The following is a 144179-nucleotide window of genomic DNA, read 5'->3' on the forward strand; positions in this document are numbered from 1 at the left end:
AATATCTGATGGGCAGGCCCTGTTCGACTTTGGGACAAAGAGATGTCCGAGAGGTGAGTCCAGCGGGTGTGCTGGATAGGCCCAATAGAATTAGGCAAGTTAGGACTAGAATATAGTAACTACAATATAGTGTTAACTCTGCTAAGCTATGTTAAATCAATAAACTATGTTGCATCGTATTACCTGCCTATTGGTGAATTACTTTGCCTGCTCATGACACTTCTACACCCACTGTGGTCTAGCCCCCTGCCTTTACATAATCTACTCAACACAAGTCCCTTCTTTTTCTCTTTTTCTCTTTCTCCTTTCCCTCTGTCTCTGCATGCCTCCATGTTGCAGGCTGGCAGTTTGTTCTCCCCACAAAAACTTTTTTGCATGAACCATGTAGCGGTTCCCTTTCCTTTCTGGCAAACCTTACAAGTTCTTCCACAAGTTTTACTATTTTCTTGACCCTTTTCAGAGATGTTACTTCCTTGGGTCCCACGTCTCCATGGGTAATACAAGATGAATGCAAAGAATTTATTAATGGGAGATAGAGACAAGAAACCAGTAAGACAATACAGCATGTGCAGTCAGATTTTAACTAGAGCTTACCATAATGGAAATCTAGCTGTTTAACCTCCCCCCAAAAAAACACTTCATGTTTCCTAATGGCTCTTTTCTCTGAATATTAAAATAATAACACAGTGTGTTTAGAAATACAAGCAGGAATTTGGAGAAAATTTAAATCTCAATGAGCCTCCTCACTAGAAATAAAATCTAATACTTTTTCCATCCAGTCTTCTTTTCTTCTTTTTCCAAGTCCTGTGATTTCAGATGCTAATATAATATTGTCTCCTGGTCTTACGTTTTTGTTACATTTTCTCTGACATTGGATATTTTTCCAAAACATCTATTTCACTTGCATTCATTTGACACTAAAACCACTCTATATCTGAAAGTCAAGTAAAATAATGTTGCCTCTTCCTATTTTTTCCTCTTCATATTATACTTGTCATTAATAAGTCAGTTCCCATTGTCCCACTAAAAGATATGTCTTCTGGAGCCTTTCCACTTGAGCTCATGACTTGCTTTAAACATAGCAAGGTCATATCCTCTAAGGTACAAAGAGATTATTTTGGCCTCAATTTTTCTTTAGTCAAGGAAACAAAAATTAACTATGGTATATCTCAGCTTACTACGAGCAAATAGTTTTCCCTAAAATTCAGTCCAACCTACCCTATACTTGAAATTAAAATGAAAAATAAAAATTAGGGGCCAGGAGTTTGGCCTAGTGGTAGAGTGCTTGCCTAGCATTCAGGAAGACCTGGGTTCAATTCCTTGGTACCACATACATAGGGGGAAAAAAGCCAGAAGTGGTGCTGAGGCTCAAGTGGTAGAGCTCTACCACTTGAGAAAATCCAAGGACAGTGCTCAGGTCCTGAGCTCAAGCCCAGGACTGGCAAAAATAAATAAATAAAGCTCAGGACATAGTTACTTAATTAGCCAACAGACTGGGGGAAAATCTTCACTAGCAAAACATCCAACAAAAGCCTAATTTATAAAATGTAAAAGGAGCTCAAAAAACTAACACTCCTCAAGGAAAAAGAAAAAAAACTATAAAGTTAATCAATAAATAGGCAAAGGAGCTAAAGAGAGACTTCTCAGGGCCGAAAGTTTGGCCTAGTGGTAGAATACTTGCCTAGCATGCATAAAGACCTGGATTTGATTCTTTGGTTCTACATACATAGAAAACCCAGAAGTGGTACTGTGGTTCAGACAGAAAAATTCACAAATGTCCAGAAACAAGGACATACTAAAGCCACTAGCACAACCATCTTCATTGCAGTACTATGTACCATAGCTAAGATATGGAACCAACCAAGATGCCCCTCAGTAGATGAATGGATCAAGAAGATGTGGCACAATAGAATTCTCTGCTGCCATCAGAAATAATGACATCGCCCCATTTGGAAGGAAATGGAAAGACCCAAAGGAACCTAGGCTCAATCATTTCCCTCATTTGTAATAATTAGTACACATCTAGGACTCTCCTAGCAGGGGATTACAATAGCTCAAAACTTAGGTACATAAGATCATATAGGATGAGACTAAATGAAAGGATCTCCAGGATATAGAAACAAGAGCTTTATCTTGTGTGATCGTTGTTCTTAATGTACTATTTCTCTTCTCTTTTGTTGCCCTTTGGTTAATTTAATACTGTCACTGTATCTGACTTTGTTACCTAGTATATAGTATATATGTTTATTTGTTTATTTGCGATAGGAAAGGGAAGGGGAAAACAAGATGATTGGGAGGGAGTGGGAGGAGGGAAATGGGGACAAAAACATGAGAAGGGGTATCAATGTGTGAGAAGTAATGCACCAGTAGGTGCACCAGGTAGTACCTGGTGAATGTAACTGTAACCCCTCTATATATTACCCTGACAATTAAAAAAAAATCTTCAAAAGAAAAATTCACCAGACTCCATCTCCAAAATAAAGAAGCATAAAGCAGGAGTGGAGGCATGGTTCAAGTGGTAGAGCTTCAACCTGAGCAAGCAAGCTGAGCAAGCATAAAACCCCAAGTTCTAACCCAAGTGCCACCAAAGGGGGAAAGATAAAAATGTGTTTGTGTCCTGCTGTCCATTTGGTTTTGACTAAGATGTTCTGTACTTCTTTTTTCTTTTGCATGAAAAAAATACCTCTGAGCCTCTGTTTCTTCACTGATAAAGTTATATTGAGACAGTTTTTACAGGACTATGAGGAAGAAGAGATGCGATCATGTGTCTTGCAAATAGTAAGTAAATGAACTTTGCAACCCAATTGACTACACATCACATCCCAGGGCCTCATTTTTTTGCTAGTCCTGGGACTGGAATTTATGGTATGAGCACTGTCCTTGGGCTTTCTCAAGGCTAGCACCTTACCACTTGAGCCACAGTACCACTTCCAGCTTTTTCTGTGTATGTAGTACCAAGGAATGGAACCCAGGGCTTTGTGCATGCTAAGCAAGCGCTCTACCACTACACCATGCTCCTGATCCCATGCCTCATTTTTTTTTTTTGCCAGTCCCGGGACTTAAACTCAGGGTCTGAGCACTGTTTGGGGGTTTTCTCAAGGCTAGAGCTGTACTACTTGAGCCACATCACCATTTCCAGCTTTTTCTACATATGTGATACTGAGGAATTGAACCCAGATCTTCATGCAAGCTAGGCAAGCACTTTACCACTAAGCCAAACTCCCAGTCTTCATGCCTCATTTTTTTGTTTAGCCATGTCATCTTGGACAGGTGATTCAAACTCAATATACCTAGTTCTTACCAGTAAGATGCTAGCATAAAGAGTTGAGCTTTGTCATGTTTTCATGGCAAGCTACACATATGCTTGGCTTTTAACTATAAGAGAACCTTTACTTCCAGCTTCACAGCTGAAGCTGAGGTGAGGACTGTCATTTAGGGTCATTGTGAAACATACAGCCCAAGTCAAGAAATTGTCCTAGCACTAGTGGTTCTTGTAATTCTAGCTACTCAAGAAGCTGAGATCTAAGCATCACTGTTTAAAGCCAGTCAAGAAAACTAAATTGATACAACTCCTACCACCAATTAACCAGCAAAAATAAAAGGAAGAAGACATGTGGCTCAAGTGGTAGAGTACCAACTTTGAATGACAAAGCCAAGCAAGAACCTGAGTTCAAATCCCAGTACCAGAAAGAAAAAAGGAAGAGAATGAAGAATTGGTACTGACAAACTGAAGAAGAAAGAAAGGGAGGGAGAAAAGGTGGGAGGAAGGGAAGGAGGGAGGGAGGGTGGGAGGAAGGGAAGGACAGAGGGAGGGAGGGAGGGAGGGAGGGAGGAAGGAAGGAAGGAAGGAAGGAAGGAAGGAAGGAAGGAAGGAAGGAAGGAAGGCAGGCAGGCAGGCAGGCAGGCAGGCAGGCAAGGCAGGCAAATCCACCCCCAGCTCACAGGGCTCTCTTTCCTGATCATTGCATGTTACTTTTCCTTTTTTTGGTTATTTAATTTTATTTTGTTGTAAAGGTGATAGACAGAGGGGTTATAGTTACATAAGTAAGATAATGGCTTTTTTTCTAGAACTGTCATTATTGCCACTTATTAACATATTTCTCAGATACATACTTAGTTATTATTAAATGTTAAGAACTCGTGATGCTATAATAATAAAAGCAAGAAAACCTGTTTATTTTCTATTTCCCCCCTCTTCCAGTTTCTTACAAATAGTATAAATTTTATTATTCATGAGATGCTCTGTCAGGCTGGAGAATGTCAAAGCTAGTATTTTTTTCATAGTTTTATTCTTCATTTTGAAACTCTTCTCAAAAGTGTCAGCTACTCCTAGAGGCCATTCTTCTAAAACAAGACCAAAGATGTTCCTGCTGATTCTGGCTAGAAGCAAAACTCCTTTTAAATGAGGATACTATCACACTCAGAATTCCATCTTCAGTCTTTCCATGCAAAAGTTTCTTTGGAAACCAAGAACTAATCCCTAGTAGTTGCTACCATTCTCCCTGATCCATTCGTCCCCATTGATGGAAATCAAATGATGAAGGAAATAAAAGATCCAGACAAAAAGAAAACTTACTCCATATTCAAAAGGTTATTTCAAATTAAATATTTTGGACCACCATCCTAGACAGAACTCATACTGAACATGATCTGTGACAGTCGTGTGTGCAGTCAATACCCTAACTACAGCCAGTGTCCAGCTGAGGACCGCAGAGGAGAGCAGCACACACAAGTACCAGGCTGCAAGGGGAAGGCATCCTTTCCTGTTCTCTTTGTATTTTTTTTTTGTGGGTCTGGGTCTGGGCCTGGTCGCTGTCCCTGAGCTCTTGATCTCAAGGCTACTACCCTACCCCTTAAGCCACAGCCCCACTTCCCATTTTCTAGTGATTAATTAGAGATGAGTCTCACATTCTTTAGTGCCTGGGCTGGCTTTAAACCACGATCCTCAGACCTCAGCTTCCTGTGTAGCTAGGATTACAGGTCTGAGCCATCATCCCTGCTTCTCTTTCTATTATTTTTTTTTGCCAGTCCTGGGCTTGGGCTCTGTCCTTGGACTTTCTCAAGGCTAGCACTCTACCACTTGAGCCTCAGCACCACTTCCAGCTTTTTGCTATGTATGTAGTACCAAGGAATCCAACCCGGGTCTTCATGCATGCTAGGCAAACACTCTACCACTAGGCCAAACTCCCGGCCCCCTCTTTCTATTATTTACAGCAACATCTCACGGTCTCTAAAGTCTAAGCACATGGAATTCTCTCCAGGATTAAAGCAGAAGCAAACACTAAAAAAAAAAGAAGCCAACATCCATCCTTGAAGGTAAATCAGTTCCATAGCAAACTTCTAATTCTGGACAAATTCAAATGACTGTTCTCTGGTTGAATGCATCCTTCCATGACCTGCAATAAGATGCTCAAGGACTGGCTGTTCAGGGTAGTCAATAACATGAGAAATGAATGTCAGGTCAAAATAATATCCTCCAAAATATTTTGTGTCTTTTTTCATAGCCTAGCATTATAATATTTATGCTTTTATACATTTCCTTTTAGTAAGATCTTTTATACGGTTAGAAACTAAAAGATACTCAGTTTTTAAAATTTTTCCCAACACAATATACCATTGGTTAATAGAAATATTTACTATTTCAAAAGCTCCAAAAAATTGTAACTTTATTTAGAAAAGACAGTACAGTTCCACTGTGTTTCTACTGCATCACAATCAGTCAGCCCATTGATCATTTTGTTTCTGTTCTCAGAGAATCTAGATGTGATCTTTATTTTTCTTCTAATCTCTTTTTGTTTGTTTGTTTTGCCAGTCCTGGGCCTTGAACTCAGGGCCTGGGCACTGTCCGTGGGCTTTCTCAAGGCTAGAGCTCTACCTCTTGGGCCACAGCACCATTTCTGGCTTTTTTCTGTGTATGTGGTACCAAGGAATTGAACCGGGGTCTTCATGCATGCTAGGCAAGCACTCTACCACTAGGCTAAACTCCTGGCCCCTTCTAATCTCTTTTTATTCTTATAATTTTCTCAAAGGTCATTTGAATGCATTTAAACACATCTTGATTTTAGGTAACTTCAACCATGAAGATTTTAAATATCTTAATTTTATATTTTTGTCTCCATTTCCCAGGCCTTTTTTTTCAATCTTCAAAATCAAGCTCACATATTAAACTGCTGCTATAATCCACAGTGTTCATAGGCAATAGAGTCTTCAACCTTTCTTTCTTTCTTTCTCTTTTGCCAGTCCTAGGGATTGGACTCAGAGACTATGCACTACCTTCTGGCTTTCTCAAGGTGAGCACTCTACCAGTTAAGCCACAGCACCACTTTCAGTTTTTTCTGTGTATGTGGTACCAAGGAATCAAATCCAGGACTTCATTCATGCTAAGCAGCACACTCTATCACTAGGTCATTTTCCCAGCCCCTTCAACCAACTGCAAATTCTGAGGTTAAACTACTTGAATACTGTGTTTATTGGTTTAAATTTTTAGACCTTGATGGAGAGACTATTTGTCACTACAAATTTCTATTCTATCATGTGTGAAGCCTGAGAGGATAGGCATATAAGTCTCTTCTTCTACAAATCAGTCTCAGAGTGGATCCACTTCAAAGCTTAGGGTCCAACTTTGAAGTTCTCTCTACTTCAAAAGCTTTGCCTTGAAGTGTGTTGCGGGAAGAAGTGTACAGGCACACATCCTGAATATTGAACTTACAGAAAATTTACTTCCTCTGGCAAAAAATAGAAGCAAAATAATAGATTGGGGAGAGGGACTGTCAATCTGAAGGAAAAAAAGATGTAGTCCCATTTTTCTTCATCAAAAAAGCATAACTAAATGCTCATTTTGCAGAAGCTTCAGTGCCTACTTAGTTTATTATTTTAGTAACTAAAAGGTCCATTTTTCCACCTGAATAAGAATCTTTAGTTCTAATAAAATATAAAGTACTGTATCATCAAGGATGAAGATCTCCACATAAAGCCAAGACTTAAAAAAAAGGAATGCCATTTGTCTTTGTCATCAAAATTGAAGTATTTCATAAAGAAATCCTTCATCCCCCAAAGGTAAACATTACTATCACTTACCTTAAGATTTCGAAGAACAAAAATTCTCCAAAATACACAATCCAGAAGAATTTAGGCTGGCAACATAGCTAAATGATAGAAGGCTTGCCCTACCCTGCACAAGTACTGATTCACTCCCACAGGTATCAACAGAAGAGTGCTTGCCTAGCATGCATGAAGACCTGGATTCGATTCCCCGATACCACATATATAGAAAAAAAACTGGAAGTGGTGCTGAGAATCATGTGGTAGCGCTCTAGTCTTGAGAAAGTCCAAGGACAGAGTTCAGGCCCTGAGCTCAAGCCCTGAACAGATACAAAAAAAAGGGGGGGAGAAGGAGTTAATGGGCACAGAGGACTTTTTTTTTCTAGTTCTCCTGACTGTTAGACAATAATAGTTCCTGGGCTGGAAATTTTTGCTCATTTTGTCACCAATGCCACAATAGCTTTTAAAAGAGACTATTCAAAGCCATGCTGTGAACATCTCACAGCTACTCATCAGAGCTGACTGTGAGCACTTGGTCCCAAGAATTCAGTCCTACTACAAGGCTGAATTCAATCAAATGGGAGTATTTACACAATGGAAACTGACATACTTACAAACTACACCTCTCACAAGTCTGTGAACAATTCTAACCAGCAAGAATCTCTTTTTCCATCACATACAGCTAATAAGGAGCAGGACTGAAACTGAACCAAACAGTCTAAGTATAGATTCACAATTTTTTGCACAATACCAAGGCATTTAGAAATTGAAAGGGTGACAAGATCCAGCTATAACAGAAGAACAGCTATATCAGAAAGCTTCCTCAGTTTAGAGGCCAAGAGGATAGAGCCAATGGAGAAGGAAAAACGAAAGACATAAAAGGAGCACATAAAGGGTAAGCAAGTGGAAAGACAGGGAAAATGGAATCAAGCTCACCTACTAGCTTGGAGCTTAGCAAAAAGACAAAAGACTATTCATATCTAGAAAAGAAGGATTCAAGATCCAATGCATGCACACGGCACTTTGCAGATATAAAGGAAGATAATGAAGACTTGCATGAGACACACATTCAGTCTGTCTTTCTGAAGCATTGGTTTTCAAGACAAAGATGACAGGGTCAAGTTTGAAACCTTAAAACAAATCAAGGTATCCAAATCTTATCATCTCTAGTGTCTCATGAGCCCCATCATACATATTTGAAACTGTCTATAGAAAGAACACTAAGGGAGAGAGAGATTGCAGTCCTACCACATGATTCACACTCTGTCGTCTGCTACCCTGGCCTTGCAAACAGCCACTTGATTCTCTCAACAAGATTAGGTACTCTATCTTGCACGCATGCTCCTGACCAGCGGAGTTCTGCCAATGACAGGACTGAGGGAAGAAGCTGTCCTTATTAACTTTCATCAGTCAGTCTTGGTTAGGGGCAGGAATGCTTGGTAAATCAAGTTAAGTGAAATGATGGGTATTTACACTCACTTTGACCACACACATGAGGCCATTGAGAAATAAAACCAGAACTCTTCCCTCGAGGAAATGTGTTTGCAAGCAATTTGTTTTAAAAGAATAACCATAATGTGTTCCAATCTTCACAGTGATTGCTTCCTCAAAACTTTCTAATTTTCATGTGATTTGCATTTCACTATTTTCTGCTACCTGGATCAGAAGCAAGGTTCATTTTCTTTCTGAAGGGAACATTACATGGTTTGCAGGTGATCCACATTGTGGAAGGTAACCAGGTAGAATATATATTTTCTGAGATTTGTCACTAATTCCTTTTTCTAGAACTATGTTACTGGCATAAAAATTGTATGTATTTTCTTTTGCCAGTCCTGGGGTTTGAACTCAGGGCCTGAGCACTACCCTTGGGCTTTCTCAAGGCTCTACTACTTGATCCACAACACAACTTCTGGCTTTTTCTACATATGTGGTACCAAGAAATCGAACCCAGGTCTTCGTACATGCTAGGTAAGCTCTCTACCACTAGGTCAAACTCCCCAGCCGAGTTGTATGTATTTATGTGGCAGAATGTGACAACTTAATGTATCTATATGATATGGGAGGATCAAAACAGAATAATTAATATTCCTAACTTCTTAAATATGTGTCACTCATGTTGGGAATCTTTAAACTTCTCTCCTAGTTTTTTATAAAAATATATTATAAATGCTTGTAAACTGTAGACACTGTCTTCTGCTATAGAATATTGGAACCTGCTCCTCCTACATAATTGCATTTTGATACCCATGTTTTCCATGTTACTTTTTTGTTTTTTATCCATATCACCTCCCTCTTCAATTCTCTCCAGAGTCATTCTCCTTTTTAATAGCTTCTCTTCCACATGACTGAGTTCATATGGCGCTGAGTTTCAACTAGTTGTTACTGTCTACGTGTTTTCTTCAGTCACAACTACAGACACCTGACAGTGATTCAGAGCCAAACTGAGGTAGGTATAAACTCAATCTCTTTTCACAGGAAGGTGTTATGCATTTCTTTGGGATTTAATACTGTAAGTTAGATTTTTATTGTTTTCTATGCACAACAGTTGCCCTCTATGTGTTTTCCCAAGTGAGCAAGAACAACCCCTGGAAACTAATTCCAAAACTCCATGTGCCTTTATGTCTTTTATGTTTCCCCTCTCCACATGTGTGATCTGCTTAAGCAATTTGTATAAATGTTCTATCTCCAGTACCAAGAAAGAAAAAAATGTAGAGATTAAATAATATGAAATTATCAATACTTGACCTACAAAAAAATAGCAATCTCATTTGGCTGCAAGCTAAAAGCCCAATTCAATTATTGTCTTCCAACATAATAAAATATATTCCTTAGTCTAAAAAATGTCTGGCTGTTTACTTCTACATTAACACCACTTATTTCACAATTCAATAATCAATCACAGCTCATTATTTCCATTTTCTACTTGCATTGTAACATGAAGACATTTCATCATTATTTTGTTGCATAGTTTGAAAGGAATATTTCCCAACCAGTTGTAAGGCACTCAACCCCTTCTCTGGTGATTACCACTTCATGTGTTTCACATTGTGAAAGGTTGTCTTTGAAAATAGGAGGAAGTCAACATAAGTCATTCCTTTTCCTGAAAATTTATGGTTCTAGTAATTTTACTGGAAGGAAGGTGAAACAGATTTAGAAATCACTCCATAGCTACATCCTCCTTCCTGAGAGTACTGAATTCCAATTGCAGATATAACGAAGAATTGATATATCTACAATATCATCTGTAAAATTTTGCCAAAGTACCAAGGTCATTTTTATCCAAATGTAGCATTTTCTGTGATTACCCGAAGCCAGTAATAGCCAAGCCAAGCAACAGAAGTTTCTAAAACACTTTTCTCAGAAAACTGGATATGCCACAAACTCTCAAAGCATTGTGTCACAAAATTAATACAACTAAAACTCATAAAAGACTGAAGGCACCTTCGGAAGTAGAAAAAGTAAGGTGACCTACAGTCAGATAAGATTGCTCTCTCTTTTATATGGTGATTAGTAACTTGATATACTTAGTAAATTACAGCATGGTTCCATTCTATGGTTAAAAAGATCACATAATCCTTACAAAATGTATTTAACTTATGAATACTACACTTTGAAGGAAATTATTAGATAAGTACTTCAAATGTTTTAACTTCATGTGTGTTTGTGGATTACACACACGCACACACACAAATAATCTCTACATTACTAGGTTTAAAATAATCTTCAGCACCTCCATGATATTTCTTAAAAATCAGTCATCTTCATTTGGCTTATAAATAGCTCCTATTTTTCTTGACAACTAAAGACATCACCTTAAAGTAAAAAGTTCTTCATATAGTTTTATATTTATCTTTTTGTTTTTGTGTGTATATTTTTAATTTCTTTCTGTACACAAGAAAATAGACTGACAAAACATTCACTGGATTGTTCTCAATGCTTTAGATTTGGGATTTTAGAATTCATAGCACCTTATAATTTCACTGTTTTGCTCAGCAATATAAAGCTTCATGTGCTAGTTTTAACCATTCATATTTCTTTTGGGTTTGTTTTCCTTGGGCCCATTTGAAACTTGTTTGTTTTCTTTAAAACTTTTGGCATGATGAAAAATTTCAAGAGTTCAGTTGCTTGTTGAGAATGAAAAGACAAGCCACAAAGTGGAGGAAAACATTTTGCAAACCACATATCCAACAAAGGATTATTATCTAAAATATATATGTAGAAGCCCCAAGACTCAACAATACACAAAAGCCAGCAATCCAATTAGAACCTGAACAAGAGATATAAAGCAGCACTTCCCCACAGATGACATGGCAACATCAAAGTACCTGAAAAAAATACTTAACATCAATAACTACTAGAGAAACACAAATTCAATCCACAATGAGCTCTCACTATACTGACATAAAAATTGCTAAAATGAAAAATAGCAATATCAAATGCCTGCAAGGACACAAAGAAACCAGGTCCCTTCTTCGTTGCTGATAGAAATCTCAAAAATCTTGGTCCGTCTGGAAAACAGTGTGGCAGTTTCTTAATCAAACTAAAACCTACAACTGTTATATGACTCCACTTTGCGATCAGAAGCATTTATCCCTCTGTTTATGATTAGCAAAGACTGGAGGCAGTCCTGATGTTCTGCAAGGATTGACTAGATACACAAACTGTTCTATCCACCTATCCCATAAAATTAGAAATAAGAATATATATATATATGTATATAAGAATATACATATATATGTATCGATGAATATATGTGTGTATATATGTATATATATACACATCAGGGTTTGGCACCAACCAAGATTCAAGTGTAAGCATCTACTAGAGGAGAAACATGGAGAAATTCAAGAATTCCCCAGCACCTCTCCCCCACCCCTCTTATTCCCCCCTCCCCTCTCTCCAGTGATGCAACTCCACCAGCAGCCAGCCAATAACAGCATACCTGGAATCCGCAAGCTGAATCTCGGAACCAGATAAGGCAGCCACCGCAGAGCGCCCTGGGAACGCCAGTGTCAGACACAAAGCGACTCCACAGTGTGAGGATGAAAGTCCTGTGGACCTGTAACCCCGGAAAGGGACTCAGTGGGTCCCCTAATGTTCAGGAATCTTGGGGATCCAAATGCCTTTGAGCAAACGCAGCAGGGCTCCTAACCTCTGGAACAATTGCCCCACAAAACAGCAGATCTATAACTCCTGCAGGAACCCTGGGATTTGTCTCCGCAGGTCTCTAATACTGGGCCTTTAGCTCCAGGCTGAGTCTCAGAGGATTTCTAATGCTGGGAAAAGACTCTATGAGTCTCTAACATCAGTATAGGACACAGCTGGGCATTCCTAAAAGCCTGCATGTACATCCACACGTGGGTTTTATTCCAGGGATGCAAGGCTAGTTTAGCACAGGTAAATCAACAAACATATACATCACATTAACAGACAAGAACCACCTGGTTATCTCAATAGTTGTAGAAAAAGCCTTTGACAAATATCCATTCATGTTAAAAACTAAGAATAGAAGGAATGTGCCTCAAGAACATAAAGCTTTCGTATGACAGACCAACAGTCAATACCACACTTCAAGGTGAAAAACTAAAAAACCATTACCTCTAAAATCAGAAACAAGGCAAGGATTCCTTTGCCTGGATGCCTCAATATAGTTCTGGAATTCCTAGCCAGAGCACATGATCGGAATTCACATAGGAAAAGAAATCAAACAATTCTATGTAGATGACATGATCTTACATCTAAAGGACCTGAAAAACTCCATCTCCAAGCTCCTAGAGCTTCTGGCAAAGTAGCAGGATACAAAATTAACCCACAAAAATCAGTAGCCTCTCTGTATACCAACAATGTACAAGCTGAGAGGAAAATCTGGAAAATAACTTCATTTGCAATAGCCTCAAAAATTAAAAAAAAAACTAAAATATGTGGGAATAAACCTAACCAAGGAAGCAAAAGACCTTTACAGCAAAAACCATAAAAGTTTGAAGAAAGACATTGAACGCAACATGAGAAAATGGAAAGATTCATATCTATAGAGAGGTACAATTAATGTAGAAAATAGCCATACTGCCAAAAATGATCTACAAATTTAACAAAATCCCCATCAAAATCCCAATGACATTCTTAACTAAGAGAGAAAAAGAAATTGAAAAATTCATGTGTAACAACAAAAGACTTCAAATAGACAAAGCAATTCCAGGCCAAAAAACAAACAAACAAGCAATGCTAGTGGTATAACAACCTCAGACCTCAAGCTCTACTACAGAACAAAAAAAAGGAAAAAACAGGTTGGTATTTATACAAAAATAGACCCAAAGATAACAGAACATACTAGAAGATCCAGAAATAAAACCACATGATACTTGATAAAGGAGCCCATAGACATATGGTGCAAAAAAATAGCTTCTTCAATAATTGATGTTGGGAAAATTGGACACTCACATCAGGCTTCATTACCCCATGCTCCAGAACCTGGAGCTGTATGCTTACATTCAGGGAGTAAAGTTTACAAGTAAAAATGTTAGAAAAGCTTTTCAGCTCTCATCTGTGACCTCTGCACTCTGGAGGCTAAGTCAAAAGGCTGGTGAGTTTCAGGTCAAGTTAGACATCAACAAAGGAAAGGAGGGGAAAGAAGAGAAAAGAAGAGAAGGGAAAGGGTAAAGGAAGAAAAAGAAAGAGAAAGGAAGGGAAGGGAAAAGTGAAAAGTGAATTGAAAGGGAAGGAAAAGAAAGTGGAGGGAGGAGGGAAAAGAGAAGGGAGAAAAGGGGAAGGGTTAGGAGGAAGAAACGACAGAAAAGAAGAAAGAAAAAAGGACCAGAAAAGCTGGGTAGAAGACAGTGAAAGAGTGACTAAACCATCTTCCTAAAGAGCCTGATCAATGTATTGAGAGATGCAAAGAAAAGCTCCTTTTCTCCTCCACATCCCCCATCTCCCTAGCTATCTCTGGCTAAATCCCAAGTAAAGACAGCAAACTGCAGTCTGAACCCCAATGACCTAACAGAATGAAAAGGGTCACACATCACACAGGAAGTTCATACAGGGCCACGAGGCAATCCATGGCCTTGACCTTCCTAAAACCACAGGGCTTCCTGACATTTGGAACCATTTCTTAGACCTTCTACAGCCCACATTTTAGAAATGCAGCTGGAGGAAATCAAAGAAGGGGCCATAACCTTGACTTCTAATCAGCAGCGGAGACATGTGATAGTCACAAGCAAACTAGTGAGAATGAATTTGGAGTCTTGTTGGATAAACATTGCCAGGGAAAAATCTAAACTGCATTTGAATTATTATATTATCACATCAAGCTTACATGGAGGGGAGGGGAGGGAAGGGAAGGGAAGGGAAGGGAAGGGAAGGGAAGGGAAGGGAAGGGAAGGGAAGGGAAGACCTGAGAGCTGTTGAAAGGACTGAGAGTTGTTAAATGCAACAGGGAGGTCAGAGTTTTGAGCCTGTTCTGAACTGAGCTATAATCTTGTAGGTGAATGTCACTATCATCTTTTATCCTCTGCCACCATCCCACCAACAACCACTAACACCACACACAATTTAACCAAAGAAAAATATATCCGTGAATTTCTAAATAGAAATCCAGCTTCTACAACCAGTTCATCATTGAACTAACTAGAAATCTGTCTGCTAATTTAGAATCACCCATTTCCCCCCTTAAATCAGACACTGAGAATTTATATTAATATATCGCAGATTTCAAAGTGATTTATTTGTGTGAGGAAAGGCCGTTCTTTTGATGTGCGCGCCACCTTCGGTATTGAGTGCCATGCAGCTTCATGAGGCGGAGCTTCCTGTGCCCATACGTCCAGGGATCACTGACATTCAAACCCTTCTCACATGTGCAACCTGATTTATGCTGTATCCTAGAAACCACCTCCAGTAAATATGACTCAAGGTAAGTGGGAAACGGAAAAACTTCTAATGAGTTTTATGCTGAGATCTTCTGTGTTTGGTTTTCCTAAATAAAGGGTTTGCATCCAACAGTTACATGCTACTTGCAACACATTTAATTTTTTTTAAATCACTCTATGTGCAATTTCTAAAAATCTCCCTCTAAAGGATACTTAAAGGTCTACTGTTTGTCAATGAGGTTAGTGTTTCTAGTTACAATGTTAATAATAGCTACCTTTCTGAAGGTTTATGACATTCCACGGACTTACTATCTTCACATACTTAAAGCTCAGAAAATCTTCACAATGGCCCTATTAAGTAGGTACTTCTATGATGCCCATTTTAATTATGAGGAAATTGAGTCTTAGAGAAATTGAAGGACTCTCCTGTAACACAGACTTAATAAGCGAAAGAGACAAAATACACCTTGATCCATCAGTCCCTTAAGTGTGTACCTGACTACTATGCCAGATGGCTTGCTGTTCTAGGAGCTCTTGGCACATTTATATGATGCACAATTTAGAGCCATCTCCCACTTCCAGGATAGTAGGGATGAAACAGAGCATGCAGGTGAGTTTCCTGGATCATGTGCCAAGCAGTCATCTCCATGTTTGTGTTTATATCCAAATAATTAAGCAACTGATTGCTTTTACTCAAGGCTGGTGCTCTACCACTTTGAGCCACAGGGCCACCGTAGTTTTCTGGTGACTAATTGGAGATAAGAGTCGCATGGGACTTTTCTGCCTGGGCCGGATTGGAACCCTGATTCTTAGATCTCAGCCTCCTGGGTAGCTATGATTACAGGTATGAGCCACCATACCTGGCTTAGTTCCAGCTTTCTGATGGTTAATCACAGATCAGTCTCATAGACTTTCCTGCATGTGTTGGCTTTGAACCACCATCTTCAAATCTAGCCTTCCCAGTAGGATTACAGGCGTGAGTCACAGGCACCCGTGCAGATTTTTATTTTTAACTATATTGAGAAGGTGTGGCTAGTAAGTAGCAGGATCAACACCCCAGAAGTGTGGCTCCAAAAGGATGACCACTAAGCTGTAGTGTCCCCATTTACACACACACACACACACACACACACACACACACACACACACCACCTACCATTTTCAATCATGAGCTACACACTCAGTTCAGTACCAGCTTCCAAGCAAGCTATGTGATCCCAGTAGATATGGCCATTGTCCTCCTGGGGCTGGGGCTGATGTGAAGACAGTGATGACTCACAGGACTGTGCAGTCACATTTGTGTGTCCTAGCAGCACTTCAGCCATCAGTGCAGTATCTGTACCACTGTGTGCACGTAAGATGGTCACGGAACTAGGAATTTTCTGTTTCCTATCACTACAGCCATCATAATGTCCTGTACAATAACATGGTACCATGATGTGGGTGGCAATGTTGGGGCAAGCAAACCTGCCAGGTTGCCAGCCATGGCAAAGTATGACATGTACAAGCATGTGTGGCACATAACACTTATTTGTGATAACAAATGACTCTTCCAAGCTTTTGTATTTACTATGTTATAGGTTTGATTGTTACTTTAGAGAGTATTCCTAGGTGGGAAAAAAGAAAAGGCTGTTCTGGAAAATAGCATGCTGCCATGTACCAGCAGTAACTCCACACGTCTTGATGGTGTTGTGTTTCTCCTGTGTTTGATTTGATCTGTGTTGCTTTGGTCATCAAGGGCCAAGGAAAAAGGGGTTATATTATAGTGTGTGTGTGTGTGTGTGTGTGTGTGTGTGTGTGTGTGTGTGTGTGTGTGTGTGCGCACCTGCCAGGATATAACCTGGAGGTATGTACACTGTTTCATATAAGTTGGTATAAGCATACCCTGTGATGCCCTCACAATGACAAAAATCACCTATGATGCTTTCCTCAAAATTAACAGATGTCCACCATTAAATAGTACATGACTAACAAACTCTAACAGTGTATGAACAAGAAGAAGAAAGAGCCGAGAATGATTCAACCACTTGGAAGTGGATGGGCCAAGCAAGCTTCTGTGGAAAATGTCTCAGCTGAGATCTGAAGGGAGAAGCCATGCGAATACTCTCAGCCAGGAAGTAGGTACATGGGGGAGCAGAGAACTGGAGAACAGCCTCACAACCCCAACTTGTTACTTTATTGCATTATATCCAAGTTATAAGGGAATCTAAAATATGGATGTCTGTGTTTGCTCTGCCAAAAGCCAGATAACAGGATAACAGATACTAAATACTACCATAGGACCTGTAAAGAGAATACCAAGAAACAATTTGTAAAGCCATGGTCCACCACCACTCTCAAGAGTACAGCAAAGTTACAAAGAGTAGGAGAAACAATTACTTGGGATAAACTCTAAGTATGACTCTATTTCCTGGCCTCTCTCACAAGTGTGGAGAAGACAATATCTTTTTTCCCACACCTAGAGAACTAGTGATGAATTCAGGGGTCTACCCACTGTACTGGCATCTGGAATTGCTGCAGAAACATGGAATTCAGAGGTGAGCATCACTGGAACGAACTGTGCATCATGAGGACAAGGATGTAGGAGATAACTCCACAGTCACAGGCTTCTGTGGGTCTTGTGGGAGCCAGGCTGGAGCCGTCTTCAAAGATGACTGGCTCAAGAGGTTTACCAGAGAGAGTTGTGTAAGACCAAATGCCCAGGCTCCTGAGAATTTGTTTCATCTCATTAAGTGGTCAACCCTGACCCACATCACAAGAAATTATAATAACTGGAGGTCCCCACTGGGGAGTTTCCTAGAAACCCACAAAATGTACTCCAAAAGAAAGACGTAGGTCTACATCTGCCAATTTGTGGACACTGTAGTTGGGTCATGAGAATAGCAATGTCTGAATGCTGTGTCGTTCTTACTGTACTCTTCCTAGCCCAGAAAGGGTCAGGAGCCAAAGCTGGAGAACTGGGGTTGAAGAGGAAATCCAGGTGGAAGCCAGCTGTTGGTGGGAAGCCAGCTGTTGGTGGGTCACATCTGTAATCCTAGCTAATCAGGAGACTGAGATCTGAGGACCGTGGGTCAAAATCAGCCCCAGAAGAAAAGTCCATAAGACTCTTATCGCCTATTAAGCACCTGAAAACCAGAAGTGGAGCTGTGGCTCAAAGTCATAGAGAGCTAGCCTTGAACAAAATGAGAAAGCTCAAAAACCATAGTGCTCAGGCCCTAAGTTCAAACCCCACAACTGACCAACTCCCTTCCAAAAAAAAAAGAGAGAAAGGGAGGGAGGGAGGGAGGGAGGGAGGGAGGGAGGGAGGGGGAGGGAGGGAGAGAGAGAGAGAGAGAGAGAGAGAGAGAGAGAGAGAGAGAGAGAGAGAGAGAGAGAGAGAGAGAGAGGAAGAAGGAAGAGGAGGGGGTGGAGGAGAGGGAGGAGGAAGAGGAGGGGAGGGGAGGGAGGGAGGGAGGAAGGGAGGGAGGGAGGGAAGGAGGAATCCCCATAGGATGTGGAACTGATTCTACCCATAATCCCTCCTCCCTCCTTATTAACAAGATGCAAAAGTCAAGGGAGAAGAAATACTTTATCTGAATAAAGGGAGAACTTAACTAAGAATATGGAATTAGGTCATTTAATTCCATGAAATATTACTTTTCCATTGACAAGAAGTACCCCAATGCCTTTCTCTCATCTAATTCGTACTGGAACACCTAGAAGGCATTGTCAATGATTTATCTAGGAGCAGAGGAGACAATATGGAAACCTCATCAAAAAAATTTGAAGATTCCTACAAAGAAAATTATCTTTAATCATTCTCTACATATTTATTGAGTATCTACAGTGCATCATGTATAATTCTATTACTTGGAATATATCAGTGAACAAAAATATATATATATTTCTTTATATAGTTTGCATTCTATGGAGGGGGGAGGAATGAGGCAAACAAATCTCACAGAGAGGTAAATTATATATGATAATAAAGTGATTAATACTCAAGCTATTGAGAATGTTGTGGAAAAGATTCTCTTATTATTTTATGTCCCATGTCTATGGTAGGCATTATTGACTTATGTTATTTAAGGATATTTATATCTATTCAAATATAAATATTTAAGAATATGTATTTTACATATAAATTAAGCCTTCTCTGCTTGGAAATACAGAATAAACACTAACCTTTGACTTCTGGTACAGACATTATAAAGGGTGAGGATGGAGACAAAGAAAAATGCTAAGAGGCTATTATAATCATCACAATGAGAGACTGTGCTGGGTGGCAAATAGTCCCTAATGGAAGAGTAAAAAGTAGACAGATCCTTGCAGGTATTTTGAAAAAGAACTGGGGAAGATAAGAGATTTAAATGGGGAGGGGGGAATTAAGTTCAATGCCAAAATTTTCAATCAAATAACTAGAATGCTAGATTTACCTAATGCAAACATGGGAAAGACTGCTGGTATACTCAATCTGGAGGTGAAGAACAGTTTCAGACCCTGTTACTTCTGAGATGACAAAGTGGAAAGCCATGATGATGACTGAGTGTGTAGATCTAGATATCAAGAAAACAATCAAAGGCTGGGGTTAACCATTTGGAAATAGAGACAGAATTATCTCTACTTTGCCATGACAATCCTGTATAACAGAAAAGGCAGTCCGTTGTAAACCAATGTCATTGTGACTAATAAAGTACCTGGAACCTAGATGGAATAGAAAAAGAAAAACAAATATGATTTGTACAAAACCAGAAGAGCAATTTTTTTTTACCAAATCTCAAATTCTGCCTGTATACATCTTCTGTTCATTTAGAAAAATTCTCATACTAGGCATTTATGTTTGGATTTATGTTCTTTCTTAATTTCTTAAGAAATGTGGACATGCCTTGCATGTTGTTAGGAAGAGCAGACTGTCCAAAATGAAGCAGAAGGGCTAGAAAATGAGATAGAACCTTTCTACTCTCAATAAAGAAAAATGTCCTGTGACTAAACCTCTCTCTTATTTCATCTATTCTTCCTTCCTCTTACTTGACATGGTCTGTGAATCACTTGGTCACCTTGCTGAGCACCTTGACACTTACCTGTGTTGCTAAGGGATACCTACCCAGGGCAGCAGTCGAATCCCCACCCACTTTTCTAGGACAGCCTCTTGCACTATCCCAGCAAGCTTCAGCAAAGTCCCATGGGTTCTAAGTAAGAGAATTGCCAGCATATTCCTGGTAGAACCAAAAACATAAAAATGCACATCGCTGTTGTCAAAGCAAATGTAGTGATTTTATATGCCTAGAAATCGGAGTGAGGTCCCTCTCTAGAAATTTATTTAAAATTTAAAGTACCACATTTCTTTTTGTAAATAGAAGAGTATACTGATTTCTTTTTAAGCCAATCACTCAGGAATATTTTGGACATCTCTTCTGTGTGTAAAATATTATACATTATCCATAATTGGAGAACACAAAGTTGCATTCCTACTACTGTTTCTTGGTAAGCTCTTTAACCACAACAAATGGAAAAGTTTTCCTTATTGTGGTTCAAACAAAGAAGATTACAGCTAGAAGTCAAAAGAGCAACCTCAGGGTCACTACGACCCAAAGCTTTGGAAAGAATATAAAAAAATCCCTCTGTGAAAATGAGGGGACAAGAAAAGTGGTGGTCATGTCAAACTGCAAGAATGTTCTGGGACTGATTATGTTCTCAAGAAGGATGGGGACCAGTACGCAGCAAGTAGTCTGTCCAGCTGAACTCTGAACTAAAGACAGAAAAACCACCTACTCTGTCCTTAACAGTGCTGTGGTTCAGATGATGAATAAAGATTTAAGAGATATAAAACAATGGAACAAATCCCTGAGGGAGGAGGGGGAGAGGAGTAGAGATGTGAGAATAAGCATAGCCAAATGACAAATATAATAAATTTCAATTTGGAGGTTTTTGCTCTGATTTAGGCAACCCTAGAAAAATGGCTTCTGGGAAGGTTTTTTGTTTTGCCTTGCTCAAGTCAGATCTAATAATCCTAATGATTTAAAATGTTCCCAAATTATTCCCAGACTCAGATTTTGTGTTGGGACCCTACTTCTGACAGCAAATTCTGACTTATTTAGCACCCAATCACCAACACCCAAGTCCCAATTCACCAGCATTCTGGTCCTCTTGTCAGAACAGTGAGTGTCGAAATTCATATCCTTGCTGCTAAAATATTTCTAAAGTACATCTCTTTGGAATTAGGAAAGTACAATGTTATGATTAACTCCATTTGGGTTCCTTTTTTTGTTTTCCTTTCCTTTCCCACCTCTGCCCCATGGTTGTGTGATACTTCTTTTTCAACTTTCCTTTGATAAGAATGCTTTCATTATAGAGCTTCTATGATAGATGTGTTTTATGCCAGTACTATCCAGTACAGTCAGTAACTACCAGCCAGAATATCAAGTGCTGGCTGTAAGGTGAATATGTCTATAAGGAACTGAATTTTTAAATCAATAGTTTGATGAATTTGAATTCAAGTTATACAAGTAAAAGGTACAAGGATTTGGGTACTGTTGGCTTATGCCTGTAATCCTACCTACTTAAGAGTCTGAGATCTAAGGATAATGAATGGAAGCCAGAACTGTCTATAAAACTCTTATCTTCAATTAAACAACCAAAAAGCTGAAAGTGGAGCTGTGGTTTGAGTGATAGAGCACTAACCTTGAGCAAAAACAAAGCTCAGGAACAGTGCCCAGGCCCTGAGTTCAAGCCCCAGGACTAGCACAGGAAGAAAAAAGAAAGAAAAAGAGAGTAATTATAGGCAGTAGGCCTGAGCTGAAGAGCTCAAGAACAGAGCCCAGGCCCAGAGTTCAAGCCCCATGACCCACAAAAAAATAAAAATAAAATATATAATCTACTTTAAAAAAATAGTAATTATTTCCTAGGGCTGACATAACAAAGTACCAAACTCTAGGTAGCTCTAAACAAAATCAGTGTATTGCTCCACAGTTTGGAAGGCTGGATGTTCAGTAGGGCTTTACTCTGTTTGACAAGCTCTGGAGGATTCTTTCTCGGCCTCTCTTGATTTCTCATATTTGCCACCAATCTCTGGTGCTTCTTGTGTGCTAAGTGCATCACCACACATGCTCCATCTTATCTCTGTGTGCCTTTACTTCATCTTCCCTCTGCGTGTGTCAAAATTTCCTCTTTGTAAGTAGAGACAGCAAAGGATAAGGGCTAAAGTTGAAATGAGCCAATTTCAACTTAAATGCCTTGGAAAGACATTTCAAAAGTCACATTCTGAATTATTAAGATTATGACTTCAACGTGTCTTTAGGAGAGCACAAACTACAGCACCTAGTTTTTGGAATGCCAGTCATCTCCTTATAGGGCAATAGGTGGATGCTTAAGGCTGACCTGGCTCCTTACCTGATCTAGTCTTTCAAAGACAACACAACCAGGACAGAGCAGATCTCAGCTCCTTGAGTAGGGAAGATTACAAATGTAACTCACTGTGCATGAAGATCCACTTTACTCCTTTGAGAAAGGAAAATGATCTGTTCGTACACATCTGATTAGCCAAACAGATGGCTGACACTGAACAATTTTAGAGTGCCTAGATTGCACTATCCTATGCTAACCAAATGAATCTTTTTTGTCCCTATTGCACCCCTCAAGAATCTCCAAGACCTCATTACCATTCAAAGATAAAGGAGAAATGACACTGGGACAAGGAACTCACAAGACCCTGTGCCAAGCAGGAAAAGTCAATGTCAAATTCATTGCTAAACATTTTCAATAGCATCTCTACATGCTTGCCACCTGCCTGTTTGCTGAAGGTGAGTGTCGCCACTGCTGCTCACAGCCTTCATGTCTCCTATCACCATCAACAGATGTCTGTCTGAAGTTCCTATCCTTACTGCCCCTTTCATTTCACAATATTTTGACTTGACATTATCCTTAAGTGACCCTCACACAGTGACTTTCCTCAAGGAACACCCCAAACAACTCCTACATGTATCTCTTGGTTTAGTCATCCTTCTAGACCTCTGCGTGGCTGTCAATTTGTTCAATAACTTCCAACAACATACCTTTCTGCTCCCTTTGGGGGTGCTTTTCCCTACCCCATATGGGTCTGCTGCTTCTTGTTGGATTTGAATACTGACTTCTTGTATACCCTTTAATTACCTAAAACGTAGTCTAAAGCAAGCAGGAAGAAAAAATGGAAGATTTTTGTTATACAAAATCCCATCATGGGCAGGGGAGTTTGGCCTAGTGGTAGAGTGCTTGCCTAGCATGCATGAAGACCCGGGTTCGATTCCTCGGTACCACATACATAGAAAAAAGCCAGAAGTGGTGCTGAGGCTCAAGTGGTAGAGCTCTAGCCTTGAGAAAGTCCAAGGACAGTGCTCAGGCCCTGAGCTCAAGCCCAGGACTGGCAAAAAAAAAAATCCCATCACTTGAAAGATGATTATCAGTGTCCTCATGAAACTGCAACATCAGAAGACAGAAAAGGAAACCAGAAACATCATTTTTAATCCAGATTTCTGCCCAAGCTAGCAGAATATCTACACTGTTAAAGAGTTCCATCTCAACAGTGGACTCCTGAGGTGTCCAGAATGTGGATGCATTTCAGATAATAAGCATTCTGTTTGGAATAATAAGCTGTTTAAAGGACATAAAAAGTCATAAAACCTCTATCATCCAATATGGTTTGTATTAGAATAAATTGATTACCCAAAAACCTAAAATGATCAGAATGCTGCCAAAAGCCTGGCAAGCAATGCTTGTTGACATATCCCAACTCTTAATTAGCTATTTGTAACAAGTGATGACTTAATAAGTATTCCCATCCATTCTTGCTCCGCCAGCCAGATTTGGAGGGAGGGGGAGGGAATAAAGGGAAGAACACTAAATGGAAAGTTAAAATAGATAAATATATATATATATATTTGTGAGTTTAGGAAAATGTGCATATGAGTAAGAAAAATTCAATATTGTAGTCAGACCCTGCACAGTGAAAATTATTCCCTCACACATGAAACTCTGAAAGAACAGTGGTTATGACATTAATGGACTATTTCTAAGAATAAAAATATTGGAAGAGGAGATTTGGTGTCATAATGTTCCTCTGAAAACCTAAATATTGTTTTTTATGATGGACCAGATAGAAAAATATAGAATTACAAGGCTTAATGTTGACATAAAGAAATCTGTCATTCTCCCTTAACTATATTCCACTGAATGATGAGTCTATGGCAGCAAGCCTCTGAAATTTTAGAAGAAAACTATCAATCATGAAAATTGAATAATGATGAGCGTGGCAAAGTTGAAGAAAGAATGAGGAACATATTTAAGACATATTCGTGGTCTACTAATAAACAATAAAATTAAATTCCTATGGGAATCTTGAACAACAAAAACAGGATGTTTTCAAAATAAATCATGCTTATTAAAGTAAGCATGCTACATTAGAAATCTTAAGTATTAGAATATAGATCTCTAAGACTAGAACCACCATTTTCTTCAGTATGCCAAAGAATTTTCTGACTAGAAGAACCTTTCAATAGCATTTAGATCCTTGTCAATATGCACAGATAGGACAAGTAGATAGAATTCAAAGTTTAAAGAAAGCTTAACATTTAAGGAGCATGTTTTCATTAACTATATGAGTGATGTTGCATTCACTCAAAGAACTCCAGTTCCTTCATCTACAAAATACAGACAAAAATCATTACTTTCCATCTGAGTGATTGTTGTTCTTTATGTACTGTTATTTCTCTTTTCCTTAGTTGCCCTTTGGTTAATCTCCTATTATTACTGTATCTGGCTTTGTTACCTGGTATATTGTATATACATTTATTTGTTTATTTGAAATAGGAAAGGGAAGGGGGAAAACAAGACAATTGGGAGGAGGCGGGAGGGAGGGAAATGGGGACAAAAATATAAGTAGGGGTATGTGTGAGAAGAAATGCACCTACTATCTGGTGAATGTAACTGTAACCCCTCTATATATGACCTCAATAATAAAAATAAAATGAAAAAAAAATCATTGCTTTCCAGAGCAAAAGTCAAGGAGAGAGAGAGGAGGGAGGAAGTGCTCTCTTATGGTACCTAGAAGACATTTAATAAGTCTTATGAAAGGGGTAAAAGCCACAAGTATCACATTTGAGCACTGAAGTTTTCTCAAGGGAGAAGTGTTTCTCTGACCTCCAGAGAGCCAACTTCAAGCATCCGTCCAGAAAACCCATCCGCATTCCCGCTGAGCAATGCTGAAAGGCATCCTTAATATTGAAATCAATTCTGCTGTTCCCACTAGGGTGGCTCCGAGGATCCTTGCTTCCTAGGGGCCACAATCCCTACCCTACACTGTGTGCCTTTAGAATTGTCATGAGGCTGAGTTGCATATTCCTGCTTCAAGTCAGTACTTTAGGGTTGTTAGGAGATCCTGGCAACATACGATAATACTCTAAAAACAGAACTCAGGGCCTGAACACTGTCCAAACCCGGGTCTTGGTGCATGCAAGGCAAGCACTCAACCACTATACCAAACTCCCAGCTCAATTTTTTTAAGTCTTGAAGTATTAGCATCAAGCCCAATGAAGGTAATGTATAACATGATCATTCAGACACATTTGGGAGAAATATAAAAAATATGGGTTAAAGACTATTTTTCGTTTTGCAGCCCATGTTAGCTTTAGAGTTACAATCCTACTACCTCAGCCTTCCCAGTACAGGGATTATACTATGTCTTTATAATCTCCACATGTAAGCTTAGCTATCAGCCTCAGTGCTGGCATGTGACAGGAGAAAAATTCAGGCAAGTCATAATATATACAGTGATAGCAAAGTTCATTAAAAAAGGAATATGAAAAAGATTTATTTTGCAGTATGATGCCACAAGAAGTGGCAATCCAGTTCACTATCAGCCATCTTCATAATGTAGACATGAGCATTCAGCTTAAAGGAAGAATTAGGGACAGGGGCAAAGGTATACATAGTTTAACAGTCCCAGTTACAAGTGTGACCTAGTTGGCTCTGGTTCTCCCCAGTTCTGGAGACATTAATATTTATCATTTGAGGGAGTCAGTTTGGTTCCTATGAGATGATGGTTCCCCTTCAGTGACTAGGTATATCCTAGTCGCTGGTTTGGGGATAGTCTGTATTGCAAGGCTCACATATTCCTCAACAATAAGTTTCCATCTCTTGTCCAAAGATATTACTGATCAGTCCTTTCTTTCCTGGACTCTAAGGCAACTGAAAAGACAAATATAAAATGAAGTCAGAGACTTCAAGCCTTTCACTGCTTTTGGTTCATTTTGCAATACAGAAACAGTTAAAGAACCTATTCCCAAATACACTTTCAACAGACTGAAAGTGGGTTACTTCTGGGGAGAGGACAAAGCTGCAGTAAGTGGCATTTGGAATTGGAGTACTTACTAAGATTGTCTGTGAGACAATCTGTGAAGTCGTCTTTAAGGCTGAGATCACCCATGAGGTAGGAAGCTTAATTACAGCACAGTGTTTGCTCTGGGACCTGTGTTCTCATCGTCCACTTTAAGTTTTCATTGCATATCCTATAGTTCATGGGTAGTAATACCCATCACTTCCAGAGTATATACATTTCCACAAATTCTATATGCACAGAATTCTACTATACTTAAAGAGTCATCTAAGTTATCTTACTAAAAGGATACATGTCTGCCATCATTTTTTAAATATTTTTATTGTAATTAATAAAAGGGTTACATGATATTTGCCAGATAGAAGGTGCATTAATTCACATACATTGATACCCTTTCACATGTCCTTTTAGACTTCCAGTTCTTGTGCCAGCTCAAAGACAGATTGAGAATTAGTTGTGCATGGATGACAAGGAAATAGCTTACCAAACTATGAAAGGAAAGTACTGTGTGGATAATAAGAATAGCTCTATAGATTCTATAACAGTAAACCACAAGGGAATTCTCCATGAGTGGACACAGTCTATCAATTGAAGTATTGTGGGCAATTCCTTTGTTAAGATGTATCTTACTGGCCTTTAAAAAAAGTGGGGGGAGCCAGGAGTTTGGCCTAGTGGTAGAGTGCTTGCCTAGCATGCACAAAGACTAGGGTTCGATTCCTTGGTACCCCACATACATAGCAAAAAGCCGGAAGTGGTGCTGAGGCTCAAGTGGTAGAGTTCTAGCCTTGAGAAAGTCCAAGGACAGTACTCAAGCCCTGAACCCAAGCCCAAGAAGGACTGGCAAAAAAAAAAAAACAACCCGTAAGTGGTTATCCAGGACTAAGGTCAACATATCAGGACATCCAGGACAAATGGGCGTACATTTTAGGTCCCAGCAAGACAGAAAAGATTGGCAGCCAGGTGGTCACCAGTGTATAGCTACTCCCTGTGCTTGAACTGGGAGTCATAAAGCCTTTTATCAAGAGCCTTCAAAGTCAGATGAGGAGGTAGGGATATGTAAGTAATTACAATGTGATTATAATGTGGTGATTGAAGGAGCAAGCCAAGGACAGGTTACCAGGCCATCTCAAAAAGAAGCAATGAGGGAGGAGGTGGTCAGAGAAGACTGCAGAGAACGGTTAGGCCTTGCACTGAGTGTGGGGGAATGAAGTAGGACTTAGAATTCAGGGAAGAATAAAAATAGTTTGGGAGGATGAAGAAGCATGGATGGAACAGAAACAGATCACATAATTTGGTTAAAGTAAATGTTTGGTCTATGCTTTCGTGAAATATAGAGTGCTATGAGAAATAACTTGGCTACTGGTTTAAAAATGAGAATCATTTAACAGTAGACTTTTCTTTAAAAAAAAAACTAAAACTAAAAAGCCACAATTACATGGCTGGTTTCCCACTTACACACACACACACACAAAAAAACTATATACAGACTTTGAGCAATTATAGTTGCTGGCTTTTTTTAATTAAACGCTTGGCTAAAGGCTGATCAATAACTACTTATTAAAGCTTTTTTCATGCACTGCACTATACTAGGAAATATCAAGTCTATAAAGAATTTTCAGGCATGTTCTATTTGGAGAGTGTGGGCATGACAAAAAATATTTTTAATGTACAGCAATATGTAATGAATATTGAGGCTAGGGATGCACCTTAAGACAAGTGCTAGCATGCACAGAGCCCTGGCTTCCATCTGAAGCAGCACTGGGAAGGGCAGAAGAAAAGAAGACAGGGGAAGGAGAGAGGAACAAAGAACAAAGAAAATGAATAACCCAAGTAGTAACAGAAGCTGTGTTTATAGACTAGTTACTGGTAGCATGTTTGAAACTTAAGTAACTATATCCAGGTAGGTTCACATTGGTCTCCAACTTTAAGCACAAGCTAGTATTGTGCCAGGCAGGAGGAGGAAGAATAGAAGATGAGGTCAATAGAAGTAAAGCATGCAAGACGGCATAAAGACAAGGGATGAAGGAAGACCCAGGCTTGGAACAGGGGAATGTCAACAGGCAGGAGAAAGGCAGATGAAGTCTTGAGATTTTTAAAGGATAAAATTTGCCGTTTTTTTGATGATTGATGATGCAAAGTATGAGGCAGAAGAAACTAAGGATGTCTTACAACGCAGTGGATAGAAGTGCCATCTAGTTAATGGAATAAGGGGATGAGAGCAGAGGGCTTGAGGTAGAGGCCCTGTCATTCCCTCACTACTGGGTGAACTACTGGTATTCTTGTCCAGATGTTAGTCTCCATATTTCTTTAATTTTTACACCCATCCTTCTCTACAGCCAACCTAATCCTAGCTCCTGTGCTGTCTTTATTGAAAAGTATTCTCTGACCCTTAAGGTCTGAATGTGTCACTTATTCAACGCCATGGATATTTCCACAAAAAATTAAAAAGTGCAAATAATTAACCATCCTGACTGACCACATACACTACTTTTCTTTCATTAATGCCATTCTGAGCACCAGAGAATCTAAGTTTTGGACACCGTGTGGGTGGAAAACAATCCACTACAGTCTCAATTTCTTTATCTTCAAAGTGATAAAGGAAACTTAATAAATAAGCCATAATACTATAACAGAAGTTACAAACATTCCATATCATTTGATTTTTGGATCTCCAGTGATTTAAATTTTGTGATGTTTAGGCAAACCATAAAAGGTCAAGTAATAATCACCTTAAGCTCTGGATCAAGAGGAAGTGGAAATTGTATACTTTATGTAATCCTCCATATAAATCAAGTCCATGCAGAAACTAAAATTAGGTTTTAAACAGATGCAATGGACCAACCTAAGCAGAATTAATATACATGACAAAAGTGGAGAAAGAAAAAGTCATAATACAACTGGATTTTAAAGTGACCTCTTGTTTAATTATAAGCCAAACTCAAAGAAAGTATAGAATGAATAGGTACTGACCTGCATAAACTCTGAAACCAAGCTTGGAACTGATTGTACCAGGAAGCTTGTGAATGAAGAAACAAGACTTTTTACTGGAGTTGCTTAAGAAAATAATTTTAAATTTTCTGACATCATAAAGAGTCCTTCGTTAATTTGGATGTTCAACAAAATTATCAAAGGCCAGATCTGTTTCTTTAATTCTGATCTGACCTTCTCAATATTTTGGAAATGCTTCATTTTTGGTCTCAAAACTGGTTACTACAGTTGTCAGAACAAGTTGGCGTCAAAGGAAAATAGGATGACTATAATTGGTTTATGCTAATTACCCTTTCTTCCTTCCTTAGCCATCGGTCCATAATCTTGGAACAAACTGTTGCCAAACATCTTAACAAAAATGGAGCTCTAGAGAAAAGAAAGTAGACGTGACAGCTGCATAAGCAATAACTACCTTTGCCACAGAACCAACGAAATGTTCTAAACTGGTTTACATAATATCTCCTCATTGACTAAATCATCTATGAGAAAACAGCTTAAGACTCTTGACCAAACCAAAATATTCTCTTAAAATGAGTTTATCACCAGCTCAAGAGAGAAAATGATCTAATTTTGTTAGACATGTAGGAACAAGATTTAGGATGCAAATTTGGGCTTCTGGTTTTCTTAACAGCAAACTGGTAGGTAAAATGAGTAGTACATCTTCTCAAAAAGAGCTTGTTTTGAGTTCTGGGAAGGATAGGTATCTTTCATTTATTACGCATGCCATAAAAATAGATCCATGAGCAACTGGTATCTCGACAAGGAGGAAGCCTATATTTGTCTTGTGACTATTCAACCTCTGAAAACACTGGTTGGATAGAATCAAGGTGTAGCTTCATCTATTTGCCCCAAGACTTAGAAACCAGAAGAAAATGACTTCCACATTTACTACACTTGGGAAAAAAATCAGAACAATGTCATTTCTTCCTCTTCCTATATGCTCACTGAGAGTGGTCACTGCTCTGCCTATCTAGCCTAGGCATATGATATATGCTATTTATAACTACTAGAGGGAAGAAAGCACTGTGGGCTGGCACAGGAAACCCTTGTGACCCTCAGCTGGCCTGAGTCCAAGAAGAGGACCATTCAAACAACAAACAAATGGTATCTAGGACAAATGACCCACTCAAATGGACTACACAAAGAGCTGAGGCCTAGCAGAAGGAAGTGGGCACAAGGCCAGCAAATGCTCTGTTCCATGACACAGCTGTGATTTCAACACCAAGCTCATCTGCCCACATTTAAAACCCAGAAATATTCCAATGTTTCTCTAGAATATCTGTAATCATGGACAGCTGCCATTTTCCCACCTTGTTACAAAAGCAGCATGAGAGAAAACAAATGTGGAAGAAAGCAAAATTTCTCTTAACCATAGAGCAATCCTAACAGTAGTGAAAATTTGGATGTTATAATCTCAACTACATCAATGATTAGATGTTAAATAAATTTTCTTCAGGCACAGAATTGTCTTAATCCTCTCAAAAAACAAAAAAAACAAACAAACAAGAAATGTTGCCAGGTGTTGGTGGCTCATGCCTATAATCCTAGCAACTCAGGAAGCTTGAGATGTCAGGATCAAGGTCTGAAGCCAGCCCAGGCAGGAAAGTCCATAAGCCTCTGATCGCCATTTAACCACCAGAAAACTGGAAGTACAACTGTGGACTCAAAGTGGTAAAGCACTAGCCTTGAGCAAAAAGGAGCTCAGGGATAGCGCCCAAGCCCAGAGTTCAAGCCCTATCATGACATGCAAAAAAACAAACAAAAAAAAAACAGGAAATGTACCACCATTGGTTCAGAATTGAATTAAGTAGAAACTATCAGACTGTTACTAAATTCTAAATTTCTCTATCGAATGTTGGAGGGCATTTGAAAATGTACAAAGGATTTGGAGGCTGAGAGGTCAAGTATATGTTTCTTTTTTCTTGACAAAAATGTAACTTGTTTGGGTCTTTTTATTATTGTTACTGTAAAGGTGATGTACAGAGGGGTTAACAGTTATACAAGTTAGGTAATGAATACATTTCTTTTTGAACAGTCATCTCTTCTGTTTTTTTTGTTTTGTTTTGTTTTGTTGCCAGCCTAGGCATAGTCCTTGAACATTTTTTTTTTTTTTTTTTTGCTCAAGACTAGCACTCTGCCTGAGCTACAGCGTTATTTCTGGCTTTTTCTGTATATGTGGTACCAAGGAATCAAACTCAGGGCTTCATGCATACTAGGCGAGCTCCTAGGCCACACTCCCAGGCTCTGGGTTTCTTTTTAAATAGTGAATTAGGACCCATTTCACAGGATTATTGAGTATCAAACAGGGTAAAGCATTTGAAACTGTAAGAATATACTAGAATAAAGCCTGTATACCCATAGTTTTTGAAGCTGTATTCACAATAACCAAACTGAAGTCAGCCAAGGTGACCAACAATTGATGAATGGATAAAGAAAATATGGAACACTATACATCTATAAAAGATGAAATGTTACTTACAGGGATTTGGGTGGAACTGGAAACCATAGTGAGGAAGATAAACAAAGCTCAAATAGCCAAATATTCCATGTTCTTACTCATTTGTCAAGAATAGAACGATGATGATGATGATGATGATGATGATGATGATGATGATGGAGATTATGGGGTTTCAAAAAGCATGGGAGGAGGACTGTACAATGGACCAGTGGGCAGAGGAAGGTGAAAGGGAGAGATGCTAAAAGATAATGAGAATTGAAGGATATTTCATAAATACACATCAAGAGAGAATAACAATTTCCAGCAAATGCTGAAAAGAAGGGAAAAAATGGGAATATGGTGGCGCAAGTGAATTTGTTCAAAGGCCCTGTTCAAAGGAAGTGTCACAAGGGAACTCCTTCATATTACTAATTTTGGCTAATTCAAACTACAACAATAGGAAAAAGAAAAAACTACCCAGTGCTGGAAGCTCACATCTGCAATACTAGCTACTCAAGAAACTAAGAGCTGAGGATCCTGGTTCAAAGTCAGCCAGACAGGAAAGTCTGTGAGACTCTTCAAAAAGCTCTTCAGAAAAAGCTGTAACACTATGGTTCAATTAGTAGAGCAAAATGGAGCTCAGGGAAAGTGCTTAAGCCCTAAGTTGAAGCCCTAGAACCAGCATAAAAGAGAAAAGAGAGGGGACAGAGGAGAGAAATCTTTATAAGGATCTGATTTTGACCAATATGGCCAAACCATTTTTACACATTAGCCTTGGTCATCTTTGAGATTTCCCAGGAGAGAGGAATCAATATAACAATTATACTTATCTATCAGTCTATGGATTGAGAGGACAGAGACTGGCAGGAATGTTAAGGGCTAGAATTCAAGTCTAGAAGTAACAAAAATACATGAAGTTTGGGGATATAGTTTGTGATCTCTTAAAACATCAACATAATAAACCACTTAAAATTTACATGCACAAATGTTCCAAAGTCCCACAGTGCTGACACCAGAGCCAAGGGAAAAGGCCTCACTTCCCCTTTCAGACTGGGAGCAGCTGCTGTCCTACAGAGATGGCAGATCCACGCCCCTGTCCCTATTTCTCCATCCTAAGCCTTCTAATTAATTCTTTTCCACAAAAGAGGGGACAAGAGGGAGACATGCCAAGAAAAAAATAAAAAGGCTCTAAGGTAGCATGAATCTCTGAAAACAGCATTCTTTTTAAAATATATTTTTCCATAGAAATAATGCTAGGAGTGGCAGAGAGGATTTTGCAGTTGAAACAAACCCAATTGCCAGTTTGACATATTCCAAGCCAAACTGGCTTTGTGTTTGAATTTAGGCACAATTTGCAATGTTGTTTCTATGAGAAAATGTATTCTGAGTTCCAAACAGCCAATTTAGATTTGAACTTACAGTGCACAACACATTTGTAAGTAAAATTGCAGTAATTGTTTTCTTTGGGTATTTTTAGTGAGCCAAGCAAAATGGAAAAGCCAGTGTATGGTTCATTTGCATGTAATTAAATGATATGCACAAATCTATAGACTAAACTTATTTGCAAAATAAGAATTAATGATACTGAGACTGGCTCTCAATTCTCTGTTGTGCATTACTTGATCTGAAATTAATGTATTATGTAGGATAAACAGATTCATCTGACAATTTGAAGCTGCCACATTTGTAATCCATGAAATTAACAGCATACAGAATGACCAACATTTTATTGAATGCAAAATCAGAAACATGGCTAAGTACTATGCAATGAATTCAATCACCATAAGAGCTCTAAGAGGTATTATTACTATACCCAACCTTACCAATGAGTTGACAAATGTTAAGGCGGTTGCATGGACCCCTACGCATTCTGACACCTTTTATTTGTGATTTCTACATTACACTACTCTTCTGAGACTTCCATTTAGATTTTACAGACTTCCAAAATACTCTTTAAAAGGATTTGCTCTTAATAAATACTGCAATTACTAACTATAACTTTATTTATATGGAAACTGGGAAATGAACCCAGAACCTCACACATACGAGGCAGCCACTATCCCAGCACTCTTGGTTTTGAGAAAAGGTCATGAGATCCTCCTACCACCTCTTCCTAAGTATCTAAGATTACAGGGGTTTACCACAACACCTGACACAATTTTTCCCACAGCTCTGGCATTTGTTATCAGAGCCACATGCTTGTTGGACAGGCACTCTAAAGCTGAGTCACACCCCCAATCCTGTTTTTGCACAGATCTTTTTAAGTCTAGCTCCCTGCTTAGACATATACATGCCCTGTTTTTCATTTCCTACAGTAGCTGGGGTGATACAGTTTAACCATCACACTTTTCTTTTTCCAGTAAGAAATATCTTGAAGATTTTTCTGCCTAGGATGTCCAGGAAACCAGATCCTTTAAATCTCAGTCTCCCATGTAGCTGGGAGGACAAGTGCTTACCACCATGGAAGCTACTGGATGAGAAAGAGTCATTTATATGCCTTAACTGTCCTCAAAACACAATCCTTCCAAGGAGGGAGGTGACAAGGATGAATCACCAGCTCCTGGGTTAGTACCATTATAGGTTGAAACTTATAGCCAGATTCTTTTTATTTTAAAACTTTGATATAGTAACACAGGTCAAGTACAGTCATCCCAGCCTGTGGGCATCTTCACTGCACATAGAAAAGGTAAATTAAAAAAAAAAAAAAGGGAAAGGAATGTCTGTTGTGCCATTTGTAAGGAAATGGGAGACTTGGAAAAAAATTGTATGAGGAAAAGGTGGGGCCAAGGAGAGGGGGTAGAAGAATGCCATGGGGAAGCAGAGGAAACTCAAGCAAGAACTCTATAAGAAATATAATGGAAGGGTTGGATCCAAGGGTGGGGGAGGGGTAAAGATGTTTAAGTGATGACATAGATCAAGATGCATTTATATATATAAAGTTGCTTTGTTAAATGGCCAAAAAAATCAATATAAAACCTAAAAATTAAGAAGAGTGAGGGAGGGGTGAGTTAGGAGGGGTAGGTAAGAATTTCAAAAGGGGTGACACTGATCAAGACACACTGTATTCATAAACTCCTTTGGCGAATGGAACTCCTTTGCACAACTACTTAGAGATAATAAAAGTATATTTTTTAGGGGGAAGCACAGAAACAGTAGGACAGAGGGTGAACTGATACAGTACTGATACTCACTAGACACTACATTGAAAATAAACCATACAATCCGAGGGGAAGGAGGGTTGGGTGGGGAAGCACTGTGAGAAAATAAGGGAGGAGGTGACACTGTCCAAAAAGAAATGTACTCAATTCCTGACTTATGTCACTATAACCAGCATGTATATCACCTTTACAATTTAAAAAGTCTTGAAAACATTCTAAAACATCCTGAGCCAAAAAAAAGGGTAAAGTTCCTTACCTCTTCTTCATGTCTATCAGCATTATCCTCAAACAGTCTTGCTTCCAGAGAAGCAGAAGCACCAAAGAGAGGTGGACACTCGCCTGGGTATTTCCTACATGAGCATCTCACATTCCTCCTTTTAACTCATCAGGCTAATCCTTGCTTTGCAAGGCTAAGGCTGCTGTGAAAAGCATTATTTATTAAACAATGACTTCCAGTCAGTAGCTGTTACTTAATTCCAGCCAACAAAATGGAGGTTTGAATGTCTACCTCCAAAAGATGTAAGAATTGAGCAAGTATAAGAGCCAGTCTTGAGAAAAGTGACTTTCCCATAGTGCTAGGTCATAGTCAAGTGCTGGGGCAGGGGAGTGGGGGAAGCCTGCAGGACCTCAGGATTTTGACAATGGTCAAGTTCATCTGGGTCACTCTAGTTTCTAGTTCATGAGCCCAGTTTGAACCTATTTCCCCCATCTGAGCAAAAGTGGGAGAGCACATGTTACAAACTGCCCTCAACAACCAACAGGTAGTTACCAATTTCCAGTATTTACTATTCTCTCCCACCAGATTCCATTTCCATCTCCCTCCTCTGACCCAAGAGAAGAAAAAACATGTCAACAACCAGCTCAACTTCACTGTGGTGCAAAAGACATCTATAATTTGCAAGAAGTGATCAGTTTGCCTTCCACTTAAATTTTCTTGTTTTGTTTGCCCAACTAGTACTCTACCACTTATGCCACACCTCCAGGCCTGGTTATTTGCTGGTTATTTTAGAGCTAGAGTCTTAGAAACCTTTCTGCTGCATTAGGCTAGAACCACAATCCTCCAACTCAAAGAATCATTAGGTTTTCAAGTATTGAGCCACCAGCACATGGCTTCAATTTCACTTAAAATTTCTTTCAGGACATATTGACATCACCCAGATAATTTTAGAAGAAGATGCAAGTTCTATTAATTATGATTAATGTGGTGAGGTCTACAAAATAGAAGACCTTAGCAGACTCAAAACTAGTAGTAGCAGAAAGATGGGAATCCCAGACTTATAAGAATAACTGCTTTCTTCCTAGATTCAAATACCTGCAAATGTGCTAGCTCAAATAAAATTAAAACACTGAAACAAATGAGAAAAAATTCTAACTAAATAACAAGTAAATGGGGCCAGTGGGTAGAAGGAAGTTCTTTGGACTCTTCCTGTCCCCCAGTAACACGGTACTTCAAAACTGAGCATACACAGAAATATACAAATATATATACCTATAACTAGAGTTTCCCATATAAATATGCATGTTTTGCCAATTAAAGACCCTTACCCAGGCAGAATTATTTCCAATGCTTTCTTTTTCTTTAACTTTTTTGGTTGTTCTTATTATTTTTGTATTCACCATGAGATAACTCCTTACTATAGAAGCATTTGGTTATAGAGGTATCACAAATAGCCAAAGCCAGAACTAGAACACATCCAGGATATGAAGATACTGTCAGGGCCTGGAAAATCACCCAGCAATAGCCCAACTGGAATCTTCCAGTCACTGGAGGAAGTCAGGGAACAGGGTCTGTTCCAGGCCATGACCTTGACTTGAGCACATGGCAGCATTGGTATGACTTATGATTTTGCACTAGACCACAGCCCTGAAAATTCCAGAAACAGGAGGAAAGGAGGGTATCACTTTCAGGAGATGAATACTAAGTCTCTTAGTATTACTGTGACATTATCTAACAGGCCACTTTGCAAAGGACAATTACAAAATATAAAACAAAGATGTTTGTCAAAGTTGGAACATCAATCTGAGCTGAAAGCCAAGAACAAATTATCTTTTACTAATTCACGTCCTGAACAACTTTTTACCCTGATTCAATGATACAAGGGCTTATTCCAATGGTGGCTTTTTAAAACTTGATATAGCTCATAATACCTCTCATGTTTTTATAGCACTATCATTGATGAACAGAGATGGAAAATAGCACATACTTAGACCTTTGCTTATGTGATTTAATGGATGTACACAGCACCCTGGCCATGGGTTAGGTCTGTTACATTCTCATTCAGGCTTTTAAACTGTGCCTTTTATGCCATGTGTTTAAATGTCTGTATCCTTTGCTCAAACATTTTTACTTTGATAAGACGCTGTTAGCAAGAAATTGTGCCAATAATACATTTTATAATTAGAAATAGATTCTACAAAATCAAAAGGTGATTTTTATTAGAACAAGAAAGGCTACATTTTAATACACCATCACTAGAAATGACAATACATACCAAAGAACTATAATAGCCATAAAAAAAGAAAAAAGCAGGATGACAGCAGACATGATATATTACATCTCTAAAGAACTCAGAACCAGACTAACGAGAAATAAATACACCCCATACACCTCCCACACGTATGTACAGCTTATACAAGCAATGATCTATAAGACATTGGAGAGAGAAAGAGGTGAACATGTACATGTGTAAATATTTATAAATGTTTTTCTGAGAAACATAGAATGGGGTGACCCTTCATTTTATTCAGCTCAAAAGAATTTTACCTAAAACTATTTTCCCAAAAGTACTCTATTCAAAGTATAATGTGTTCTGCTTTTTTTTTTAAGTGTAGAATCCACACACACACACCCAAGTTGTTACAGCGCTTGTGACCTATTACCACAAAGCTTCACACAGTCCTATATTTACATTACCATTGAGGTTGACAGGAGTGAGGACGAGGTGATCAGTGCTTCCAAGCTCTCCACTTACACATGGGAGATCTAAAGACCTTATACATTTAGGATGCAAGTTGGGGTTCTCCCCATTGATGAAGTTCTACCTGCAAAGTCCCCATAGGCAGACTCTCAGCATTATTGGCTGCCATCATTCCTGGGGCCCTGTCACACAGGGGCCTCATTGGACATTACAGTTCTCATTGACCTGAGGCTTGGACTGAGCCTCTGGGCTGGGAGCAAGGCGGCCCCGTTTGGCTCTTAGGCCTTCTCCAGGGCTGTCTGACAAGCTTATCTCTGGAAGATTGTTGATTGAGAGAGACTTCATGGTGGGTTCCTGGGGGCCGGTGCCTGAATCTCCTGCATGATGTTGAGCACCCTTCACCTGTAACACATACACCTTTTGTTAGAGGCTTAAATCACATTCACAGTCTCACCTTGAAAAGGGGAGCCATGCGTGGGGAGTTAGGTTCTTCTACAAGCAATTTTACAATGTGTATTATTTTTCTCCTCTGAAAACAAGCCCCATATAACAGAAAATCAGAAGGATGTCAAATATGATGTATAACGAATTGCCAAACGCTGACACCTCTAATGACCTAACTTGCTCACCAGCCAAGAGTGCAAGATGTTCTGATAGTGAAACTGTTTTCCTCTCTGATGCCCACAAAATGCCTAACTTCACAGTGAGCCCCAAGTGAGCACCAAAACTTACCTGTCCTAACCAAGGCCTGACTGTCATTCAGAATGAGCATGTGCCAAATGAACATTTCTAACTGCACAGAGCAGTTTTTATTTATAGCGTGTAGAACAACTAGGATCTGCTCCTGATAGAAAAAGACTTTATGGAAATCTAATAACAACAGATGCTGGTAGGGATGTGGCCAGGAGGAATCACTACTACACTGTTGGTGGGAGTGCAAACTCGTTCAACCACTATGGAAAGCAGTATGGCAGTTCATCAAAAGACTAAACATAGAGCTCCCCTACGACCCAGCAATTCCACTACTTGGCATTTACCCAACTGTCCAGAAACAAGGACATACTAAATCCACTAGCACAACAATGTTCATTGCAGCATTATTTACCATGGCAAAGATATGGAACCAACCTAGATGCCCCTCAATTGATGAATGGATCAACAAGATGTGGTATTTATACACAATGGAATTCTATGCTGCTGTCAGAAAGAACCATATCGCCCTATTTGTAAGGAAATGGAAAGACTTAGAAAAAAATCATATTAAGTGAAGTAATAAGCCAGACTCAGAGAAACATAGGCTCAATCGTTTCCCTCATTTGTCATAATTAGTAGAAACCTTGGGCTCTCCTAGCAGAAATTTACAATAGAACAAAACCTAGATACATAAGGCCATACAGTATGAAAGGACCTCCAGGATACAGAAACAAAAGCCATAGAAGGAGTGATTGTTGTCCTAAATGTACCATGCTATCAATCATCTCTTTTGCTGTCCCTTGGCTATCTCATATTGTTACAGTATTTCACCTTGTTATCTGATATATTGTATATATGCCTATTTGGTTATTTGAAATCGGATAGGGAAGGGGGGAAAATAAGATGAGGGGTGGGGGGGAGGGAAACAGGGACCAAGACATGAGAAAGGGTATCAATGTATGTGAAGTAATGCACCTTCTATCTGGTGAATATAATGCAATCCTTCTATTAATTACAATAAATATATGAGAAAAAAAAAGACTTGATGTAATCATTCTCATTCTTTCGTTGTTGTTTTCATATCCAAATTGAAGGGCAGCTATTTAACAATAAAATTCAGCAGGCATCACCTCTTTGATATTCTACTTTTTAGGAGAATTAGTCCAGAAAACATGAATTAAAAAAAAAAAACTGATGCGAGGATGGGGTAATGAGTCAAGATGGATTGAGATTAGATAACAGAGAAAAAAGATGGGCCAGAACAGAGAATGAAAAGGAAAGGAGCCAAATGTAATGGCACACACCTTAGTTTCAGCCACTCAGAAGGCTGAAACAAAAGGAGATCTTGAGGCCAGGAGTTCAAGACCAGCCTAGGCAACATAACGAGACCCATCTCAGAAAATATGCAAATAGAGCAAAAAGCAAAGGAGGAAGCTCATAACAAGGACAGGTAGATATTTGGTGCAGATGTCTGATCAGAAAGTGACAGAAATTCCTTGACAAGGAGGGAGAAAAAGGAGGGGAGAGAAAGGGAGGAAAGGATGGAGGAGGAGGGAAAAAGTAAAGAAGGAAGGGAAAAGTGAAGAAGGAGGAGAAAAGGAGGAAGGGAAGGAAGGAGGGAGGAAAGAATGAAGGAGGAGGGGGAAAGTAAAGAGGAGGGGAAAAGGAGAAAGGGAAGGAAGGAGGGAGGAAAAGAGAAGGGAAAGAGAGAGAGCTTACAAGTATTGCATTTAAAACTCCTCCATGAAAACTTAATCCCAATTAAATGTCCCAATTAAAGGTATATTCTGCTTCTCATTTGAGACTCCATCTCTCTGGTTAAAAAAATGAGGAAACTGTACTCTGTGATTGAAATTCAAAGTATAGATCATCAATCCTCACACTGATCCATAATCAGATGGGGTCAAATCTAATCAGCAGGACAGGACTCAGTCAGTGATACCTGTGGTTGTGATACAGAAGGAATAGATGGTAAGGAGAGACAGTACAGGGATCCTTAGAAACAAAACTCTCTTGCAGAAAAGAACAATGCAGGCCCCCATAGAACTGATGACTGATGCTACATTAATGTCACAGCTGCCATATTTGATGGCTTTTACAACTGAGTGGCTACTTCTCTGACACTGCCACCAAGCCCGTGTCTTGAAAAATGTAGAACCACCTGGTCTCCTGTCCTCAGCAAATGAGGAGTTTCTGGGCTACTTCATCTCAGTGGCATTGTAAATAGAGGAAGAGCCCTTTCCCAAACATTCCTGTGAAGTCATCAGGTGTCACTAAAGTAACCTAAGGAATTGACTCTGAAAACTCAGCCAGGTACCTTAAGGAGGAGCTCACAAACCTTAGGGTCACAGCTGCTGCTTCAGAAAATAATAACCTTGTTGTATAGCTTTGATGAAAAGTGCTTGACAGATGAGGCAGGCATCTCAGAAAGTGCTGAGTTAAACTGAAAATTACTAGGCTAGGTCCGAACTGTTTGAAACCAATCATAAAGTCTTCCATACCTCCACCCCCACCATTTGGTTCCTAGCCCACAAAACTGCTCAGCAAGCCGCACTGCCAGTGCTTCCTGAACCACATGGAGCTAATGCAGAGAACACACATCTGCAGGAAACCATGGTTACTGCTCCTCGCCAGCAGCGTGGAGAAGCAAGTCCCCTGGTGTGCACAGCTCTTTTCTTCCTAGACAATAAATCTGAACCCAAACCGCTTCGACCATCAATTCTTCATCAAGGAAGGAAAAAACATGATCCAGGTGGTGATTTCATGCAACCATTTCCTAACATATGGGGCGGTCACTTCAAGACGGCATCCACAAATCCATTCATTCCACAAATATGTGCTGAATGTCAGACTTTCCATGAGAATGAAAACACAGGTGAGCCACACACTTAAACCAGCTGCTAAATCATTCTGCAAATCATAAGACAGATATTCAAACAAGTAATAACAAGAGACCTGCCTTAAGATTACTAAAAGGTATGATTCCTGCTTCAAGGGCGCCCAAGCTTTATTTGCGAGTATGGGACCTCTGAGAATAGATGAGAACCTTCACTGAGGGTGGAGGGTGGCTCCCAGTCAATCATAGGAGATGGTACAGACTATACCTGGAAACTAAATACCACTGCTCAGGCTATTTTCATAGCCCAGTGGTTTCCCTGTGGCTAAATCTTTGGTGAAGCTTAATAATTTTGCACCTTGTGGGTAAAAGACTAGGTTAAAAAGTACTCCCTCTCTCCCCTCCCCCCCCCCCTGCTCTTTCCTTTGAGCTGTACTGGGGTTTAGAATCAGGGTCTTAGCTATACCTTCTGCACTACGCAGAAGGTTTTCTTTTATTATCATTGAAAAGTCAGGGTCCACACGTTAACATATTCATCTGTACTGTCCTCTTCACTGCATTTAGATGACAGAAGAGGAGGAGGAGGAGGAGAATGAGGTGGTGGTAGTAGTAGAGGGGAGGAGGTGTTGGTGGAGAGGGAGGAGGAAGGGCAGGAGGAGGATGTGGTGGTGATGATAGAAAAAGAAAGGAAGAAGGGAGAAAAAGAGAAGATGAATCGTTACTTGGGAAGAGGGAAGAAAGTGTGTATAACACTGATTGTGTCTCATATAAGAGATGGACTGCATCCTTTCAATGAATGAAAGAAAACCTTAAGACCTTCCTCAACTTTGAACTAACTTTATTATAAATTTTGAATAAACTTATTACTAAGTATAATTTGCATATAGCTCTTATACATAAATAAAAACAACCCAATTTGCATATGTGTTCCTGTTTTAATGCAGCCAATTTTTTTTTTTTTGCATTTTGGTCTCTTTAATCTTACTGAGGAACATCCTTGCTTAGGTAAGAATTCTTACATTAAACAAGCCAAGCTGCTGAAGCTCACACACACATTCCCAGCTACTCAATAGGCTGAGGCCTGAGGACCAAGGTTAGAAGCCAATCTGGGCAGAAAAAAAAAATATGACTCCTATCTCCACTTAGCCAGTAAAAGGCTAGAACTAGCTCAAGCAACACAGCAGAGCAAGAACACAAGGTCTTGAGTTCAAGCCCTAGTACTAGTACAAAATAAGATAAAATTAAGCAAATAGGAGCTATGTACTTTTAATGTTTTTTTATCTAGATCAAGATCAGGGAACAAAGTAACATCACAGAAATCCAAAACTTTGGAAGTGGCACTGTGGCTCAGGCAATAGAGCTCTATCCTTGAGCTGAAGAGCTCGGGAGTGGTGCCTAGGCCCAGATTTCAAACCCCAAAATCATAAAAAAAAAAAAGATGGAATGGAGAAATTCAAAATTGCTATCTAGCAATTTCCAACAGTATTTCCAAGGTCCCATCTGAAGAACACTGGCATTGTGGCAAGAATGAAGAGTGTGGAATTCGATGGGGAAATGGGAGAGGGAACCATGGGAGATAGAACCACCATGAACCTCTATTTTTTTTAACACCACGTACTATGTGAGATCAACAGTTTCAGTTAAATAACATGCATATGCTATGCATATGGACTGCAACTGCTGCTGGTAAAGATTACTATGCTTTACATCACGTTGTGTGGACTCTAGTAAGGCACACAGCAGTGAAGATCCTGCCCCACCTTAACAATCACAACAGGAGCATCCATAATCAGAGCTCCTCTTTAGCTAGCTACTGAAATAATCCTTTACACCGAAAGGGAAGAATAAAAAGCCATATTGAATCAGGAGCTAGAAGCACACCAGAGTGAAAATTCAGACACAAGCAGTAATAGTAAATGTCCATGGCCACAAGCAAAATCACCTCTTCAAAGCTTTCACAGCCAAGCTTGAAACTTCCTTACAAATGCATTGTTTTACTTTTACAGAGTAACTATTTACCAGTGACCTGTTGGTGGAGGATGAGATAGGACCACAGGACCCTGCAGGCTCACTCTCCAGCTGCTCTCTCCTGCACTATCTGAACCACATGGGACCATCGGGCTTGACAGGCTTCTTGAGTGACATGCGCACTGTTCAACACTGTCCCCAAAAGCCCTGTGATTCCTGGAATTGCAGACACGCTAGCTGCTGACAGTGTTACCTTTTGTGATCTGCTGCCACCAGCTGTTGGTTTGGAGGACTCTGCAGGATTCTCTTTGCCCAGACTTAGTGGGGATGGGGTTAACTTCTGTGCAGCAAGACGGGGGCTGGTCCTCCTCGCCATGGTTGTTCTCCGCAGAACATAGGGGCTGGTCTTTCCTGTTGGGATGTCACTGAACCCTAAGGGCAAAAAAAAAAAAAAAAAAAAAAAAAAAAGCTGTTTACTGCCATATACTATGGAAATGGCATCCATTATGGAAAATCTTCACCAAGATAAATTTCTGCTGCAAATAAGACACCCCACAGGCCTTGGAATAAACACTGGAACTGAGGGGGGTGGAGGGGAGAGGGCAACATGAAAAAGAAAAGGCCTAGTTCCTATTTAAAGCTAGGGAAATATATTTAAAAAAAAAAAAAGCATTCCGTTTCAGAGACACACACATGCATGCCTAGGTAGGAAGGCAGACTGGCATTCTAAGAGTGACTGCATCCTGGTTCACACTGTCTACTTCTGGAGAAAGAAGTGGCCTCAAGAACAGGCCAGCCCCAAGGATACTAGAAGACAGCATACTACCTACACTCCACATAGCATCGAGGCTAACTGAAGGTAAGCCCTTAAGGCTTTACTAGTAATTCACCTACCAGAGACAATTTATTAAGCTTGAGAGCTACGGTCACTTGTAAGTGTCTCCTAAACTATCTACAACAAAGAATTGGTTTTGACTGCTGTAGAATATTTAAAATAAGACTGAATCGATAGAAGAAGAAAAAAATAAAAAACAAAAGCAAAAAAGACAAACAAACAACAATGTCAGTCTGTCCAGAAGATGCAGCAAAACCAACAACTACAACATTTCCTAAACTTTTCCTATCTCTATTTCTTTTCTGACTACTTTAATCATGAGCCAGTCATAAGCAGCACAAAGACTAGCCCTGGGTCATACTTCAGAGTAACTGCGTTTTTAAAAGCAGAACAAAAACAACAAACAAACATGTTCAGAGGCTGCATGTTCAATGGCGCTGTGGCTCAAGTAGTAGAGAGGTAATCTTGAGCTGAAGAGCACAGGGACAGCACCCAAGCCCAGAGTTCAAGACCCACAACTGACAAAAAAAAAATTACCAGTTCTTTTTGTAGTATATCATGAGTAATTAATGGTAGGTATTCTTTCAAAACCTTACCAATTTTAAAGTTGTTCAATACAGTTTCTGAAGACCAGTTAGGACTAGAACACAATAATCTAAAAATCTAAACAAAGTAAAACTGTTTCTGTCTTTTCATAAGGTAAGTTTTAATATGGAATATTCCCAACTAACACATGCAGTTTGGTTTTAATGGGACTAAGCCCAAGAATTTACCACTAAGCTATATCCTCCACCCCATAATTTTATTTTAATCATGCATACCTTTCTTTACAACCTCTGGAAGTCCTTCTGGCTCAAACTCATCTTCCTCCTCCGCAGAGCAAATTCCACCCTTGATCGCTTTCCTACTTTTTTTAGAAAATGTTTCTGGGGTGGAAGGAGCTGATCTATCCCTGTTCTCCAGAAGCCCACTTGACCTCTGCCTCTTGCTTGAAGCTTTGCCTTGACTGCCTGAGAACTTCTCTGGAGCAGTAGGGACTGGAGATGGCCGGGGCACGGCTGCGTTGGATAAAGGCGAATTGTGGAGGTTATGTCTAGATTGTTTTGAGCTCAGAAAAGCAACCTGTGTTTCTAACAACTCTTTGGCGTTCTCTAACTTTTCATGGGTGATGAGCAGGGAACAGTACTTCTCCAAGTATTCTTCTGCCTCCTTGGTTTTGTCTTCAAGTGTCTCTTTCAGCTCTTTGATCTCAGCCATTAATTCATTCACATTGGCATCCACAGAAGTACCTGCCAAAATAGAAGTGACACACAAGGATTTGATTCTGATCCAGTTCTATACTAGACATTGCAAAGCAGATAATCTTACAACTTCCCTTTAAATTTCACAGAAGGGCCAAGAATATCTTTACCAGTATATGGTTCTTTAGTTCATTAACTCCTGGTGAGGAAGTACCAACAAGGTATATAGGCTAGTGGATTATATGCTTTTATTTGAATGGCTTAAATATAAAAACCATCAAAACTCTCTCTCTCACCCAATTCATTAAACTTCCTTGAAGAGCGTGGTGAATGGGATCCAATGAATTAATTTCTCATAGTCTCTTTTCCCTTTCCATTATTTTCAACATAAATGAATGAACAATAGAATTTATTTTAAGTTCAAACAATGTCTGTTGCATGGCTTTGAGACAGGTGAAACCAAGTGGAGAAACTGATGGGGCAAGATTTGGGGGAGCCTATAAAAAGGTGTAGGAACTGAAGTTAAGGATGGCACTCAATCCGTTAGCAAAGCCCCGATACTTCAAACTACTTTACTCATCCTAGCAAGGAAAACCACCAACCTGCCCTGCAAGCTCCAGCAAGAGCATCTACTCGAGCTATGCCATCACCTAGGCACATGACAAGCACATCCCACTGGAGCATAAGTGAAAAAAAGTAACTAGAAGTTCACCATCCCTTACTTTTCATTTTGTCTACACACCCAAAAGATGTAGCTCCCTACACTTTCACTTTAGGGGACCTGGGAGACTGGGCCTACTTCAACCACAATAAGAAATTACCAAGAACAATACAGAAATGTAGATGCTCACTGGTCTTTGAAGAATAAGTGTTTAAATGCATATTAGTGACATTCTTAGAAAAGTACCAGCAGGATTATTTCTGGAGGAGTTGGTCATGGGACTTGAACTCTGGGCCTGGGAGCTGCCCCTGAGCTCTTTAGCTCAAAGCTATCGCCCTATCCCTTTGACCACACTCCCAGTTTTCTGGCAGTTAATTGGAGATAAGAGTCTCAGGGACTCTATTTCACCTTGTTATCTGATATATTTTATATGTGCTTAATTGGTTATTTGAAATTGGACAAGGAAGGGAAGAAATCAAGATAAGTGGGGAGAGGGGGAGAGGGAAATGGGGACCATGTCATGAGAAAGGGTATCAATGTTTGTGAAGTTATGCACCCTCTATCTGGTGAATATAATGTAACCTTTATTAATCACAATAAAAAAATATTTAAAAGAAAGAGTCTCAGGGACTTTTTTTTTAATTTTATTTTTTTTATTGTAATTAGTAAAAGGGTTACATGATATTTGCCAGATAGAAGGTGCATTAATTCACATACATTGATACCCTTTCACATGTCTCAGGGACTTTTGTGCCTGGGATGGCTTTGAATCTCGATCCTCAGACCTCAGGCCTCTTGAATAGCTAGGATGACAGAAGTAAGACACCATGCCCAGCTAAAATAATTTAATCATTTTCTTTTTCTTTTTTGGTCAGTCATGGGACGTGAACTCTGGGCCTGGGTGCTGTCTCTAGGCTCTTTAGCGCAAGGTTAGTGCTCTACCACTTTGAGCCACAGCACCACTAGCAGCAGGATATTTTGGGGGCATGTTTTACAGAAGAGAAGACAAAAAGAATTTTTAGAATGTAGGTTGCATTCTAAATAAGACAATGACCACAAGTTTAATACAAAACTCAGAAATCAGAAAATACGTAACTGCTGAAAGTCAGCACTCTGAATATTAAAGAAAAATAACCCTCTCCTGGGTACGCAGCCTAAGTGTGCCAGCAAGCACCCACCTGTTTTCTGCTTCTGTGCAGCTTCAAGCTGAGAAACCTCCTTCTGCAATGTTTTCTTTTCTTCTTCCAGCTGTTTACAGGATTTCAGCAACAACTTTATTTTCCCCTGAGCACGCTCCCTCTCCTTCTTCAGTTGATCTACATATTTAAGATGGTCCAGCTATAAAACAGAAATCACTCCATGTAAGACTTTAAAGATGATTTCTTTTAGCTAAGTATATAGAAAAACAATTCTGAGACATATTAAAGGATTACATATTATAAATTTAGGAATTATGTTCAGAACAGAATATCCGAACAATGCTCCCTCTCCATCCAGTTTCCTAAGTCTTCTCGATGGATCTCATGGGTTTTGCTCACCACTTTATTTTATGCAGAGCTGGGTCTGAACCCAGGGCCTCACAATGGGCTAGGCAAGTCCTCTACCATTTGAGCTATACTTTTAGACTTCTGTTTTAATTTTCTTTTTGAAACAGGGTCTCAATAACTTTGCCCAGTCTGGCTTTGAACTCAATATTCTCCTGCTTCTACCTCCCAAACTGATGGAATTATAGGCCAGAGCTACCACACCCACTTACTTATTTTTGTCAGTTGTGGGACTTGAACTCTGGGCCTGGGCACTGTCTCTGAGATCTTCAGCTCAAGGATAGTGCTCTACCACTTGAGCCACTTTCAGTTTTCTGGAGGTTAACTAGAGATAAGAGTCTCATGGACTTTAGTGCCTGAGCTGGCCTTGAACCATGATCCTCAGATCTCAGCCTCCTGAGTAGGTAGGTTACAGGTGTGAGCCACCAGTGTGTGGACCATTCACTTTTTTTTTTTTTTTTTGGCCAGTCCTGGGGACTGAACTCAGGGCCTGATCACTGTCCTTGGGCTTTCCTCAAGGCTAGAGCTCTACCACTTGAGCCTCAGCACCACTTCCAGCTTTATTCTACGTATCTGGTACCGAGGAATCAAACCTGGGTCTTCGTGCATGCTAGGCAAGCACTCTTACCACTAGGCCAAACTCCCGACCCTGGACCATTCACTTTTTGAGCACTGTATACACATTCCTAGCTTCTTGTGGCACCTTTGAGACTCATGACAGTTTGAAATGGTGGAAGTTACTACAATCTGAACATAATATAAGCTTGTGCTCATTGTTTTTAAAAACTAATAGAGTTTGGTATGCATATACCAAATTATCAGAGCAATGACAACTGTATAATGACAATCTAAACACTGACCATAACAGAATAAATATATCAGGGGAAACTTACTTTGCTGTTCTGTAATTGTTCTGACAGCACTTTTAATTCTTCAGTTAGCCTCTTTCTCTCACCACTAAATTCTTCTTCCAGATCTGTTGTTTTCCGAATCGTCTCCTGCATTTCCCTCTGCAGCTCAGTTTCCTTTACAGTCATTGTGTTAACCTGAAATTTAATGTTTATTAGTATCTGTTTTAGATGGTCTACTTTAACCACTTAATCTACTAAATCCACTCCCAACACAACATCTTCATGACATTCACTTAGCATCCAATAATAAAATGGAATCTAAATAATTCTCCCTTCAGTAATTCAGTCCATAACATCTCCACAACCTACTGGAAAGTTTGCCTTTTCTTCTCAGCAACACTTTTACAAAAACTAGAAATTAAGAAAATCAAAGACAAATAATGTGAAATCTTAAACTCTCTAGAAAAGTATCATTTTGAATTAAAAACCAGAACTATTCTATGACAAAATGGTTCACGTTTTATCACTTCTTGGATCTTTACTAATCCCCACAGGCTATCCTAATCTTCAAGAAACGTCATAATTAGGTAAACCAGCAAATAATCTACCCTTTGATCACTGCTCCAAAAGAAAAACAGTATAGGTAACTGTGTCATATTAACTCAGCTCTTGCAAGACATCCATAAACCTAAAAATCCTAGAAAATACAACCTTCTGATGGACTGCATTTTCAGGACTCTCCTTTCTTTGATCTGCTCAGTAAATAAAGAAGCCCCTTTCCCAGACCACTAAATTAGGAGTGGGCTACAACATAACTTGTTTCTAATATTGAGACTTTTGATGGCAGATCAATCCTTAAATCATCAGCTAGCCAAACAAGGGACGTACATGGGGAAGGAAGGAAGAAGAGAGTGTAAAGCAAAACCCTGAAGATGCCCAGGGGCCTGAGTTCTCTGTTGATTTTAATTATATGTGTATATTTACAAGTTCTCCCATAGATGACAATGGTAGGGTAGGGCAGGTGGTCTCGTCTGGTTCTACCTTGTGTCTGTTAAGACTGTGGCCAGCAGGGGATCTCAGCTGGTCAATACGTGGCAATTCCCACCTTGTTTTTGTTTTGCTGTCTTCTGTTTTTTGGTTTTATGCCAGTCCTGGGCCTTGAACTTAAGGCCTAAGCACTGTCCTTGTGCTTTCTCAAAGCTAGAGCTTTACCACTTGAGCCACAGCATCACTTCAGGCCTTTTTTTCCCATATGTGTATGGTACTGGCTAACTGAACCTGGGTCTTCGTGCAAGCACTCTACCACAAGGCCAAACTCCCAGTCCCGTAATTCCCACTTTGATGTACTGTAAGGAAACCTAATGAGCAGGAGGCTTGATTCCTACATGGAACATCTCCTATGTGGAGCGGGCCTATCAACTTAATCCAATGAAAATGTCTCACAGGAAAGTATCAGAGCCGTCACTACTCTCTGGGACAACAAATGTTCCAGCATTTCAACACCCTTCAAACAGACTGGATCTGTACCTTCTGACTGTAATCCAATCTATCTGTAAGGCAAAGATATGGCAGAGTATAAGGGCAGCCCTGCGGCAAAAAGTTAGTGAAACCTAACTTGGTGGTGGCCACTATGTACGGAAGTGGCAAGTAAGAAGCTCAAGGTCCAGAAATCTGCTCCATACAAAAACCAAGACTTTTTTTTTTGCCAGCCTTAGAGCTTGAATTCAGGGCCTAGGCACTGTACCTGAGCTTCTTTGGGCCCAAGGTTAGCATTCTACCACTAGAACCACACCGCCACTTCTGGTTTTTTTGAGTAGTTTATTCGTGATGAGTCTCATAGACTTCCAACTGTGATCCTCAGATCTCAGCCTCTTGAGTAGCTAGAATTACAGGCATGTGCCATGAGTACCCGGTTCTAAGACTTTTATCTGAAAAATAACCAAAATAGAAAAACAAAAGGACTGGGTGTGTAGCTCAAGTAGCAGAGCACTTTTCCAGAGAGCGGCATACACTGTCTGGAAAGAATAATGATTTACAAAGTGATGTCCTCCACTTCTGACCCATGTCTAAATGGAAGCCTAGAAAGCCACTTACTTGTTCAACCAAGGCTATTTTTTCCATTTTCATCAATTCCAGTTCACTCTCTAGACCCTTGTAAGAGTTCTGCAGCGCATTGAAGGTGTCCTGCAAAGTGTCATTTTTGGATTGGAGCCCTTGCACCTTCTGTTCCAGTTCCATGGTCAGACTTCCCAGTTCTAGCTTCTGCTTCTGCCAAAGTTCCTCCTCTGCTTCTACCTGGGACAGTTTAGCAACCAGCTGCTCCTGGGCACAAAATTGGTCTTTTAGTCTCCTAATCTCTCCTTCCTTCTTCTCTAGTTTCTGTTTGCCATCTTCTACCTCTGCAATGAGGCCGTTCATGGAAGACTGTAAAGTCATACACTTATTTTTGGCTTCATCAAGGTCCTGCAGCAACTGTGTCTTCTCAAGTTCAAGAGAATCAAGCTGAGCACTCAGATTCTGTTCTTTAGTCTTGTAGGTCGCTTGGTCACTGCATAAGGCTACCATTTTCTCATTGAGCTCTGTCAACTGCATTTGAAGTCTCTGAGCGTCTTCTTTCATTTGGACTTTTTCTTGCTCCTTTTCCTGCAATAGGTCTTCAAAGGAAGAACTCAGTGTTTCTAACTCAGATACTCGCTCTTGCTCTTTCTCTAATTCTTTGGTGAGATTTTCTTTCTCAGACTTTGTATTAAGAAGCTCTAGTTCCAAGTCTCGCAGGGTTTGGGCCCTCTGCTCTATTTCTGCTTTCAGAGTCTCTACCTCTGCTTTGGAGTTCTCAGCCTCAATAATAGCGTGCTCTTCTCTTTTTGCCGTTAACTCCAGTTCTCGCTCAAGGTTCCTGACTCTATCTTGAAGCAGATCTATGTGATGCTGATTTCCCTTAAGCTGTTCTAAGACTTGGACCTGTTTATTTTTATCTGCTTCTAGGCAGGCTTTTAGTCTTACAATGCTATTTCTCAACTGAGTCATTTCCTCCCCTGGAAGGCCTAAACTTTGCCGCATGGTCAGCCCCATTTCTTGGTCATCACACAAGGCTGCTAGCTCCTCAGTGAACTCTTTCAATTGTGTCTGAAGCATCTCCACTTCAGCTTTAGATTCTTCTTTCATCTGTAATCTTGCCTGCTCCTTTTCTTCTAAAAGACTTTTAAATGAAGAAAGCAATCCATCTAATTCTGACACTTGATTGTGCTTTTCTTGTAGTTGCTTTGTTAGACTTTCTTTCTCTGACCTAACTGTGGCAAGGTCTAATTCAAAAACTCTCAGGCTTTCAGTCATGGCTTCTATTTGTACCTTCAGGGTCTCCATCTCCGCTTTGGCATTCTCAGCATCAAGAATCACCAGCTCTTGGTTTTCTTCTGACATCTGCAATTCCTTCTCCAGATTCTCCACTTTATCCTTCAGGGAATCACTTTCACGGCGGCTGGCTTTCAGCTCCTCGGTCACCTGGAGGTGCTTCCTTTCATCATCCTCAATGCGGACCCTCAGTTTCTCAATGCCTCTTCTAAGCTGATGAACCTCCTCCTGGGTTGAGCCCAATCTCACTGCAAACTCACCTTTCTCCATCAGTGCCAACTCTAAGGCCTTGGAGGCAGTTAGCTTTTCATGTTCTGACTCACTCAGTCTGGCCTGCAGGCTTTCCGATTCCCTGGTAAGTGATTCCTTCTCTTGATTCAGTTGTCTGAGTTGGCCCTCCAGCTCACAAGCTGCCAAGGACAATGCTTGTGAGGCCTGCTGCCCACTCTGCAGCTGCTCCTGGAGATGAGCTTTGTCTTCTGACAGCTGGCTCACCTCAGAGGACAGTGTCTGAAGGAGTTCTGTCTTGTCCTTGACCTCAGCCTCCACGACCTGAATGTGATGGAGACTTTTGGCTTGAAGAGACTCCAGCTCCTGTATTTTCTCCTTCATCTTTTCAGACATCTGATCCAGAGCTTTGTGTTCTTTGGACCTACTAGCTAATGCTTCATGAAGCTGGTTTCTCTCACTTGTGATGGCAGAGAGTTCTTCTTCAAGACTGGTGATAACTTTCTGCTTGTTTTCATTGTCTTTTTCTAAGCACAGCTTCTCTGTTTGAACTCTGTCTAAGTCAGCTTCCACAGAGATGGCATGATGCTCAACAGTAGCTTTCTCAGACTTGATCCTGTTCAGTTCATCCTCCAAACCAACAACTCTATCCCTCCAGTTGCTATTTTCCTTGGCTGTAGTGTCATTAGTAGTTTCATACGAGAATTCCTCTGGACGCATTTCTAAATCAGAACCAGGAACTTCTGAACTTTCTGGACTTTGGCAGAGCATCTGGTTATCATGGCAGAAGGGTTTCAATTGTTCACCTAAACTAGATTTTTCTTTGAGTTCCTCAACCATTTTTTCCAGTTGGATGCATGTTTCAATCTTGGACTTGAGTTGTACTTCTTGTGAGTCGAGTTTTAAGCTTAATTCTTTTATTTCACTCAGCAAACTTTCAACTTTTTTGTCCTGGTCCTTTATTGTATGAAGTAATCTCATATTCTCATTTGATGTTTCTTTGACCTGCAATTGGAGATTCTGGATGAATACCTGGTTCTCCAGAAAATCCCTGGGAACCAAAGCATTTGGAGTGGAAAATGAAAGCTCAGAACTGCATTCGGAACAGGACTGAGTTTTGTCTTCTACTAGTGTCCCATAAGTCATCTTTGAGGACTGCTCGCCAGACCCTTCGCCAGTAAGCGGGACTGCGTCAGTCTCGATTTGTCCAGGCTCTAGACTGAGGGATTGCTGAATATCTTTATTACAAATCTGATCAATGCCTTCCTTTGGTATTTCTTCTGTAGTTTCTGAAATATTTTCCTCAGATTCTTTTATGTCACAGCTGTCGTGTTGGATCCGAATAGCCTGTAATCACAGTATATAACCAGAATATATTAGTTTGTGTTTCAGGAAGAGTCAAAAGAGGAAATGGCACCTGGCTGCTGCAATACACAGCTCTCTAAATGTTGCATTTCCCCCAACTTCCTCTATCCTTCTCTCTGTCCAAATACGTCACACAAACATGCTCTAAGTCCCACTTATACGCAACGCACCAAGCAAGGTCATAACCCGAGTTACTTTATCATCTAGGTCTTAACACTGAAATTTCATCATTTTCCTTGCTACAAACATTCTAGTTAGTTTTGAATGCAAAATTAATTTGTGATCATCAAATAAGAAAGAGGCTACAAAATTCCATATAAAATGTTCAACTTCCATCTTTAATATTTTTTTTTTTTTTTGTCAGTCCTAGAGTTTGAATTCAGGGCCTGCGCACTGTCCCTAAGCTCTTTTGCTCAAAGCTAGTGCATCTGATTTTTGAGTGGTTAATTGGAGGTAAGAGTCTCATAGGTACTTTTCTGCCAAGGCTAGATTTGAACCTCAGTCCTCAGATCTCAACCTCCTGGGTAGCTAAGATTACAGATATAAGCCACCAGCAACCAGTTTATGAATGATATTTTTAAATAGAAAAGGGAAGTCAGATTTCATGACCAGATCTGAAGCCCAACAACTTCATACTGCTCTGTTTTTACTTAGATATTCTTGGATAAATTCTGTCATTGTGTTTTATTTTTCTATCATCTATAAAATAGGGAGCTGCTCTTCTCACCATGCTTACTGCTATGTCATAACTCACACCCTCATCAACCTCAGAGGGGTGGATAGAGTAGGACTCAACATTGAACAATATTACCAGTTGTACCAGTCAACTAGAAAAGACAAAAAAAAAACCAATCTTTTTAAATATTTGACACTGAATTACAGATTTGTACTGTTTAAAAGTTAAGCGATATACATACAATCTCCTAATTTAACTTCATGACTCTATTATTTAAAATAAAACAGGCAAGAGGTTAAAAACACTTTCCATATCACTGTTTATTTTTTAAGCAGGTCTTATTAACTTACAATGAAAACACAAATGCGAAAGATATGACTCTATAATCATTTTCTCAAGACCTGAGATGAGTCTTAAGCCTTTTAGCAGAAAGTGTTTAAATCTAATCATTACAGAAATGTAATTAACATCTACTCATTCTGGTTGAAGAAATGTTTTACCTTTTTATTTTTTGACCCCCCTCACAATATTCTAGTTTTAAATTCAAGTTGATATACATCTGTTGAAACTCTAGTAGTCATATAGAGAAAAGTCATGCAAATCTGGCTACTTACATCATCCACATCAGTACCAAGCAAAGACCGGGAGCTCAAGTCCAGGCCTTGCAGCTGGAGTCGTGCTACCTCAAGTTCATGGGACAGGTGCTCAGTCTGCTTCTTTTCTGCCGCCAATTTGGACTCCATCTCCAGAGTCACATTTGTCAGCCTCTGTTGCCACTGCTCATTTTCTGACAAATACTGCTTCCTGAGGCAGCTGAGCTCTTTCCTTTCAGAACTTAGTAAACGCTCAAGCTCTTCAATCTCCTTATTCTTCATGCTGCCTTGACTTTCCATTTTCTCTTCCAGGTTCTTGAGAGACTCCAAGTATAGCTGACAGAGCACCTCCAGTTCTTCAACACTCTTTGTGGGGGCAGAGGAAATGTCTTTCTCCGTCAGACTCTCCTCCCCAAGACTGGAACATGACACTTCACCTACAATAGAATGATCTGCTGAAGCAGTCTCTTTGAAAAGATGCAAAAGAGAAATGTCTCCTGTCTGATCTAAAGCATCTTTGTGAAAAGAGGAGTCTCCAAATTCTGCCGGCCTCGGGCTAGAGATTGAGACAGACAGACGACAGCCCTCCTCCAACACGGGCATTCCCAAGTCACTCTGCAAATGTTTCAGGTTCAGTGACAAAGCTGAGTTTTCAGCCTTCAACGTGTCAACGTATGACTGTAGCTCTGACATCTTAGAATTGATCTGACAGTGCTGATCTTGTAAGACTTTGTGTTCACTTTGCAAACATGAGAACTTCTCCTGTAATTCAGCAAAGTGCCCCTGGACTTCTTTGTGTGACAAGGTCAACTGCTCAGAGAAATCACTATCGTCTGGAGGAGGCAAGGACACATGCAGCTGCTGACCGCTAAAGGCACCACCTGGCATTTCTCTCGCTAACTCACTTTGAAGGTGACCATTTTCACCATTTAATAGTTTCACTTCATTTACTAGTTTCTCCACCTCTTCTGCCATCTTACTCGTCGCTGTGATACATTCTGATCTTGAATCATTCAATTCCGATGCAAGTTCCAGCTTTTCAACCTGCAAAATCTCACACATTTTCTCCAGCTCACTCAGCTTATTCATTGCTGCCTGCAGAGAGCACTGCAGGTGAGCATCGTCACTTTGACTTGTTGACAAGTCATGAAGCACTGAAAAATATTTTTCTCCTGCATCTACTACTTCACCAACTTGGAGACCACTTGTGTCCTGTGACTGACTATCTTCCAAGTTTCTAGTTCCCCGTTCTCTTCTGATTGACTGTAATTCCTGCTGTAGGCTTTCTTTCTCCTTCTCACTTTCCTTGAGCTGTAATTCCATATTTCTTAGCAAAGCTTCTAACTCAACCAGCTGAGTCTTATTACTGTCTGGAGAGATGTCTTTAACATCCAGATCCATCTGATACTGGGGATTGCTTTTATCCATCTCATTCTGTGTGTCTTCCATGGAGTCCCTCACTGGTTCTAATTCTAGAAGCTGATACTCATGTTTACTGGCTGTTAACTGCATTAGTCGTTCATTCTCTCGTAATAAGTCACAAACTTCCTGTTGCATCTTAGTTTGTTCTGTCTTTAATGTCATGTTTTCTTGCCTTAAGCCATCAGTCTCACTCTTAGAGTTATTTTTGATGTCTATAATCTCCAATCTCAGTGCTTGCTGAACAGTTCCCAGCTCTAATATTAGTTTCTCATTTCTTTCCTCTGAGAAAGCTAATTTTGTGACAAATTCTTGGTGTTCCTTTGCAAATGTCTCCTTCAGCTGTTCCAATTCATTTTTTCTATTTTCGCACACATTTGTGCATTCATTCAGCAAACATTCCAATGTAGAGTTCTTTTCCTTAGCTGCTTCATATTTTTCACTAAGATCCTCTAAGGCACGACTTGTTTCTTCCCATCTTTGTAGTAAAAGAAGTCTTTCTTGTTCATACCTATTAGATAATTCTGAAATGCTTTTCTCTCGTTCCTCTAGACAGTTCGAGAAACTCTCACTCTTTTGGAGTAAACTCATTTTGTCCTGACTTAATGCTTCATTCATTTCTTTTAGATTGCCATTCTCTCGAGCCAGCTCTTCTATTTCTTTTTTACTTAGCGAAATGATGGAACTCATTTCCTTTTTCTCTGAGTTCAGGGTTTCGGATAAAAGTAGTAGCTCCTTTAGAGAGTCTTCAAGTAAATGGTTGCTCTTCTTTAATTCCCGAGTCTCTGCTCGCTCAGCTTCTAATTTTTCTTTGAGCAGCTGCAATTCTTTCTCCTTGTTCTCAAAGGCAACTAAAGTTTCAGCGACAGCATTCTGATGAATAGAAGCATCTTCCTGCAACTTGCTAATGCGCTGACTGGTTTCAGCCACAAAGCTCTCATGCATGTGTTCTGCTTTAGTGAGATTTTCTTCTATTTCTCCTTTGATTTGCACCAACTCTTCACACTGCTTTTGTAGATCTGAGTTCATTTGTTTTTGAGACTCTAAGGAAAACTCAAGAGAATCAACTCGATTTTGTAAGGCAGATGAACTCTGGTCTAAAGCAACACGGCATTCACTCCTTTCTAAACACAGGCTTCTTTGTTCTTCCACTGGATCTGCAAAGGAGGTGTTCATCACAGGCTGCTGCTCCAATGCCAAACACCTTCTCTGCAGGTTCTCATTTGCCTCTAGAGAAGAATCTCTGGATGTGAGTAGACCCCTGAGGCTCTCGTATTCAGTGCGTAAGTCTGAGTAATGTTGGTCCTTGGTTATTATTTCACTTGACAGGAACTGAAGCTTCTGTTCTAGATCTTCAACTTGTGTAGTAAGCTGACAAGTTTTCAGACACATATTTTCTATTTCCTTCTGGTGTTTCTGATCTGAAAACTCAGCTTTCTGCTGCAGATCTACATAGGCTTGTTTCTGAGTCTCTACCTCTGCTGTCTTGCTATCTAGCACATTGCGAAGGTTTCTGATCTCTACACTTAGGTTTTCTCTTTCCATCTCCAGTGTTGTAACTCTCTCATTATATTCATGGCTTTTTATTTGTTGCATCTTGAGGCAAGTTTCCAAATGGTTAATTTTACTCTGTAAATTTTCTTTTTCAGATTCCATCTGACTGATACGTTTTTCACTTTCACTTTTCCAATGAGAATACTGAGTTGTCTCTTCTTTCAACTCTTCATATTCTTTCCCCTTTAACTCCAAAGCACTTAGTAAAGCTTTGAATTCGTTCTCAATCTTGCTTAACTTGTCATTAAGTTGTTCAATGTGATGTTCCCTTTTCTTCAAAAGATCTTGTGAACAATCTCGCTGCTTTTCTAGATCAGCCACAGCAACCTTCAGTTTCTCTAAAGCCAAGGAGTTTTCTTGCTGATTTATTTTTTCTTGAAGATCTCTTAACACAATTTCTTGTGAAGCATTCTTAGCTATAAAAATAAGACATATATATATATATATATAGTCAGTTTTTTGTGGGGTTTTGTGTGTGTGTGTGTGTGTGTGTGTGTGTGTGTGTGTGTTGGTTGGGGTACTAGAGCTCTGGGCCTGGATGCTATCCCAGAAGCTTTTCAGCTCAAGGCTACCACAGCACCATTTCCAGTTTTCTGGTGGTTAACTGGAGATAAGAGTCCCATAGACTTTCATGCCTGGGCTGGCTCTGAACCTCGATCCTTAGATCTCAGCCTTCTGGGTAGCTAGGATTACATGTGTGAACGACCTTGTTGTAGTCATTATTTTTAATAAATATCTGTCCTATTAGAATTCTAGAACTTTTGTTGTAGCTCAATGGTACAGTGGTAGCCCAGAGTTACCTTCCCAGCACCACAAAAATAAAAGAGCAAGGACAGGAGTTTGGCCTAGTGGTAGAGTGCTAGCTTAGCATGCACAAAGACCTGGGTTCAATTCTTTGGTACCGAGCACACAGAAAAAAACAAAACTGGTACTGTGGCTCAAATGGTAGAGCACTAGCCTTGAGAAAGGCCAAGGACAGTGCTCAGGCTCGAGTTCAAGTCCCGAGATTAGTAACAAAACAAACAAACAAAAACAAAGGGGAAAAATTAAGCTATTAGTTTGTTCTTAATTGTAATGAAAAATTGACATTATGACAGGCACTGGTGGCTCACACCTATAATCCTAGCTACTCAGGAGGTTGAGATCTGAAGATTACAGTTTAAAGCCAGTATTGGGCAGGAATATCCATGAGAATCCTATTTCGGCCTGGGTGCTAACCCTGAACTCTTCAGCTCAAGGCTACCGCCCTACCCTTGAGCCAAGCCCCACTTCCCATTTTCTAGAGATTAATAGAAGAGTCTCAGGTTCTTTTGTACCTGGGCTGGCTTTGAACCTTGATCCTCAGATTTCAGCCTCCTGAGTAGTTAGGATTACAGGCATGAGCCACCACACCCAGCTACCATTTTTTCTTTTTTTTTACTTTAAAATCAAGAAATTAAAATCATTCAGTCAAGTCAGTCATCAACATGCCACGGTCTTAGAAAGCATGCCTTTAATCAGGTTTTTCCATTTTAGTGAAAGCAATAATGAGTTAGAACTATGTGGATGTAATGAACGGCACTGAAACTCAAAGAACAGCACTCTGGGGTGAGAGTCAACAGTCTTGATATAGCTTCATGTGGGAAATATTTACCCTTCTAAATTTCAAAGTAGTGAGAGGCAAGCAGTTTGGATTTAATTTGTTCCAATATACAAAGTTCAACCATCACTGAGGAAACTGAACAGTGGGAGAGAAAAACCTTTCTCCACTTCAACTGTAGACATCTCTTTGGGCAACCATGTGAAGAAAAAAAATTCAAAGAGGTTTCTCAAATGTGCTAAGCTATCCATCTGCCCTCACAGCGATAACACTCTGGACAACTAACTTTAAACCCCAAGTTCACTCACCTTTCATTTCCTCTGCACAATTTTGGCTCTGATTTAAACACAGCTTGACTTTGCTGAGTTCTTCCTCCAGGTGGCAGACTTCTCTGGTCCTCTGCTCAGACTGACTCCTAAGGAGACCATTTTCCTTCTTCATTTCCTGAAATACACATTTAGCCGGCTTTAATCAAAATAAATACTCAAAAAGTTACAAATACCTGCCTTAATAAAGTTCTTCGGCAGAAATGTCACATTTCCCCTTTAAGTGCCCAGGAAGTCAGGCATTCTTACTTGAATCAAGTAATGTCATATGTGTACAGTCAAAAGAAAAGCACAGAACCCCAATCTTTTTCCTTCAGGAAATATATTTCTAATTGGCACTGTGACTCAAAAGGCAGAATGCTAGCCTTGAACTGAAGAGCTCAGGAATACCCAGGCCCAGAGTTCAAGCCTCATGACCTACCCATGAAAAAAAAAGAAATATATTTCTGGCTTAGTGGCAGAGTGCTTGCCTAGCATACATAAACAGAAAAAGCTAGAAATGGCACTGTGGTTCAAGTAGTAGAATACTAGCCTTGAGCAAAAGAAAGTCAGGGATAGTACCCTGAGTTCAATATCCCTGAGTTCAAGCCCAGAACTAGACAAAAAAAAAAAAAAAAGGAAAAAGAAAGAAATGTATTCTTTGAACTCCCTGTTGTATGTCTATTGAAGAGTCTCACAAGGAAAGGCCTATTTATAAGACCCTTAAGGTCTTATCTCACATTTGATTGATCAAACCTATCTTTGTAACTGGACACGGTAGCTCAGGCCTGTAATCCTAGCTACTCAGGAGGCTGAGATCTGAGGATCATGGTTCAAAGCCAACCCAGGGAACTACAAAGCCCATGAGACTCTTCAAATAACCACCAGAAAACCGAAAGCAGGACTGTGGCTCCAGGGATAGGGCAGTAGCCTTAGCTGAAGAGCTCAGGGACAGCACCTGGGCACAGAGTTCAAGCCCCAGGACAGACAAAAACAAAACAAAACAAAACAAACAACAACAACAAAAACATACCTTTGCACTGACATCACTTGTAAGTTATCTCAATGTTCACTGTCAGAGGAATGTTTTCATGTGTAAAATTACCTTGAATAATTCAGCATTATAAAGAATGTGAATACAAATAAGAGAGCCTCTTTCCTCTAGCTCAGGAATACATGCTAGAATGGACTAAGTACTAAAAAGACACTGTGTGTGCTTGGTGAAATCAAAGGCTGAAGCACCAAAGGATACTTTTGGATGGAGAATCTGAACATTCACAGGAAAATCAGGTATTCTGCTTTTTTTTTTATGCTGAAACTTATACTTGAATTCAGGGCCTCCTACTCTCACTTGGCCTCTTCACTCAAAATTTAGTTCTATCCCTTAAGTCACACATCCACTTCTGGCTTTTTGCTGGTTAGCTGGAGATAAATAGCTCCTAGACTTGTATGTACATGCTGGCTTTAAACCTCAGCCCTCAGATCTCATTCTCTTGAGTATCTAGGAGTAAGAACCACCCATGCTTGGCTTTGCAGTTTTAAGTAAATATCAGTGCAATGATATGCAGTAATATTGCAGATATAAACATATATGCAGTTCCATCCTCCTATCTTAGGAGACCTCTAATCTTAGAACCAAGCAATACTTACATGGCAAATAGAAACACTGCTTCCTAATACTTTACATATATTATATGCTAGGAACATCTAGTAATTTTAATAATTGCAAACGTACTTCAACCTAAATGATGCACCACCCTCTCCAGCAAATACAAACTGACAGAACCAGGGGTCTCACACTCTTGAGAGGAAAAAAAATTCAGAAAGCTCTTTTATTTTTCTGCATTTCAAAAAACACCAAAGTACCCATGTGAGAAGTAGAAGGACATTTTTTGAATCTTAGAGAAACAATTAAGACCCATCCTCCAAAACCCTACTGCACCGTTAGAAAACAGATGGCCCTGGCAAGTGTTGTGCTGGAAGGCTGCCTTCAATTATCCGTCTGGTTACTACCAGCAGATGGGTATCGATGTAGCAAAGCCAAATTCAAGAAGAGGGGGAATCTGGCTAGTAGAAAGTACTTGAAAACTTGCTAGCAGCTGCTCTGTTCGTGTATATACATTCACTTCATCATTAAAACGAGACAAGACCTGTTTTGTCAGTACTATACTCCTGTCTCCGGTGTTATGATCCTGCCTTCTACTAGACAAATGATGCCCTATCAAATGAAGGCATCAATCAGATGTCAAGGGCAGCTCCAATAGATCCAAAGACAGAAAGAACACATACAGCAAAATCAGTGTTCGACTGTGCAAAGAAAGATTGGGAAGGTGATGGATTTAGTAAGCATCATGCAACTATAGAAAATAGAATTTTTCCCTTGTTCTTCAAGCTCAAAATAATCATCCTTTTAATAGGAGTATACCTTAGAACACTTTCACAAAGGTAATGAAACATTAGGATTGATTTTTCTTCCCCAAATTTAGCAACTGCAAGATCACAACCATGGATGAGTTACCTGGGTTGACTTAGCATTTTTGTTTCACAACTTTGAAAATATTCTTAGCCTATAAATTCATCAAATGCTACTTACATCTGCAGGTTTGCCAAACAGGTCAGGAAAACAGTGCATGCAATTATGGGCACATCCCCAAATGATAGAAGGTTAAAAAACGGGGGAAGGGGTCACTAAGAAAGCAGGAAGGTAATACATGTTTATGTATCTATTGGTCTTGATCTCTGTCTATAACTGGAGACATTTAAATCATAAGCTCAGAAGATTAGCCTTTCTCTATTCTGGCAATAGCTCCATAAATATTTGTTTCTAATGAAGAAATGTTCAGCCAATCCTGAGATCCAGCAGGCTTATAACACTACAGCTATGACCAACCCAGAATTTAGAAAACGAACATCTGAAAGTGGATGTGCAGGCTGCCACCCATCAGCAATTAGTTTTCCACAAGGCTCCAGCCACTTAAGACTTGATTGGGTAGCTCATTAAGCAACAATGAGTTAAGCATACAAGGATATATTCTCCTAGGCATCTCTCACAACCTCACGTGATTTGCAAAATTGGGCACTACCCTGGAAAAACAGAACAAAAATCCCTATAACCACAGCCAGCATTAGAGCTTAGCAAGCAATTCCACCCAGATCATCTTCGGTTTAAGAGCAGCAGGGGAAGCATCATTTCCTAGGGCCAGACAAAACAAATTCCAGCTAGTGAGTAGTATTTCGGGATCCCATCCATGAGCATAGCTTAATATGTCCCTGCTTGGGTGAAGGCTACATATGTGACTATGGAAATAAACGCAAAAGATGTGTTTTTTCCCCTTCCACTTCATCATTCTTGCCTGCCAGACTGAGCTCCTTGGAGAATGTGGCATAATACAGATCCCTATGCTTGGAAAGGTCCCTCAGCAAGTGTTTCCCCCATCCTGCCTGTCAAATGATGGCATTTTATTGCCAAACCCCAGTGCAATGGAAACTGGCACTAGATGGGTGGGTGAGCCGCTCATCTAAACTTTTCATACACGTTGATACTAAATGTTAACTTTACCCCGATTGGGCCATTAAGTCATGTTTTCCAACTCTGATAATTTCTCATTGTAAGCAGCATGTAACACGGTCAAGGAAAATTTCAGTACAACTGTCACATTATTTCGGCATCCAAAACCTATAAGCATGCTAAACTTGCTTCTACTTACTCATAATTAGACATGGAAAGACACCCAGATTGGTGGTATAATAGGCAACATTTTCAATAGGAAAAATCTCAAATGCATTGTGTTCTGGTCATGACCTTATATGTCTGCAAGTGACAGCCAACACCACAAATATCAAGAGGCCTTAAAGTTGTGATGACAAAAAAAAAAAAAACAGCAAGTAGCTGGGCATGGTGGCTCAAGCCTGTTAATCCTTGCTACTCAGGAGGCTGAGATCTGAGGATCAAGGTTCAGAGCTAGCCTGGGCACAAAAGGACATGAGACTCTTATCTCTAATTAACCTCTAGAAAATAGAAAGTGGGGCTTGGCTTAAGGTTAGAGCCATAGCCTTGAGTTGAAGAGCTCAGGAACAGCACCCAGGCCAAGTTCAAGGCCCATGACCCACAAAAAAAAAAACAAAAACCAGCAAGCATGTAGACTTCAATAATTTACTGAGCATGTATGTGCTAAACTCCAGGGCCAGTGCCTTATATACAGTATTTGATTTTATGCTGAATGTAGTCTTCAAAGAAAGGGAGTATTATTTGTCCCTTCAAAAGAAAGGAAGGTTTAATTCATGGCTTCAAAGTTACACAGGACATAGGTGGCAGAAAAGTAATGGAAATTCAGATAGATCTACCTCCCTCTAAAGTCAGCACCATTGTGCCTAAGGTATACAACCCCAATTCAAAGTTCAGGACCCAGCTAAACACTTTCACTTTTTTTTTTGCCAGTCATGGGGCTTGAACTCTGGGCCTAGGCACTATCACTGAGCAATTTTTGCTCAAGGCTAGCACTTGTGCCACAGCTCCACTTTCAGTTTTTTTCTGAGATTAATTGGGAAATAAGAGTCTCTCAGACCTTCCTGTCAAAGCTAACCTCTAACTGCAGTCCTCTGATCTCTGCCCCCTAAGTAGGTAGGATTACAGGGGTGAGCCATTGGCATATGGCTTACATTTTCATTTCTTACTATCACCCTGGGGAAAAAAGACTCAAACATAAACGAATATTAGGACAAATCTCAAGCTTTGTACTAGGCACGTTCTACATAGCTGCCCTCGTGAAGATAGAGATACCAACAAAATCTAAGTGAAACATGATATATATGAAATTCAGCGTAGACTGGAGTTAACTGAAGACAGCTCTACAGTAACCAAGTCAGACTGGGGGGGGATGAGCATGTCTTCAGAAACACCTGTACAACAAGGTCTAATCCACTACAATGAGTTGGCCCCACCAGCCACTGTAAAGGTGCCTAGACTCTCCTAACCAGATGATTGCTTTACAAAATGTTTCCACCAGGCAGCCAGTGGAGTTGCAGGAGAGTTCCTGGCTAAAAGGGACGCTCACAGAGAAAAGAGTTCCATGCCAGTCTGCCTGTGAAAATGTTAGCAGAAGCATCTGTTGATTGGTCCCCACTGGCCAAAAGGCAAACATTTGTTTTTGCTGCAACACACATTTCCAATGGAAAACATTTATGGATGAAACCATCACCGATTGTGAAGGTTCTTCCACAGGGTTTATAGGAATGGACCTCTACCCCCCACAGCAGTGTCCTTTTGCAGCTGGACAGCTGCTCTAATAACCATCTCTTCTCTATGACAGTTATGACTTGTAATTTTTACAAGTGTAATATATTGTTCAAAGTGATAGTAATAAATTCAGTTGGACTTTTTGTCATCTAGGTAAGGAACTACTTATTACAGAGTTTACTGTTTCTCTTTCTTCTTGAACAGTCTAAAAAGTGATAGCAGAACATTTAAAGAATAAGTTCATTAAAAGTCCTCCACTTATCTTCTGTTGTTCCTCTCCTAAAATTACAATGTTGACTTATGGCTCTATTCATGTTGCTCCAGTCTATTCGTTATTCCTAAGTAGTTCTTAATTATTCTGGTTAAAATAAAATCTAGGCCACTAAACAAATTCAGAGAGAAGCCAAACTGAAGTCTGTAAGGATTAGATTATCAGTAGGAGAATGGGTTACTCTTCACATACCACTCCTAAACCTTATCCACCATTTGTGGAGAGTGAACATGATCCTTCAAAGGACAAGGTCAATGGGGCTGTACCACATCAGAGTAATGCACTGAAGTCAGACTGATACATTCTAGCTTCCTGGAAGGGGGGCAGGGGAAGGTGAAGCATTATTTTCAGCATTATACCAGTAAGCTCTTCAAATATTGTACTCATTTTAAATCTATGAACTCTTCAACTCTTCATCCATCACTATTTTTATTTTAAGTCAATGATTTTCCACAAATTTTTTTTTCAATTTTTTGGATTGGTAATGAGACATGAACTTAGGGCTTGGGTATTGTCCTGAGATTTTTTTGCTCAAGGCTAGTGCTCCAACACTTTGAGCCACAGCTCCATTTCCCTTTTCCAGGCAATTAATCGGAGATGAAAGTCTCATAGACTTGCCTGCCGAAGATGGCTTCAAACCACAATCCTCAGATCTTAGCCCCTTGAGTAGCTAGGATTATAAGCATGAGGCACCAGTGCCTGGCTTTCACATACTGCATAATTCAAAATCCAATCCTTAGAAAAGGAATATAAATCTTGGCTCACAGGATGTCTGGCATTCATTTCCAAGTTCTCTTTCTTTCTTTCTGTTCAAAAAAAAACCCCTTCTTTTCTTCCATCCTCTCACACCCCAGGTGGTCCTGAAAACCTTTAAGTAGTGGATATTTACACCACTACTTGGAAGATGGAGACGAAGAGGATCCAGATTCAAGGTCAGCCAGGAAAAGGAGTTAGAAAGATCCCATCTCAACTATCCAGTCGTCTCAGTTCTACAGAAAGTACAAAGAGAAGGATAATCATCTAGACAACCCAGGGGGGGGGAGAGAAGGAGGGCCGGGGGACATTAAGACCAAGCCAATGCCACTGGCTTGTGTATGTAATTCTAGATACTCAGAAGGATTAGATCTGAGCATCACAGTTAGAAGTCAGACTGGGCAGGAAAGTTTGTGAGATGCCTATCTCCAAATAAGCACCATAAAAGCTGGGAGGAGAGCTGTAGCTCAAGCAGTAAAACTCTATCCCTGAGCAAAAAAAGTTCAGGGACAGTACCCAGACTCAATTTCATCAAGCCTAAATAACAACACCAGCACCAAAATAACAACAACAATAATAATAATAACAACAACAACAACACCATATTTGAAAGATAACTAAAGCAAAAAGGGTTAAGGGCATAACAGTTCAAATGGTAAAATAAATGTCAACAAGGGGTAGGCCCAGAGTTCAAACCCCACCGCAAACTGCCAGGAAAATAAAATTCATTAGGTATTCTTTATACAAGGAATATTTTCCCATCATTATTAACTGCATGAGTAATTATGATGTAGGAAAATAAAAGACATATTCTATAACAGAAGACACTGTAATACTGATTCCTGGAAAGAAAAATACACAATAATGATCCACAACTGCAAAACTCAGTCCTGTATATGCCAAGAATTTCTTAGCTCTCCTCCTTACCTCATTGCTTTTCCTCAGCTCATCCTCTGTGGTCTGATGTGCCTGGAGGGCCTGTTCAGTCCTGTTGTACTTTTGCTTAAACTCTTCCAAATTCCTTTCTAGCTGTAGCTTGGCTGATGTGACCTACAATGAGGAGGAAAGAGCAATGGTTATTTGCAAAGGACATTAAAATGAAACATCTACTTTTAAAGAAAAAAAAATAGACAGTAACAAGGTAAAATTTAAAAAAAAAAAAAAGAGACTAGAAGAGAACCATCACTGTCCTTTGGGATCTCTCAACCTCCACCTGCCGCCCAGAGGAGAACAGGGAACTGTTTCCAGGATGCCAAAAGAAAACCACATCCCAACAGCCCTGATGCAGAACACTGTGGTATTTGCCTATAACCTGTGCACATGGCTACGTACTCTTGTGTAGGTAGAGTTACACTCTCCAATACCCTGTAGCATCTCTATACTAGTAGCCCGTGTCTAACACAACGTAAATAACATGGAAATAGCTATCAAACTGTATTGTGAGGGGAGTTATAACAATGAGTTTGCATATGTCATAGACAACATATACATTATAAAAGGACAGGAGATATGGCAAACAGCAATCAAATACCGAGCAGTGTAGAGATCAAGCAGCTGCAAAGCAGTGGGAGACCACTGCAAGCTACTGCACACCACCTCATTCATATGGACTCAGCAGAGCCTGGGGCATAGCAAGTCCCCAGTTTTGCTTTTTCAAACTTTTTGTAAAGGAGGTTTCTGAAATACTACCTTCCCATGGTTGCAGAATCTACAGAGGCTGATTTTATTTTCAATAGCAGAATAGGGAAAACTATAATTCAACAAATAAAGCACACTTATGGCTCAATTTGCAAAAAAGAAAAAGAGGGTCAAGAAATAGAACTGTAACATTTCAGACAAATGGTGCAAATGGCTACTGAAAAGAATCACTAGCAATCACAGAAGTATGAATGAACACAATGATAAAATGACATTATTTTACTCCTTAGTTGAAATTTAAAAACTCAGTATTTCTGGTTAGCAAGGATAGGAAAAACAAGTCCTGTCTTTCAGCTGGTGGAAAAGAAAAGTGTTACACTTTTGTTCAAGGCAACCTGGCAATGTCTACTAAATGCTAGAATACATACAACCTGCAGGATAGAATCTGTACAACCTGCAGGACATTGATTGATACCAGGAAAAAAATCCACCCCACAGAAATACCAGTGCACACACATACATACGCACGCACGCACGCACGCGCACGCGCGCACACACACACACACACACACACACACACACACACACACACACACACACACACACACACACACACCTGCCCAGTGACAGAATAAACCATGCATGTTACCGTAAATGAGAAAAGGGTTGAAAACATCAGTATCTAGCAGCGAGAGAATGACTGCAGAAACAACAAAGTGTTCAATAAAAGGAAGTCTCAGAGTACATAAGAAATTCCTCTTCTATTTAAAATATTAACAAACCACAAAAGTGATACTGTGTGTATGCTACTGGGAATCAAACCCTGGCCCATGTGCTCACTAGAAAAGCACTCTGCCACTGAGCTGCATCATCCCCAGTCTTAAATTTGTAAATGTATTCTTTTAAAACGCTTTGGAGGACAAACTGTTAGCATTTTTTTTCCTCAAGAAAGGGGACCTAAGAATATTTCATTTTTTACCAAACCTAGACAGATGGAAAGACAGATCTATCCCTAATCACTCTGGAAAGTTTACCATGTACACCAGATGCTTGCTTGCCGTTTCAGAGGCATTCTCCATCCCTGATACGGCCACTATGAGAAAGCAACACCACCCACTCCATGACAACTAGGTTTTAATCTGTATTTTTCAAGACAGAATGTACAGTAGTGAAAAATCCTTCATTTTACAAAACACTAAGAAAGTAATGGAAGCAACAGCAGGCAACTATCTGCACTATCAAGGTAAACTCTGAAACAGACCACTTTCTCCAACAGCCAAAAAAACCAGAATAAGTGACTGCCACTGTAAAGCTATAGGTGTTCAGGACTGACATGCTGAGGAGGGAGCAGTAAACAAATCCCTATGTTCACTGAAAGATTCAAGTGACACTTCATGTGTGTGTCAGCACCACTCACAAAAGCCAAGTTGGAACATTCACCCTGGTGCACATCAGCCAATGAACGGATAAAGAAAATGTGGTGTACAGACACACAATGAAGCATTAAGCAGCCGTGAACAAAAATGAAATTACATTGCTTGCACGAAAATGGGGAGAGCTGGAGGTTCATCAAGTGTAACTAGCCAGAAAGACAAATACTATGTTTTTCTTTGTAGATGAAATCTAGATCTAAAAACCAGCAGAACATGAATGTAAAAGGCAGTGGGGACAAAGGTAGGAGAACAGATAAGCAACTAAAGGACAAAAAGAGAAGATGACAGCAGGGAGATGAAGATGACCAAATACTTTAGATGAATATACAAAAAAAGAAACATGAAGCCAGGCTCAGTGGCTCACACCTGCAATCCTAGCTTCTCAGGAGGCTGAGATCTGAGGATCGCAGTTCAAAGCCAGTCCAGGCACCAAAGTCCGAAAGACTCATCTCCAATTAACCACCAGAAAACCAGAACTGCTGTAGCTCAAGCAGTAGAGCGTTGGCCTTGAGCTGAAGAGCTCAGGGATAACTCCCAGACCCAAAGTTCAAGCCCCACAACAGGATGGAAGGGAGGGAGGGAGGGAGGGAGGGAGGGAGGGAGGGAGGGAGGGAGGAGAAACATGAAGGGCCGGGTGTTTGGCCTAGTGGTAGAGTGCTTGCCTAGCATACACAAAGCCCCAGGTTTCATTCCTCGGTACCATGTACACAGAAAAAAGCTAGAAGTAGTGCTGTGGCTTAAGTGATAGGGCGCTAGCTTTGAGAAAGCCCAAGGACAGAGCTCAAGCAGGCCCTGAGTTCAAGCCCCGGGATTGGCAAAAAAAAAAAAAAAAGAGTGGGCCGGGAGTTTGGCCTAGTGGTAGAGTGCTTGCCTAGCACACACGAAGACCCGGGTTCGATTCCTCGGTTCCACATACATTGAAAAAAGCTGGAAGTGGTGCTGAGGCTCAAGTGGTAGAGTGCTAAGCCATGAGAAAGTCCAAGGTGCTCAGTGCTCAGGCCCTGAGCTCAAGCCCACGACTGGCAAAATAAATAAATAAATAAATAAAGAAAGAAAGAAAGAAAGAAAGAAAGAAAGAAAGAAAGAAAGGAAGGAAGGAAGGAAGCAAGAAAAAAAAAGATACATGAAACCCATTAAAAAGAAAGAAAATGATGACTAAGAGTAACAGAGGAGATAAATTTGGTCAGAGGATATTACATACATATATGAACATTTCACAATGAAATCCTTTGTTATAGAATATATATATACATATGTACATTTACATGCATGTATATATAAAAATATACACATATATGTTAATAGAAAGATGATCCAATGATAAAATATTAAAATAAGATGCCAGGCATTCTCAAACTATAGAGACAAAGTGAGATAAAGAGAAACCAAAGCACTTCAAGTTGATAAGTTGACCTTGAGCAGAAAGCTCCAGGACACAAAGGAACACAACCTCAGATCCAATGCTGGAAGAGCCTCTGGAAGAAGACACAGCAAACAAGGTCTGGAGTAGGTGTGAGCTTGGTACAGCCAGAACAGAGCACAGGAGGAGAAAGATGAACACTGAGCATGAAGCAGCAGGAAGCCAACCCGGGTCAGGCCAACCTCTGGAAGACCTGGCTTTGATCTGAGAAGAGACACCACCTGATGTGCATGATAAAAGGCTCCCTCTGGGTACTGGCTGAAAATTCACTGTACGGAGATCAGGGAGAGCAGCGAGGAGGCCAGCACAGTACTCAGGACAGTACAAGTGTGCTGTTCACAAGACTCCAGGCTGGAGTCACAGAACAGGAACTGTCATCATGCAAACTGACATGCACGGCTACAAACCTGAGTGAGATCACTTTTGGAGTCTTTGTAAGTGCATTCGATATGATCATGGGAGCTTTAACTACTTAGGAGTGTAATTACTTCCGCCCAGTCATATGACCCAGAACCACCAAACTATCAAGCCATTCAGATGTCAAACCCTAATTCACCCACAACCCATTCTCAGAAAACTGAGTCAGGAAGTTTTGTTTGCTCTTCATTTTGATCATGAAAGTGAGCATACAACATTTTTCCTCTAGAAGCATTTTGACTCGTATGTATAATCTAATAAGATTCATACAGACACTGAGAGTAGAATGATGTTAACAGGGCCTGGGAGAGTAAGACGAAAAACAAACAGCCAGTAGGTCCTAACTTACAGCAAGCTAGCAGCAAGAAGAGCTCATGAGCTAGTGAGAGCAAGTATGATGACTACAAATAGTAATGTGCTGAATTTGGATAGTGTTCACTACAAAGAAATGTTAAATGATTGGGGTAATTAACCTGATTTAAACATCATACAATGTATACATGCATTGGACATGACATCCCATTGATACGTACTATTTAATGCTTAGAAGTTATTGGTTTAAAAAAAAAAAACAACCCCTTGTGAACTGGACAGTGCACTGATAAAGGAAGAGTTAGGTGAAAGTAAGTCAGCACCCTACTTTATCCAGTTCCGCCTGGAGAACATTGAGGGTGTTCTTGGTTTGCTGCAACTCCTGGGTAAGTCTGGCTTTCATCTGAGTACACTCTTGATCCAGGGTTTGGAAAGATCGCTGCTGATGGGACAGCTCCTGAAAGGCAAAGGTCACACGCATCAAAGGATGGCTAACAGGCAGAATCCAAAACCAGACACAAATAGCAGGGATACAAGGAAAAAGCTAGAGACAATAGGGAGCCAAGACAGCCATGCACTGACCCACAAACACAATCAACCAGAACACTGGTCCTGGTAATCAAATCCAGGTCCCAGAGGGAAGGCAAAGAAGTCTGCCAGTTGGCCACATGGAAAATCAGACTATTTCACCTCATCCCCAATCTTAAATATTTATCATCTTTAGTATAAGGAGTTGAGGGTTGGAGAGCTGAGCTGCAATGATCAAAATGCACCTGAGAGCCCAAACACACTTGAAAATGGCATTAAATATTCACAAACTATATACTAACTCCAACAGTCTTTAGTTGAAAATGATAGGAAACAAATGCCAACAGGTGAGTTTTGATTACCACAGGACACCAATGACATCCCTGGCTGTTCTTACTGGATATCTCAGGTGACAGCCTCTAGAAGGACCACCCTAAGAATGCCCACCAGCCTGCCTTCTGTTCTGACTTCACATCTTCTTTTCCTACCACACACATTACCTTCCTAGTTCATTGCTAACTCACAGGATACAGAGACAGCTGGAGAATGTTAGCCAGTTTTCCTCACTGCAGAAGAAAGGATCTGAATGATAAAATAGGATCCATCCCTACTCAGTATCAAATCAAGGTACAGTAGAAAACAAGACAAAAAAGAGAAACTCTAAAACGCTTGTCTCTGATCAAAACTGAAAAAAAACTAACAATGCAGATGTGACCTGTGCTTGCTAAGCATCTTTTTCCACTATCCCAAACTATGATAAAAAAAAAGACTCTTACCAAAATAACAAACATTTTCAAAAATGCCAAGTCCACTAACGCCTTTTTCAGACAAACCCAATCTGCCTTACCTCTCGAAGCTCCTTTTCTTTCTCCTTGATTTTCTGTTCCAGAGAGCATCTCATACTTTCTGTATTTTGTCGCTGACAACTCAGATCCTCAGTCAGTTTCTTCAGCTTTTGTTCCAACACAGTACACTAGAAACATATAAAGATGTTCCACACAAAATACATTTTGTAAGGAAAGCAGCAAACATTTTTGTCAGAAAAATATTAGTCCTGACGTGTCATGAGCTTAAATCTGCTAACGAAAGACTAAAACCAATATCATTATTTTGACTCATACAAAACTCATATTTGGGAAATATTAGTGAGGATGGTAATAATTAGTTCATTTTTAAATAAGACGCTTTATAATCTGTGTTCTGAAAACTGATACACAAAGTTTAATGACTGATCAAACATTCAAACATTCAGTGGTATGTTCAGGATGGGTACAAGGCAGAAGGTGTTGACCAAGTAATTTAGAACAAAGAACAATCAGAAGATGCCCCTTACCTTCCAATGATAGAGCCAACAATTAATTTCTATAGGAAAATTACATCACCCCTGGGTTCGAATGCCTAAACTAACCTTCTAAAAAAAATTCTAGAAGCCCCAAGACCAATAAGGAAACTTTATATTGTTAGGGAAAAATTACCTACTCCAACAGAAAGAAGCCCTGACTTAGCAACTGTACCTGCTAAATTAATTCTTAGAGATTCTTCATAACCTATTCTAAAGATGTTAGATATAACTACTTAAAGATCATTTAAAGCAAATGCTCAACTGATGAAGTTGCAGGCTCAGAATTATTTTAAAGAAATTTTAAGAACTCAGAAAAAAAGAAAAGTACTACATAATGAGTTATTGGAAAAATAGTCCAGATATCCATTATTAACTAGCCAAAGATGAACCGTACCAAGTTGGTCAATAATGACTAATGTTTTAGAAACAGCAGAACTATAAAAATATCAAATTAAAAGGGTAAGAACTTGAATCAGTGGTTCAAATTAATCCACTGCTTCGAAGGCATTTATGCCTTGATGCCTCTTGAGTTTTTAAATGCCCAAGGAAAAATATTACGAAGACTGCTTATAGCAATAATATAAATTCAATAAATATTTATTAAGAATCTATCATATTAAAAAAAGAACTTACCATCTATTATAAACTATTCTAGGCACTAGTGACAGAATACTAAGCAACAAAAACCACTACCCAAATGATGGACGAATATAAATGATAGACCAATATTTCGCTGGTTGATAAAGTCTCAGAGAAGTAAATGAATGAACCCTTGGCGCCCTCAACTGGCATTTCTTCACAGTGCAAAACATTTTACTAAAAGGAATAATCATCCTACAGGACAGAGTAGATTTAAAACAGATTCCACTGAAAGTATTTTTAGCTTATTCAGATTTTTTCAATGACATTCTGAGATAAACAATGTACCACCAGATGTCAGGAATGCTCTGCAACACTAAAGCACCCAGAGCTAACTTGGTTTGAATACGTACTATAAGACTCTGGATCTTGAAAGTTTTTTCTGTGAAATGCAGATGCCAAACTCCAGGGTTACAGCCAGAACACCATTCCTCCAACGTGAACCTTACCCCACACATAGTTCTGAATACTTAGAAGACTTATACTGTAGACAATATACCTTCACATAGAAATACTACATGACATTAGCACCATCTTATTTAATAAGCAGTTCTAATGATGACGGTCAAGAAACAGCATAAACACAACATAATTTGGTTTTATCAAAACAACTGACAGATGGCTGGGAGATTAGCCTAGTGGTAGAGTGCTTAGGTAGCATGCAGAAAGACCCGGGTTTGAATCCTTGGTACTACATACATAGAAAAAGCCAGAGTGATGTTGTGGCTCAAGTGTTCAGACCCTGAGTACAAACCCCAGGACTGGCAAAAAAAAAAAAAAAAATGATAGAGTTGAGAAAGAAAAGGATAGGTGAACTCAGTAGGTGGCTTTGTGGCTGATGCTGGGGGGAAAAAATCAGAAAGCACTGCACAAATGAACCTAGAGAAAACCATTGATAGCATGCTAGCATTGTGCTCTTAGCACCATCCTAATCAAAAAGTAAGGATCTGACAAGAGACCTCACCAAATACATTAGACACAGCAAGGATATGGTGTTCTTGTCTTACTAAAACAAAAAAGTACAAAGCAAAGTGATAAAATAATTCTTTTTTTTTTTTTTTTTTTTTTTTTTTTTTTTTTGCCAGTCTTGGGCTTAAGCTCAGGGCCTGAGCACTATCCTTGGATTTTTCTCAAGGATAGAGCTCTACCACTTGAGCCTCAGCACCACTTCTGGCTTTTTCTAAGTATGTGGTACCAAGGAATCGAACCCGGGTCTTCGTGCATGCTAGGCAAGCACTCTACCACTAGGCCAAACTCCCAGCCCTAAAATAATTCTTATTACAGGTAGTCCTGGCTAGACAGAAATTCCACTGAAAATTACCTTACATACAAACTCAATAGTAGACTTTGATAACAAATACTGTCATTACACATACACCATGTACCAGGCGCAAAACTAAAGCCTTTCTAAATCTCATCTCAAGCTTTACAACAACTTAGGCATTATTATTAACACAAAGTTACCAGTTCGGCAACTGAGGCACAGAAGTTAATTAAACAGCTCCACAAGCAATGGAATTGTGTGTGGCAAAGCCAGGGCTCAAAGCCAAGTCCTTCTAATTGAAAAGACCAAAACACTGCTCAACCCAGGCTCCATGGAGAGTAAGTATGTGAAGCCAAGCAGGTTCTGGGCCCAGTGAGCATCCACTGCTACTTCTTCACACATCTCATCAGTGTATCGGGTTTCCTGTACAAGGCACTTTAGGACATGGAAAAGAGACATACTTTTATCTATTCCTCCAACAAGAATATGGAAAACAGTGAACACTATTGAAACAAATCTAACAGGAGAGAGAAGGCAACAGAAGGGAGATCAGGACCAGATAATAAACTACAATACTGAAAAAAAACAACTCTCAACCCAGAATCCTGTATACACAGAAGTATCCTTCAGGAATGAGGGGGGAATTTTAAAAAATAATAATAACTCCAAGTGATGGCAAATTAAAAGAACCTGTGGTCAACAAAGCTGCCTAAAAAAATGGAACAGGAAGTTATTTAAATAGCTGGTTAAATAAAGAAGTTTGGCCTTAATTGAATCTGAAGACTCTAAGGCAGATGTGTATTGACTGCATCCCAAGAGTAAACTCATTCTTTTTCTTTTAAGGCGCCATTAACCTAAGTGTCAATTCCATGTGCTGCAAACTGTCACTCCTGAAAACACAAATGATATCAATAACTCGCCTAAATCAATCCCAGATCCACTTAACTCTGGATCAACTAACTAATTTACTAGTATCAACACTGCCAAGTATATACTAACCAGGATCATGACTGACATTTCCTTATTGAACTTAAGTATAAAGAGGGGAAGAAAGAGAGATAGATGGAGGAAGACCAAGTGGAATATAGTGTAAATGTTAACAAATCCAACCCTGCCTTCTCCCCCCTCCCCACCCCCAATGTAACTAAGGTAAGGTGACTTTTTAAAACAAAGTGACTCTTTCCAAAGATATCTTTCCAATGATAGATGAACCTTCTCATTTATGAAAATCCCAGTACCTTGTTGGCTGCCTGGTCATACTGTGCTGTGGTTCTCACTAGTTCATCCTTATTTTTGTTTAGCACTTTCTCTTTTTCCATTAATTCCATTTTTGTTTTCTCTAGCTGAAGTTGCAGCTCTTGAAATTTATTCACTTGGCCTTTCATTTCCTTCTCTTGTCCTTGCAGACGTAGCTCCAATTCATTAATCTTGCTTCTTAAATCTTAAACCAAAAACAAAAATCACACGTGTGTGGGTGAATATGTTCAGAATTTACCATTTATATTGCTCAGCAATCTTTTACTCATGTGCTCCGCAATCTTTGATGAGAACACAAATTTATACTGAACCCATAAACAACTATAATGGAATAGTATCTACTGCCATTTGTACTCAAATGTCTGATAAAAAGCAGAAAAATATAGAAAAGGAATGCTTTTCTAAAATTATAATCAGTTTCTTACAGAAGCTACAAAAAGTACATCAGGCCCTTTGTTAAAAAGTACTGCTTGTTTTTATCTACTGGCAAGCTAGTATTTGTTTTGTGCCCTTATCAATGCAAATTAGTGCTGAGCAGTGAAAAGCCCACCCTCCTTTATTTTCTGATGGCTACCCCCAGTGAAGATCAAGACAGTGGGAGGCTCCTACACTGCCAAAATTAACTATTTTTTTTTCCTACATACACACAATATTGATTCCAATGGTACTGGCAGAGGGACAGCTCTCCCTAGCAAACACTGGCGATGACTTTCAATATATCACAGCACTAGAAATTATCATCATCTACGGAGCAGATTCCAAAACACCACCTGGTACGCTTGGCTGTCAGCTGCAGCGCAGCCCAGCAGCCAAGGTTACAGGTTTGCTCCCATATGGACAGCCTAGCAGTACAGGGCAAAGCTGCTCTGCAGACACACGCCTCACCTCAGGCCAAAGCTGGTCAGACCACAGGCTTGTTTCGTGGGCCACAATGGGAGCCAGAGGAGAAGTGTGAGGAGTGCAGCCTGTAACCAACCTAACTCGCACTCCTTCTGGAAAAAATAAATCAAAGCTGTCTAGTGCACTTTAAAAGGTTAAGGGGGACCGAGAGTTTAGCCTAGTGGTAGAGGGCTTGCCTAGCATGCACGAAGACTCAGGTTCGATTTCTCAGTACTACATACATATTAAAAAGCCAGAAATGGTGCTGTGGCTCAAGTGGTAGAGCTCTAACCTTGAGAAGTACAAGGATAGTGCCCAGGCCCTGAGTTCAAGGCAAAAAATAAATAAATAAAAGGTTTTCAATACTAACAAAAGTCCCTTCCTAAACTGTGATGTCCTGCTATCATTACCAAAAATGCACTTACTTCACATCTTAATTAAGTATCTGAGAAGTTGACTATACAACATGTGTAAACACCTAAGTATAAACCATGACTGAAAACATCAGGAAGCTCCTCTGAAACTCTCATAGGAAAATGTAAACTTAATGTAGCTCAAAGAAAGTTTACCTTGATTTTGGCCTTTGAGTTGATCCAGAAGAAAAGAACTGCCAGAATTATCACTCAAAGTGCTGTTAGCATCTCTTTTTCCTACATGCAGAGTTGATCTACTTGGAGTCACCTCTTCTTCCCCAAAGAAATGAGACACAGGGACATCTCTCCTATTTGGAGTTTTGAGAGAACTACAAGAAAGCTGACTGGGAGTAGCCTCTTGTTGCCATGAGAACACAGAAGAGGACGCCTGATGACGAGCAATGTCTCGGTAATTCATAGTGGTTTGGGGAGTAGCCTGGTTTTCCTTCTGTAAAAAATAAAGACTCTTTAAATCAACAGAAACCTCAGTGAATAGGATTACTTATTTTCAAAAAGAAATAAAACCCTACTGGTTGCCAATGGCTCCTTCTTATAATCCTAGATACTCATGAAACAGAGATCCAAGGAACATAGTTCAAAGCCAGTGTGGGCAGGAAAATCCATGAGACTGTTTTTTTTTTTTTGCCAGTCCTGGGCTTGAGCTCAGGGCTTGAGCACTGTCCTTGGACTTTCTCAAGGCTAGAGCTCTACCACTTGAGCCTCAGCACCACTTCCGGCTTTTTTCTATGTATGTGGTACCAAGGAATTGAACCCGGGTCTTCGTGCATGCTAGGCAAGCACTTTAACCACTAGGCCAAACTCCCAGCCCCTCCATGAGACTCTTATTTCCAATTAACCACTAAAGGAGCCAAAAGCGAAATTATGGTTCAAGTGATAGAGGGCTAGCCTTGAACTGAAAAGCTCAGGGACAGAGCCCAGGCCCAAAGTTCAAGGCCCAAGCCCAACCAAAAAAAAAAAAAGATAACCAAATGTAAAATGTAAATATAAGTATAAAGGACTCCTTCAAGAATTTTCCTTTCAGAAGTGGAGCTGTGGCTCAAAGAGATGGCGAGCTAGCCTTGAGTAGAAAAGCTCAGGGACAGTGCCCAGGCCTGGAGTTCAAGCCCCAGGACTGACAAACTAAAAATAATCTTACTTCTATCAACCATAAGCCTCTCCTAAAGAATGCCATTTAATTACATGTCTGCCATTACATGCCTCTGGATTATCTATTGCTCTGAAGTATTTGTTCTTCCTATCTTCCTGCACTTATGCAGATTTGGCTGTAGAGGCTGCATTAAATATCTTAATAGCAGATGTTTTAGGAAAAGGTTGCTACAGGTAGAGATTTAAGGCTTAGGGAGACTTATAATTTCCATAAAAATAACTCTGGAATCAATATCAAGGCAGAACTGGTAATATGACAGAGGACAAGGTATCTCTAGCACAATCTAGAGCATCAATAATTTTTATTTGTCTTGAGGAGCAACATGTTTGCTACATTACCAGAATCCTGGTAGTCTCCAAACAAAGGTTAACAGCATGAAAGAACAAACTTAATGCTTTAAAATATAGGTATTTTTTTTTCTGATCCTCATTAAAGAAACTTATCGTAAATTCAGCCTTAAGCTCTTTCTTGAATTGTGCCATTATCACTAAGCTTCACATTTAGAAGAAATGTACCCGTGAATGCCAAAGAGGACTTTTTCCCTTATTTTTAGAAATTGGTATCATATAAACAAAGATGCTGACTGTGAATTTGACAGGTACTGGGTATTGCCAGGGTTGGGCCCTGAACTAGAAGCATGAGTTTTCAAAAACTCCACTAAACTTTAGCAGTTTTAAACTTGGATGACATTCAACAAACATCTTCAACTGCCTGTGCTTATTTTTTTCCCTTGATCAAAATGGGATGAAAATCCTTGGTGGCAGCTTATTTAAAATAACTGTGCATAAGGTGTTGGCAACTGTCTCCTCTGAAGTGAACGTTCCACCAGTAACAATCCACAAACGCCATGTTCCTGGCCATTAGAGGACTTGTTTGCTCCTCCAAGTAGCAAGCAGCCAATTCCCTGGACCTGACCGCCCCCACTGTGCTCTTTTATCTCTCAAGTTCCAGGAATATTCAATATTGGAAATAAGGGAGCCTCCCCACTTTATTTCACCCACTCCTACCCATTTTTTAAAATAAAACCAAGTCATAGCCTTGAGCGGAAGAGCTCAGGGACGGCACCCAGGATGAGTTCAAGCCCCATGACCCAGAAAATAAATAAATAAATGAATGAATAAATAAAATAAAACCAAGTCAGCATCAATGGCCCACAAAGGTTCTCAGTGTCAGAAAAAAAGATATTCACTCTACGGAAAACAGATTTCTCTCTTCTCTTGCTCTATGCTACAGCAAACGGTTCTTACTCCAGGTTCCATCACAGAGCCCAGTTACCTTAGTCTGTAAGGCTTTAATCTCTGCCTCTAATCTTTTTCGTTCTTCAACTTCCTTATTATATTTGTCTTTTAGATCTTCATACTTGGAACCTAAACAGAGACAATAAAAATTTGGTTTCTATGCCTATTATTGATTTCAGCACGAACTCCACAGATTGACAATGATTTTGATAATGTAGAAGTGAGTATGTTACTTAGGAAATCAGGTAGAAAGAACATATAGTTAAAAGTAACAAATCAAAATATCAGTCAAATTATTCAAATAATAAAAACATACGGTAACCCAAGTATTTTAAGTATTCTTTTAAAACACAATAAGAAGGATAAATAGAAGATTAAATGTTCATCCCACTGTTCAACGTAGCTTAACAGACATGCAAAGGAACATGCAATAGATGAAAGCTTTTTTTTGTTGTTAAAAACAACAGAATGGAGAATTGAACCAAAGTTGAAATCATTCATTTCTTCACAGATTTAAAATATCAACTAAAGAGCTGTCTATATCAAAGACAGGGGAAAAAAGAGAATCCTTTACCACTATAATATTGACGTGGTGTTAGTGGAGTTGCAAAAATTTTCTGTGGTGTGTTGCATGAATTCACAGAAACATCTGCCAACTGCACAGTTTGTTGGCTTCGTTCAAGTTCAGATTTACACCTGTTAGAGAAAGAAGCAAAAAAATCAGATTGGACTAAGGGTTATAGAGTATCAATGGTATAGGTTGCCAGAGAGCAAAAAAAAAAAAAAATGTACACAGCCATCCATTTACTAAGAAGTTTTAAACATTCCACTGGTCCAATAGACATTTAAGTATGAACTTATAGGCCAGAAATTAATATTGTCCCACCTTCAAAAGACACTAGAGTAAAGACCTGTAATAATCACCTACTAGAGCAGCAAAGGTAATTTGTAGAACTGGGGATAAATTCCAAGTATTTTAAATTCTAAGCCAACAAGAAACAGAGAGATAAGAAAGAACCCAAGAGGAACGTGATGTCAATGAAGCAGGGAAGACATTACTTAAGATAGCCCATTATTTCAAAAGCTTGCTAATCATGTGTTACATTCGGGGCATTTTCTCATTTGGCTTTTTCACTCAAGGCTGGCACTCTACCACTTGAGTCACACCTTAACTTTCAGCCTTTGGGTGGTTAACTGGAGATTAGAGTCTCACCATCTTTTCTGCCCAGGTTGGCTTCAATTTTCAATCCTCAGATCTCATTCTTCTGAGTAGCTAGAGATTATAGATGTGAGCCACTGGAGCCTAGCATCTGCCTAAATTATTAAAATCAGTAACCAAAATGTATTTCCACAGAAGTGACTTTGCCAGCACAGTGAGGTGAGCTTCCAAGTTTCCTAATTGCTTTCCAAAACTAATGTCTCATGTACAGTCATCTAATAACTGTTTTGCGGAAAGAGGGCTACAATTATCAGGGGCTAGAAGTACAATGATGAGCAAGGTAGACACAGCCTGTTCAATATATTTTGTAACAGCGGACAAACGAGAAAACAAAAAACTCAAGAGATAAAGGAGTAGTACTTTGGAAGGGGGTGGGAGGGAGGAAAATGGGGACAAAAACATAAGAAGAGGTATCAATGTGTGAGAAGTAATGCACCTACTATCTAGCGAATGTAACTGTAATCCCTCTATACATTACCTCAATAATTAAAAAAATATAAATAAATAAAGGCTAAGGAGGAAGAAAAAGGAGTAGCACTTTAACATGTAACTTAAAGCCACTTCTTTTCATGATAGGAAGCAAGAAAAAGATACCAATGGCTACTCAGGAGACTGAGATCCAAAGCCAGCTTGGTCTGAAACATCCACAACACTCCAATCACCTCCCCTAAAAAAAAAAAAAAAAAAACAGTAAAACCTATGCTGGAAGCATAGCTCAAATAGGAGAGCACAAAGCTCAGATTTTGAACCTCAGCTCTAGGAAGACAAAAACATAGAAAGAAAAGGATTTCTGTTCAGGAAAATTCACAGAGAGACAAGCAAGAATAACTTTTAAATGTTTTAACTTTCAAAAATACTCTTAAAAGCCAAGCACTGGTAGCTCATGTCTGTAATTCTAACTACTCAGATCTGAGGATCGCAGTCCAAAGCCAACTCGGGCACAGAAGTACATGAAACTATCTCCAATTAACTACTGAAAAAACTGAAAGTGGCACTGTGGGTCAAGTGGTAGAGCGCTAGCCTTGAGCTCAAGAGCTCAGGGACAGTGCCCAGGCCAAGAGTTCAAGCCCCACAACTGACCAAAAAAAAAAATTCTTAATATAAAAGTGGAATTAAATGTATTGCAGCTAGAAAAACTTCTTGGTACCAAGGTATTTATTACAAAGGAAAAAACTAATACTACAGTGGAGGTAAACTTTACTATAGAATTTACAGTAGAAAATCCTTAACTAAGTGACCAAGATTATAAGTCACACTAAATCATATAACTTCTGCTATGATGCAATGAGAAAATCCTACCAAGTCCTTCTGCAACATTCCTATAACATCTCAAAACCCCAATCCAATCCACTGGTTTCTGACTAGAGATAATAGTGCCCTCTTAAATAAAGGACATTTAACAATGCCTAGAGACATTTTTAACTGTCTCCACTTAGAGGACATGTGGATACTACTGGCATCTAGTGGTTACAGCCAAGAATGTTCTTAAGAATCCTGGAACACACAGGCCAATCCTCCAGCCCAAAATGTCAATGATGCAGCTAGTTCTGCGGCTCACACCTGTAATCCTAGCTACTCAGGAGGCTGAGATCTGAAGACTGCAGTTCAAAGCCAGAACATGAGACTCTTATCTCCAATTAATCACTAGCACATGGGGAAGTGGGGCTGAGGCTCTCAGGCTCAAGGGGTAGAGTGGTAGACTTGAGTTGAAGAGCTCAGGGACAGTGCTCAGGCCCAGAGTTCAGGCCACATCACACACACACACACACACACACACACACACACACACACACACACACAAAGTCAGTGATGCTATAGTTGAGCAACTCTGATCTAATCAATTAAAAAAAAAAAAAAGGCAGGGGAGCATAGCCTAGTGGTAGAATGCTTGCCTAGCATGCATGAAGCCCTGGGTTTGATTCCTTGGTACCACAAGCCAGACGTGGTACTGTGGCTCAGCTGGTAGAGCACTAGCCTTGAGAAAGCACAAAGACAGTGCCCAGGCCCTGAGTTCAAGCCCCTTGACTGGCACAAAAAAAAAAAAAAAAAAGCCAGGCACCAACGGCTCTGCACACCTATAATCCCAGCTACTCAGGAGGCTGAGATCTAGGGATGCGAAGCCAGCCCAGATAGGGAAATCTGTAAAACTCTTATCACCAGGCACTAAAAAAACAGAAGTAGAGACGTGGCTTAAGTGGTAGAATGCTAGCCTTGAGCACAAAAGCTCTGAGCTCAAGGCCCAGGACAGGGACAAACAAATCAGCCAAACCCAAACGGACGGTCATTCTCCAAAATAGCTAGCACTTTCCAAAACTAACAATGTCACAAAAATCAAAGAACATTTAAAGACACTAATAAAACCTGAACTAAATGTAGGGTGGAATCCTGGATCTGAACCTGGCCCAGAAAAAGGACATTACCAGAACAGTACAGGAAATTTCAACAAAGACAAAAACTGATAGTACCAAACCAAAGTGTCAGTGACTCAGAAATAATACTTTTGTTATGTGATAAATTAACAACAGGAGAACACATAAGAACAGTACTATCTGAATGATTTATGTTAATTGAAACTTATTTCAAGATAAAGCTGTATATTTTTAAATTTCTGGGTGTGTATTTGTGGACAATCTACTAAATGGGACAATTTACTAAAGTCTCACTTAGTTGTTATCCCATCATGTTATATATAAAATGTCACCATGAGAAGCATGTTTAAATTTTATAAAATTTATTTTCATTAATTGGGGGATTTTTTTAATGAAAAGTATAATAAATTGCTTTTTTGATTAATTAAACTTGACAAAGAAATAAACGAACTGATTTTGTAATGCTTAAAATGAAAGATATCAGTGGGAAGGAACCTTTCCCAATTTTCTTTTCCTCCAGTTTAGAATCCACAGCATGCTCCTTCAAATACTTTTTCTACAATATGTTCCCCATAATTCTGGCCCCAGACAATCTGAAATCATCCTTCATGCTACAGGAAAACACACACACACACACACACACACACACACACTTGACAGACTGGCCCTGCTGTATGTCTTGTCTTTACCAAACGCCTTCAGTGAGGAATGCTTTTTTAAGTCCCCAGTCTGGTTCTCTCATTCTCTATGGTGGCTTTCTCACACAGAGAAACTATGAGCCACCAGTCTAAGCCATGACTTTCCTCTTTGCTGTGAACATGGCATATGAATAAGCACATCATTAAGGAAACAGTAAATTTACCTCATATATATATATATATATATATATCAACAGTATTCACACAACTGTCACTCAGATAGTCACCTCTTAAGCTCTTGTTCCAGTTTTTCTATTTGTTTTTTGCCTGAGTTCAGTTGTCCTTCCTGGAAATTCACTTGTGATTCTTTGACTTGAAGTTCATGAGAAATCTTCTGCTTCATTCTTTCCAGATTTTCACATATTTCCATCAATCTTTGGTTTTCCCTTTTCAGATTTGTGCCCTCATTTTTTTCACTTTCAACCTAAAGGGGATGGTTGAGGACAAAATAGATTCCTTATTTTGTGGCGTTTTACCAACTACCAGATCTAACTCTCATATCAACTATTAATGTCCTGATATATAATTGGAAAAGGCCAGGTATCAATGCTTGCTGATCACAGAGATCTGAGATGACCAAACTCTGAAGCTTACAGAAATAAAAGTTCTACAAGCCATGTGTAGTAGTCTTTACCCAGGGCTACACTTACTCATCCCAGAGACACAGGATGTTTTAACATTCATTAAAAATGAAAAATAAACCCTATAACTCTGTGAGCAACTCATTTTTATGTTTCTCTGAAGAAGTTATAAGGAATCATAAATTTTGTCAAAAACAAATACATATTAGAATCAATGATTGTACCACTGTTTTGTTAGCTAATAAGAAGTTTTACTTAAGTCTTTATTAGATATGAAGAGATGAGGTAGAGAAACAACAGGGTAAAAATGCCAGCCCAAGTAGAAAAAAAAAATCCCTGAGATCCTTATCTCCAATTAGCCAGCAAGAAGCCAGGAGTAGAAGTGACTCAAGTGGCAGAACACCAGCTTTGAGCAAAAATGAAAAGGAACAGTGTCCAGAACCACCAGCTTACATGTATGCACGCACACTCACACACACACAAAAAAACTGCATTCATTCTTAGAAAGCATTTTACCAGTCTTCAAACTTTGACCTGTTGCTGCACAATGTAGAAGCAATCCCAAATTTGAATTCCCAATTTGGGAATCAAAACAGGCTCCACTGGCTCATATCTATAATCCTAGCTATTCAGGAGGCTGCGATAGAAGGATCACAGTTTTAAGCCAGCCTGGCGAGGAAAGTCCCTGAGACTCTGGGCTCCAGTTAACCAGCAAAAAACAGAAATGAAGTTGTGGCTCAAGTAACAGAGTGCTAGTCTTGAGGAGAAAAAAAACAAAACAACTCAGCAACCATAAATATCAAGAGATAAGATAATAAGGCCAGAGATCAGAGAGATCAGAAGGTTAGAAAGTTGAAGGCAATTTAAAAATGTCTAAAAAGAAGGAAGGGGGATTGCCACATGAAGACATGAAGATAGCAGGATGATTTATTCTGAGAAGTAACCCAAAAATAAATGACCAGTTTCCAACCCCACCGTTCAGTCATACCTTCTGTTTCTGTTTCTGCAGTGCCGCCTCTAGAGTATCAAGCTGAAACTGCCTTTGCTGCTTTTCCTTCTTCAGTTTGTCCAGCTGTCCTTCAAGCTCCTGAATTTTCTGTAAAGCTCTGGTAGGAAGTCCTTCCTTCCATTCTTCCAGTGCCCAGCTCATTTTATTCTCCCTTATTATTCAAACATATATAAGTAAAATGAAAAGCAAAACCAAACTGTTGGTCTTACTAGTAAAAGGAAATAAAGTCAGAGACTAATGAGTGGGTCCACTTAACTACTGTACAAAAATCAAGTTTTTGTTTTACTTTTTGCCAGTCCTGGAACTTGAACTCAGGGCCTGGGCACTGTCCTTGGGCTTTCTCAAAGCTAACACTCTACCCCTTGAGCCACAGCACCACTTCTAGCTTTTTCTGTATATGGTACCAGGGAATCAAATCCAGGGCTTTGTGCATACTAGGTAAGCACTCTACCACTAGACAATGCTCCCAGCCCCAAAAATCAAGTCTTAAAATATCGTATTTCAAAAGACAATATAGTATATTTATATTCTTCATTCTCTAAATGGTGAGTCCCAATAACAAAGAAAGTACAGAATACACTTGCTTTCTCCTTGTCTTTCCTTTCTATTTTGACTTCCTACATCATTACTTGTTTCCTTTGACTCAGTTTGTTTACATTATACGAAACAGGAATATCACTGGGTCCTAGCTATTTGGGAGGCTGAGATGTGAAGATCAGAGTTCAAAGCTAGTCTGGGTGAGAAAAATCCCTGAAACTTCTATTTCCAATTAACTAATGAAAAGCCAAAACTGGAGCTGTGAAAAATGGTAGAGTACTAGCCGTGAGCAAAAAAGCTCAGGGACAGTGCCTAGGCATTTAGTTCAAGTCCCATCACCGCCATACAAATTTTAAAAGGAAAACTTCAGCCTCTGGTGACAAAGGGTTAAGTAACATCCCTTCTTACCAGCCCAACTTAGGATAACATTGATTGGGCTACATAGGGAGGGCACGTGGAGAATTTGTCATTGCTCCTCTCTGACCATTTAGAATATATATGAAAGAAAAAAAAATTTATTCATTTTCCAGTTATTTTAACTAACTAAATTTTTCTTTAATCACTTAGCAACAGGATGAAAAAAATCCTCTTTTTCTGTAAGAATGATAGCAAATATTCTCAAAATCTAAGGAAAAATAAAGGGTGTCAAGCCATGGAAAGCATAGTTTTCCCTACCAGCTTTTTCTTTTCCCACAAATCTCAGTTCTGAGTAGACAGCTTAAACTCCACTCTCACCTGTCCAAAACTAATAAATGAAATTTCACTCATCCTGCCCCAAAAAAACCATACCAACTTAGGATAACAAGCAAAGGCTGGCTGCATACCAGAAGTGACTGAAATCATCACAGCAAATTATTTCTTTAAAAAGTAGTATCAAGCAATAAAGCAACTGCCTAGCAAACACAAGGCTCTGAGGTCAAACCTCAGTTACCAACACCCCACCCACCCACCCACCCACCCACCCACCATCCCCATCCCCATCCCCATAAAAGCGTAGCTACTAAAGTAGAAAGACAGCCAACCAACTGGGAAAAGATATTTACCAATAATATATCAGACAGATGCTTAATAACCAGTATCTACAGGGAAATCAAGAAACTAATCCCCCCCCAAAAAAAACCCAACAAGCCATTCACTAAATGGGCAAAGGAACTAAAGCGAGTCTTATCAAAAGAAGAGGTTTAAATGGCAGAAAAGCATATGAGAAAATGCTCATCATCCATGGTCATAAAGGAAATGCAAATAAAAACAACCCTAAGATACCACCTTACCCCAACAAGAATGGCCAAGATTTTGAACTCAGACAATGACAAATGCTGGCGGGGTTGTGGAGAGAGAGGAACCCTACTGCACTGCCGATGGGATTGTAAGCAAGTTCAGCCACTCTGGAAAGGAGTGTGGAGGTTTCTTAAAGAACTGAAAATTGACCTTCCCTACGATCCCACCATACCACTCCTGGGCATCTATCCCAAACATCATAACCCAGTACATAAGGACACCTGCTCAGCTATGTTCACCTCTGCACTATTCACAATAGCCAGGCAATGGAAACAATCCAGATGCCCTACTGCAGATGAATAGATACAGAAAATGTGGTGTAAATATATACAATGGAATTCTACACAGCCAACAGACAAGATAAAATAATGGCATTGGCAGGGAAGTGGATGAATCTAGGGCGAATCATATTGAGTGAGACAAGTCAAAGACCAAAGGAACAAAAGGTACATGGTATCCTTAATATGTGGCTATTAGATCCACACAGTACAAGAGCAAAGACTCAATATTTGTGTACCCAATGCTATGGACAAGGAACTGGAAATATAAACACAACTACATAAACATAAAAATTTATGACTCTATAGACATGTTTTATTATAGATTAATATGTATCTATAACCTATAAACCCTCAGCCTAATTTTAATTATGTTCTAAAATCTAAGTGCCAGTGATTATATAGATTCCCTTCTTGAATACTTGTTTGTTAAACACATCATTTGAAATATGATGTAAAAATCAATGCTAATAAATTCTTTATTAAAAAAAGTAATATCAGGGGCCGGGAGTTTGGCCTAGTGGTAGAGTGCTTGCCTAGCATGCACGAAAGTCCGGGTTCGATTCTTTGGTACCACATACATAGAAAAAAGTCAAGAATGGTGCTGAGGCTCAAGTGGTAGAGCTCTAGCCTTGAGAAAGTCCAGGGACAGTGCTCAGGCCCTGAGCTCAAGCCCAGGACTGGCAAAAAAAAAAAAAAAAAAAAAAAGTAATATCAAGTAAAAAAGCACCTGCATAGCAAACACAAGGCCCTGAGGTCAAACCTCAGTACCCCAACACCCCACCCACCCACCCACCATCCCCATCCCCATCCTTCACTCCGCCACCCCCTCAGCAAAAAAAGCAACAATCTAGAAAGGTAACAAAAATGAAGGGAATAAACAAGAAAAACAGGCAAGTTGAATATTTTTCCATTTCAAAACTTAACAATATAGCATATATATTATGTAATATATAAATATTAATATATAATATAGATAGTATATAATTTAATGTATTATATATAGCCTAGGAGTTAGTGATCCGTTTATGTTTAACTATATATAGCCATATACATATACGTAGCTATAAAAATATCCTTAAGTATATTTATACACTTGTTGTTGATATGCTTATAATTAATACAAATACATTAGACCCAAGCTAATTACAACTACAGGAGACGCTGACACATTAGGGCATCCAGATCTAGATTAGGGCACTAAGAACAGAAACGTAACAAGTGAAGACTTCAGGGACAGGGGACTGGGTGGAAGAAAAGGAATGAAAAGCTTTGGATGTGAAGGTCCCAGAGAAGAGGAATGATTTGCAAGGCCAGCATCCTTTTCAGTATACTAAGGAGGGAATTCTTCAGACAGAAATCGACTCCTGTGAAGTCCAACAGCAAGTTCTCCTGAAAGAAACTCACCCGTCACAGGAGCATGGCCCCGATTCACTGCCCTTCCATCGGAATCCACCCCAACCCGCCCCCCACCAGCTCCATCTAAAGAAAACCCCACTCCACACAAGCCCGGGGTCCGCTGCCAAAGCCAGGCTCCTCGCAGGTCAGCCTTGGATCCTTCCATTAGGAGTCCTCAGCCTATGTCAGCACACAGAAGCGAGGGGGGGAGAGGAGGAGGGAGGAGGAAGGGGGAGGGGGAGGGAGAACAACAAGCCCCTAACCGACACAAGCAAAACCAGCCCGGGGCCAAGCCCCAGCTCCCCGCACTCGGCAGAACTGCCTGGGAACACCTGGTCCCGCCCAGTGTGGAGCTCACCTGAGAGAGGAAGAGACGGAGCGGGCGGCGGGCGGGCAGGATGGGAGCTGGCCCTCCTCCCGGATCGGCCGGACCACCGAGACTGCCCCGGGGCGTCCTCCTCCCCACCCGCCGGGCCTGGGAGCGCGACCCCGGGCGTCCCCACCGCGCTTTCCCTGGCAGAACCCTGAGGTGCCGAGGCTCGCCGCCACGGGCGAGACCCCGGCAGGACGCTCACCTGGCTACGTCCTCAACGGGACCCAGAAAACGGAGTCCGGCTCCCCTCCAGCTCGGCAGGGCCCCAGCGGAACCCAACTCAAACTGCCCGCGGCCGCCTCTCGGCTGGCACTCGTCCGCTTCCGGTCCTGGGCCAAACCCTAACTCCACGCCTATTGGTCAATCACGGTAGCGACGGACCAATCATCTCCCGAAATCGCCGTTGGCCGCTTCTGATTGGCTATTTTGGATGGATTTTAAAAACAAGCCTCCGCCGCTGGGGATGCCTGGCCCAGCCCGACGCCCGGGTCGGGTTGCTTGGAGACGCGGACCACGTGCTCTCGCCGGGTTCCGGGGATTTTTGAATCGCTCTGTCTGCCCAGAGGTAGGAGTGATTAGGAAGGCGTGGCCTATCCACGACACCCCGGGGCCTGCGCCATTTGGTAAAAACCTGGACTGCGCATATCTACTTTTGTCACTATATGGTGCTGTGTCTGCCGTAGATAGCCCGCATTTTGTTACTTAGAAGCTTAATAAAGTTAGCAGCTAAAATGGGTCACTACGTGGGAGGCCGAGAGCTGAAGGAACGGGCTTCTCAAAGCCAGCCTGAACAGAAAAACCATCAGCAAAAGCCAGGTGCCGGCGTCTCACGGCTTGTCATCCTAGCTACTCGGGAGGCTGAGCTCTGAGAATCGCGGTTCGAAGCCAGCCTGGGCAGGGAAAGCCCCATTAAGATTCCTGTCTCCAGATAACTACTCCAAAGCTGGACGTGGAGCTGTGGCTCTAAGTGGTAGACTGCTAGCCTTGAGCAGAAGAGCTCAGGGACAGCACCCAGGCCCAGGCCCTGAGTTCAAGCAGGTATATAGCTATGTGGATCTCTCTATATAGAGATAGAGAGGGCGATCCATACATCTATATCTATATATCTATATATATGGATATATGGCTATCTCTATATATCTATAAATATCCAGAAAAAAAAAACAAACAGCTGGAGGCATGGCTCAGGGAAGATCCATCAAAGCAAGCCATTTGAAATTAAATCTAAATATACAGAACCTCAGTTTTAACTACTGGCCTCTATTGATCTAAATACTGTTCAGCTGGACGTCCAAGAGAGGACATGGCTTGAATCCTCAGAGAATCTTCTAAAGATGCGATATTTCTGAAGGCCACTTGGCTTGCCTGTGTGGTGGGTGTGGATATACACTGTGCTCACATCCCATTTCCTTTTGAGATTTGACTAGTTGCCAAACTACTGAAGCACTTTGCTTGGGAAGGAAAGTAATTTCTGTGGATGAAAGCTATCTTCAGTTCTGAATAATGGAAGTCAATGTAATCTTACATTAACATCATAAAACCCTTTGGGTCCTGATTCTTTCAGTTTTTAAAACAGTATGCTTTCAAAAAATGTGAAACTGTGAGTTTTGTTTGTAATATTTCTTCTCATGTATATACAACTGAGCCACCTATTGACCTGTTGATAGGTGTTTATATTACAATTTAGAACTATTATGAATGTAGTTTGTATAGGTTTTTATGTATCAGTGTGATTACTGATAGTAATTACCCAGTTTCTTTCTCATTCATTTCTTTTCAGGAATAGTTTGTGTAGAATTGATACTATTTATCCTTTAATGCTTGGGCCTAGAGTTTTTCTCTGAGGGAGTTTGAAATGAAAAACTAATAATAAAAATTTAAAAATAATTAAATTAATAATAAGAGCTAGTTTTGATCATTTCTTGTCTTTCAGATAATTTTCTCTTTTTTTGTGCGTAGGTTATCAAAAATATTGGTACCGAGTTTCAAAGATCTCTCTTTTTTTTTTTTTTTTTTTTTTTTGGCCAGTCCTGGGCTTGAGCTCAGGGCCTGAGCACTGTCCTGGACTTTCTCAAGGCTAGAGCTCTACCACTTGATCCTCAGCACCACTTCTGGCTTTTTTCTATGTATGTGGTACCAAGGAATCGAACCCAGGTCTTCGTGCATACTAGGCAAGCACTAGGCCAAACTCCCGGCCCCTCAAAGATCTCTATTAACCTTTAAATGGCCTTATATTACAGGATTGTGTAGCCATTGTGGATGATTTTTAGATATTTTCAGTTTTCCTTATAATTTTTTATTTGACCTGTGAATTATTTAGAAGCATATTAATTTAGAAGTATATAGATTACAGTATATTGATTATTTAGAAGTATATTGATTGCCAAATATGTGTGGCCTTTCTAGATACTTCTCTGTCAAAGTTTTTAATTTATTTCTGTTGTGATTGGGGAAACATATTTTATATGACGTAAGTAAGTCTGAGCACATTGTCATCCCTAATGGGTATTTATTGTACCACTACAGAATGTTTCAGCTGAGCATTAGAGGTTCATGGCTGTAATCCCAGCTATTCAAGAGGCTGAGGATCATAGTTCAAAGCCAGTCTGAGTAGAAGTTCCCATGAGACTCTTAGCTCCAATTAACAGCTCAAAAATCAGAAGTGGCACTGTGGCTCAAAGTGGTAGAGCTCTAGCCTTGAACAAAAAGAGATCAGGGACAGTGCCCAGCCTCTGAACTCAAGCCCTATGACCAACCAAAAAAAAAAAAAAGTTTCATAGTGTGCAAAGTGTTTCCTAAATATCAATATATCCATTTTGTCCTGTCTCTCATTATAGGTTTTTCTCTCTGTTACTTCTTTTAATTGTTGAAAAGTATGATATTAAAATCTTGAACTGTATTGTGGGTTTTTCCTCTTCTTTCAATTTTAGGTTTTGCTTCCTGTAAGTTGAAATGCTATTATTCTCAATGAATTATGCCTTTTATTATTATGGAATAACCCTTTCAACCTTAAACTCTTCCAGTTCTAACATTTCCTTTCTCTGATATTGCTATAGCCACTCTTTCTTTAATTTGTTTCTATGGTATGATATATCTTTTCCATCCTTTTAGCCCATCACTGTCTGTATGTTTAAAGCGTGGTTCTTGAGGAAAAATAGCTGCATCTTTTTTTTTGTCTATCTCTGTTATTTTAATTGAAGCCTTTAGAATATTATTTGTATATAAACTTTAATATGGTTATTTAAAATCTTATTTGGGGTGTGTGTGTGTGTGTGTGTGTGTGTGTGTGTGTGTGTTGCCCTAACCTCATTATTTGCTTCTTTATCTTTCTCTTCTAGCTTTTTCAAAGTAATAATAATTTTTATGATATCTTTTTTTGCCAGTCCTGGGCAGGAACTCAGGGCCTGAGCACTGTCCTTGGACTTTCTCAAGGCTAGAGCTCTACCACTCGAGCCTCAGCACCACTTCTGGCTTTTTTCTAGGTATGTGGTACCAAGGAATCAAACCCGGGTCTTCGTACATGCTAGGCAAGCACTCTACCACTAGGCCAAACTCCTGGCCCATGATATCCTTTTATGGCTAATATTAAATTTGCTTTTTTGTGTTATTTTGAACAGTATAGCTTTGAGACACCTGGAGCTGCTACTATTGGGATGGTTTCCTGAAGCTTGAATGTCATGACAGTCCTCAGAAGTGAGATGGAGGTATTAAAACAATATTTAAGTGACCAATACCAGAGGCTCATGTTTATAGTCCTATCTACTCAGGAGGCTAACATCTGAGAATTGTGGTTCAAAGCCAGCCCAGGCAGAAAAGTGTTTGAAATTCTTACCTCCAATTAACCACCAGAAAGTCAGAAGTGGAGCTGTGACTCAAGTGGTAGAACCCTAACCTTGAGCAAAATAGCTCACACAGAGACAGTGTTCAAGCCCTGAGTTCAACTTCTAAGACCAGAAACACACACACACACACACACACACACACACACACACACACACACACACACACCCATATCTAAGAGCATTGAGAACCGAAGAAGGAATTGGGAAAGTTAGATTGGATGTTTTCACTAAGAAGGCCTAAGAAAATATTGCCTTTTGAGTACTTCTAGGGGAAAAAAGGGATGGATATTAAATATTTACCAGATGAATGTAAATTAAATAAAACTTTGTAAAAAACAAATATTGAACAGAATGTATTAAGGAAGCTGACTACAAACTCCACTGTTATATTGTTTATAGTCAACTTTTTTCTTCTAATGCAGAAGAAAATGGACGTGAAAGATGTGAAACTTTTAAAAAGCGTTTTTTATTCCCACCACTAGGTGATTCTCTACACTTAAGAAAGGTTTTGGAAATAATCTTCCCAATTGCACACCCTGCACTACTCCTTCGTTCTCCCTTTGTCTACTTCCTCTTTGTGCTTGTTAGCTCTTTTTATAAAATAATTACTTGTTTAAAGGAAGGAAAATAAGAAGGAAAAAGTGGCCCATAGTCCTACTGCTAATTTAGTATTTCTTGCTAATAAAATAATATCGTACAATAAATTCCAAACATTCAAAAGAAAGGTAAAATATGAATTTGGGTAACTAGAATGAACATTAAGTCAAATCCTCCTTCTAATCAAAAGCCAGTGAGATTAGGATTTTATTAAATTCTTTTATCAGATACTGGCAAAAAGAAAGAAAGGAAAGAAAAAGAAAGAAAGAAAACAACAGCAGAAATGTTCAATGAAGTTATTTTGTTTTGTTATTACTGGGGTTTGAAATCGGCTTTTGCATTTGCTCTGCTTTGCTTGCTTCATCGTCCTCTACCACTTGAGCCACACCTCCAGTGTGGCTTTTCACTGGAAATGTTTTGTGAACTGACTTGGAAGTATCATGTTCTAAATGTCCACCTCCTAAGTAGCTAGAATTACAAGGTCTGAGCTACCAGTACCCTCACTTCAATGAAGCTTTTAGTAGAAGAATGAGAAACATCTGGTTTGTGAGCCACAGAAAGCCTGTGAAATCATCTGGTCTGGGACTGCTAAGAACCACAGGTGGGACTTGAAATTCAATAAACCAAGGAGGATTTTCCATAGCAACATGTATTTATATTGAGTGAATCAGAATAATGTAAATTTTGAGAGACAAGCAAGGAACATCTGTTAGAGGATAGAGAGGATACATGTAACTATGCAATGGGAAGACATGAATGCTTTTGGTCAACAGCCCACGGCCCATCTGTCTCTGTGACTCACATGGCCGGCAGTAACAGGCAGACTGGGAGTAAAGAGGTTGTGAAAGTGCTAACACACTGTGGTGAAATTGTAGCAACTGAAGAATGATGAGACAGGATATGATGAGATGATTCTTTTTAGTTTTGATGACCCTGCCTGCAGTGATTGGCAAGGATGTTGTCATTGTCAACTTCATCAGCCTCAAAGACAATGAACTGTACCACACATCCACACTCTACAGTCCAGAGGTGAATTTGAGATGAAGAGTAAAGAAAGCACCATACACAGACAAGACTTCAAGAGTGTGATACAAAGCTTGGATATGTTCCAAATCCAAGATGAAGCATCACAGTGGACAAAGGAGAATAATCATATTGCTGGTGACACACACTGCATAGATACTAAAATGTAACTGGTGTGACATCTTACAAATGACATGTACCAAAAACAGTTGATGCAGAGTGTTGAGCTTTCCAAAAAAAATGGACAAACGGGGTTTGTTTTTGGTTAAAGACCAACTTGTGTGCTTAGTGTGCAATAGCTTGTGATACTGAGTTAGCAATAATCAAAAGAGCCAATCTGGAGTGTCATCACTCCTCAACACATGCTAAAGTCAATAACCTAGAAGGCCAAATGCATCTGAATGTAAGAGAGACTCCTTAGTGCAGTTTGAAATCACAAGTCATTTTGCTAGAGCTTTTTGGGACATCACAAAGAACATGAGGCCTCACATAGAGGAGGAGTTTATGAGGCTGTGTGGAGTTGTTAGCCCCAGCAAAAGCAAGTTGTTTGTACATGTTAGTTTGTCTGAGAGAACCATCTCAAATTCAGACGTACTGACTTAGAACAAAATATTGAAAACTATTGAAGAATTCTATAAGAGATTTCTAGTTTTTCTCCTGTAAGGAGACAATGGACCTAATTCTTAATCGGTTTCCTTATTCCATCTGTATGCATGCACATAAAATACTTCAATAATATTCACACCTATCATCCTGTCTTCTTGCCTATCGTTCCATTCCAGGACCTTCCGCCAAACAATTGTTTTAACATTTATGATATTTATGAAATTTATGTCTAAATTTCAAATATGAAAAAAATGTGTATTAGTTGTATCTCTGAGCCTGACTTATTTCTCTTAACAGCCATTTCTCTTCAAAAAAGACAATTTTTTATAAAGCATGATATATATATATATGTGTGTGTGTGTATGTTGTATGTATGTTTATATATATATATATGTTTAGATAATTTAGTGTGATTTATTCTTTTTTTTTTGCCAGTCCTGGGGCTTGAACTCAGAGCTTGGTCACTGCCCTTGGACACTTTTTGTTCAAGACTAGCGCTCTGCCACTTGAGCTACAGTGTCATTTCTGGCTTTTTCTGTGTATGTGGTACTGAGGAATCAAATCCAGGGTTTTGGGCATGTGAGGTGAGCACTCTACCACTAGGCTACGATCCAGCCCCATGTGACTTATTCTTTTCCTTATTTTTGTGCTTGCATGGTCTTTCTCTAGCATTTCTTTCCATAATCTTTTAGAGTGTATAATGCTAGAGTTTTTGTTTATCATGGAAGGTTTTTATTTCTCCTTTAGTTGTAATGTATGTAATTTCTGGATATCATAACTTAGATTGGAAGTTATTTTTAAAACTTTTAGGGTTTGAGGGCCGGGAGCGTAGCCTAGTGGTAGAGTGTTTGCCTAGCTTGCACGAAGCCCTGGGTTTGATCCCTTGGTATCACATCACAGAAAAAGCCAGAAGTGGCATTGTGGTTCAAGTCACAGAGCGTTAGCCTTGAGCAAACGTGTTCAAGGACAGTGCCCTGGACCTGAGTTCAGCCCCAGGATTGGTAAAAAACAAAAACAAAAACAAAAAACCTTTATGTTCTTCTTGGTTTCAGAGTTTCTGTTGAGTGAAATCTATTATTCTGAATAGTTAGAGTTTCTGTTGAGAAATCTTTTATTCTAAAGAGTCTGCCCTTTTGTAACTCGGGACTTTTCTCTTAGAGTTTTTAATATTTACTTCTGGTTCTATATATTACAGAATGTTTTGACTATGAAGAGATTTTTTTTTCTAGTTTTGTTTGATTAGTTTCCCCAAAACCTCTTTTTCCTGAATGGCCATCTCTTCCTCAAAAGTTGAGGAAATTTCTACTATTATTTCCTGAAATATATTGCATTTCTTCTATGTCTTTGCTCATTATTCATAGATTTGGTCACTTGAAGGGTCTCGGGTTATTTTGTACTTTTCACTTTTGCCTTTCTGTTTCAATCTGACTTTTTATCTTTCTTGACAAGTCTTTTATTGTATTCAGTGTTCTTCTTTTCCTCTTTTCAGAATATAGTCTCTCATTTATTGTTACTGAGTCTTCTCATTGATGGAGTCAAACTAAAAAAAGCTGCTACTCCATTATTTTGGTCCACACATACTGATTGAAAATGGTTTCTAATAGAACTTTATAGATCCAGAAATATAAAAAGTGTTGCAAATAGTGGGACACGGTGGCTCTCCCCTGTAATCCTAGCTACTCAGGAGGCTGAGATCTGAAGATCACGGTTCAAAGCCAGCCCAGGCACTAAAAATCCCTGAGACTTTTCAATTAACCACCAGAAAAACGGAAGTGGTGCTGTGGCTGAAGCACTCAGGGACAGCACCTGGGCCCAGCATTCAAAAAAAAGTTGTAAATAAATAAAGTAAAATAGGACCTCTTAGTATGTGTAGCCTTAACTTGTATTCTAAAAGTATCTTATTTGATAGCTACATTGCATGACCACCATATTTGTAAGCTTATGGTTAAGAAATGGTTAAGTCATTCACCTTCTAAGTTGCTGAGAATAGTTTTTCAGAATATTTCCAAGCAGATTTGGAACAAGGTGCTTTTGTTGTCATATAGAGTCCAAGACATAGGAGTAGGGATGGGGGGGAGTTCAGAAAATGCAATATTTTGAAATGGTTCCAGTTGATTTTAAACAAAATATAATCCACATATGAAAGTCGCAAAGGTATAGCTGGTTGAATTTCATGAAGCAGTTAGGTGAAGTGGGTCTTAAGTCCTAACAGTTAGGTAATCCCAAGAAATCTAGGAATAATAGATGCTTGGCTACTGGTTGGAATTCAGACTTCCATGGGTTTACAAGAGATCTGGAGAAGAAATTTCATTAACTATTAAGCCTCTGTGTTAGGATTTCAGAAAAGGATGCTCTTTACCTTCCGTATATTGTAAAATGGTCAACAATTTTAGTGTCTCTGATATTTATAGCCATAGGTAAGTATGTCCTCATACTTTCTTCCTCTTTCTCTCCAGGATAGTTGTAGCTTCAGTTTCTTTGTTATCCCAGTCCTGGAAACTACATCTACTTGAGCAGCATCAGTGGCCAGCCCAACCTCAAGGAAACATGGATACCAGAGTGGCCAGCACAAAGGCTACACAGCAAACCTTACTGTCAAGTTCAGTGTTGGACATGTTTGTAAGTGCGCAATAAATATATGTAGAATTTGTGAACCACGGACCAGAGAGTGAAATATCATAAGACATCACACAGCTATCTGGTGAAAGAATGTTACTCAGGAGACAAAGGAAAAAAGAAGGTTGAATAATAACCACTTCTCTATTTTTCCCCCACCCAAAATCTTAGTAGATAAAGTGAAGTACAAAGGAACCACAGATAAGTGGAGACAATTTCATCTTTTGTCTTGGTTCTTGGAAGTTGGAGAAGGCAGTAATTATTAAAGGACTTGGCTTTTCATTTTCTTAGGTGATATTGGCTAGCCAGACACCTGCCAGATCAAAGACATACATTTTCTTTTTTCTTGTATTTCCTCCCAAGGGAATCTGCCTCTGAGATTCTAGAAGTAGAAAGCAGGTACATTTTAGTATCTTTAAGACAATTAACTAATACTTCTGAGATTTTAATTGATTAAATACTGAAAGATGAGGTATTATTTCATAAGTAAGTCAAGTGTGACCAAATATGTATTCAGAATATACAAAGACAATATGTTGACTGCTGCAATCAAGAAGTGCCTTTGCTGGACACCAGTAACACATACCTGTAATACAAGCTACTCAAGAGGATATGAATGATCATAGTTTGAAGCTAGCCTGGTCAGAAAAGTCCAGCTTCAAAATAATCAGAGAAAAAGGGGCTGGGAGTTTGGCCTAGTGGTTAAAGTCAGAAGTGGTGCTGAGGCTCAAGTGGTAGAGCTCTAGCCTTGAGAAAGTCCAAGGACAGTGCTCAGGTCCTGAGCTCAAGCCCAGGACTGGCAAAAAAAAAAATAATAATAATCAGAGAAAAAGACCAAGTAAGCAAGCTGAGTAAAAGTGAGGCCTTACACCCTAGTATTATAATAATAATAATAATAATAATAATAATAATAATAATAATAATGTACTTTTCTTACCTTCTAGATCCTATGTAGTCTGATATCTAGGAGGGCACACTGTTCAGAAATATAGATGTTGAACCGAAGAACAGACCTGATCATTGTAACTTACCAACTATGAGGTATTTGGCAAATTACCTAACCTCTCTTCACTTTTATCCACCTAATATAGGGTTGTTATAAGGATTATGAGAAATAATCTGTGCAAAGCTCTTATTACCAAGCCTGTGGTAAATACTCAAAAGATAGCTATTGTTACAGTTTTAGATAGACTGTGTATCTAATCGCCTATAATTTCTACTGGAAGACTAAAGTGGTATATTAATCACAAGAAAGGTTATACACTGAGTTGGTTTTTGCTTAATTTGATGAGTCACATTGTTTTCTTTTTCCTTCACCTATGTGTTGAAAATAGAAATTTAGGTCAATATTTTGCCTGAGGCAGAAAAGCCTTCTTACTTAGTTATGGAAAAAAAAATTGACCTCTCTTAATTGTTGGCTACCTATGCAATCCAATAGCCAATGTTTGTAGATTCCCTTCAGAACACTGAAATAGGTGTCTCGGGACAGTCTTTATATGGCTTTATAGCAGGCAGCATAGTTGTTTTTTTTTTAAAGGGAGTCTCTTATCCACCAATTCACCTGAACTAAAACACTGAAAAACCCAGAAGATGAAGATTCCTCAGTTGACTTTGTGCTTGTGGACAGCTAGCTGTACTAGGTAGTATTAATTACTTCATTCAGTCATGGGGCAGGAAGAGCAGGCAGAGCCCAGCAGCGAGGATACAGTTGAGGAGTATCTTAGGGATGGGTAGGCATGGCTAAGGTGAAATTCCTTCAGAGATCTAATCTAAACAATTGTTTCTGGGCTGCTGCTGATCATTCTGCTTTAATTAGCCATAAACAAACATTTATTTAGCCAACCCAAAGTCCTAAGGTATCCTGAGCTAAATCCAGAAAAGTGAATTATTGTCATTATGACTAAGTGTCATCACTACAACAAAAGTGGAAGAGTATCATTTTCTCAGGCTTCCCTCTGCTATATGAAATGGGGTGCTGGTTTGCCAACCTCATGCCATCAAATGCTATAACATGTTCGTTCATGTTGGGTAGCAGTGGGTTTGTTTTTCATGATTATGTAACCTGAATTCCTTTCCCAAGAAAGGATTCAAAAATGAGCTATTCAAACTGGATTGCCAGCAAGCATATAGTCTGAAAGCACATATGCGTTTTTAACTATAGTAAATTCAGTTTCTTTCTCTTAAACTGCCATCCCACCCCAACCCTATGCCAAATGGGAAACTAGAAATCAAGTATGACCCATGAGAAATGCTGTTTGATAGCTGGCTGAGGTTTACATGAAGCAAGAAAATGCCTATAAGGATTCTTTTTAGGAGGAATATGTGATCTCACTCAAATACAGCAACCTCTAGGCAATGAGTATACTCAGCCGACTAGGCAATTTGTACACTAGTATCATATTTCATTTGCCTTAAAAGTGCGTAAGTAGTGTGCAAAAGGAACAAGTTAGCATGGGTTCCAAGACCTCAGGTTTGGGGCAAGTATTTATTGACTGGAATGCTGTTGACAAGAGTTCATACTGTCCCTAACTTCCCAATGCAAGCTCCAAACACCAAGTAAGCAACTTCTGGGACTCCTGCATTCCATATTCTTGCCACTCGTAGGCACACTTCCTGCTCTTTCTTGGCTGACAGACCCAAGAACAGACAATGAGCCATTTGGTTCTTTATTTGGAGAATATGCAGTGGCTTTTAGTCCTTATAGTTCTAGGTGCCAGACCAGGTGTTATTTAGAAAACAAGACATTCCTCTCAGAAGTTTGGATTTTATTTGGAGATAACAGAGCAGGTGGAACACAAAACTAAATGAGGCATTTAGGTAGAGATGATATCTAAGAGAGACCACAGACCCACGTGTATCCCCTCCCTCTCCACCCCCAAAATGAATGGGTTCAGAATAAACTGAAAGACAAACTTGCAAGACACTAAACATTCCCTGGAATCTTTCTGGTAAGTTTCTGGAATAAGCAAAAAGGAGGAGAAGGAGGAGGGGGGGGAGGAGGGGAGAAGGAGGAGGAGGGGGAGGGGGAGGAAAAAGAAGAGGAAGGAGGAGGAGGGGGAGGGGGAGGAAGAAGAGGAGGGGGAGGAGAAGGAGGAAGAGGAAGAAGAAGACAAAGATGATGAAGGATGAGGAGGAGGAAGAAAAGGAGGAGGAGAGGGAGGAAGAAGAGGAGAAATGGAAGGATCAACTGACAATAAAAGATTATTGGACCCTCACCCACATTTGATTTCTAGTTTCCCAACTGGGTGACAGTTTAAAACAAAGAGACTGAATTTGCTATAGTTAAAACATATATGCTTTCAGACTACATGATCGCTGGCAAACCTTTTGTGGGTCATGGGGCTTGAACTCAGCCTTGGGTGCTATCCCTGAGCTCTTTAGCTCAAGGCTACCACCCTGTCCTTGGGCCTGGGAACTGTCTCTGAGCTCTTCAGCTCAAGGCTACCACCCTGTCCCTGGGCCTGGGAACTGTCTCTGAACTCTTCAGCTCAAGGCTACCACACTAACCCTTGAGCCAAGCCCCATTTTCTAGAGGTTAATTGGTGATGAGAGTTTCAGGTTCTTTTGTGCCTGGGCTGGCTTTGAACCCTGATCCTCAGATCTCAGCCTCCTGAGTAGCTAGGATTCTAGGCGTGAGAATTGTCCTAAGACTTAAAGAACATCTTCTATCCATGCCTTGACACACTCACACACACACACACACACACACACACACACACTATGTTTATTATGAGCTGAAAATCAAACATGAGATTTGCTCCCCTTCCTTCAACAGCAGTATCGTGTTAAATGAACCTCGGATCAGAACCTAATAGAAATTAGGTAAGCAAGGGAAGTTATAACTTGAATGTTGTTTTCATGTTCCTGTGTGTGTAGTGTGTATGTATGAGTCTGTGTGTGTGTGTTTGTGAGAGAGAGAGAGAGAGAGAGAGAGAGAGAGAGAGAGAGAGAGAGAGAGAGAGAGAGAATTCCAGAACTTCTCTTTGTAGGGAGTAGCTATGAATCTGCTCTGAAAAAAAAATAAGAGAATACTAGAATATACTCAAGTGCTTGGAAAGAACTGATAAACATTTTTCTGGCTCATCCCCACCCCCCTAATATTAAAGATATTAAGGCAAAAGGGCACTCTTGAATCAAGGCGGCAAGGACAGAGAGAACGGAGAGGCAGCGAAAGCCAAATTTTAACTTGGCCAAACAGAGGATTCCTTTTCTTAGAAGTTCAAAAGTTCTTAAAGAAGGCTTTCTGCCAAACAGAACCAGCAGAGGCCATGGCCCAGTCGTGCTGGGGCCTGTCTGAGACTCCTCCAGAGAAAAGGAGATTCCTTGTGGTAGCTCTTCCCTTGGGCAGGGTAGGTAACTTTCTTTAGACTACCACCGCCACCACCAGTGTTTTCCTGGCACCTTTACCTCCTTCTCACATGCTTGGATTTATCTATTCCCACTTTTTAAAAAACTTAATCTCACTTCCTTCCATGTTCATGTCCTCCAAAAAAGTTTTACTCTATAAAAGACTTCAACTCATATGACGCTTCCTTCCTGTTGCTATTAAACTATACCTATTTATGGTAGAAACTTGGAACTAGTTGATAAACTAGAGACAAATCCCTTCCATTTTTCTTCTTGCTGTATGTTTCTTGCCCTTGAAGAAATAGAATAGTTTCCCAGTATCTACTTGCCTTGTACCATTGTTTACCCATAGAGGTAGAACATAGCTGACTGACTTCTCAGAGCTATTGTACCGATCAGTGTGTTATTTCAATGTCTTGACCCTTTGCACATCAACACAAGTCCATATTTGGTTTCTGCACAAGTGCTCCCACATTAGAATTTAAAAGCAATCCAAGGAATGGAAGTTATTTTTCGAACAAGAACAAGATGAACCAAGGAAGAAATTAGTACATAGAGGGTATATTGTATCACTCATATTCCTGTATTTCAGTGATATATGATACTTAGTCATGTTGATCTGGCAGACCTTTCCAGAAATATGCTGTTATGGCTTCTGTAAAAAACAAACAACCCCCCCCCAAAAGGAGAAATATTGTTCCTTTCAGGCATCCTTAAGTTTTAAAAGTTCATTTAGAAATGATAAGAGGTGGATACAGAGCCCAGGGCTTTCGTGAAAGAGAATTAATTCTTTTTTTATGAGTCCAGACTTTTCTACTTAAAGGAAATTGAGTGAAATCAACCTGCAAGGGTGAGCAGAGATAATTGAAATGCACTGATAATTCAGAAATCTCATTTCCTCCTCATTAATTTTATCCTTGGCTCCCTTCTATTGGTACTTCTAAAGAAAAACAAAGCAGACCAATTTGAAGATAATATCCTATGCCTGCTCCCATCCTCCCTGACCCTGAGGTGCTCGTCTTTTTGTCAAAGCAAGTGAACTATGTGGTTTACAGCCCAGTGGTCCCATCATCACTTAACGTGTGCAGAGACTGCAGATAGTACTCATTTGCTATTGATTAGAATTAATAGGAAAATCACACCTATTCTTGGTCTTCCACCAATTTCTCAGTTGCTCTGCATTTGGCCAAATTGGGGAAATAGCATAATTATAAGCCATAGGAGTCATTTGATTACACTTAATGAACTTTGCTACTTTCAGTGGCTTTCTGCTCTTTGACAAGGGGAATTTCCAATTGTTTATAGGACATGCCCATTACTTATTGCCTACACTGGAAGATGATGGGGGCTCTCTCTTTCCCAAATATTATTTTCCTATGACATTTTACAATAGATGCTCTCTTTTAAGAAATGAGGTCTCTTGCCGGGTGAGGTGGCTCACACCTGTAATCCTAGCTACTCAGGAGGCTGAGATCTGAGGATCTTTTTTTCTCAACTTTTTATTGTAATTAATAGAAGGTTTACAGTTATATTCGCCACATAGAAGGTGCATCATTACTTCACACACATTGATACCCCTTCTCATGGATTTGTCCCCATTTCCCTTCTCCTACCCCTCCACCCATCTTGTTTTTCCTCCTTCCCTTTCCTATTTCAAATAAACAAATAAATGTATATACAATATACCAGATAACAAGGTAAGATATTGTAATAATATGAGAATAACCAAAGGACAACCAAAGAGATGAGAAATAACATAGGACATTAAGAACAACAATCACACATTATGTAGTTCTTGTTTCCAAATCCTGGAGGTCCTTTCATTTAGCCTCATCCTATATGGCCTTATGTATCTAGGTTTTGAGCTATTGTAATCCACTGCTAGGAGAGTCCAAGGTTTGTACTAATTATTACAAATGAGGGGAACCATTGAGCCTATGTTCCTTTGGGTCTGGCTTACTTCACTTAACATGATTTTTTTCCAAGTCTTTCCATTTCCTTACAAATGGGGCAATGTCATAGTTATGCACAATGAAATCCTAAGGACCTGAGACGTTTATTTCCAACTAACCCCTAGAAATTGGGAAGTGGGGCTTTACTCAAGGGTAGGGTGGTAGCCTTGATCTGAAGAACTCAGGGACAATGCCCAGGCCCAGGGGTAGGGTGGTAGCCTTGAGCTGAAGAGCTCAGGGGCAGGGCCCAGGTTGAGTTCAAGGCCCATTACCCACCAAAAGAAAGAGAAAAGAAATGAGGTCTCACTAGGTTACCCACACTGGCCCTAAACTCCTGGGCTCAAGCTATTTCCCAGGCTCATCATCCTGAGAGGCTGAGACAACCGGTCCCAGTCATCATGCCATGACTTTACTTTTCTTAATAGGGCGTGCGTATCACTTTCTTTCAGAGTCGAAGACAAAAATACATGCTGCAAGAAAAACATCATGGGAGCTGGGAGTTTGGCCTAGTGGTTAAAGTGCTTGCCTAGCATGCACGAAGACCTGGGTTCGATTCCTCGGTACCACATACATAGATAAAAGCCAGAAGTGGTGCTGAGGCTCAAGAGCTAGAGCTCTAGCCTTGAGAAAGTCCAAGGACAGTGCTCAGGCCCTGAGCTCAAGCCCAGGACTGGCAAAAAAAAAAAAAAACAGAAAAGAAAAACATCGTGATTTACAAAAATTAAGTAACACATCTATGTACTAATTTGCAGTGAACATCAGACATTAAATATCAGGAATGATCAACCTGAAATACCAAAGGGGGAAAACATGCTATTCAAGACCTTGGGAGCCCATGGTAAAGAGAAAAGGGGAAATTAAAGAACAGATATGAACAGAAAGATGAGAAAGAAAAGAAGTTGGAGATCCTTTTCTGTGAGTTGAGGGGAGCCGTGCTCAAAAATTGGAGTTAGACCAACTTCATCCACTACCCTCCCCCTTTCCCTTTCCTTATCCAGATTCTCTCAGAATGTACAATACCAGAATAAATGTTACTTCTACTGGTGGACTTTACTGTTCGATAGTGTTTGATACTTAAATGTTGGAGTAGAAAAATGCAGGTGGCAGTGCATTTGTGGAAACAATTCTCTAGATCAATAGTGTCTTAATCCAGGCCTGGAAAGAGTAATAAGGAAAAATATTCTAGGTCCTTATCTGGATAGTTGTATGAGGAAATGAGATGCATATGCCAACCACATAAAAATGAAGACTGAAAGAGCCCAGTCTTTGCAGTAGGTTGTAATTGCTTAGCTTTATGGTTCAACTTGGCTAAGCTACAACAACAAGTTATTCCACTAACTTCTCATCTATGTGTTTCCATGGAGGTATTTTGGAAATGTGGCTAACACCCTCTGGCAGTTGACTTTAGGGAAAAGAAGTTATCCTGGATAATATAAGCAAGCTTCATCCAATCAGTTGAAAAGTTTTAATAGCAAAACTAAGAGATGCACAAGAAAGAGAAAAAAAATTTGCCTCAGAAATGTAGCATCAGCTCCTAACCCAGAACGGCCAGCCAACCAGTCTGTCCTGAAATTTTAACTTGCCTCCAATGTGTAACTAGTGCTCAGCAGTACAAAACCTGGAGCTTGGTAAGGGTTCAATATATAATCATTGAGCCACGAATAGTGGGACATATGTTTAATCCTAATACTCCGGGGTCTGAAGCAGAAAGATCATGAGTTCCAAGCCAGCCTGGACTAGAAAAGCAAGAGCCTATCTCAGAAAGAAAAGAGAGAAAGAATGAGACACAGAGAGAGATGAGGAGAGAAAGATATCGCTGTTAGCAAATGACGAAAATACATGTTGGAATACGAAACTATAGGTAGAAATAGGCAGGATGGCATATACATACAGTTTTTGATTGGGAGGCAGAGGTAGCAAACCCTATCTAAAAAACCAATTAGCCTGGAGTGGTGGCTCACGCCTGTAATCCTAGCTACTCAGGAGGCTGAGATCTGAAGATCAAGGTTCAAAGCCAGCCCGGGCACAAAACAACCTGAGACTCTTATCTCCAATTAACCTCTAGAAAACAGGAAGTGGGGCTTGGCTCAAGGGTAGGGTAGCTCAGGGACAGTGCCCAGCTAAGTTCAAGCACCGTGACCCACACACACAAAAAAAATCCTGAAAGCAAAGGACTGGGGTATGACTCAAGTGATAAAAGCATAAGCCCCAGTGTTCAGTCTCTATTCCTGTAACACACAAAAATAAATTAAGATTTTTTAAAAGAAAGAGAATGAAATCTATAGCCATTAATCTATTTATTAATGTATGCATTAATAAATCAATGAACTAAAAGTCAATGATCTTCTGTTATTCTGCAAACATTAACTTCTTGTTGTTTATATTATTATCTCTACCACCCGCCATGTTCCAGTAGGAATTGGAAATTAAAGAGATTATATGGAAAGAATGGCTAACTGAGAAAATGTTATATGCTAACTTATTCTGTCAGAGGAGGCAAGAACCCTCATTATATTTTAGGTATGAAATACCCCCGTATTCGGGGAGAGTTTAATGTTGCTGTTTAGATATTGGAAGGTCGTATTTTATTGACATGTCATAAAAAATCCGGATACAATGGGATGTCCAAATGTCAGGGGAATCCCACTACTAATATAGTTCCTGTGACATTGGCCAGAACCATGGCCCTTCAAAACATGATACTGGAGACAGAACATGTGACTATGATATACCTCTAATGCCCCTAAGGCAGCAGAAAGCTTAGTGAGATCAGCCAATCATACAGTCTTAGAGTGAGGTCTGTAAGTCAAGTCCCCTTACTATATAGTTTGGGAAATAAAGGCCTATACATGTGTTGTTATAAATAATAATAATCTCATGTGCAGAGTGGACACATTGGGCAGAATATCTAGCAGAAGGGCATGGCAGAGCCAAGTTGAGCATCTCATGGACGCCAGGAAGGAGGAGAGTAGGAAAGAAAGTAGGAAGGGAGAGAGGGAAGGAGGGAAAGAAGAGAGCTGGGGGGGGGAGGAGAGGCAGGGAGAGAGAGAGAGAGAGAGAGAGAGAGAGAGAGAGAGAGAGAGAGAGAGAGAGAGAGAGAGAGAGAGAGAGAGAACTCTGCAGAAACTGGGCAAAGGCTCTATCACTGAGTTATATGCCTAGCCCAGATCTATCATTTTTGTATTAGATTTTCTTCTGAAGGGAGGTACCACTATGCTACTCTGATGAAATCTCAATTTTAGCACAAATGATAATGTCACTTTCTTTTCTTATAAGAAATAACTGAGATACTGGAAGCTCACTGAATGTCATAAAGTGAGACCATAGCCCTGTGTTTATAGAGGGTCACTGATACATGGATATTAAAATTCCTATGTTGACATTTTTTTAATTGCTAAAGTTTGATATTAGATATATGTTAATTTGAGGAATTCTTTTTTAAAGAATACAGAAACATGTGCTAATGATATTGTTTTGAGAAAAAACTGAGTATATTTCCTACATCCTGTTATTTTTTAATCCACATTGTTATCTTTATTTAGAAAACAAGTATTCACATACATGTAGAGAAAAATTTTCACAAGATGACAGAGAACTGAAACTTCCATCAGACATGTTACAGTTATCTGTTACCAACACCTTTAGCAAACAGTTAAAACATGCGAATGTTTTTAAAATTAATGTCATGCATTATATACATAAAAATAGCATTAGTCAACATTTATCTATATGGAGTATTTACTGATTACATTGTATACAAATATAGTCATATAAATATGTATAAAGAACTTGTAGAAAACTTGGATAAGACATGCTTGCCTTCAGTTGGAATAAAGTTTTACAAGAGTATGTTGATTTTATACAACATATGAAGCTGGCTCGCCAGATGGGAGAAGTAGGTGGTTCCAGGCTGGCAGAAAGACCCTTATAAATCCATCTTCCTGCTTCTCATTAGAAGAGAGATAGTAAGAACCAATGTACATAGTGTTTCTCTCCATTTTAAAATAAGGCTCATGTAGGTAACATATTTAGTTTCTATTTATATTTTTATGCTTGCTGGATTTTATTTTATCTTTCTCTTTCTTAGATAAGTCTACTGTGATTAAACAGATGATTTTTTAAAAACTGAACTGATGGGATTAACCAGCTATTTTCACACCCTCTATGAAGCCTATTATACAAAGACTCCTGAGTTCAAATCTAGACCATGGACCATCCATGGGCATGTGAATGCATGAACTTGAAAATGATGTCACTTTTACTGAAAATTCTTGCTATGATCCAATACAAATTTGACTTTTTTCCCATCAATCATGGCGCTTGAACTCAGGGCCTGGCTACTGTCCCCGAGCTCTTTTGCTCAAGGCTAGTGCGCTAGCACTTGAGCCACAGCACCACTTTGAATTTCTGAATGGTTAATTGGAGATGAGAGCCTCGTGGGAACTCTTTTGCCCAGGCTAGCTTTGTACCACTATCCTCAGATTTCAGCTTCCTGAGTAGCTAGGATTACAGGTGTGAGCCACCACGCCCAGTACAAATTTGATTCTTAAACTTGGAATTTTCATAAATGTCTTCTTTCCAGTGAGGCACCTTGAATTCACTTGGCAAGTCTGGTACAAACTGCTGGCATCTCCCCACATTGTTAACTCATTCTTCTAGATCACATGCTCTCAAGTAGCTAAAACTAAAGACATGAGCCAACAGTGCTCAATTCAAGACTGTAAAATTTTGTATTCTTCTTACCACTGTATAAGAGTTTCCTTTTCTGTATATATTCACTATTTTTAAAAAATCCTATTATTCTAAATTAATTGTACAAAGAAGTTTCATTGTGATTTTGGATTATAGCACCTCAGCAGGTGTAAACATCTTTTTTGTAATTTTGATTAGCATGTACCTAGTGATAGCAGTCTTTCTATATGCCTTTGCCATTTGTGTATCTTCTTTGGGGAAGTGCAAATCTGAATAGTCTAATTAACTAGCTTCTTGAAATTTTTGATATGGAGTTCCTTACAACTTTTACAAATAACTCCTTTGTTAAATGTGGTTTGAAAATTTGTCCTCCATCTCTAAGTTGCTTTTTTACCCTATTGGTAGTTTCCTTTACTGTGAGGAAGGTTTTTAGTTTGGTCTGATCCTACTTCTCTTCCTTGGCTTCTGTTGCCAGTGTTATAATGCCTTTGGTGTAAAATCATTGCTTAGGCAAATGTCATGAAATTTGCCCCTCAGATTTTCTTCTAGGAGTCTCTTCTTTGAATCCATGTTGAATGGATTACTTCTGTCTCCTGTGGGTAAAGGCTCCATTTCTTTCTTTTGCATCCAGCATTCCCAACATGCTCTTCTGTTGAAGAGATTATCTTTTCATTATTGTGTACCCTTGGCGTTCTTTTCAAAGCTCAACTGACCATATACACATGGATTTATTTCTGCACTCTTGGTTGTTTCATTGACCTATATATCTGCATGTATGTCACTACCAAACTGCTCTTTGTGATACCAAACTGTAGCTTTGTGACACATTTCAAAATGACCAATATCCCTGATGAGTGTTGATACAAAACTCTTCAACAAAATATAGTCGTTGAAATAGTGATGGACTCCTGTCATCAGAAGGCTGAAAGCAGGATTAAGATCCCAAAGCCAGCCTGGCCTCTAGAGCAAGACCTTATTTCAAAAAAGAAATAAGGGGGTTACACAAGCACACTCATTAAAGGGTGATAGATCATGATTAAGAGGAATTTATCCTTTGGATACAAGGAGAGTTGAAAATACCAAATCAATTAATATGATGAGTCACACTAACAAAAGAAACGATAGGAATCACACAATGAACTTTGTATCATTTTGTCAGTTTCTTTCCTTCCTGCAAATCTGCAGACTGCTGTCGATGCAGCCCAGGTTTCGGTTTCCTTTAGTGAGAAATACTGATAATTAAATAATGTTTTCAGTTGAATGGCCAATTTAACTTTATCATTTTTAGAATTCCCAGAAAGTTCTGAAAGTAGTGGAAGGATAAAAATAAAAAAAATAGTTCGAATAGTTTGAGTCCCAGCTCTATAACTCAGTGAACTTAGAAAATTTACAAAGATTCAAGTTTGAGACAAGGCAGCAGAGTAGCACACGCAAAACGTTCTTTTCTGGAAATGATGCAGGAAAGACAGATGACAGAGCTCAGGACTGAGCTCAGTAACCAGCTGCAGGCTTCCTTGGAGTGAGGAAAGTGGAGTGGTCCACCAGTAGGGGACACAGACCAGGAATAGAAAAGCTTAAAGTGTGAAGTTTTAATTTTACTTTCTTTTTCTTTTCTTTACCTCAGGGGCTAACAGCAGGAAAGCCAGAAGCAATGGGCAGTCCTTAAGCAATGCTCTAATCTGGGGAGCCTAGGGGAAGATGACAAAAAGCTCACACCAACCTGGGAGCGTTGCCCTCTACACACACACACACATACACAAACATACGCACGCATGCACGCACATACACACACTGTGGCACACATACAAACAGGGCACTCCCTTCCTCTTACCACCATTTGGGCAAGCCCATGTGATACAGAATAGCTACTTCCCAAGGCAAGATCATTTAAAAAAAAAATATTAGCGTTAGTTGTACTAAAGAGTTGCCGTTTAACAAAGCAATTTAATGCATGCAATGTATCTTGAGAGGTTCCTTTTCTCCACCTCACCAGCAAACATATTCATTCCCAGAGCAAAGGAAAGCACTGCTTTGGCCAGATTGCTCCCTTCACCAAAGATGCCTTTTGTTACTCCAGGTAGATAAGGGTCGGTAAAGAAGGAGGATTTTCTCCAAAGGTAAATTCTGAAAAGTGAAGGTCTGAGGAACAACAAACTGGACAATGGAGACCATTTCTCAGGAACTAATGGAAAATAGAAAAGGGATTGAAAATAAAAATAATGAGCATGCTTGAAGAATTGAGAGGAGAAGATATGAAGTCACAATAAGCAATTCAATGAATGAAGTTTAAAATATTAGGAGTTAATTTTGACCATTATTTTTATGTGTTGAGAATTGTAATGATTAATCACTAATATTAATATTACTGTTATTTTCATTGCTCGGGATTGAACCCAGAGGTGTGTGTGGAGCCAGCCCTCTTCTACTGAGCTATATCCCAACCCAACCCAATGCTGTTATTATTGACTAAAGAGTTAGATGGAGGCTGGGAGTTTGGCCTAGTGGTAGGGTGTTTGCCTAGCATGCATGAAGACCCAGGTTTGATTCTTCCGTACCACATACATAGAAAAAAAATCCAGGAGTGGTGCTGTGGCTCAAGTGGTAGCGCTCTACCCTTGAGAAAGTCCAAGGACAGTGCTCAGGCCTGGAGCCCAAGCCCAGGACTGGCAAAAAAAAAAAAAAAAAAAAAAAGAATTAGATGGATTGGTTTAATAGTGAAAGTATCTGGTAAATAAATAAGCTGGAAAGATAAAGTCATGGATTCTGGTAAGCATTAGGAAAGGATAAAAAATTAGAAGTGAAAAAAAAGAAAGAGTGAGAGAGAAGGAAGAAAGGAAGGAAGAAAGAAAAAGAGAAGAGAAAAGAAAGAAAGAAAGAAAGAAAGAAAGAAAGAAAGAAAGAAAGATAGGAAGGAAGGAAGGAAGGAAGAAAAGAAATAAAGGAAGAAAGAGAGAAAGAAAGAAAAAAGAGAGGAAGAAAGGAAAAAGAAAGAAAAAAGAGAGGAAGAGATGAAAAAGAAAAAGAAAGAAAGAAAGAGAGAAAGAAAGGGAAGAAGGAAACTTGGAGACTGAGTTAAGTTTCAAATTATGTTTATTGGCAATCCTAGAAGAAAAAGGAAGTGGAGGAAAGCAAATCACTGAGACCATAATGACCAAGAATTTCCTGAGGTCACACAGCTAGTAAATGGCAAGGTCTGGCAGTCGGCCCAGCAATGCGGTTCTAGTGTATGTTCTTAGCTGTTCTTTACTTTCTGAGATGTGGCACATCTAAAGCCAGTCTGAAGAAGGAGAATTATATTACGAATAGAGTTTAAAAGTATGAGAGGGAGATTATAAAATAAGGAAAGGCAATGAAATGGATGAATGTGTCAGAAATAGAGATCAATCTGAGTGTCACAATACTATGTGACTAGGGGACTTAAAAAACAAACACATAGAAACTTCCAACCTAGAAATAGCAACAGGAACAGACATATTCACTTTCTAATTCTCCACTTCTTGATGTATAAATGGGTGACTTTAACACCAACCTTCCAGGATTGTTATAAAGATTAAATAACACGTGCAATTCCGAACACAGGAAAAGAAGCTGCTCATAAGATTATTTTCATGCTTACAGAAAAATAATCTCAGAATTGATTTATTTAAACTTTCAATAAAGATTTAAGGAGGCTCTTGTAAGCCCCAACCATTTAAAATCTCAACTTCCAGTGAGGGATAAAAACAATAACAAATAAATATAACTAATAAACAAACATCACTAGATGACAGAATGCATAATGCAGGCAATGTGAGGTGCTAGTAAGGAAAACACAGAGGTGAAAGCAGTACAGATAGGGTGTGAGGGCTTGTTTGGATAGGATAGTAAGGAAAGGTCCATCTATCAGAGGAATGAGGTGGATGAAATGTCAGGAAACATCTGGAAGAACAAAGTTCTTGGTGAAAGGAACATAGGGTCGATGGGTCCCGAGTTGGGATAGTATGTACTTGGCATGTTCAAGGAATGGCAGAAAGCCCACAGTGTGAGGGAAGAGTGAAGCAGGAAGAGTGGATGGAAGGAAGGTCAGAGAAACAGCTCATAGCAAAATGGGTCAGTTAGGTCTTCATCTGCCACTAAAACAAACAAACAAACAAAAAACCCCAAAAAACCATCAGTTTTCTTTCCCCGTCTGAAAATTTTCCCTTTTATCTCATATTTTGCCATCAGAGGTGCTCATCACAGAGTGAAAACTGACAGTTACCACTTACGTTACTAAACTTTTTTAGCCCCTAGGATTTAAAATGTCTGACATTACTCCTGCCTCGTAGTTATAACAAAGTTATAAGTTGGAGTTACAGTTCCTCAAGTTGGAGTTTCTTCAGGGATTTGCCTTCTTTCTGCTGACCACAGGAAGTGGCTTTCTGTGGTCAGTCCAAACCAGTCCTCTAATTGCCCTTGTCCCAGTCAACATACATTACTCAGATGCATTTGAAATACCAGAGCCAGCCACTTTGAGTCACCTCCTTCATTCTAGGGGAGGCGGCCAGGAAGCAGCCAGGTCTTGAGGGAGGTTTTGATTCACTGATGAGGGGTTTTCTTACCCAGCCTGGCCCATCTCGTGGGTCACCCTATCTCACCCCTCCAGGCTAGGGTGTCTGTGTTCTTTGGAATGGCATCCCAAACACGACCTGCTTTCTCACTCCCCCAGTGAAGGTTGTTCCTGGCTGCTAAATCACAACAGATTCCTTTCATGTCTCATAACTTCTCAGAGGATTGTTATGACTACAGTTCCTGAGGTCACAAACAAACGCAACTTTGTTCTTATTTTACTTTCTGGTCATCTCAGAATTTCAAATTGCTCTAGAAGGCTAACCAGTTTTCACCTCCATAAATGTGGTTTGAATTATTATTTGTTTGGAACTATAAACAGGCACAGTAGGTCATACCTGTATCCCCAATAACATAGGAGGTGCAGATTGGGGAGGGTTTTACCATTCAAAGCCAACACTCAACATCCCCAATAGTGGCAAGTAGGTGTTTTAGAGAGGATTACCTGTGGGTAATTCTGGATAGCATATACCTACTCTTGTGTAACTCTGAAGGCACTGATAGTTCCTTAACTAGATACATTAAAAATTCTACCACTGTGGACCCCTTTAGGAACTGCCTCAGGGAGGGATGTAAACAGGATGATGAACAGCTGATGTATAAGAGATTCATAACTATTTATTGAAGCTAGGGAAATTCTTGATATTTTAGGATTAATGTCATGAACAAAAACTACTTAACAGTCCAAGGAAGTATGACCTCATACCTGTCTAAAGTAACCTCTTGTCCATAGGAAGGAAGACTGTTATCCCAGCTTGTTACTTCATGGCCTTCAAATAGCTAATAATTCCAACTCATTAGAATCTCAAAAGCCAAGGAATAAATAGTACCTACTATAAATACAAAGTAATCTCAGTTTATTTCGGTGTTAAAAACATACGCATGGTAAAACATCAACTTCCATGCCTTATTAGTCTGGTTGAGCTTTGATGACCAAAGACCAAAGATAATATGGCTTAAAGATCAGTAATTCATTTTCTCAGCTCTGGAGGCTTGAAAACTGAGATGAAGATATCATCAGGGTTGATATTGGGGGTGTCCTCTTTTCTTGGCTTGAACATGGTGCCTTCTGTTGTCTTGACATGATTTCCTTCAGAGCTGGTGTAGAGAAACAGAGATGATATGTCTTGTTCTTATAGGCACAACAGTCCTAACAGATTTTCATACTTTATTTAAATTTAAGTAGCTCCTTAAAGAACTTATCTCTAAAAATAGTCAGTCTGAGGAATAAGGGCTTTAACACAGACATTTGAAAGGGACACATTCATTCTATAGCATTTAAACACTGTTGTGAAGAACTAACTGTCCAGATGATGTATGTAAAAACACACAGTGCTTAGTGGGCACTGGTTTCCTTACTCTCATCCCTGTATCATTTTCTCTCTCTCTCTCTCTCTCTCTCTCTCTCTCTCTCTCTCTCTCTCTCTCTCTCTCTCTCTCTCTCCCTCTCTCTGTCTTTTGTTGGTCATGGGGCTTGAACTCTGGGCCTGTGCACTACCCCTGAGCTCTTCAGTGCAAGGCTACTGCCCTACCCCTTGATCCATAGCCTTACTTCTGGTTTTCTAATGGTTAATTGGTGTTAAGAGTCTCACCAACTTTAGTGCCCAGACTGGCTTTGAACCTCAGCTCTCAGCTTCCTGAGTTGCTAGGATTATAGGCATGAGCCACCATGCCCAGCTTCCTATACCATTTTCTACCCTGGTGAGTAGACTCTTATGCACACAATAAGTCATGTATGGCCTTTCCATTGGTATAGACAGTTAAATGAACTAAGGGACTCCCAAGCCTTCCCTTTGCTAAAACATGCCTTTTGTTCTCTTATTGACTTGGTTTCAAATGTCCCCTGGGCCACTCTGAGCACCTTTATTCCTCTTTAAGTCCTAGGCCAGCAACCTCTTCCTTCCCTAACATCCTAGATTAATGACTCAAGCCAGATTCTTTATCTTGGGAATTTGAGATTTGATCACCACCAAAAGAGAGTGATTCTGTCTGCCATGATAGAAATAGGTTAATGATAATACCAGGTGATGTGATAAGAACTCAATACGGACCAGGTACTGTTCTAAGACATTTTCACATACTGACTCATTGAGTCATGATCACACTATGGGGTAGACACTTCTGTATTCCCCTTGTAGAAGTGAGGAAATTCCCGCCTGAGAGGTGTACTACATTGTCAGGCATACCTCTCTCTAGCAATATGTCATATATATGACTGTAGGGAATTTTAAAAATGACATTCATTACAGTGCTAAACAAAGAAGCTCAGGGTAAAGAGATCTCAAAGAAAGTGTAGACTTATTTTTCTATATAGCAGATGAATCTCAGGATGAGTAAAATCTTCACTGGCCAATATACTCCAGAGAAAACAGGTAATGAATGGACCCTTATATTTACATACATATTGTGTGGGGGATGATTCACTATTTCTATAAAGCTTGAGAAACTTGAAAGACAAAGTTATCCTGAGGGAAGGAGAAAAGTCCGTAAATCATGATTCAAAGACTGTGACTTAAAGAAATTAAGATAATAAGACAATTGAGAGAATAATAAGCTGTGCATAGAAATCCTAGTGACTCAGGAGGCTGAGATCTGAGGATCATGGTTCAAAGCCAGCCTGGGCTTTGAATGTAAGACTCTTGTCTCCAATTAATCGCCGGAAAAGTGGAAGTGGGGCTGTGGCTCAAGGAGTAAGCTGGTAGCCTTGAGCTAAAGAACTCAGCAACAGTGCCCCAGGCCCAGAGTTCAAGCCCCTGATCCACACATACACACAAAAAAATCCATAGAGTTTGCTCCTGGATTGTGGCTAGATTTTATTTTATATTTATTTATTTATTTATTTAGTCAGTTGTAGAGTGTGAACCCAGGGCCTAGGTGCTGTCCTTGAGGTCTTTTTTTTTTTTTTTTTTTTTTTTTTTGCCAGTCCTGTGCCTTGAATTCAGGGTCTGGGCACTGTCCTTGGGCTTTCTTAAGGCTAGAACTCTACCACTTGAGCCACAGCACCATTTCTAGCTTTTTTTCTATGTATGTGGTACCGAGGAATCGAACCCAGGTCTTCATGCATTCTAGGCAAGCATTCTACCACTAGGGATAAACTTTCTGGCCCTTGAGCTCTTTCTTTTTTTGTTTGTTTCACCTATTTTTTTTTACTGTGATTAATAGAAGGGTTACATTATATTAACCAGATAAAAGGTGCATAACTTCACAAACATTGATACTCTTTCTCATGACATTGAGCTCTTTTTTTGCTCAAGGCTAGCATGGTACCACTTTGAGCCACAGCACCACTTCTGATTTTCTGATGGAGATAAAGAGTCTCACAGACTTTCCTGTCCTCACTGGCTTTGAACCACGATTCTCAGATCTCAGCCTCCTGAGTAGCTACGAGTGACAGGTGTGAGCCAGCGATGCCTGCCATGGTTTTCTTTTTAAATCTTGTTAATAATGTATGTGAACTACCTTTTCTGTGATGTATTGATTAGTATGTACTGTTGCCATATGGAATTTTAAAAAAGTAAAAAATTGATAGAATCTTGATATCACCTATTGTGAATCTGCCCTCTTGATTATAGTGGCTAACATCATCAACCCCATGGCACACCACTGAGTTGGCAGTGCCCCTAGAGCTTCCTATCCTCCCCCCCCCCCCGCAGCTTGAAATCTATAACCCTGACATTCTTTCCAGAATGAATTAATAGGTTAAATCATTCACTTGTGGTCTACTTGGTACACACAGAATGAAGCCTTCTCTACCATGACCATGACTCAGGAAGAATTCTTTCTGGAACATGAAGGGGCTTGACCTGAGAGATGGGAAGTGGAAAAAGGAGTGAGATGGAGAGGTGGTCCAGGAGGGGGGTGGGTGGAGACAGAAATCTGGAAAGAGAGTCTGGAGGAAAAGTAGAATGGGTGACATTATGTGCCTTAAAAGGGAGTCCTGGTATGTTGGGGCCTCCCAAAGAGACTAGAGAGCAAATGCCAAACACACATTTTGCAATTGTGTCTGTTCTATTCCTCCACAAACCTCTTCCATGATTCCACCTTCTCAGGGTTTGAGAACAGATACTGCGATTTCCTGGCCCAATCAGACTACTGAAGACCATAGCATGCATGGTTTCTCTACCTTCAGCTGAAAGATTTCAGTGGTGTGGTCAGGGGAGAAGGCTCAGGTTCCATGTCATAAATGGTTCTCCAGGAACAAATCACCAGAAGCCATCTGTAAAGCAGGACTTGTCACAGCCACCACACTGCACAGCTCCTGGAGATGTCACTCTTACTGTAGTCTACTGTAGGTCCTGAAGTCACATTGTGTACCATTATATAGTGTGTTATGAATCAGCTCTGCACACTCATACAGCTTTTGTAAACTCATTAAACTATAAGCTCTCGTTCCAGTGAACTTTCTAACTTGTTTGGCCAATAAGAATCGCTGAATGTGTACTACCATTATTAGCATTCTTAAAGGTGCCTGTTCTAAAATGTTCTTTTTTATAGATGTTCATAATCTGGTCTTATTTTGTCCTATTTTGCCATAAGTCAGGACTTCTGAATTGCAAGCAGGGCAGGCAAAACAGAATTACTTGAAAAGTATTTCCAGTACATACCTGTCTGATATATTAACTAAAAGGCAAAGGGATAAGCAAATCAAGTTCATATTTTGAAAGCTGTTCTGTAGTAAAGGAGAATAAACAATAGGCACATTCAATAACATGAATAAATCTCAGAAACTTTGGCTTACAGAGACCAGATCCACTGGATACATACCATATATATATATATATTTTTTTTTTGGCCCCCTTCTCTTTCTGGCCCCGCTCGTCTCTGCCACTTCCGGCTTGGTTGTGTATGTGGGATTCCGAGGAATCGAACCCGGGTCCTTGTGCATGCTAGGCAAGCACTTTAACCGCTAGGCCAAACTTCTGGGCCCGATACATACTATATTTAAGTGCTATATGTACTATATAATATTATATGTAAGCACTATATATATATATGCTGTGTGTAAGAATTTCATTTAATTGATGTCTTTCAAGTGAATCTTAGAGCTAGCAAAACAGGTCTATGGTAGTAGAAGTCGAAGGCATCCTGCTGATTACTAAGTCACGTAAGACAATGTCTATAGGTGCTGGACATTTTCTATATTTTGACCTGGGTAGTAATCACAGGTGAACACATAAAGTGTGCTAAGATTTGTGCTTTTCATTGACTGTGAATCATAGCTCAACAAAAGAGCCAAAACATCCCATACACAGAAGCATTTACATTCCAACCCATCCTACATCTATAATAAGATATCAAACACGTGTATGTTGATAAAGCTTCTCCTTTTTCCTCTTTACACATGTGCATGTGCTTGTATGTGTGTTTGTGTAATTTGGAGAAGGCCCATAGAAATCATCAGAATTTGTCTCACAAAAGCTAATTTGCTAGATGGACGCAGTAGCTCATGCATGTAATCCTAGCTACTCAGGAGGCTGAGGTCTGAGGATCTCGGTTCAAAGCCAGCCCGGGCACTGAAGTCCATGAGACTCTTATCTCCAATTAACCACCAGAAAACTGGAAGTGGGCTGTGGCTCAAGGGGTAGCCTTGAACTGAAGAGCTCAGGGACAATGCTCAGGCCCAGAGTTCAAGTCCCACGACTGACCAAAAAAAAAAGTTTATTTGCAATTCAGTGAGCTTTAATTCTGGAGCCTATTCTCTCATGGCCTTCAATGTCTTTGAAAGTATAAAATTAATACATTGAAGCTGGGTTCTGGTGACTCACACCTATAATCCTAGCTATTCAGAAGGCTGAGATCTGAGGATCACAGTTTGAAGCCAGCCCAGGCTGGCTTTTGGGAAGTTTAAGGTCCAAAAATTCTTAAAATTGCAAAGCTTTAAAGTAAATGTGTAGAAATGAGGTCAGAGCTTATCTCATAACTTCTCTTTATCCTGATGAGTATTAGGAGAGACTTGCTTGTGATGCAGACTTATGAAATGGGTTGCATTTTTCTTTTCAAAAGAAGCTATGACTCGTTATAAAGAGAATGAAAGATGTAGGTGCAATGATCCTGAGCTCCACACCTCTGCCTCAAGGTGTACTTTTTTTTTTTTTTTTTGGTCGTGGGACTTGAACTCTGAGCCTGGGCACTGTCCCTGAGCTCTTCAGCTCAAGGCTACCACCCTACCCCCTTGAGCCACAGTGCCACTTCTGGTTTTCTGGTGGTTAATTGGAAAGAAGAGTCTCACAGACTTTGGTTCCCTGGTCTAGCTTTGAACAGAGAGCCTCAGATCTCAGTCTCCTGAGTAGCTAGGATTACAGGCATGAGCTACTGGTGCCCAGCTGTACTTTCTATTAAAAAAAAAAAGCCATCAACTCAGTGGTAGAGAGTTTGCCAAGGATGCATGAGGTTGTTTAGGCTCAAAAGTACAACTTGAGGTGGTGGGACACAACTTTCATTCTGTAGATAAATGTAACTACTAAAAATTCTTATTTGCACTGACTTTCTGTGACACCTAAAGAAAAAATTTAGCTGATCAGATCTATTTTATAGATTTTAAAATTTGGTAATAAATGTTAACCACCCCACCTCCCCAGCTGAGGACTGAACCAAGGGCCTTGGACTTGCTAGGCAAATGCTCTTTCACTGAGCTAAATCTCTCCAACCCTTGCCTTTTTTACTTCTAAAAGTAAAGTTATTTAAGTTTAAAAAAATGAGTTCACAGGGTTAGCGCTACATCTTAGCTTTACTCATGATTGAACTCAGCAACATTTGTTGGGTTCTCAACATTTATTTTGATCTGAAAGCTATGTGCAAACAGTGTGCTCTGCTCTGGCATGGCTTTATTCCTTAGCTTCCTCCCCAGGCATGCCATCTGTCTGGAGGAGGTATACACTCATGCAAGTTCAGACCTGGGAGAGACCTCAGAGATGAACTAATCCAACCAGCTCTGTCCTCTATGTCACATTTGGGTTTAAAAAACAAAGTCAAGCCTCAAGTGAAATGGCTTGCTCAGGGTCACATGGCTGGTCAAAGGCTGCACCAAATTCTTGCATCTGTGTTGCAAATCCTTTGCAAATCTATGTTGCAAATCCACACCAGCTTGACGGGGGTTGGGCCCACTGTGGTATCACCTGGGTATCATGGTGACTTTAGAGTCATAGCATACATATGTCACTTCCTTTCCACTGTGAAAGATGCCAAGAAACCTATCATCTCCCAGGGAGGGGGAGTACTTGCCATTTACACTTCAGAAGCTTGTGGGCATTTCCTTATCTTTAATCAGTATCCTGTTTTGGTCAAATGGAAAAGATTAAGAGCAGTCAACACTGGGCCAGACAGAATGGGGTCCATAATCACACAACACTGGCTCAGTGGTGATACAGGTAATCTCTTCCTGCCTTCCTCCTCATCTAGGAAACAAGAGTAATTATGTATGGGTGTGTAGTGTGTGTTTTCCACACTTTTGACTACACTGTAAGCCACTCCCTAAGGTTTTCTTTGGAAACTCAACAAATCTGTATAGCTCTTTCCTTGAAAACTGGAGAGACTCGACCTTATTTCCCTTCAGTCTTTTCTTTCTGTTCCTTTCTGTATTGCTCTCTAGGTCTTTTGGAATTCTTTTAGAGTTCTGGAGATTGGCAATAGCTCAGAGAAATCAGTCATTATACAATTACCCATGGTGGGTACAAGGCTTTGCTTTTTGGTTTTCAGTTCTCTCTTCCCCAGGAAGTCTGGAATCTCTGAAAGAGGGCTAAAATTTTTGTACAAGTTGTTAGGACATTGAAGTAATTTGTGAAAGTATCTTTTGTGACAACCAAAAGTGGTTGAAAGACTTAGTGCTTAGTTGGTCGTAACTGCAAAGGACCCCCTGATATGTAGATGCCTCTTTCCTTTTATAGGTATGGAAACCACTGGACCTTGGGGGTCCTGGGACGCGGCTGAGTTATCTAAGGGGTCAACAGCTGCACAGAGCCCAACCAGGTTCCCTTGCCCGGCTCAGTACTTTTTCCATCTAACCAGCTGTGCCTCATTAACTCCACCTAAGGAAGTTCCCTCCCAGTGCCTACCCGGGCAGGGTGGAGTTCTTCTGTGCCAGGGAACAAACCGGGAAAACGACATATTCCAACTCCCAGTATACAAAAGCTGCTTTTGCCAAGGGGGTTAGGAGTGGGAGGTAGGAAAGGAGCTAAGGCAAGCTCCTCTACCTAGAGGCTCCGGAGTTCTAGGGAGAGATCTGAGATAGTCTAATCAGTGAGACCACTTTACTTTCTCCTAGGCTGCCCTTCCCTATGCGGTGGGGTGTCCTCCCCGACCCCCTCCCCATACGGTGGCAGGTCTTTGCTCTAGGTGAGTGTGCACCCCTCCTCCATGTACAGAAATGTAGGTGGGATCTTCCATTCTTCTCGCTTCCGCGCCCCATCCCGGACTCCTGGAGCGACTCAGAATGGGACAGACACCTGGACACCTGGTTTTTGTTTTTTTCTTTTTTCCTCCCACATCCTGCATCCCATTCTCAGTCTGCACCTGGGAGATCCCTTTGCAGAGCTTGCCCATGAGAAGTGCCCGCCGACTCTTCCCGGGCCCTACAGAAAGAGCTCCTGCAGCCCGGCATTCCTGGGATTCCAGCGCTGTGACGTCCCCTAAGCACCGCGCGCCTACAACTCCAAAGCTGGGGCTCCACGTTTCCGCGCTCCCCGCGCGCCCGCGCCCCCATCCCCCGCCCCCCAGTGCGCGCGCCCTCCCGGACCACATTCCTCCCCCCCTCACCGCGCGCCCTCGCATCCGCGCCCCCGACGCGCGCACTCGACGCGTGCGCCCTCCCGGACCACATTCCTCCCCGCCCCCGGCCGCGCCGCCCCCCCCCCCCCCAGCTTCCAGCGCCGCTGAGCCCGGCCCCGGGGGTGGGGGGAGGCCGCGGCAGCCGGCGCCTGCTCCGTCCCCTCCCACTCGCACGGCCCCTTCCTCCCTCCTCTCTTGGCCGCTTGCATTTCCTGGCGCTCGGGCTGTCCCGGCCCCTCAAAGTTCTTCCCAACTTTTCCTCCGCCCAGCGGGCGCCGGGGACGCGGAGTCCGGGCGCAGGTTGCTGCCGTCTTCGGGGGGTTCAGTTGCCTCCTCTCCCGGGCTGGTCCTCGGGGAGCAGCAGGCACTCAAGTGGCCGCTGGCGGTGCTGGCGTCCCGCTCCTCCTCCTCCTCTCCTCCTCCTCGGCCTCCTCGGGTGGGACACCCCGGTGCTTGGGTCCTGCTCCCCTTCTCCCTCCCCGGCGCGCCCCAGCTGCGGCTCTGGAGGCGCGGGGGTCGCGGCGGAAACCTCCCTCCTCCGTCGCCGTCGCCCCTCCTCCCCTCGCAGCCTCTGGAATCACCCGGGTGGGGAGCCGGGGCTCCGCCGCCGCGGCCGGGCGCAGCCGTGCGGCGCGCGACTCGGAGCACGACGCGGGCCATGTAAGCAGGTAAGCGGAGCGCGGGGGGCGTCCCGCCCCGGATCCGGCGCCTGGCCCGCGATCTGGCCGGACGCCGGCAGCGCCAACTCGGCGATCGCCGGCCCAGGACGGCCGGCCAGGGCAGCAGGGGCGCGAAGTGGCCGGGCCACGGAGGAGAGGGTTATTTCTCGTTTGGGGCTGCCGGGCCGGAGGCGCACGGCCCACGGGATGGGGTGAGGGCGGGGGGGGAGGTAAATTGGAAGGTGGGCGCTGTCTCTGGAGATGACCCTCGTCCCCCTTCCACCCCAACTCCCTTCTGCGACTTGGGAAGGGGGAAAGAGCGAGTCAGAGCGGCCCGAGGTACCTAAGGCCGTGGGGGACCCGGAGGGTGAAAGTGGGCAACGTCGCTGAGGCTCCGCTCTAGGGGACAGGGAATGCAACTCCCTGACCGTCCTTTATGATCCCCCCCCCCACACCCAGTCCCCATCGGGACGGGATTTGGGAAGGAGAGGTGTTTTCCCAGTCACAGGCCCCGAGCCTTTGCCACCCAACACCCCAAGACTACTGAATCCCACTTGGGTGGTCGGACAGGCAGTCCCACGGGGGGGGGGGATAAAAACCTGTGTCCACCTCGTCTCAGGCAAGGTCTCTATTTTAAACTTGCACAGTTTCGCGTGTTGATGTCCCCCCTCCTCCCCCTTCCCCACGTGCCCTGCCTGGACTCGGTTTTGAATACTTGCAAGAGGAGTTGAGTTTCTGCCCTTTTATTTTTGGAGGGAGAAATCGTGTATCACCGTCTCCACCTCCTTTGCCTTCTCACCACTTTTTCTTGGGTTACTGTCACCGCCCCCCCTCCGCCGGCCCCCATCTCCACCTACAATTTGAGGAGATTGAAGGGTTCTGACTTGTCTGTCGAGGGACTGACTGGCTGTTAAGAGGCTCTTGGTGGAGGAGGTGAGGCATCTCAATCTCAGGACTGCCGGCTGCGTGTATGGTTACTGAGGTTCCAATCCTGTGTGAAGTTAAGTTCTTGAAATGGATAGATTGGTTCATTCATTCAACAAACCCCCAACAGTAAGCGCGTACTGTGCTAGAATCAGAAGAAATCCACAGGCTGATGTGGAGAGACAGAGATGGCTTTGGGAGAGGGGCTCAGTTGAGAGTCTGGAAAAGGTTTGGTCCTCCTGGAGATCCGGAAGGTGTGCTTTGTGCTTCCTGGGCCCAGGTGTGCTCACCGGGGTAGTGGCTGGGGAAGTGCATTCTGGCCAGAGCAAGTGGCTTGTGCAAAGTGAGGGCAAAAGAGACAGAGAAGTTGTGGCTACCTACCTGATGGTTGGGGAGACATTTCTGGATAAGTTGGTGCAGTGTTGCTGGCAGAACATACACACACACACACACACACACACACACACACACACACACATCTTCACATAACAGAAATTAAACTAGAAACATTTTGCCCACTTGTAGGAACTGTATTTTGTGTCCTCTTCTTTGGACACACCCCCATTCCTGATGCTTTTCTCCCACCGGCCCCTGTTGTATGAACAGCTACATTTTAATTGCCAGTAATTGAATCGTGCTTGGTTTCATTCAAGTGGTATGGCTTCTCTTGACAGGGCTGCTTGACAGCAATAGAGTATGGGCAGTACCTGAGTGCTGCAGAAAGAAGCTTGTATTAAAAGTTACCTTATCACCGGGGATGTGATAGCTGTGTCATAGAAATGACAGATCTCTTGAGTGGGTGCTTAATAGCACTGTGTCTTTTCTCCTGATCTGCATGAGTGGCCATAATGTGACACTGTGTGTGTCCTAGGACTTCTCCTTTTTCAAAGTTATTACTCAGCACCACTGGCTCATGTCTGTAATCCTAGCTACTCAGGAAGTCAAGAATCCCTGTTTGAAGCTAGCCAGGGCAAACAAATACGAAAACCTTTTTATGTCCAATCAATCAGCAAAAAGCTGGCATGGCTGGTGTGGCTCAAGTGGTAGAGACAGCCATGATTGGGAAAATGAGAGAGGGAGACCCTAAGTTCAAGGGGGGGAGGGTTGTTATTACTGCTTTACCAGAATCTATTTCTCCTTTCTCTGAAGCTTTGTGAGGATTGAAGTTTTGCATGCTTGTGTAGCCTAGTGGCTCAGGGTTCGTCAAGTCTTAGTGTAAGTTTGATCTTAGTGTAAGTTTGTTCAAGATTTGTCTTTCTGAGGTTTGTCTTCACTGGACTGAAGTGGTGTTGTAGTGTTAATTGTAGTGGCTGAGTCCTTACGTATGTGTCATAGGTCCAGCTTTCTGTGGCCTCGGGCTAATGCATTGGAATGGGCAATGCATACTGACTTCCTATACCTTCCCTGGCTTCCTACAACTTTGGGTGCTTATCCAAGACTCTTCTAGCACTTGCTCTTACCATAAAAACTTGACTGAAGTTTTCCCCCTAGGTGTAGGACCTACCACAGAGAAGTGGCCAATACGTCTTTTCCTGCCCATCCTAGGTTTCTGTCCTGATTCCATCATTGGTCTACCTGCATAATTAACACTTTGAATATTTTGCATGTGGGTACTGTGTTGGGTGGACAGCTGTGGACAGTTAGGGAGACTGTTTGAATATGGAAAAACCATAAAGAAATAAGAGGAAATCAGAATTTTTAGAATTCTTACTTGCCTTGGATGGGTAAAGCTAGAGTCAAAAACTATGATTTTTTTCCCCAATATTTTTAATGTTAATGATTTAAGTATGTTTCATGGATGCAAATATCACCCTTTGGGTTGCAAATTATACCTCATCTGGGTTCCATATCCTGGCCCTTTTTGAACAAATACTGGATCAAATTGCAAGAGCAATTTGGACTTTATTACCTGTCAGTATATTCTATAAATTTGTGAATTTCATTTGAAACCTTGGAGCCCTACTCCTTACTTTGTTAGAGATAAGACACAGAAAGACCTAAGATGAACCACTTAATTAGCTAATTAAGCAATGTGGGAAAACCAGCGCAATGCTTTGGCAGGGAGGAAGGTAATGTGTAAAATAAGCTTGTTGATCTACACTTCCTGATTTCAGTGAATTTACCCTTGCCCTGTCTTTTCCAGGAAGGCTTAACAGAGTGGTTCCAGGGATGGGGTGTTCATGTTTGGGAGGTTGAAATCCAGCGAGATGTGAATTCCAGTTTGGCCACTTGTTAGCCAATCTAACGTTCAGTCAACTTTATAGCATTCTCAAGTCTCAGTTTATTCATCTGCAAGATGGAGGCAGTAGCAGCTTAGCTTGCTCGGGTATTTATGAGCATTGAATGTAAAGCGGTATAACATAATGCCTGAGACAGGGTAGGTCAAGAATGGCTATTTATGTGTTCGGGGAGTTGTATGTGGCCATGAATGTGTTCTTTGTTTTTATTCAGCAGCCTGACTTCACATGTGTGCCAACATACACATAAAGCTTTGTCTTTGACTTTTTTTTTTTAAAGTCTGTTGGCTGAAAGCAAACGTGTTGGCTGGCAGCTGCCATGTGGCCTTTCACTCCTAGAGGAGGTTCTTAGAAGACCAGGCAGTAGGGAAGTTTTGGGGAAGGAAAGCCATTTAGGGAAGCAGGGCACAGAAAAAGACTCTTTTGCCTTAGTATAACAAGGGCCTACTGTATTATGTAAAGGACTTTTGCATTTCTAATGTTGAAATCCAGTTAATTAAAGAATGTTAGAATAACTGCCTGCTTTAGCAAGAGTGCAAAAGCTAGCTGATCTTCACCAAGGCCTTTCTTGGCAGCCTGGATTCCCTTCTTTGAAGCCTCAAGACAGAGTTAGCTACACACCTCTAGTGAAATGCCAACTAGTACTGGTCCCTAGAATTTTATCTCAGAAACCTGAAATATTTGACAAACATTAACTCCTTGATCTCCATATCAACTCCCCAGCAGGAGGGAGTGTTAGGAGAAAGGAAAGAATGTAATGGAGAGGTGTGTACTGTGTGTTCTGGAAGCCCAATGGTCTGTTGTTGATGCTTAGAATGAGTTAAGTCTGTCACATGCAGAATTGTGTACAGGCCTGGAGGTCAAAGAAGAGGGTAACTTTTCTCTTTGAGGAGTCAGGAGGAGAAAGGCTAGAAAAATGCAAGCTTGGCTAAGGATTTTCCAGTGGGACGGGAGAGGAAATTCATTTTGCCCATGACCAGCAATGCCTCTGCCATGCATTGCATGCACAGAGTATGAAAATAAATAATCTAGGAGTTATTTATAATTCTGAATTAAAGGATATGATGCAATACTTTTTGCACGAAGGGCTTAGTGTATCTGAGGGTCAAGGGTACTGGTGGCTCAGTAGCTTTTTGTGTGATCAGAGTGGTTGTGGGTTTAACTTGGATTATAAATGGCATATTGACATTCTTTTCCTCTCTTTTCTTTGTGTTTCTGTGTTCTTTGCTTTTCCTTTCCTGTGGAGCATTTGTTTGACTTGTTTCATGGTCTTTGCTATTAGAAGAAACATGTTTCAGTCTTTCTTAGATCAGCCTTACATGTAGAATTTGAGATGGGGATGATTTAGCTAAGTTCCTCAGGAGGCTAAATTAGGCCTAGGTCAAGAATTACATACTGAGCCCGGTCAATGAGCTTGACCCAGAGGTCTGTTACATAGCTAGAGATCTTGTAACCCTAGCTGACTATCCCATAGAAGCTTGATGTTGGTGAGCAGGGAGGAGTATGGTGAGAAAATGAGAAGGGATCCCTCTGGGCTGCATCCTCATCTAAGTAGTAGGCTGTCCTCATTTGTAATGTTTGAGATTTTAGGGTTGAGATGTATTACTGGGTCAAGAAACATTATTATGATCGTGGACTTGATCTATTTTACATATTTAGCTCACGGAGGTATGGGGGTTGGTGGGGAGACTCATTGTTGAAAATTGGTAAAAATACTCAGTTACTTTGTGTGAAGTATGTGCTTTATATATACACACTCAATTCCCTCATGTCATTAGAAGTCTAGCTCTGTTTTTGTTCTTTCTTTTTGCAAAGATATTAGTTAGGGCTGCAGAGCTTAAACTCTAGAGAATGTCAGTCATCTTGAAGGCTTGTTTAAAATATAGGTGGTTTCTTCTCAGACTTTCCTCAGGCCCTGACCGGGAATTTTGATGTGGACCTGAGAATTTCCATTTCTCAGGCAGCTCCCAGGCGCTGCTGCTGGTCTAAGCTCTATCTGAGAAGCACAGAGTTGGAAGTTTGTTTTGAAAGTCCACTAATTCCTAATCCTCAGGCTTGATACAGTCATCTAACCTATAAATTTTTTTTTTACTTTATAGATTTGAATGACTGGTTTCTGTGGATACACAGGGAAACTGGGTACCACTCCAAGGTGTGGTATTCCTAGACTGACAACACACAGATTTACTGACAGTGAAGCCAAACTGTTCAATAGCAAATGGAGAAATCTGGATTGGAAATGATAACTAAGGAAGCATAATTCACAAGTGAAAGCAGAAACATCAAACTCTTGTTTGGTGTGAATCCTGGGAATAACTAATCTACATGGAGAAGTCCACCTGACTCATGGAGTTCTCCAGTTTCTTGTTACAGAATTATCTGCCACGATATTTTCTGTCTTGGTGTGACATTGCCTTCTTTTGAGTTAGCAAGCTGAGAACTTGGAATTCCTCACCTAGCACCCCCAACTTTATTTTGTAAACACCAATAGCAAATCCTATTACTCATTAATTAAATCTTTTGAGTCAATATATTGACTTGTAAATTATTTAATTTGTTCGCTTCTTTCCATCTTCACTGCCCATAAGATTATTGTGAGAGCATTAAAGAATGTTTCTATTTTGTCTGTCTGTCTGTCTCTATCTATTTCTAAACCTAATTACCTACCCATTTATTTATTTATTTTGATTTTGATTTTTTTTTGGTGATCATAGGGCTTGAGCTCTTTTGATCAAGGCTAGTGCTTCACCACTTTGAGCCATAGCCCCACTTCCAGTTTTCTGGTGTATAGTGGAACATAAGTCTCATAGACTTTTCTGCCCAGGCTGGCTTTAAACTCACATCTCAGATCTCAGCCTCCTAAGTGGCTAGGATGACAGAGGTGAGCCACGTTGAACCACGAATCTCGGCCCCCTAAGTAGAGAAGATTACAGGTGTGAGCCACCAGCACCTGGCTCTTGTTATTTTTGTCTAAGACTGTAGTTGCTAAGGCTGCTAAGGGAGGGCTGCTAAGGCTGCCATCTCTGTGACACAGTGTCAGTGATAATTTTCTCTACATGTCCCCAGCCAAGACAACATTGTGACAGAACTGTAGTGTGCGGCATTGATATCTTCCCAAATCACAAGAGTGCTAACTTTCGTTCTCAAAGGATCAGGAGACTGCTTGCAAGGTCATGAAAGGGAAGTTCTCATGAGTTATATAGATACTTCAGTTTGAGATTTGGGGTTCCCCACATGTAATCCCTAATAGACCTCCAGCGTCTTCAGATTGATGGCCCACTACTGCTAGGGTTCTCCAGAGGTGCTAGGCATTTCCTGACTGGGCCCAGGAACTCCCACCTACGGTCCTGGTCAAGGTCATGGTTATCTCAGTCTAGGTCATGGTCATGCTGTTTTCGGGCTTTATTTATTTATTTATTTTGCCTGTCCTGGGGCTTAAACTCAGGGCCTGGGCACTGTCCTTGGACACTTTTTGCTCAAGTGGCACTCTGCCACTTGAGCCACAGCACCACTTCCAGCTTTTTTTTTCTTAGTATATGATGCTAAGGAATCACACCTAGGGCTTCGTGCATGCCAGCCAAGCACTCTTACCACTAGACTACGCTCCTGGCCCCTTGCTCAGGTACTTTAATGCTCCTCTCCATGTCTCCCTTGGGGTCAGTTCCTCTTGCCATTTTGCTCTGGCCATTTACTTTGTGTCCTTGTACTTTGTGTTCTCCTACTTCCTCCCTCTCATGAGGCTGCCAGCTGCCTGAGAAATGTGACCTGTCTCATTCTTCTATATTATGACTTCTCTTCTGCTGTTGGTCTCTTTTGCTGGCCTTGGCCTCTTGGTTAGACAGTCCTTCTGGGGAAGATCACTGTCACAGTAGCTTGTGGTCTAGGCTGCCTGCTCTAAGGTCCTTCTGCTAGCCCAGTCCCTGACCTACACTCAAGATTCCTTCTGAGACAGACTTGATATTTTCACTCCCCTGCTTAGGATATTTCTGGCCCATTTTATGTTGTTTTTGGCTATATAAAAACATTATAAATATATATTTATATTAAAGTATGTATTTATATTATACAATGTACATTACCACATACCATAATAACATACTATATACATTTGACATATAATATATGCTATATATTATGTAATACTTAATCTATTATATATTTACACTAAAGATTTAAGAGAATGCCAGAAGGATGAGTATTAAATGAAGCTGTAAGGATAGTTAGTACTGGAGGTGAGAACAGAAATGTGGTATTACATTGTTTTGTTTCCTAAATTGAGTGTAGGAGGTTACATATTTATTACATTTTACCTTTAATCTAAACTGTTTAATTTTTATTTATTCATTTATTTTTGCCAGTCCTGGGCTTGGGCTCAGGGCCTGAGCACTATCCTTGGGTTTTCTTAAGGCTAGAGCTCTACCACTTGAGCCACAGCACCATTTCCAGCTTTTTTCTTTTTTCTTTATTCCATATATTTTTTATTGTAATTAATAGAAGGGTTACATTATATTCACCAGATAGAAGGTACATTACTTCACAAACATTGATATACCCTTTCTCATGTCTTGGTCCCAATTTCCATCCCCCCATTCCCGCCCCTCATCCTGTTTTTCCCCCTTCCCTATTGTATTTAAAATAACCCAAAACACATATGTACAATATATCAGATAACAAGGTGAAATACTGTAACAATATGAGATAACCAAGGGGCAGCAAAAGAGATGAGAGATAACATAGTACATTAAGGACAAGAATCACTCATACGGCTTTTGTTTCTTTATCCGGAGGTCCTTTCATTTAGCGTTATACTGTATGGCCTTATGTATCTAGGTTTTATTCTATTGTAAATCTCTGCTAAGAGAGCCCAAGGTTTCTACTGATTATGACAAACGAAGGAAACCTTTGAGCCTATGTTCCTTTGAGTCTGGCTTACTTCACTTAATATGATTTTTTCCTAAGTCTTTCTTTCTAACTTTTTTCTATGTATATGGTACCGAGGAATCAAACCTGGGTCTTTGTGCTTGCTAGGCAAGCACTCTACACTAAGCCAAACTCCCGGCCCCAAAACTGTGTAATTTTAAAGTGGCTAGTGGTTAAGTGCATACTTGCTAGCAGAGTGTTTCAGACTCTACATAGTGCTTTTTATTTATTTATTTTTCTTCTTATGCTTATACTGGGGCTTGAGTTGGCACAGTTTCTTAGCATTTTTTGCTCAAGGCTGGTGCTTTACCATTTGAACCAAAACTCTACTTCTGTCTTTTTGGTGATTAGTTGGATATAGGAGTCTTATGAACTTTCCTGTCTTGGCTTCTATATAGCTCTGGATCACACCCCACTGCCCAGCTCTGGCTGGCTGGCCTTTTCCCTGAAGCCTCTCTTGGCTCCAGGTCACCCTCCCCCAAACAGTTACCAAGGCTGAAACCTTATTGCTCTGACTAGGATATTATTGTTACTTCCTTCTTGAATTCCTTTTCAGGTCTGGTCGCATTTATGGCCTTCCATTCATTCTTTAATGTCAAGTGTTTTTCTTTTTTAAATTTTATAATATTGAAATGGTTTACTTTCTTGGCTATGGCACTTCCACTGAAGTCATGTTTCTGATGCAGCTTTTTGCTGGTTATTTTGGTGATAGATTCTTATGGGCTTTTTTTGCCCAGACTATCTTAGAACCACAATCCTCTAGATCTTAGCTTCCTTAGTAGCTAGGATTATAAACATGAGCCACCATTGCCTGGAGATTTTAATGTCTTTTTAGATGTTTTACCTGCCATTCTCTTTTTCATTCTTAGTAAGAATTGTCACCTTTACTGTTCTTTGGCCCATTATACACCCTTTACCATGGTATATTTTGTAGCATATAATAATCATTAAAATTGTTTGTTCTCTCTCTTCAAAGTTGTGAACTCTTAGAGAGGACATGTCTTGTATTTTATTTGTCCTTGGGATCTTGGTACCTGATGCCCAGGAGACGTTCAGTGTTTAAGCAATTGATGGGTAGTAGATATATGATAAATGTTTATAATGCAGTAATACTTAAATAATTTGTCAAAAAAATCTTCACAAGGATATTGAAGAGAAATACTTTTTGGACTCAGTGCTTGCTGCTATATGTTTTGATTCTAATGTCAGTGTATCTGTACATGAAATTCCTACTGTAAACCCAGGATCTGTTTTAGAAATTTTGGTACTAGAACTTGAACTCAGGGTCTCACAACTTGTGAGATAGGTGCTTTATCATTTGAGTTACACTTGCAGTCCTTTTTGCTTTTTGGGATAGCAGCACACATTTTTGCAAGCAGAAGGGCACTTGGGCAGAGATCTTCCTATTTATGCTTCTCATGGAGCTGGGATGACAAGTATGAATATATCCTTAACTCATATGGAGTGAGATGAGGTGGGGGAGCTCTTGACTCTTGGCCCTGGCTAGACCTAAACTGTACTCCTTCAGATCTCTGCGTCCTGAGTAGCTGGGATTACAAGGGTGAGCAACCACCATTCTTCATTATGGTAATGAGTTAATTTTTTTTCCTGAATAGCCATTCTATCCCCCCTACATCATGAGTCTATATTTGGAGGTAGACCCTGGCTTGAAAAAGGTATCATTTGTTGTAAGAGTGGCTTTTGCTGTCAGAGGTCCTTGCTCTAGGGTCGAGAAGTGACATATCCATTTGGAGTACAGACTGCAGGGTTTGGGTAAGTAGATGTGTCCCTGTGCAGAACTGTAATAAATGTCATGATGGAGGGTTATGCTGCATTAGCTTGTTTTAAAAAAATTTTATTTTATTTATGTTTTATTTTTTTTTGCCAGTACTGGGCTTGAGCTTAGGGCCTGAGCTTAGAGCTAGCGCTCTACCACTTGAGCCTCAGCACCACTTCTAGCTTTTTTTTTTCTATGCATGTGGTACTGAGGAATCGAACCCGGTATGCTAGGCAAACACTCTACCACTAGGCCAAACTCCCAGCCCCTGCATTAGCTTTTGAAGGATGCCCTTCCTCTGTAACCAGGTCAGTGGTGATGGCCCAGGTCAGTGATGATTAAGTTTTGTGAAAGGCCTTAGGAGGCTACTGGTATTCCCTTCTCCCAGCACAAAGTGGGGCTCTGCGAGGATTGGTCTTCTTCACTTGTCCCTTCATCAACTCAGCTTCACACGACAAGGGCACACATCTTTCAAGGCTTAAGTGACTATCTAATTGATCTTTTGGAGCATAGACCTGCTTTGAGAATCCCCATGTTTAAATCAGTAGAATGTGCTGCTGACATTCTGGATAGGTTCTGCTTTTTAAGGCCGTACATTTTTTTAAAAGATCATATAAATTCTGCTGGTCAAAGGGGATCTGAGATGGAATGTTATGTGATGATGTGTTACCTAAGGGGAAATGCTATGAAATGAAATAAAACTCCAACAAAAGCTGAGTACTAGAAGTTCATGCCTGTAATCCTTGCTATTTAGGAGACTGAGACCTGAGGATTGAGTTTTTAAGCCAGCCAAGCCAGGAAAGTCCATGAGATTCTTATTTCCAGTTAACCAGCAAAAACTTGCAAGTGACTCAAGTGGTAGAGCACTGGTCTTGAGCAAAAGAGCTAAAGGACAGCAACCAGGCTCTGACAAGCAAACAAAACCACAACAGTAACAGTAAGAAAATGAAATCAGAAATATACAAGTTGACTTTAAATTAGAATAATAATATATAGCTAAGAAAGCAAGAAAAAAGAGAAAGCCTTAGGGACTGGACATTCATACATTTTGGCAACATAGCCTTGATGCCATAGAAGAGAACCACAAATCTCATATACACTTCTCAAAGAATAAAGTGGAGACCATTACAAAGACATACACACCTTTCATTGACAAAACTTTTAACAGCTCACAACATACAAACTGAGTGGCTCATATCTGTATTCCTAGCTAAACAGGAGGCTGAGACCTGAGGATCATGCTCAAAGTCAGTCTATGAGATGTTTATCTCCAAATAACCAGTTAAAAGCTAGAAGTGGTGCTGTGGGTTAAGTGGTAGAACACTAGCCTTGAGCACAAAGAGGCTCAGGGATATGCCCAGGCCCTGAGTCCAAGCCTCATGACCATAAACCCCCTTAGACTCTCCTCCCCTCAAACAGTTATGATATGCATAAGAACCTATTAGTTCAGTAGTAGCCTTTTTATAAATTCAGATCTATACCAGTTCAATATAAATATTAACTATTTACAGCACTGATGTTTAACCCCCCCTTTCCTTTTTTGGTGTGTGTATGGAATGATGGTACTAGGGATTGAACTAAGGGCTTGGATGCTGCCTCTTAAGTGCTTTTTTGCCACAGCTCCACTTCTGGCTTTTGTTGTTGTTGTTAATTGAAGATAAGAGTCTTTTAGACTTTACTGCCTGGGCTGGCAACTGGGCTTTTGTCCTATAATTACTTTGTTTCTTCTATATGGACATAAAGCATGTTCATTCTCATTTATTCTGAGCCTCAGTACCCAGATTAGCCTAAAACTAAGACTTTATAAACTTTTGAAGAAATTTTCATGAACAAACCCACACATACTTATACAACATGTACTAAAACTGAAAAACACATCCAGGAACAAAAAAACCAAGAGTCTCATGGGAAAACTACAAATTTGTAGTTTTTCAACAGTGATCCACGTTCTAATAGGCAAACTTTTCATACCCAGTAGTCACATTTTAAAATTCTTCAGCCTGTAATAATTTCTTCTGTTGAAATAAACTTATGTCTGGATCTCAAGTTGGTGCAATCTCTAACTCCTTGCCCCTTGCACTTGCTTCTCATTGTGCTGCAATATTTCTTACTAGAGCTTTGCCAGCGGCTCCTGTCCTAAGACACAGAGAATAGAATCCTGCTTCTGAAGATTTTTGACATTCCTTTGTTAAATGAGGTGAGAGGCATTTGCACTCCAGTGGTAGTTTGCAAGACCCAACTACCATTCCTCAAGCACAGTCTCCACTTACACACACACACACACACACACACACACACACACACACACACACACACACACGAATAAGTGCTGTTCTGCTAATGCACTGCCCATGGACTTTTGCTTGCTCCTGCTGTGAAGTCTCAGCACCTTTCAGGAGGCAATATAACCAATGATGTTTATACGTATGTTTAGCTACTAGTGTTTTTAAGCAGAAGCCAAAGATAAGGTGGCATTGGGCACTATGACACTTGTAGAGTGAACCAACTGAGAGGATACAGTTGGTAATAAAAGGTTTCATTTGCAGTTTGGGGGAGAACGCTGTAATAAGACTCCTTCTTATATTTCAGTGTGGTATTTTCTGCTACATAAACCATAGAGGAACAAACCAGTCTGGAAACCATAGAATTAAAGCCACCCAGTGCGACTGAAGAGCACAGTAAAAAAAAAAATCTCTTCAGACTTTAAAAGTATGCAACAGAAATTTGAGTTGGTTTGTCACAGTTCCTTCCATAAGGATCATTGCAATGATTTGATACAGATAAATGTTACAGTATCTCTTATCAGACAGCAAATACAACCTCCTGAAGCATGAGAGTAAGAGTGAGCACATGCACATGCATAAACACATGGCAGCGGTCACAGGACAGTTTTGTATTGCACTAGAGAAAAATAAACCAAGGCATGCTGAAGTTCTGACTATCCAAAGGTTTTTTTTTGTTCTATTTATTTTTTTTAAAAAAATTCTTTATTGTAATGTATACAGGGGTTACAGTTACATTCACCAGATATTAGGTGGGTTACTTCTCACACATTGATATAGCTCTTCTCATGATTGTTCCCCATTTTCCTCCCCCACCCTCTCCCATTCAAAGGTTTTTTATCAGTCTTGGAGCTTGAACTCAGGGCCTGGACACTGTCCTTGAACTCTTTTCAAGGTTAGTGCTATACCTTCATTGAGTCACAGCTCCACTTCTGGTTTTCTGGTGATTAATTGTAAACAATAGTCTTATGGACTTTCTAGCCCATGCTGGCTTTGATCTCACCCTTCTGAGTGGCTAGGATTACAGGTGTGAGAGTCACCAGTGCCTGGCTGTCCCAAGCTTTACATTTGGCACATTTGGATAAGCTGACCCAGTGTGATCTAGCCTTCTGCCTATACCTATAAGTTATATACACTTTGGTCAATCTCTGAAGCAGCTTTGGGCTCTTTATTTTAATCTAAGAATAACAATATTTAGTATAAATTACTGAGAAAAATACGGGGCAAAGGAAACAAAGACGAGATGAAATGGCTATTTTATATTGGTTTTAAAATGCCACCTCTGAAGCAGCCTTGGGCTCTTTATTATAATCTAAGAATAACAGTATTTAATATAAATTACTAAGAAAAATACAGGGCAAAGGAAACAAAGACAAGATGAAATGACTATTTTATATTGGTTTTAAAATACCACACTAGTAGTTGCAACACTACATGCACTTATAAAAATAGCAAAAAGAAAATTGCGAAAGCCAGCACTAGGAGAGTGTGAAGAAAGCTCTCTTAAATATTAATGATGGCACCATAAACCGATAGTCCTTCTGGAGTGCAATTTTGCCATGTGTAACAAGATCTCCAAGCAGTCTTGTCCTCTGACCCACAGAGCCTGCCATGCAAACTATATGCTGAGGAAATGCTCTCCAAGTGAAATGAATATATCTGGTACAATGAGGTTTATGGTATCTTCTACATATATACATATGGCGGTGTTATCTACAAATGGTTTAAATTAGGAATAATCCAAACATCAAGACAAATAAAGAGAATAAGTTAATGATGATGTAATAAAAATGGAAATACTGATTTTAACTTTGCTCCTCCCTACTAGCATAGCCTTTTCATTTCCCTGTTACTTGCCTAGAAATCTGACTTAATTAGTGAGTTGGGGCTTGAACATGGGGTATACGTGGCCAGTGGGACGTGAGCAGGTGAACTGACCTGTGTATTGCATAGGTGGGGCTCAACAATTGTCAGGAGTGTTGAGTGAACTGAAGTCGTGTCCTAAGGGCTTATGCTTGTAATCCTACCTACTTGAGAGGCTAATAGTGGAAGGACTGAGGTTCAAGGGCAGAGCTGAGAGAAGAATACCTGAGACTATCTGTAACTAGCCAAAAGGAAGAGAGGGAGAGAGACAAGGTGAAGACACATCTTAGCAAATGGAAGGCCTTAAGTTCAGTTTGAACAGGGCTTAAATGGATTCCCGATCGCACTTCTAAAACATGTAGGTGTTGACTTAAGGAGGCCTGTGACCTTTTTTTTTTTTTTTTTTTTTTTTGTAAGTCATGGGCTTTGAACTCAGGGTCTGAGCTCTGTCCCTGAACTCTTCCACTTAAGGCTAGCACTCCACCACCTACTCTGAGCCATCATACTACTTCTGGTTTTCTGGTAGTTAGTGGGAGATAAGTCTCACAGACTTTCCTGCCTGGGCTGGCAGATCTCCGTCTGCTGAGTAGCTAGGATGATAAGCATGAAGTACCAGCACTCAGCTACCTGACTATTTTAACATACTGGTCATCACCTGACTGTCTTTCTTAGGTAGTAGGCTTATCCATCTCTGGCATTGAATGTTTCGGTGCAACAAATCAGTTTTAAAATGTGAGGTGATTTTTTTGTGGTTCCATGTGAGCTGCTGGCTGTCACTGAGGAATTACTACAGGCTTGATTTCCATGAGTTGTTGGTAGTGGTTTATAGGGAGGACAGCAGTCAGAACTGTGTTTAGTTCTGTGTTGTCTTGCTATAGGTTTTCAAGGACAGAACATGTAACACGCTCTGTTTTTACTGGTGTGCTCAGTTAAAGTAAAGACACAGTGGATTTTGTTAGTTGTATGTGGGGCTGATTTCATTGTGTTCTAACACTGCCATTTTGAGCATTTTTGCCTCACAAATACTAACTTTTGCTCAAGAATCCATGTCCTAAGGATTAGGACTTATCTTCTTGACTTCTAGGCTGTTGATGTCACTACAGAGCCCCCCCCCCCTTTTTAATTTTATGCAACATCAACCTTCAGTATCTCAAGGATATTCTCAAGAATGTCCGTATCAATATTTACATTATTCAACTTTGTTGTTCTTTCTAAACTTTCTGTTAACTACCTACCTATATATATGCCATCTACAACATAAGGCCATATAGTATGACACTAAATGTAAGGACCTCCAGGATATAGAAACAAAAGCCATATAATGAGTGATTGTTGTCCTTAATGTACTATGTTATCTCTCATCTCTTTTGCTGTTCCTTGGTTATCTCATATTGTTACAATATTTCACCTTGTTATCTGATATATTTTATATATGCTTAATTGGTTATTTGAAATAGGATAGTTAAGGGGAGAAATCAAGATGAGCGGGGGGAGGGGAGGGAAATGGGGACCATGACATGAGAAAGAGTATCAATATTTGTGAAGTAATGTACCTTCTATCTGGTGAATATAATGTAACCCTTCCGTTAATTACAATAAAAATACATGAAAAAATGCCATCTACATAAAAGGCCTATATAAAATAATATAGTTAGAGCATACTTTTCATTGACCTCCCCCTCTTGATTTTTAAAATTTATTTTAAACATATTGTGTGTGTGTGAGTATGTCTGTGTATGTATCAGTGTGCCACAAGAAAGCCAGAGCCTTGCTTGTGCCTAGCATATACTTTATCACTGAGCTCAGCAATCTTTCTAGTCACACATTTTCTTGTTTCTACCTATTGTTAATATATTTGGAATGTTCCTGGATGCATTGTTTATCGAGTTAATATATATTTAGTAAGTTCTATTTATTGACTCTTTGGGTTATTTTTAGTTTTTTTTTTAAGCTACTATACATAAAATATCCTTAGCACTTTTGTGTATTAGTGTCTTCTTTCAAATTATTCTTGTGGGAGAATTCCCAGAAAGGTTAATATAATATAAAGAAAATGACATACACATTTTTATGTTCTTAATGCCAAAGCCTTCTTTTCCAAGGATTATCTGCTGCCATGTGTTATCATTTATGAGGTTCTCATTTAGCCACTATGTTACAGATTAATATGAATATTAATTATTTGTCATTAATAAATGACTTGAAGTTAGACTCTTTCATTGTATGATTGGTGTTTGTAGTAGCTAGCCATTAGATTTTGATTAATTAAACTTTGGGGAAAAGCACTTTTCAGTGTTAATGGTTCTAATGTCTTTATTGTCCATCTCTTGTGTACGTCATAGATTTTTAAAAATATTCTTGATTTATATACCCTTTTTAATATTTTGTTTGTTTGTTTGTTAGTTTATTTATTGCCAGTCCTGGGCCTTGAACTCAGGGCATGGACACTGTCCTTGGGCTTTCTCACGGCTAGAGCTCTGCCGCTTGAGCCACAGCACCATTTCTGGCTTTTTTCTATGTATGTGGTACCGAAGAATCGAACCCAGGTCTTTGTGCATGCTAGGCAAGCACTCTACCACTAGGCTCAACTCCTGGTCCCTACTTACCTTTTTGTATGTGTGTGTGTATGTGTGTTTGTGTGTGATGGGTTTTGAACTCAGGGTTTTACACTTGTTAGGCAGCTGTCCTACCACTTTTTTCCCCCCCATTGGATATTTTCTAAGGTAGGGTCATTAGAATCATTGGGAGAATTTATGTTAACACACCTTTTCTATGGTCCTAGAACTGTGATCCTCATCTCTGCTTTCAACTAGCTAGGATTTCAGGGTTGGGCCACAGAATCTCTCTCCCTAACCCCCCCCCCCCCTGTTTCTGATAAAATGAGAAAAAAGGGCAAACATTTAAAATGCACCAGACTGCATTTAGCCCATAGACTAAGCTCTGCCTAACTGAATGTCTCTCCTTCCCTCTGTTTAAAATCTCCTGTGGGATCTTGTTTGGCGGTGTGTTACTCCATGTTTACTTCTGGACTACTGTGAATCCTGTCCATTTTTAGCTACATGACTGTTCTGAATCGTCATTCTATCTCCTGTGAGGAAATGCTGTTATTACAGTAGAAAATTTGAGTTAATGAAAGGAGTGTTAAGAACATAGAGCTAAACATGTAGTTAGTTTTTAGGGATAATCTTCCTTCTTTCATTATGATAGAGTGGTGAAACTCCTTTTATTCTGAGGTTTTGAAGATAAAATTGATTTGTCCAAGACTCTAGTCTTGGGTTGAAAGTGCTATTGACCATTAGGTTTCTCAGTCGAATTCTTTTTTATTTTGGGGCCAATACTGAGGCCTCACCATTGTACTCAGTTATCTTTCTCAGGGCTGGCACTCTAGCACTCGTGCCATGCCTCCAGCCCTGTCTTTTGCTGGTTACTTAGTGACTACAATGCCTGACAGAAACCCTAGCTGTAGGTAAAGGGGTATAGATGTCCTAGAACACTTGGCTTTCTTGTAAATGTTGGCTGGAGTTCTCCCTTGGCCAGTGAGTGTGTGGGCTACTTGGTCACCCTGCCTTGTGTGCAGCACTTGTTCTTTTCACCTCTTCCGACTTCATTTCCTCAACTCTGCCCTTCTGCTCCTTTGCTGTTTTCTGTCTCCTGTCATTTCTTGCATGTAGCTCCAACTTCAACTAAAAACTGCTAGTTGTCTGAGGACTTAATGAATGCTTAAGGCAGTCTCCTTATAATATGTATTTACTGATAATTGAAGAAATTCAAATTATATATATATATATATATATATATATATATATATATATATTGTCAGCCATGGGGTTTGAAACTCTGGGCCTGGGCACTGTCTCTGATCTCTTCAGCTCAAGGCTACCGCCCTACTCCTGGGCCTGGGTGTTGTTCCTGAGCTCTTCACCTCAGGGCTACCACTCTACCCTGTGAACCACAGCACCACTTCCAGTTTTTTAGTGGTTAATTGGAGATAAGAGTCTCACAGTCTTTGTGCCTGGGCTGGCTTCGAACCTTGCTCCTCACATTTCAGCCTCCTGAGTAACTAGTATTACAGACACATGAGCCACCGTGCCTGGCTTCACATGATATTTTTCCATGAATTTTGAGGCCTTCAGAACTAGTGACTTTTAAAATTGTGTTTTGAATCATCATTTTCTCTGTCTCTCTCCAACTTAATTTTAATCAGTTCGATATCCATTAAATGTTTACTAAGGCATCATTAGAAGCTCTCTAGCTTGCTGCACAATGCCTTAGGCACTGTAAGATGAAACCACTCTTGCACATGGATAACGCCATTGCCTATGGTCTGGTGAAAGTGGCCTCCTATGAAACTGCAGAATCCCAGTCCTCCTTTGCCACTAATGAGCCATTTTGTTTTAGGTGAGCTACCCAGAACTCAGTTTCCTTGTCTTTGAAGTGGCAATGTTCTGTTCAAATATGATTCCTTGGGTTCTCAGGTCTGTTTCTGTAAAAACAGACCTGTTTTAGAAAACTCTTGGTCTTAACTCTGCTGTTGAATTTGTGGTCAGAGTAAAGAATGAAGAAATCCCTATGTTGTATTCTTCTGAGAAGAAACTGCTAGTTTTCAGTTATATTTTTGCCTCAGGGCAGCAGGGGCATAGGGGAGAAGGCTCAAGTAGCAAGTTTAAATAGTAAATTCAAGCTTTGAAAATCAGAATAATCTTGTGTGCAGTGCGATTGTTTCTGCATTCATTTAAATGAATTTGCATAGATAATTTCAGAGTTTCTGGTGTGTGTGTGTGTGTGTATTTGTGTATGTACATATGTACGTACATGTGTGTACTGGGGGTTGAACTCACGGACTGGGCCCTGTCCCTTAGCTTTTCCTGCTTAAGTCTTATTATGCTCTACCACTTGAGCCACTAATAGCTTTCAGTTGGTGGATTGGAGATAAGAGTCCCTATAACTTTCCTACCTGGAGTTGAGTTTTTTTTTTTTAATTGTAATGTATAGTGGGGTTACAGCTACATTCGCCAGATAGTAGGTGCGTTACTTCTCACATATTGAGACCCCTTTTCATGCTTTTGTTTCCATTTCCCCCTACCACCTCCCAGTCATTTTGTTTTCCCCCTTCCTTTTCCTATTTCAAATAATCAAATAAATATATATACATTATACCAGGTAACAAAGTCAGATACAGTAATAATATGAGATTAACCAAAGAGCAACAAAGAGAAGAGACATAACATAGTACATTAAGAACAACAATTACCCAAGATAAAGCTTTTGTTTCCATATCCTGGAGATCCTATCATTTAGTCTCATCCTATATGACCTATGTATCTAGGTTTTGAGCTATTGTAATCCTCTGCTAGGAGAGTCCTAAATGTGTACTAATTATTACAAATGAGGGAAACCAGTGAGCCTATGTTCCTTTGGGTCTGGCTTACTTCACTTAATATGGTTTTTCCGTTTCCTTACAAATGGGGCGATGTCATTCTTTCTGATGGCAATATAGAATTCCATTGTGTTTAAGTACCACATATTCTTGATTCAATCATCTACTGAGGGGCATCTGGGTTGGTTCCATATCTTTGCTGTGGTAACTGGGGTTGAGTTTTTAACTGTGATCCTCTTACCCTCAGCCTCCTGAGTGAAAGGAGTGGAATTTAGCTTTAGTATTGTGAAAAAAGACTTGTTTTGTCATAAGTCTACCCTACTCTGCAAAATGTGGTTACCCATTGCAGCAAAACATGGCTAGTCATTGCAGCAGACTTCCTAATCTTTGCAGATACTGAATGGACAATGGTTCTGGTGGAATGTTGCTGATGTTGTGTAGCTCTTTAAAGTGTGGGGTTGTGCTCTGGCACAAATCTGCCCCTTTGGCCTTTCCTGAGCTAAGATTTGATTCCCTTTGGGAATTGCAACATCTCCAGGGTTTTGTTTCCTTACTCCCTGTGTGACAGATTTCTTTATAGGATACACATATTACATTAATTTGTTTTGAGAATTTCACAACTTACTTGGAAATAATGGAGACATGGGGTGTTTCAAATTCTAATCTAGAAATCTCTAGCCTAGAGAGTTGAATGTGATAGATAAAGAGACTGCAAGGGGGTTGAATTCCTTCCTCAGAGGAAGTCTTGGCAGATAGGTGAGGGGTTGCTGGGGAAAGAAATTCTGAAGAGAGAGGTTTGCAGCACCCCAGTTATCTGTCCTTCAGTTCTGTTGTACACATTGCTCTTCCTTACCTGACATGCCTACTGTCAGCAGTGTTTCTGATTTCAGAATTGTATTTTCATTTTATGTTTTTGAATACTTGTATGGACTTTGCCTGCTTGATTATCCTTAATATGAAGATCTAAAAATCAGAGTGCTTCAAAAGCCAAACTTGCTGATCAAAAAATGTTAGATTTCAGAACATTTCAGACTTTGGGAGCTCTATTTGTATTTTGAATTTTTGCATATGGGAGTGTGTGTTTGTATGTAACTTACTCCTTTGCTATAAGATTTTGCTTCTTCAGTGTATTTTAGGATATAATATTTTGTGCAATCGCCTCTTCTGGTCTATGGATGTTTTATTCTGTTGTAGTCAAGATTATCATGATGTGGAAAGGGAAGCTCAGCTATTGGTTAATATGACAATGAGCAGTGCATTTTGGGCACTTTGTCATTCGAGTATGTTCAACTAACTTAAGCCCTGACGTTGAGCCATACTTTCTTTCCCCCTTTGGTGACATTGGGGTTTGAACTCAAGGCCTCAAGTTTGATTAGGAAGGTGTTATACCACCTGAGCCATGCATCTAACCCTTTTTTAGTACTGGTCTTGGGGCTTGAACTCAGGCCATGGGGTCAGTTCCTGGGCTTGCATGTGAGTGTGAGTTTGAGTGTGTGTGTGTGTGTGTATACATGCACATGTTCAAGGTTAGTGCTCTACCACTTGAGCCACAGCTCCATTTCTGCCTTCTTTTTTTAAAAAAATATTTTTATTGTAATTAATAAAAGGGTTACATGATATTTGCCAGATAGAAGGTGCATTAATTCACATACATTGATACCCTTTCACATGTCTTGGTCCCCATTATCCTCTCCCAACCCCCCTTCCCTATCCAATTTCAAAT

At 40.2% G+C, this 144179-nt stretch overlaps 2 protein-coding genes and 1 long non-coding RNA gene across 3 annotated transcripts in view; 2 read left to right on the top strand and 1 right to left on the bottom strand.

Moving 5' to 3' along the window:
* Positions 1-37261: 37261 nt before the first annotated feature.
* On the bottom strand, positions 37262-89441 carry LOC150058396 (centromere protein F-like). The gene is made up of 18 exons (XM_090341201.1): positions 89378-89441; positions 85508-85679; positions 84166-84362; positions 80227-80348; positions 79690-79781; positions 77403-77694; positions 75936-76138; positions 72300-72425; positions 71253-71381; positions 66632-66754; positions 59448-59583; positions 54609-57976; positions 50469-53300; positions 48417-48569; positions 47158-47317; positions 44899-45366; positions 43496-43674; positions 37262-38147 (listed from the first exon to the last, which is right to left on the bottom strand). Exons 2-18 carry the CDS (start codon positions 85667-85669, stop codon positions 37944-37946), a joined length of 8946 nt encoding a protein of 2981 aa, XP_090197327.1. The 5' UTR covers positions 85670-85679; positions 89378-89441; the 3' UTR covers positions 37262-37943.
* An 8523-nt stretch (positions 89442-97964) lies between these two features.
* Positions 97965-105299, top strand: LOC150058397 (uncharacterized). Its single transcript, XR_016536802.1, has 3 exons — positions 97965-98079; positions 99021-99117; positions 105128-105299. It is a non-coding gene; the product is annotated as an uncharacterized LOC150058397 (long non-coding RNA).
* A 17537-nt stretch (positions 105300-122836) lies between these two features.
* Positions 122837-144179, top strand: part of LOC150058398 (tyrosine-protein phosphatase non-receptor type 14-like) — a 146308-nt gene continuing 124965 nt past the window's right edge. Inside the window, exon 1 of the mRNA XM_090341202.1 lies at positions 122837-123085. The gene's annotated coding sequence lies outside the window, so the exon portion shown is untranslated. The remainder of the gene's footprint in view (positions 123086-144179) is intronic.

Source organism: Megascapheus bottae, chromosome 10 (genome assembly GCF_031878675.1).
Source record: "Megascapheus bottae isolate mThoBot1 chromosome 10, mThoBot2.hap1, whole genome shotgun sequence".
Taxonomy (NCBI): Eukaryota; Metazoa; Chordata; class Mammalia; order Rodentia; family Geomyidae; genus Megascapheus; species Megascapheus bottae.

Excerpts from the sequence above, each read along its gene's own strand:
- LOC150058396 (XM_090341201.1), bottom strand. The coding sequence starts at position 85,669 with ATGAGCTGGGCACTGGAAGAATGGAAGGAAGGACTTCCTACCAGAGCT. Across the intron at positions 84,363-85,507 it reads TGCAGAAACAGAAACAGAAG|GTTGAAAGTGAAAAAAATGA; the intron begins GTATGACTGAAC and ends CATCCCCTTTAG. Across the intron at positions 76,139-77,402 it reads ACTCAAAGGCCAAAATCAAG|ATTTAAGAAGCAAGATTAAT; the intron begins GTAAACTTTCTT and ends TTTTGGTTTAAG.